We start from the raw sequence: 142,748 nt of genomic DNA, 5'->3' as shown, positions 1-142,748 counted from the left end.
GTTCTGAGCTCCTGAGTACAAGAGAGACACAGAGTTCCAGGTGTGGGTCCACTGAGGGCAACAGAGGAGAACTGGAGCATCCCTCTGACAATGCAAAGCAGAGGGAGCTGGGCCTGTCCAGTCTCCAGATGAGATGTCTAAGAGGGGACCTCAACAATGTTTATGAATATCCAAAGGAGGGTGCCAAGAGCAATAGGACGTAAAGCAATGGGCAAATACTGATGCACAGGAACCTTCACCCGAATACGAGGAAGAACATCTTTACTGCGAGCACTGGAACACACTGCCCAGAGAGATGTGGAGCCTCCCTCACCGGAGACATTCCAGAAGGGCCCGGACACAATCCCGTGCCATGTGCTCTGCAATGACCCTGCCTGAGCCGGGACCCGCTCTGTGATGCTGTGAAGCGCACGGCAGCCGCTCACACCGGCTCAGGGGCCCGGCCGGGCCCGCGCTCCCTCCCACAGGCCCCGCCGCAGCCCCGCGGGCCCGGCCCGGCTGCAGGGGCCGCTGGAGCCGCCCGGGAGCCCCCGCCCGGCCCCGCTCCCAGGCCCGGCCCCCGCCGCTCCCGGAGGCCGCGGCCCGCGCTCACCTACGGGCTTGTGGCCCAGCATGGCGTGGAACAGGCACACCTCCACCTCCGGGCTCCACACCACCGCCGCCTCCTCCGCCGGCGCGCCGGGCTCCGGGCCGGCTGCCGCCGCCGGGCCTGGGGCGGGGGAGCCTCGGCGGGGCCCCGCAGGATCAGGGGGGTTCCTCCGGACGGGGCCGCACGCGCTCGCAGCGCCGGAGGCGGGAGCTGAGCACCGGCACCCGGCCGTGAGGGACGGGCGAGGCCGCGGCACGGCCCGGGAGGAGACTCGGGGACTTCTGGGAACGGCGTTAGGGAGCCCTGGGAAGAGCTTGGGGAACCTCTGCGGAAAGGCTTTCGGGCCTCTGGAAGAGCCTTACGGGGCTCAGGGAAGAGCCTTACAGGCCTCTGGAAGTGCCTTGCGGGGCTCAGGGAAGAGCCTTACGGGCCTCTGGAAGTGCCTTGCGGGGCTCAGGGAAGAGCCATACGGACCGCGGTCCTGTTTCAGGGTCTCGGGCCAGTCGCGGAGGCAGCAGAGCGCTGCCGTCCCCATGGGCTCCGCAGGGCTCTGCTCTGCATTTTGAGACCCCTGGCACTGGGCTGGCAGCACTGGGGGTCACAGCGGGCTGGGGGCCAGCCCTGCTGCCCAGGAAGCCTCGGCCACCCCAGTGCTTACCCTCTTGGTTTGTGAAGTCTTGGCTGTTATGAATAAAAAGTTATCTATTTTTGTTTAAGGTTTCATTTATATCAGGTACCAACCTGGCGCTGATGCTTAACAAACAACATGCTTAACAAATAACTATGCCTGGCTTGGTTGCAAAATGCAGAACTGACCAGCTTTGCCCATCATTTAAGATGTAAAAAAAAAATTGTTTGGGAAGAAAGGGAACGTATTACTCCCTCGGAGATCAGGGGGTTTTGACTTGTTAGGTATAATTAGACACACAGGCATGAAATAGGAGTGCTGTTGCTTAGGTGATAGGACTTTCCAATTGCTCACTCCTCACTTGAAGATTTAATCCATTTTGTGACATTAAAAGTATTTCAACAGTAAATAACGATCACATCATGTGAAAGGAATGAGTGTTCCGAGTGAATAATAAAGCAGTGGGGGCAAACACTCACAAGCAGAGACATTATTTTAATGCAAATTATCCAAATAATAAAAAGCAGGAAGGGAAAGATGCAATTTTCTGAAATTGAACTTTCTGTACCTGTTCGTACACAAGGCGCTGGCTCGTATCATTGTTTTGGGCTTGATGTAATTAATACCTCAAGCAGGTAATCTAACATTAAATAAACATTTGAAATAAGTTAAACCCAGAATCTCACATGTGAAGCCTTGGGAAGGTTGGTTGTGTGAATCCTGGGTATGGATGCCTGGGTAAAATTCCTGTTTTTCAGTGGCATTCAGTCTGACCTCTTGGAATGGAAAGGATTCTGTGACTCCAGTCTGGCTTAGATGCTGCTGAAGTTGTCCAAGAACAGCTTTCTCTGAGAGCTCCAGAGTGACCAGAGATCTTGCTGGAACAACCTCTCTGTATCAAGACTAGAGGAATCTCAGAAATATTCCTTGTGCCTGCTGTCACTGCTGTACCTGTGTCCTGGCTGTGCTGGACCTGCCTTCACACAGCACAGGCTGCGCACTGATTTCCTCGTTTTGAGCCAAAATTACCTATCCACAGGACTTTGCCAATCTCAAACACAGGTCCTCATGTTTTTGCAGTTAAACCCAGCCCTAAATCTCAGCCGTGGTTAATCTTTCAGTGTTTATTTGATCTATGCTGCTGCCTGGTCTTTAGCTGCTACTGAGAGAAAGGCTGGTGATTTCCTGTGATGGCTGCACAGCAGGAGGAAATTAGTTCCTGAGCAACTAAATCCCTGTTTTCATACATGTTTCTAGATGTGGAAAAATGAGGGGAGAAAGAAGAGCAAATAGATTTCAGAGTACAAAAATTGTTCCCTGGTAAAACAGTTTTCAAAGTTTTGCAGGAATAACTTATTTTTAAGCCTGTGTGAGCCACTGAGTTTCAGCACTCTCATCTGTCACATTATGCTCCTACTTAAAGACATCAAGAGGGAATAACTGTGTCAACTCAGACAGCAATTTTTATGTCACTAAGTTCTGATGGCTAAAAAAAGTAACATGTGAAACAGAATATGAAAAAAACCTATGTCTACCTCTGAAAATACAACAGCATCTGAAAACAATTCAATTCAGTACAATAATACTAAGGCAACAGGAGCAGTGTGTGCATAAACTGGCTGCTATTTTGTTTCAATCACAAATAATTACATTTCTGTGTGTCTAAATTCCCTTGTCATGTTCAATGCCTCTAGGAAACATATGGGAGCCTATAATAATGCCATGTACAGCCTCCACCTGGATCTTGACCAGAGTTTAATTTTTCCCTCATTAAATTTGACTGGTTTGGTTTTGTTTTTTCAGTCACTGAACAGATTTTTCAGAAAAAATTACATTTCTCTCGTTCAACTTTAAATTCTACTTTTGGGTTTGAGCAGATATGGGCTGTGTAAGACGTGCATGATTTTATTCCTTCCTTTTTCTTCCTATTCTTTAGGCTGCTTTCAGCCTTAAAAACCTGGCTGGTTGTTGTGTCACCTAAGGGTGCTGAGCCCTTGGCTGGATCGGTGTTTCCCCCGCCAGAAGATGATCAGTAATTTCCTAAGACTTTGCAACAACTGAGAAATCCGCCTGGCATTTGGCATTCTCCCTAGAAGCGTTGGATTTCTGGGATAAGCAATATGGCTACAACTATTTCTGTCATTATTTTAGAACACCATGTGCTAGTGCCCTTAACAAAGCAAAAATTTCATTCCAGATCCTGTAAGTTTTTGGTGTGCCTCATGAACATTTGTAAAAGAGTATCATCTGCCTAATTTTGCATTAAACCCAGTCTCTTAACCTTTGCTGGGGAGGTCTAGAAATTCTTAAATATAGAATCTAACAGGATTTTTCTTACACAGGTAAGAAGTACATGCACAAGTACATTTTTCTAGAGCTTCTTCATGCACCAAATTACTCTCAGCTCCATAAATCCTCCTACAAAATAAGTGACCTTGGTACCTTGGCATATTCCAGTATTTGTGAATAAAATACCCTTTGTGATTTAGGAGGACCTCCTGAAAAGAAGAGTTCTGATGTGATTTGCAAGCTTTAGCTGTACTTTCAAAATCCATTTTTCTTCAGTGTGAAATCTGTGGGAAGTTTTGCTTTAACAGAGCTACCCAGGGAATTGTCCAAAACTTGGAGCTTGTTTATTTTGCATATCTTTTAATAAATCAGTGAAGATAGTTTGATATGAGGATGGTTTTCTCCCTGCTAGAAGATAAAGCTGTTTATTATTAGAGTCTTATCACAAAGCCCTTTAGAGCAGCATTGCCTCTTCCAGTTAATTACCTTTTCCCTTTGCTTAAAGGTGTATTTGATTATATTAAACAAGGACATTGAATGGAAAATTCACTATCAAGGTCTGCCCTGCACAGCTTCTTACAGATGCAAAATAGGGAATTTAAATAAAAATAAGGGTGAAGCAGCAAGGCTGAAGGCAGCAGCTGTCAAACAAGGGGTCCACTCTGCTCAGGCATATGTTCTCAAACTGAATTTTTCCCTTGTGATCATTTGTGCTCGTTCTCCCAGAGGAGGGAGGCTTCACATTAGGTGGGCATCAGATGGCAAACGTTGGAAAAGTAGATGAAAACAGTGCAAATAAATTATCTCTGAGCATGCACAGAGGCGTTTGTTACTGCTGCTGTTGTGCTTTAAAATATCCCAGCACAGAGGGGATTGGAGAAGGAAAAGCCATTTACTGATTTTTCGGTTTAATAAATCCATCATAGCCCAGGCTTACAGAGAGGCAGAAAGACAACCAGTGGATTTATAACGAACAAGCTCAAGGTGAGCACAAGGATCAATTCCTGAATCCTTGGCTAGCCCAAGCCAGCATCAGAGTATGTTTTACTGAAGCTGGTTTTTACTGACAGTGCCTAAGTGTCAGCCAAACTGAAGTCCCATTAGCCCAGCTGGTCAGGACAGCTCCAGAAGGAATTCTCCTCCTTGACAGTTTCAGCGTTGATTAGGATTGCTCAGCTCATCCCTTTCTTCTCGGAGGCATTCAAAAAAATTCTTTTTCAAACTACAACTGCTAGTTTGTAAAATAGCAAAGAGGCAGCATGAGCAGAAAGGATCTTCAGGAGGGAAGCAGGGAAGCAGTAACCCTGCCTGGCTGGCATCAGAACGACAGCCACACTCGGCTGTCGCTGTGGCAGAGGGTGGCAGCAGATTTTCATGGAGCACGTGTGCTCCTTTAAACGCACACAGAACCATTCAGGGGTCTTGAAGATCCTCTTAGAGTCCTTTTTTTTGGCATTTCGTTTTTGCTGAGGGTATTCACAAGCACCTTTCAGCAGCATCATCCCTTAGGCTGCAATGTGTGGGTGATGCCTGAAGTTGTTTCCTGGGATGGGTCCAAAGCAGGGGTAAAATTGCAGCCACAGCCAGGCAATGCTGGAAACAGCACAGAAAGCTGTGGAAGGAAAAAAGTCTACTTGAAATTTGGCTTGCAATGATGATAAATCAGTAGAACCAGCCAGGTTTAAGCCAGGTAACTTGTCAAGGAATGTCTGAATTTGTAGAACTAGGTCTCTAGAGTCAGTGTGTCTCTGAAACAAGAGTTCATAGAGTTCTACTCACTGGACACTTTTTTCTCAATGTCCAGTGAGGCATAAGTCCTGTCCCGTCTCCTGTTTTGTTTTATAAACACTTCTGGTTTGATTCTAAATTTTCATTTGATTTACAGAAGCAAAACAGAGCTGTGTAATTCTGTCTTTCCTCAAGGTGCAAAGTGTATAATTACTCACAGTAGGGAATGCTTGATAAACCAGTACATCTCATCCTGGAGCTTTATCTGTTGAACCAAATTCCTCACTGTCCATCACCTGGAGAAGAACTTGGATTCTCAGAAATCATCAGTATATATATTTGCAGTGGTTCCATTGGCAGGAGATGTTCTTAACCTGGGTCACTTTGCCTTTAACCAGGCAGATGCAGCCCTGGATCAGGAGCAACTTTGCCTGGTGTTGCCTAAATTCTCTGAGGTTTGCCCTTCACATTTTCAATGACTCCACCACCACCTTTAATTACACTAAACCCCCAGACTGACTGAAAAAAAGTAGTTTTATGCCTAAGTGTGAATCAAAGGGGAAAAAAAATTCATTGATGTCAGTGAAGGTAGAATTCCCTATGGAATGTATTCTGTTTTCTGTTTATTTTGTTGTTTAGGAGATTCCTGTAAGAGGAGACAGGGGATAATTGGTTATTATTTTTCAGGCCTGGGACTCTTAATTTTTTTTTCTGTAATTTACAGCACATATTACAAAGCCAGTTATTCCTTCTAAAACAACAGATTAAAAAAAAAAAAAAAAGGAAGCCAAAATAACTGTACCAGTAATTTAAAGTATTTGGGTTAGATCTGAAGTGTTTCCATCTTCATAGCCAAAAAAATGTCAGTTTTTAGTATGTGCCTGCCTAGGGTGTCTCAGGAGCAAAAAAAAAACCCCTCTAGTAAATAAACAGGTTTAAAGAAAGGCTGTAGACAACACTGTCATGACTGACATCACTATATAAAAAATATGCTAAAAAAATATATATATATATATATATATCAGTCTGTTCCTGTAAAAAGGCACAGATACAGCTAACAATATCACCAAGGTAGAATGTGCAATTGTTTTTGTTATGGATTGATACACTTGGCTACTTCCTGGTTTCTGATTCAGCAGCAGAACTTTATTTCAGTGCATTGCAGCTTGTGTGGCAAAACTCAGGGATTTTTTAAACCGTTGTGAAGAGTTATAATTTGATGTAAAAGCCAATGATGCCAATGAAGGATTGCTTAAGAAGTTTGGTAAATTATGTATGATATCTTCATCAGAGACTTAATTGCATAAACCTGCCCACTGGATCAGCAGTTCTGTACTGCATCCAGAATTGTAATTACCACTTTCTGCACTGTTTCCTACTCAGAGCAGCACCTCATTCCACTCTGGAGCTGCAGGAATTTATAGTGGATTAGGAGGCTGACTTGGCCAGTGTGCTCTGCTGCTTCACTAAGATCAAGGCCTCCCTTTAAATTACTGATCCTGCTTTATCCCTTGTTTATTTTGCTCAGTAGCCTCTACCCCAAACTTGATGTTTGAAGTTTAGAGCATTAACTCCAAACTCCAACTTGAGATTCCTATGGGAATGCAGCCTTTGCTGGGTCAGGTCTGTCAGCAGTGTTACACAGATATCACGATTCCCACCTGAGCACGTATGTTCGAGTGTTCTGACCTTTTTTTTTTTTTTTTTTTTTTTTTCTGGAATGGAAGTAATTGAAAACTTGCACTTTTAAGTGGATTTTATCTCTTTGCATTTTGGGCATAGTTTTCCCCCCCTGAGCTTAATGGATAGAAGTCTTAGCACTTCCCATTTCTTCAACTGCACCAATTGCTTTGAGTAAGGATCTCATTTTCACATGACTCCTATAGACCTAATGGACCTAATTTCAGTGAAAATTACATAAAATTGAAGAGAGCAAATGTAAGTGATGGCATGGCAGCACTATTACTGTCATCTACTTTGCATAATCATGTTAGGGACAGAACCTGGGAGCACATTCCACAGCTTTTCCCAGCAAGCTGTGGCTGGAAGCTTTTTGCAAAGAGGCAGAGCTTCCCCTCGTATTCAGGATTTCTCAATTGCCTCAGCCATTCATGCTGGTTTTATGCTCCTTGAGACAGTATCAGAGGTAAAGCTTTAAATGTAAGGCATTTTCTGAAAGGTATGAAGAGCCCACTTTCTTTCATAATAGATAATTTCACCATTTATCCATGTGAGACACTTAGAAAATACCTATTGGATTTTATCGTGTGTGTTGGGGGTTATACTTTAAAAAACTTACAAAATCTGTCTTCACAGACTGGAACAGGGAGGTGAGGGATGAGGCTGATCGTGCACACAGGGCTTTGGATCCCACCCACACACCCTGGTGCTCCTGACTCATCCTCCAGCCCCTGCAGGAGAAATCAAGGATCTCTCACTCTTCTCCCATTCTTAAATGAGATCTGAGTTACTCACACTTTTACATTCAAAAGGAAATGCTGACTGCATTCAAAAGGAAATGCTGATACAGAAGGGGCCAGTGTCTGTGGGGGTCTTTCTCCTGCCTTCCCAAGACTTCTGATCAGCCCTTGGGAATGGGGGTAGAGCAGCAGCATTTGCTACAGAGCTGCTCTTGGAGAGACAATTAGAATATCCAACCAATATCAGAGTTCTGTGATTCCCCAACCTTTTCAAGCCTATTCTTTCGGACACTGGAGATGCTGCTGCATGGCCAAAAAAAATTAACGAGGACAAAAATCCTCTTTTTTTTTTAATATATATATCTTCGTTCACTAACAATTTTTCCCTTTTGCCAAGGAGTCTGGATCTGGCTGGATGAGGCAGAGGCAAAGCTGACCCTTCATTCACACAAAATCAGTACATTTGTTAACTGCTATCCTCATTGGGGCATTTTTTGTTAACTCTGATGTCTCTGTGCACTTCGTATTATAGGGACTGAATATATGTGAACGAAAATTTAATGTCTAATTTATATTTGCCATTACTTTACTTCAGAGCTAACTCCAAGTCTTTCAGAACACAGCTCTTTTTCAAGCTTTTTGGCTGCTATGAGATACCAAAACCTTAAAAATAAAAATTTCTTTTTGCAGTAACTTCAGAGAGACTAAATTAGGCCCAAGGTTCACTCACAGACCTGCAATAGGAGTTATTCAATCACATATATCTGACTTTCAAAAGCTTTTCTTTTTGAATCCCCCATTAGAAGCAGATGAAAGTTTGTTTGGAATCCAGGTACATCTTGCCATATAATAGACTTCAATAGACTTTAAGAAAATAATAAGTAAAAATCTATTTTGCCTTAGCAGTAGGAAATTTGGGGCTCAGGTGAACTATAACCTATCTTATTAACATTGCACACCAGAATTCTGAATTGCTCCTGCAATGATAATAAAAATACACAAGGTTTAAAGGATGGCTGTATCCCCAGTGTTTCATTTCCCTTCCCTGGAAGCTATTACCTTAAGTGCTCTCTACTTTTGGTGATGTTAAATATAATCACCTCAATTTTTAATTTGAATAACTAAGTCTCCATTAGAAAATATTTACAGATGGGGTAAGTTTAGAACTTGCATCTACCAATGTTTTGTTTGATGCTTTTAAAGGAAGGGTTCTGTGACCTTACAAGAACCACCTGACCTTGGTCAGGGGGCAAAATGCTCCAGCTCTGTTGAGTGGGAAAACCTTCCACCAAATCTACTTTAACAAAGTTGAGTTTCTCAGAAAATCCCTTCTTTAATGGCCTGTCTCATTATGTCTTTTTTTTCCCTGATATCAGGGACTGCTCTTCTCCCTTTTACTTCTTAATCTGAAGACCAAATGCTCAATAGCCCAAGTGGTAAAAGACCTAAAATAAGAGGTGAAAAATATAATGTTTGCGGAAAAATTTTTGGGCTGGGCTGTTCACTGCCTCTGTTAAATGATGCCCTTCAAACCGGTCTCATAATTTTAATGTTCTTTGTTTTGTTTTTTATTTTTTTATGGGAAGGATTTTCATCAGTGAAAGCAATAGAAACCCAGATGTAGAGTTAGCCCTGGGCCTGCTGTGACTGCTGTCCTTGTACAGGTGCCAAATATTCATCCCCAGAGCTAATTTTTTATTTTATTCTCATTTCAGAAGCTCTAGTCCTGTTCAGGACAACATTTCATTGCTGTTGCCTTTCTGAGTGTCCAGCTGGGATAATCTGTGGTGGCTTTCATCCCTGGGCACAGCAAGGAAAGGGGCACTTTTCCCCCATTTTGTGTTTGGCACTTTCTCCCCATTTTGTTTTTGTCCCTTTCTCCCCATTTTGTGTGTAGCAGTTCCTAAAGTTGTTTTAAGGAGTCTGGCTATTATATCCATTTAATTTAATTTAATTTCTCTCCATTGCAAGGGAATCTGGTTGGTTTCTGAATATATTCCATGATCAAAGTTGGGATTAAATGGGAATATTTCCACCCTTAGAAAACAGCTTGACGTATCAGGTGTGTAGCTGCTTGTGTACACATGTGCAGAAGTGTAATTAATCTTCAAGGGATTTAGGGAGAGCTGATGAATTCTCCACTATATCCACAGTCTGATCTGGAAGAGGAATCCAAAACCACAATGTGCTGCATTCACTTTGAATTCGTTTCGTTATTCTTCTTGGATCAACTTAGTGGAGTTGTTAGGAAAAATAATCTTATCTCATTTCCCACTTTATCTTTTATTGCTGCAGTTCATAACTGAATATTACCTTATCTCTGCTCCCTGATGGGATTGTTGCTAATTTATTCAAATTCAGAACATCTGCTATCTGCTCTCACTATGATCAAGGTGGGCTCATGCAAAACTGTGCTCTTCTAATCAGTTTTATTAGACAGGATTGCTGATTAAATGCCTTTATACTTGTCTTCCAGGCCAATTTCTGAAATGAATTTTGACAACGGCTGTTTGAGGCTCCTGTTTCTAATACAGGTAATAATCAGGTTCATAATAGGAAGCTCTTTGACAAACATATTTCTAGAAAATGAAGATCACAAACTTGCTGGAACAGTGAATACCCCATTTGTGCTGCTCCCTTTACTCTTCAGTTATGAGCAAACAGTACTTTAAATAATTTAAACATGATGAAGTTTTATTTCACTGGGCTGAATCCGCTGAGTTCAGTCACTGGAGCTACTCCTAATTCTTTCATATGTCTTAATAAAAGAAACTTCCTTTGTCACCAAACCCTGCATTTTAATTTTCAGTTTGAAACAACAATTGCCAATTACATTGTAAAAAAGGACCAATCATGGAAGATAATGGAATTGTAAACCTTTGTGACCTTTTATAACAAGAGGGCAGCTGAGAAAAAGCTTTACATTTTGACTGTTAACTGCATTGTGAGTCTAATTTTTTTCTCAATTTTCTGTTCAATTGAGTCTTCTGCCAAGAGATACTTATTAAAATAGTTTTTTTCTTTATCTAGTTAATGAGAAGTTATATTTAAGATGAGTGGGATCAAGCATCAGATCTCAATTTGATGTTATTGGGTGGCCGCAGCTGTATTTCTCCTGCTTTATAAGTCTTTTTGGTGTTAGCAACTGGAAACCTGAATATTCTTCAGAATCATCATTAGCTCTTTGTGCCTTTGCATTCAGCTTCAGAATAAAAACTCTTTGTAATCCTCTGGGCTTGATGCAGTGGTTCCATAGACTCCAGAGCTCACAGAACTCACAAATTCAGGTCATCCCAGGGGAGGGGGGCAGCCAAAGATGAATGCAGGAGAATTACTTGGCCTCGTGGTGCACTCTGACAGTTCCTTCCTTTCAAATTCAATGTAACTTTACAAGTAATTAAACATAACTCTGGCTTCCTAAGGCAAAATGGTTTTAGGAGTGGTCAAGCACCTCGTGGAGCCCTGCTGATGACGGTGGTGTCCCTCCTGTGATATTATTGCAGGTGACAGAGCAGAGCAGTAACAATTGCAAGCCTGAAGGTTTTAGTTCTCCAATCTTTTCTCAGGTCACCACTCCCCACTCTGGGTACCATGGGCTGTTAATCCAGACTCAGACTTCTCTTAGTGTCAGAAAAGGTCTGATGTTAATCCTCATGCTTTAAATCTGCCTCTGGGAGAAATCCTTTTCTTGAACTTCACGTAAAGCAGAAGTGCACCTTTATCAGAAAAGAAATTTTGTTGGAGGTTTAGCAGCAGCAATGGCACTTTTATAGATGTTTTCTTTTTCAGTTTAAGTAGCAGAGGTGAATTTGTCCAACATCCGTGTGCTATGTGCAGTGTTATGTCTTGAAACTGCAAGAGAGGTACTGCTGTCAACATTTCTGGTACCTGCTGTGCTTCCCCACTCTCATGAAAACAAATTTTCTGGATTTCTGGGTTTTTCTCACCATGCAACCCCAGACATCTGACTCCCAATGTATGAATTTTCCTATAAAGTTAATCCCACACGTCCTTAAATGCAAGTCTGTGACTAAGTTTGTCAGAATTCTTTGTCTCAATGCTTTTGTGTTTCTCTGAGGGGCACAGCAAGATGAGAAGTGGCTGAGTCCAGCTGGAGGTGGGCTCCTGCCTGGTTCCTGCAGGAGGAGAACAGACTGTTCAGAGAATCATTTAGCAGCTGTTTATTAGAGGCAGAGGCATGTGATTTTGGGGGTAGTGAAACTTGGCAAGAACTTACATTTCAAAAGAAAAAACAAACCAAGCAAAGAAAAGCAAAATAACTGCCAGTCACTGATTCCTTCTGCTTTACAGCGAGTTTAATCTTGTGTTTCATTCCAAATTCACATGGACATTCCAATTGTTGTGTGCAGCACCTGAATAAGAATCTAATCACAGACAATTAATTTGAAAAGAAGCTTTTTGAAAAATGCTGTTAAGTGCAAGAAGTTTTGGAAATGTAATAGAGAAGCTCACCAGGTGCCCATTTTTTAAGTCTGAAGGGCTGTAATCTAATCTGACAAATTGAATCTGGGATGAAGCTGCTGCACTGAATTTCAAGGCCCTCAGCAATGAGGAAAGTGATAAACTTTGGTTTCCTTTGACCACTGAGGTAGGGTACATTTACAGAACAGAATTAAATAGACTGAAGAGTCCAGTGCTTTTGCAGGAACTGGGAAATCGGGTATTAGGATACATCCATGTGTAGCTGCAGTCTGCTCCCCCTACAACGAGGATTGTTCACCACATCTGCCCCTGACACAGGAGACAGGGCTTGAATTCCTTCCTTGAATTCTTTTGGATTCAGCACTCACTCTATCAGCTCTCCTAAAGCTTTCATCATTACTTTTTGTCCTGTGTCCTTCTAACCATGCTCAGCTACTCCACAAACTGGGGGGTCTGGGATTCTCCTCTGGGTTACCAGAGCCTTTTTCCCACCTTTGTACCATAATCCTGGAAATTTATTTAGAAAACAAGATTTCTGCTCAGTAAATCCCTTTTAAACAAGCAACAGTATATTAAGAAGAAACTATAATATCTAAAATAAAAAATAAAGATGCCATAAAAGCTGAGGTTTCACCCCAAAGTGCAAGAAAGGCAAAGAATTAACTGAAGTTTATATTCCCTCCCAGTTTGTATGTGGGAAGTGTTCAGATACTGTGCTGATGAGGGGTGATATAAAATGGTTGCATAATATCAGAGTTTAAATAAAAGGGTGTGGAAAGCCAGTGCAAAGATGTGTGAATTCTGAGGAAAATTCGAATTACAATTAATCTGGATAATGCTGCAGAAGGATTTTCACTGAATCCAGTCACCAGGGGTTGAGACTCCCAGCAAAAAAATTTTTGTTCTTCAGAAAACACCTTTGAGCATGATTTTAAATACTGTGAGCATCCACACAGTCAATTTTTGCAAGGATGATCCCTTAGGAGGAAGAGAATTAGAAAAATGCTTTAATTTCCTTTGCTGTTCAGCTGCAGTAGTTCATCAGGATGGACAGGTGAACATTTCTGTTTTCCTGGGCAGACAGGCATTTGCCTTTGTCCTTTCTGTTGCTTGGAGAGCTGCTGAACATATTTCTAAGTAGAAAGTTGTGTAAAACAAGAACTGAGGTGTATCTGCCTGAGAAGAAGCTGCTGCAACAGATCTGAAGCTGCCATTCAATGGAAAACTCAGAAATCAATTTTTTTTTTTGCTAAAGGAGTGAAATAGCTCCCAGAAAATCTGCCTCACAGTCATGGAAAACACAAACATTTAAATTAGACAGGCTGGAAGGATAGGAAAGGGCAGGTGATAAGGGAGGGGGTGTCTCCCAGATTTGGGTATTGCCAGAGGCCAGCTCAGGGTGGTGCCACCTCGACCAACACAGCTGCCTGTGGTTTGTGCTGTGAAATCCATGGGATCCCATATCCTTGGCAAAAGCTGCAGCTGCATCCTCTGTTACAGGCATCCCAGCTTCTGGGGCTTTAGACTGTGTCCCTCCACTTCCCCTTCTCTGCAGGAGACAGAAAAGATGCTGCTTCTGCATTTGTTGCTCACTGTGCCAAGATCCTGGAGTGTCTGGAGTGCTGAAAGCGCTTCAATAGCGCCGAGCGGAGCCGGCTGCTCCCCGTTCTGCCAGCGTGCTGACAGCTCACTTCTGGAAACTTTAACTCTACAGAGGCAGCAATTTGTCTGCAATTCCTGATTTTTAGTTCTTTTGTTCAGTCTTAAGAGGGGATTCACAGTACAAAGCGGGCAGAGCAACACTGCAGGCAGAGGCCCCCAGGTCTCTCCATTGAATCTGACGCACTTGGCTGCAGCACTCGCTCTGTTTTGGAAGCTGCATCTCCCTGTTCCAGCAGAACATTTAAATCTGAGTTTGTAAAAAAGCACATCTGATGCATACACTGCCCTTAAAAGTGGCAAGAGCCTGTAAAATGTCGGGATTGGCCAAAGCCATGACTTGGAACTCAACTGTGGATTTGTGCTTGAGGTTGGGAGAGAGTGGCTGCTCCTGAACCACAACTTCAGCAATGGACTGAGGTCAGTCCTGGTTTCCCAACTCCTTTCTCAGGGTCTGGATCCTCTTTTCTGTGCTTCAAACTACTGTAAACTATGAATTTTGTGGTTTTACATTCCTGAGAAGACAAAAGATTCTCTTTTACCACAGTGTCTGATCCTTGAGCTTGTGAGAGACCTCTTATTGTGTGTGATAGATTTGATCAATGTGATCTTCCACCTGCTGCATTGCTGTTTCTGCTGTCTGTGCTCTAGTGCCACTGATATTTGGAGCAGATTTTCAAGAGAGAGAGGAAAATTCCCTCTTCCCCATATATTTTTCATCCTTTTGCTTTCCCTAGCCCCACAAAATCCACTGATGATGTTTCTGCCTTCTCTTTCGCCATTAACAACAATGTTTTGTGACAAGAACTATAGTTGCAGTCAGCATGGAAAATTTGCTGTTATTTTAAATAACCATCTGCTCTCCCCACAGTCTGCTACCTCACCCTTAATTTCTTTATTTTTTGAATGTTTATTTTGATTAGCTTTGTCACATGGTGCTATAAGGAAATCTTGCTTCACTTCACACGCTGCTGCCATGTTGATACAGAAAACTGGCTTACAACCAAAAAGATGCTATTTTTTTCCATTCCCTCTCATTTTTATTTTTTTTTTTTCCCAGAAAAAGTTTTATGTAACAAAGTGTTGTGTAAGGAGGAGAACAGCAGGGAGTACATCAGAACTGATGGATTTTATTTCATCTCTGTCACAAATCCACTATGGAACATTGGGCAAAGTCAGTACAATCCTAATTTTCTTTTTTGGATCAATGTGAGAGCTACTGAAATCTCTTCAGTAGATCCATAGTCACACATGTGTAACAAGGATCAAACTGTAATCCAGAGCGAAAATAGAATCTTGGAAGAATCTCTATATCAGGGAGGAGCTGATGCACTAAAATAGGTGCTTTGTTTATTTACATTAAAATTGCTGGCACACAGATCTTGAATTTCAGAGTATTATTTAAATGTGGATGTTTGATATCTGTGCTGTAAATGCTGTTTCTCCATTAGATGTGCACTGACCACAGTGCACAAGATTGTGGTAACTAAACAGCCTCAATTCTGGGTAGGAAATCTGCACATGTGGTGGAAATGGCCCAAACCACAAGAAATCTCTCTTTGAGGAGGAAAAAATCATGAAGAAATTAATACCCATTCTGCAAATGCAAATGTAACTGGTGTGGTTGACTGAAGAAATGTAATTTGGCTTCCTGTGCGAAACATTTTCAGAGGAAATTCGGGTCCCCCTGAGTCCTTTGCATAGATTACAGCTCCTGCAGATCCACAAGGAGCAGAGGGAAGTGTGGGAGCACTGCTGTGCTGCTGTTGACTTATATTCTGCTTTTCCAAAGGACCTTCTTCAATGTTGGCTTTGGGTGTACAAACCAACCCTGCTGGCCCTGGAGGTGAGACTGGAATCAAGGCACAATTACCTTAATGAGCCTTTTGGAGAATGTGAGTGCACAGTGCACAGCCTGGGTTTATTTATTCCCATGTATCAGTGTAAACTGAGTAATTCTACCAGAAAAAATGAGCAGAGAACGAGGTCCTGTGGCTCTGTCAGAGATTTCAGGAGTTCACTTAAGGTGTAACTGTTATGTTACAAAACACAAGGGATTCCTCCAAAAGCTTAAAAAAGACATTTGTGACTGTTCTAACAGCACACAGGGCTTCAGGGTGTGTGTGAGGAGCAGCTCTTCTGCAGTCAGAGCAGTTCAGCTTCTCCCTGAATTAATGCTGTGAAGGTCTCATTGGGTTTTTAGATACATTTTTATACATTTATCTTACTTTTTCTGGGGTTAGGCTAACTCATATTAGTTTGTGCAAACTGAACACCAGCAGGGGTAGTTAGCAAATCTGTTGTGTTTGTGCTCAAAATTACTATCATTGAAACCAGGAGTGGGAGTGGCCCCCTCAGGATGGATTTTCCTTTGTCCTTCCCTTTGTCCTAATCTCCATTCAATATTGGCTTCTGCCAGTATTTCTTCTATTTGCCCACTCTGTTAGGTTTTTCGGGAAATAAAACCTCAGACCAATAAACAAACTTAGCCAACAACAAACTTGAAAAAAAACACCAAAACAAAGGAATCAACCAAACAAAACCACAACAAATCCCCAAGCAAACAAAAAGCCACAAAGAGCAACAAGAAAAAACCCAAACAAGCAAGACTACAAAAAACAAAACCCCACAAAACCCCCCAAAAAACAAGCCAGAAAACCCCTCCAAGACAAAAAAAAAAAAAAAACAAAAAAACAAAAACAAACCCAAAAAACAAAAAACAAAAAAAACCACCAAAAACCAACAACAACAACAAAAAAACAGGAAAAAAAAAAAAAAGCCCAATAAACCACAGTTGCTGCAGTGATGTGTTAATGCTTACTAATATTGGCCTGCAGAAAACAAAATCTTCATTACTGGTGACAGCTAAATAAGCAATATTTATCTTATCTGCAGAGTGCAGTCATGGATTCACACAAGAAATGCCCTTTTCCACAGCACAGCTCTTTCTCTGGGCTGCTGCTAGCTGCACTTCAGTCCTTTTGGGATTTCACTGAGTTTATCTGGTGAATTAACACCATGAAGGACTGCAAAGTGCATTATTTCCTACAGCACAGGACACCCACTGCTGCTGGTACTCAGAGAAAAGCAGTGATGGATGAGCAGAGGAGGCTCCCCTGTCCCAGCCAAGGCAAAACCACATAAATCTTGTTAATGCAGAGCCACAGACAGCTGAAAACACTGGTCCAGAGGATGGATGGAGATGTCCTGGGGAAAGTTTCCTGAGCTCGTTTCAGAATGCTCTGTTCTGATTACTGCTAACCTGGGGCAAGAACAGGCAACTCTCAAACTGTCAGCCAGAAAGAAACTTTCAAAAATCTTAAGTGACTTTATTTTTTAAAGGGGAAGAGTAGGAAAAAAAGTGTTTATTAACTTACAAAACAAAAAAGTTATGAAATCTGTTTTGCCCCAACTACACTTAAATGATCTTCTGCCTCATCCTGTCACGTGGATCTTTGTTCACCTTTGTTCCAGGTGCATTTCTTCTTTGTGTGGCCATACTACTACTAGGCAGAAAATCCCATGAGAAAAATCCCATAAGAATCCTTTTGTGTCAGTCCTTTGTAGATGTGTCATACAGAAATAGACTCTGTCCTGAGTGCCTCTAGTCTATTACTGAAGGAAAAAGGGTGGATAAAGCCAGGTGTTACAGTGAGCCCCAGCTGCCCTGCTGGACCGGAGAGCCTTTGGTGTCCTGAAAAAATAGAAAGAAAAGCTGACTTTGAGTGGGTCAGAGATATTTCACATCTTTCAGCTTTTATCTCATTTTCCACAGGAATCCTTGTGTGAAAAAACTCTGTGTTGGTGTTCCAAATGCTCAGTTTTTGTTTTATTAAATGAAATTAAATTTATTATGATAGGGAGAGTTCCTGAAGGAATTAGTGTCTGACAAACCACTTGGCAGAAGGTAGCCTGGCAAGGGGATGGTTTTGTTAATGCTCTTCACAGAATCCCAGAATGTTTTGGGTCGGAAGAGACTTTAAAGTTCATCTTGTTCCAACTTTCCTTTTCTCCTCCAGGATCTGCCACAGGACCCTCCAGCCTGGGAGTGTCCCTCCAGCCATAATCCACAGCCCTGCTTTCAAACCTTCTCCCAGGACTGGCGTTTTTCAGGCTTGGGATGGCTGGGCAGGATGACACCACCAATCTCTCCCTTCACTCCTGGTGAGCCAAGGGGGAGGCTGTTGGATGATGTGAATTAACCCCTTCATGCCCCCAAATCTCCTGCTCCAGAGAGCCCAGGATCCATCAATCCCAGCAAAGGCACTGGAGAGCAGCACTGGCAGCTCCCCCAGACAGTGCACGGGAGGCTCCAAAAGCAAACTGCAGAGTTTGGGGCAAGGCTGTTTAGTTCAGTGCTGTCCTGAGATGGCACCAGGAGCCAGGATCCATCTCCACAACAGGAACATGCTAAGGACAGCCTCCAGAACCTGTGAGTTTAGTTTGCTGCAGGAGAACTGGCAAGACCTGGAAGGTGAGTGCTGGGTGAACTGGAGTGTGAAATCTCAGTGAGTGCAGAGCTGAACGTGGGGCACAGAGCAAAGAGCCAGGGTGCAGGGGGGATTAGAGCTCTGACTGACACAAACTGCTCTCTTCTACCTCAGAAGGGCTTTAACTGATACCTTTATGGTCTTTAAACCATTCCTGCCAGCTGGTGTCTTTTCCTAATTATGCCTAATTATATTTTGACTCTGAAAATTATCAGGTCAAACAGTCCTACCCAGATTACCTTTTAACCAACTAAATCAGGAGTAATTGGAGACATTGCCCCAATATATAATTTGCTTGACAGCTGCAACCTGTCCCAAATTTCCATAGGGGTTTCACAGGCTCGCTGAGTTCTGCTCTGCTCATGGTGCTGGAGTGCTTTAAAGCCAATTCAAAAGTGTGTACAGCACAGCAGGACCTGCCCACAGTGGAAATGCAGCAACCCCTTCCCTTCCCTTCCCTTCCCTTCCCTTCCCTTCCCTTCCCTTCCCTTCCCTTCCCTTCCCTTCCCTTCCGTTCCCTTCCCTTCCCTTCCCCCTCCAAAATTCCAGCATCCCAATGCTTTCAGGAAGTTGGTGGCACTAGTTTTTACACTACACAGAAATTATTATATATGTCTAATCAGTGATTGCATTTACTTATTCATGAGACGGCGACTTAGGCACCTGTGGTACAAGAGAACCTGAGGAATTTTTTAAGAGGTAAAAAAGTCACCTCTCCCCACTGGGAATCCCCCATCCACTGAGTACCAGGAGAGGTTGGCCAAGCCTTCTGCTCTAGTGGTCACACAGCAAGAGGGGCTGAGAGCCACGAGGCCAGTGTGAGACAGCTCTGAGAGCTGGGAGCACCACTCCTGCTTTGCAGCCTGCCCACACTAGGATTTGAAACCTGCTTGGCAAAATTGAAGAAGACTCAGAGCTCTTGCCCTGTTTTCCCTCCTGGTTAACTACTTTGTTGTTACCTCATTTGTTTTGTGCTATTTAGTGGGCTGCTGACCAAGCTGCTCAGGGAAAGTGTCATTAATTATTAAGAAATTGTCTAATCCATCAGGGCATCAGTACTGCTATAATGCTTCCCCTGAGGAGACCAAAAGAGCTTTGAGTAAGGAGTTGGAGGCGTTCCAGTGAGAATATGCAGCCCCAAAAACCAACCTTACTTCTTAAGTTTGTTAAATGAAATTTCCAGATGTTTCCTTCCTTCTCAGCATTGCACACCAAAAAGGCACAACGGTCAGCTTTTGGAAACTGAAATTTGTTTTCTGGGAAATAAATACTGCCGAAGGGACTAAGAGACAGCATCCTGAGGGATGAAATGCTCCATGTCCTTTGGGCACCACCATCTTATGACATGAAATAATACAAAAGGTCTGACCAAGGACTTTATAGTCCTTGACTTTATAGTCATAGTAACACATTACTACCCTGTTGATCTTAAAGCTAGAATGGAATAAAGTCCTCTTTTTTTACTTCCAGGTGCATCACAGACATGAAATAGCACCCATTTACCTTGCTGTTGACCTATTTTTGTCTGACTGATACGTGACTAGGAGGATACCCAGGATCAATCTGAAGATAACAGGATTTTATTTACTCTATCACAGTGTCTGACCTCAGCTTTTAGGTGCTGAATTTTGTTCCTGTGGGACATTAAGCCAGAGCCAAGTATGCATCATGTGTCAGAGATGGCAGAGGTTGCCCACCCTGGTCCCCCTCAAAGAGGGCTCTGGGCAATCCCAGTGCTCCTCTGCCAGTAATTCCCTTCTGTGTGGCAGAAGAAGATGAAAAAGTGCAGCACAGGAGGTTCTGTAACTGGGTATGAATAAGCTCAAATCTGTGTCTCAGTCCTTCCACTCTGGGAGAGAAGCATCTGATCCTTCTCACTGGCATTTACTTCGTGGCTTGAAGTGGGAAAAACCTCAATAAAGCATTATCTATGAATCACTCCAATTGAAGAAGGAGTTTTCATTAAATCTCCTGTTCCCAACCTTTCTTCTCCCCTCCTCTATTAAAGTAATGAGTTAGGAGTGGAAGGCTCAGGAGCTCCTGTTTGGAGTGATAAGGACCCCTCCCTTGAGCTGATTAAAAAGCTTTTCCAACCATGAGAGCAAGGCTGTAAGCCTGCAACAGGCTCTCCATTCTTAGATGTGATAGCTTCGCTCTCTCTCTCGAGTTCCAGGTGGCTGTGATTCATCTTGGAGCTCTTGATAGCCTGGACTTTTCAGGATGCTCTGCATCCTGCTGACAGCTACAGCTGCAGATGGCTTTTCCTCTTGAGGCCAATACTGTGCAGCCCCTGTCTTCTTTAAAGATGTTTGTGAGAGGACTGTGAGCCAAGGCTGGTCAGAAAATATTCTAGTGGGAAAAAATGGTTTGTGTAAAGCTTTTGTCAGAGTTTGGTTTTAAAGTTCTGTAAAATTAAATTTCTTGTTGAAATGAAAAAGTCTCTATGTCACTGTCACTGTCCCTTTGTGATCTTCAGAACAGCCTTAGATGATTTTAATCTCCCTCAGTGTTTAATTTATACTCCAGACTTTGAAGAAAATACTGCTTGCATCATCATGGCATCAGCATTTGAATATATAAGTTTGCTAACAATACAGTAATCCTTGTCTACATTAAAGACTCTACTAATTCAGGGTGAGAAGTTTGAACATGGCAAATATCCTGACACAAGAAAGCAGCTTTCCAAAGGAAAATAATTTCTGAATGGGTTTTGACTGCTCTGTGCTAAAAGTATGTGGTAAGTTTACCAATAATTAAATACACTGCAATTTCACTAATTGTTTGATTAGGGGCAATTCTCTAGACATTCTAATGTGTCAGGTTTTCAATGACAGAGCTGACAGATTGGTCTCTTATTTTCCTTTTTCTATAAATCATGGAGTGTGACTTGCTGGGAAACTGGAAGTATGGAAATGAGGCACAATGAAATGCAGAACCATGCAGGGACTGGAGTGTTTACATTTCATTCTAAGCAATAAGGCAAAGGAAAATACCTGAGGGAGGGACGGAGTCTGGGTGTGCAAGTGGTTCTCTCAGAGGCAAAATCAAGCCTTGCACAATTACATTGAGGCACAATTATGTAGAGCACAGAAATGTTCATTTTTTGTAATAAAAAAAGAGTAAAAAACCCCTGTTTGTTTCATCAATAATAAAGGAGTGACAGAAAAGGGAGTGAAGGTAAAAGAGGTTATATCTGAGAGTGAAGGAAATGATGAGAACAGACCAGCTGTGACATACCAGAGGGAACAGGCCTGGATTCCACATATTTCCAGCGTGAGAATGCAAGGATCTGAAGAGAGGTTTGTGCAAATAGAATTGGCCACTGCTGCCCTGGGGTCAGGATCTCTCCCTGGCCTGGGGATAAAAAGGATGTAATGGGGTTCCCCATTAAGAGACAGGGAAGAAGGGGTGAGGCTTTGAGGCTTTGTCAGGAAATTGCCCTGGGGTGAGGATTTGGGTCTCCTGCTCCAGGTAGATACTTGTCTCTGCCTTTGTGAGCCCTGTTCCATAATCTGCTTTAACAAAATGCAAAAAATCCTTGTTAAGAAATAAAAACCCATCTTTCAAGAGCTGTCCTCCTTCTCTCCAGGAAATCTGACATTGTCTTTGTCTACCATCCTGGCCTGTTTTGTGTTCCCATCAATCAGCCCCTTTTCCTCATTAAATCCTGCCCTGTTTCTCCAGATCCAAGTCTTTTTGTGAACCTCAGAGCACTGCCAGAAAGCCTTGATGGATTTCAGTTCTTGGAAACTGTTTCCTTTGTCCTGGCATGTAGCTTGCATGCAGATCTGCTCTTTAAAGAGAGCTGGAGCATCAGTCAAGTGGATTACAGGGAGCTGGCAGATTCCAAAGGCTCTATGAAGAATGTCTTCTTTTTGGCAGGCAGATTGTCCCTTGAAAAGGGAATTCCATCAAAGCTGAACTTCTCTGACTCTGAGAGCTTCAGATAATTTGTGAAATACATACATGCTTCATTTTTGCTCACAACATGGAAAACTCTGATGAAGTTATTTTTCTTTACCATTCTTTTAATGTCCCATAAATTAGGAGACAGCAACAAATACAATAAGAGGCCATTATCACTTATTATTCCATAACCTTTCTGTTCAGACACAATCTCTGAAAAACTAATTAAGGCACTAGTGATGGCTAATGCATGCACTCCAAATAATGCACACTCAGGCTCTGTTTCCAGCCAGAGCAGCCCAGGTTCATTAACATTACACACCAACAGATGAATTCAGTCTGGGGTAGTGCCCCCCGATTAAACTTTCCACAGCCCACTTAACTTGGTGTGTGTTTGACAGACACTTTAAACTCCCTGGAGACCCTCTGCTCTCTCCTTTGCATTCCAGCCCCTTCTAAAGGCCAGATTCTGGCTGCTCTCAGCTTGATTAGTGACTTGCTCATTCCATGGAGTTTGAGTGAGATGAACTGCAGGGCTGAAAGTTGTTCCACCTGGGGAGAGGTAACAGAATGGGACCAAAACGGTGATGCTGATAACAAAGGGGTTAATTTTTAAGTTATCCCATCACAGCCACAGCTCAGAAAATTTGCTTCAGGGAAGACCCTGGGCTGGGACTCAAGAAATGGGTCAGCCTCAAGTTTAAACCTTAAATTATAAAATAGTGATAGGACAAGGAAGAATGGCTGTAAACTGGACGAGGAAAGGATTAGATTAAATGTTAGGAAGAAATTCTTCCCAGTGATGGTGCTGAGGCACAGGGAAGCTGTGGCTGCCCCTGGATTCCTGGCAGTGCCCAAGGCCAGGTTGGACAGGGCTTGGAGCAACCTGGGACAGTGGGAGGTGTCCCTGCCATGGCAGGGGGTGGCACTGGATGGGTTTTATGTTCCCTTCCAACCCAAACCATCCTGTGGTTGTGTGAAAGTGAGATTGCAGAACCTGTTTCCCTTTCACCACCTTGTCTGTTCACAAAATTACTGCCAGAACTCTTTAGGAAGAGTCATTCCACCCTCTGCCTTCAGCTTCCAGCGTGTTTCCAGCGTGTTTCCAGCGTGTTTCCAGCAGGTCCTGCCTCTCAGCAAGAGGTGTGCAGTGACTGTCACCGTGGGACTTACACAGGGAGTGCAGGAAAGGTGCAAATTGACCAAATGACACAAATTTGTGCCGTGAGAAGCAGAAGAATGGACAGCCAAACCCTGCAGCCCCTGACAGATGGGGATGGCAGGGTGGACCATCCCCATCTCACAGGGATGACAAGCTGTAAAAACCCAGTCAAGCAGTCAGCCAAAAACCCTGCAGATGAAGCTGCTGGAATCACCAGCAGGTGTTGGGAACCAGCTGAAGTGGCTGGCAGACACCCACATTCAGCAGGATTGGGATCCCTCTGCTCATTGCGTGGGTTTGATTGAAATAAGATTCAAACAGGATTTTTTTTTTCTTACAGGTGGCAGCTCTATGCAAATTTGAAAGTGAGAGTTGGTAAATACACACTTAGGGATTGCTTTTATCATCCATTTTGATTTTTATGTTAGGGTTTTATGTTTTTCCTCAGGAAAGTGAAGAAACAAATGCTGTGTTAATAATTAATGGGTTGGCTAATTGAATTGCTGCCCTTTTCACTTGTGTGATCAGCTGGTATTCACAGCTTTTTGGAGTTTTTTTTCCATTAGGATGAGAAGTAGTTGATGTCTGCCTTGGATCTTCTTTGTTATGAATTGATGAGGAATATACACCAATTTTCAGTGAACATTGCAGAGGCACAGCAGGCAGTTCCCTTGATGAGAAAATCCTTGTCTGGACCTCCTGCAGGTGCTCCCTCCAGAGAGATCTGCTTTTCTGCCTGCTCTTGAGGAATCACAGGAACCCAGGGAGTCTGAGAGAGCCCTGCCTCCTCCAGTGACCCTGTGCAGCACAAAAACAAGAAGAAGTGGCAGTAACAAGAGGTTTTTTGTGGTACAGTTTGTTAAACTGTGCTTTATAACAAGCACAGGACACTACTTATGGCAAAACTCATGCTCAAAAGCAGAGAAATTCCTTCAGCCCCTCAGACTCAGAATTTCTGTATACTCCAGGGAGCTGATGTGTTATCTGGAGCCATCTGAGCTGTCTGAAGGGTCCTGGTGGCACCAGTTCATTCCTGAGCTCCATGGTCCAGGAGCACTGGGTCCATCCCTAGCCTTCATGGTCAAGAAAAAAATCCTTAGAAATCATCAACAACTCCAAATATAGTACAAAAAACTCCCCTGAGTAACAGGAAAGGCATCTGGGGAGGCTGAATCTGTAGAGAAAATACTTTCTATTACTCTTACCTTTGTCTCTCAAGTGGACAGTGGACAGAATTTCCTCACAATCCCGTCAGGTTCAATGTCATGCTCTGTTTTCTGAGAGGTTGTTTGGATTGGATTCCAACACACAAACAAACACATATCTGCATCTTCTCAGTGCCACAGCTCCCTTCTGGCAGTGTCACAGTGCCACCTGGCCCTGAGCTGTCCTGTTTTACCTGTGAGCTCCCTGGCACCAAGGTGTGTGCCCCGTGTCCTGAGCTGGGGGTGCATGGACCAGGCAGTGCATTAGTCTGGCTTGAGATAGCTCAGATGGCAAAAATCCTTGATTTATCTGCCAAGAAAACTGCAAATGTGCTTCAGCTGAGTCTGTCAATGTGAGAGGAGCAGAGGAGTGCCCAGTCAGCCAGAAGATGAATTTGTGCTTGTTTTGTCAACTGCTGGAGATTGGAACGTCAATATTGAGCCTAATAAACTTCTAGTTTCTAAAACATTATCTGTGCTGAGATCATATTTAATAACAATCTGGTCTGCCTCAGACCATGCACTGGTCTGCAGGGCTGTCTCTGGGCTGGTGGTGTTGCCAACACTCTGGTTTCTCAGGTCTGCTTAGGTGTGTGATTCACCCAAATTAAATTGTGGCCTTGGGCAGCTTCACTCTCAAACCTTTCATGTGCAAAGGAAAGGAGGTAATTTAAAATAAAAGCTGGGGTCTAGAGACTGAGAGATTAATACATTTTCTTAGATTTCTCCAGAGAAACTGTAGCAGAGGGCAGGCACTGAATGAACACAAGCAAATATCCTCATAAGGAGTGTGTGACACCACAACTACAATGGTCAGCCCCTACAAAGGCCAATAACATCTCTGTGACTAATCAGGCTTCTAAAAGACCAGAAGCTGAAAGTCTCAGATCCTTCTGTGGTGCAGACAGCTGTTTCCCATCCAGCTTGCAATGCAGCTGGAAGTGCAGGGAGTGCTGATGGATGCCTGGGTACCAAAATGCTTTAATTACTCTGCCTTCCCCAGAGTTCATCGCTGTGACGTGTACAAAGTACAAGGAAAATGTTGAACACAGAGGTTTCTTTCCTTAGTTTTTGTCTTGGCTGGATTAATTAAAGATGTCATTGATCCTGACAGGACTGCCTTGGGGTAGTATGGCTGCTGCTGTGCTTGCTGCAAGTAGCTGGTGATGAGGGATTTTTTTTTGTGCTGTGTTATTCCATTCGAGTCCACTTGAGTTCCTTTGGAACAACATTTCTCTCTAGAATTATTACATTCTCCCTCTATTTATTGGTAATGTGTGGTAACTTATTCCCTGACACGGGAAATGAAATTGGTTGCTGGTGACTGCAGGGTTTTTGTTTGAATGCTCTTTAAATCACAGAATCACAGACTGGTTTGGGTTGGAAGGGACTTTAAATCTGATCTCATTCCATCCTCCTGCCATGGGCAGGGATACTTTGCTCTAGACCAGGTCGCTCCAAGCCCCATCCCACCTGGTTTTGAACCATTCCAGGGATGAAGAATCAACAAATGCAAAACAATAGTTTAAAGAGAAAATGGGAGACACTTCCCACCCTGTGCCCAGATATCTGAGCACTGAATTAGAGTATTGCTCACCTTGCAGATATCCCAAAGAAGCTCCTAAAGATTTCTCATCAAAGCCAGCATTCAGTTGTCAAATGCTGGCAGACTGGAGTTTGCAAAGACGGGAAAGGGTGGAATAAATGGATTTGTGGGCAGAGGGCAGGTGACAGGGTCAGAAGCACATGACAGAGCCATTTCTCCCAGAGCCCTGCAATTTATCCTGTGGCTGTCACTTCCATTTAGAGGGTCTGGATTGACTTGGTGCCCCAGAGGTGAGTGGTGGGTGAGGAACATCTTCGTGGTTCCTGTGGGGCTGCAGCCATGGCACTGCTTGGGTGCCTTAGAGGCACAAATGCATTTATCACTGCAGTACCCTCTGGATGGGCAACAATACTAAGATTTTTTTCTTATTTTATTTATTTTGGAGGCATCAGAAAAATAAATATGATGTTACAGGTCTTGAAGGGCAGGAAATAAAGCACATTCTTCTCACTCCCAGTTTAATATCTTGACCACAAGACTCACTTGTCAGGTGGCAGCCTAAAAACCTGTTCTACTTAATCTATTCCTCCAGGGACTTCTGAATATGTAAGATATACCTGCTAAAAATAAATCTGCAGAAGACAGAGTTTGACAAGTTTTTCACTACTTCTCCAAGAGCGTGATCATTTTAAAATCAGCTGTGGTCTGTTTTCTGTGTTATGAATTATTGTCTTTGATAGAAAAGCCTCAGTTGTACATTGGCTTCTCCTCCACGTCCATTTATGCCTGATACCTCTCTAAATCAGTGATGGCTAAATTACAGGTGACTCATGGACAGTAATCAGTGCTAAATCAAGTTTGATTCCTCTGATGAGAAGCCTGGAAGACAGAAATAAGGTGCCTGGAACTTTAGACCTTTCCCAGGAAACACGTTTTTCTTCCTATAAACCCAACAAATGATTGTCTATTATGAGGGGCAGAAATTCTAAATTAGCCTGTTTCCAAAGAGACCTCCATGAGTAGTTATTTATTTGGTGGCACATAGTTTCAGGAAAGAAGGAAAAAAAGAAAAGAAGCCGTTGTCTGGTCTTAATTTCTGTGGGAATATTTCTTTTCCCCCACTTCTGGATTCCCTTAATTGTTCCTTTCTTCCTTTCTTGCCGTGTTCAGGCCACTCCCTGAGCCACACTAGGCCTCTAACAAGGACTAGAAAATGTAATTATTCCCACTCTCTCTGTTTTCATTATGTCTGTATTAATTGTCTTCCTTTTCCCAACAAGCTCTGCTGACAGGGAGCCATTATCATCTGCTGCACACAGGCTGAGTACAAATTCAGGTTCATACCCCAGGATGCTGTGTGATGCACTGTCCTGCTGCTGGGCTTCATCTAATCCAGCCTGATGGAGGAGGCACCACGGCACGGCTCAGAGCTTCAGAGCAGGATGCATCACCTCGCCAAGCTTTGCAGAGGGCTGGCTCAAAAGCTCTCATCCTGCACCAAAATCTCCCAGCCCAATGTGCAGGGCAGTGGTGGCTGCTTGTTTCAGTGCCAGCCTGGCCTCTCTTCACCACCTCTGAGGAGAGCAGCAAGGGAAGAAAGGCTGCAGAGGGGCACCCAAAAATATCACCTGGCACTCCGCTCAAGGAGCTTTTCTCCTTATACCTTCTGTATGAAAATGGGCTGTGGGGTCAGAGGGCACTGAGGATGCCAGCAGAGGACAGGGAGAAAAGGGGATCCTGTGGCTGTATGCAGCCACCCAAAAACGATTAAATTACAGGTGTGAACGAAGTGTCTTCCTGGATCCTGCCAAGAAGTTTAATTAAAGTCACTTGCTGTAGCTGAGTGACCCACTTTCACTCACAGCTATCACATCTGATGTGATGTTTTAGGAGATGGGCTACAAGAGAAGAACAGCATTTCCATCTTTCGGTCTTTTTTTTTTCCCTTTCTAAGGAGAGGAAATGACAAACTCACTTTGCAGGCAGGAGAGGATTATGAACTCTTTATGTTGTAGTTGTGGTAAAAACCACTGACACATGACATGGCCCATCCAGATCCCAGCTCTACCCATAGATCTGCCAATCCCATAAATCCCTTTTCCTCTAGGGATAAAGTTTGGGTGGAGAGACAACTCTAGCTGAAAATTTGAGTAGTTTGCCTTTGCTCCTGCCTTCTATCCTCCCAGTGAATTTAGAGTTGTACAGTCTGTGTTGCTCAGCAGTGCACAGTCTTATCTCTGGCTGGGACAGGTTTTGCAGGACTCTGGACTCCCTGGTGTGCTCACTGTAATTTATTTCCAGGTTTTGGCAATTTTCTGCTGCCTGTCTTGCAGGTCTATTGTATTTGTGAGGAGCCCTCGTGGCAGGAAAGAATGATGAATCTGACTCCATGTTCTCAGAAGGCTAATTTATTATTTTATTATACTATATTAAAGAATACTAAACTAAACTATACTAAAGAATACAGAAAGGATACTTAGAGAAAGCTAAAAAAATAATAATGAAAAACTCATGACTCTTTCCAGAGCTCCAACACAGCTTGGCACTGTTTGGCCATTGAGTCAAACCAACTCACAGCAGAAACCAATGAAACAATCACCTGTTGGTAAACAATGTCCAAACACATTCCCAAGGAACAGAACACAAAAAAAGCAAATCAGATAATTGTTGTTTTCCTTTTTCTCTGAGGTTTCTCAGCTTCCCAGGAGAAAAATCCTGGGTGAAGGAATTTTTGAGAAAATATAAATGTGACACAGGTCACTGCAAGTCATTACTGTTATGGCACCATTACACACCTCCAGGGGAAATTCCCACATCTGGCCCGGATCTGCTGAGAGATAAAGGAGTGCAAAATGATGCGCAAAGTGTTGTTCCAGTCATGCTCCAAGACTCATTTTTGACCCTAAGAATAAGGCCATACTCTCAGGCAGAGGAAACAGCAAGGTAGAAATAACGTTTCTACCTGGCTGGTTGGGGTTTTTTTTTTTTTTTTTTTTTTTTTTTTTTTTTTTTTTTTTTTTTTTTTTTTTTTTTTTTTTTTTTTTTTTTTTTTTTTTTTTTTTTTTTTTTTTTTTTTTTTGTTTTTTGTTTTTTGTTTTTTGTTTTGTTGTTGTTGGTTTTTTTTTTAAATTTTTTAATTTTTATTGTAATAGAGGGTTTTTAGTCTCTCCCAATGCAGTTACAGCTGTTTGATTCATTGAACTTTGGTGTAACTCCCTTTGGCAAACCATGCAGTGAGACCCAGAGCTACCACCTGCACATCAGCAGGAAGCTCCACTTTTCTTTCCACAAAGACCCAGATTTATGACAGCTGCTGCCTTCCCTTCATTTCTATAGCAGAGTTAATTTAGATTTATCATTCAATTCAAATCCAGGGAAAGTTCCAGTCCCCAGCAGCCCTCACAACCATTCATTTGCTAGCAACAATAACTGACTAAACAATAGAATCTTGCTTGCAAAGACTCAATAAAAGTTATGCTGATACTTGAGGAAAAAATCGCTTATCTTCAAACCATGAAAGGAGTAAACTCACCCGCCTGTCACAGTGATGAGCCCAAAATGAAATTTTTGATCTGATGCTCCAAAATCTCTGGATTTTGGCCAGAGTGGAAACCAAATGTAGGCAAGGGGTGGCCAGGTTAGAGCAACATCAAACCCAGAGGGATGTTGGCTTTGCTGTTGTCTAGAGGTGCTACAGTAAACCGAATAAAACCTGGCAGAAAGAACTTTACCATAACATCAATGTTTTGCCAACTTTTCTCATTAATGGGATGTGACAGGACAGAAATATCACACCTCCATGGCTTGGATGCATTTCAGCCTCGGCTCTCAAAGGCAGACTCCAGTTCTGCATTGAACAGGACCAATCCTAACCCCAGAAAACTGCCCACTGCTGGAATAAAACACCTTCCCCAGGAGCAGGGAAGGAGAGAGAGAGCCAGGAGACAAGGCCATTAGCCAAAATCTCAGACAAAGAAAGATACTGAGAAAAGATAGGACAACTCAGAGAGATTTAATTTCCTCCAAAGAATGCTTTGGCTTGAGCTCTTCTCTCATTAATATTATTTCCCACATTTCTGCCCTTGCTGTACATCTTACATCCTGCCATTGTTGAAAAGAGAGCCTGGAGAGACTGAAAAACATGGAAATCACAGCTATATCCCAATTAATCTTTTCCCTCCAGTCCTTCTTCCAAAAGAGAGCAGTAAAAGTTATCCTAATCCAAGAAAACCCCTCCTTCCAGCTGCCCCCACAGCTGCTGGGACCAAATGGTTTAATCCCTGCAGTAGGTGGATTGCTAATTGCTTCCCTGCCCTCCACCCTCCCCCGGGACTGCCCAGAGCATCCAATTCTCATCAGAAGTAACAAATGATTGGCAGAGAGCTCAAGGCTTCAGCAGCTCCTGCTGGGAATGTCACTGCAAATCTGGGAGGGGCAGGAACATGGGGAGACTAGCCTGGGAGAGGATAGAATCTGCAAAGGGCAGCCCATTGCCCTAGCACTGCCTGGGCCAGCCTGCATCCTTTCAGGGATATTCCTGAGCTGAGGGATGAGCTTTTCACTGTGCTCAGAAATCAATTTTTGCTTTGTGTCCATGTTGTTTAATCAATATAATAAAAGCTGAAGTAGCTACGGGTGCCTTTGAAATAATAGTGGTTGGCAGTCACAGACCTAAGATAAATAAATAAAATTTGCAGTAAGTCCCCGTGCAGATAAATGTAATCTTGACATTCATTCTCATATTTAAAGCCTGATCTATAAAATCAGCTCGTAGAATCATTAAAGTTGGAAAATACCTCTAAGGTCATTGAGTCCAACCCTCTCCTCCAATGGGAGAATTAATTTCAAAGGCTCTTGAAACAGGCTTTGGCAAGCTCACATGATTCCCCATGAGAGATTAATAACACTAAGAGAGGCTTTATCACAGTGAGATTATCAGCAAGACATGACAGAAACTATTTGGGCCATTGGGAATGAAGAGGCTGTGAAAGCCAAAAATATACATGAAAAACAATAAATGTTAGGGGCTGTCTTCTCTAATTAGGATTCAGAGGATTTAACAAGTGGGATTCCTTGCAGAAAATCCTTGGCCAAAAGCAGGTCCTCTAGGTATTGAGTGCCAGGGGTTTCATGCATGCATTTATTTCTAGGCATAAGAAAGGGAAAGAGCAGGCCAGTGATGCAGAAACCAAGCTGAGAGTGCTGTGGCAGTGAAGGGCTTGGTCCTTCCTGGACCAAACTGTTCCCTTTTGCTCCTCATGAAACAGCAGCAGCTGGGGGATGTTGGAAGAAGAACTGAAATAACCACCAGAGGCTGTCAGAGCCTGATGAAGGAGCAGTGTCAGGAGGGTTTGACAGGATCCCTCCAACATCTTGGCGTCCCTGATTATCACATCACCAAGACCCCATCGTGGACATCGTGGCACAGCTGCCAACTTTCCCTTGCTTGGCCAAGGTGAAAACTCCATCTGTGCCCACCTGGTCATGCAAGGACTTCATCAGTTCTCTCAGGTTTGAGCAGAAACCAGATTTCAGCTGAACAGACAAACCTCTGACAGGACATTTCTGTAGAAAAAAACAAGGGCTAATTTCATGCTGAGGTAATCTGTCCCCATCTACCTGATCTTGTTTAGGAACAATCTTTATCTCTTCTTTCAGCAGGTAATTGCCCTCACATACTACAGTTATTCTTTGTTATTTCCTGCCTCTCTTTCCTTAAAAAAAAAAAAAAAAAAAAAAAAGGAAAAAAAAGAAAAAAAAAAAAGCAAATAAGTTAGCTTGTCCTTTTCCTTTAAGCATATGGTTTCTGACACATATAAATCAATATACTTATTAGCAAATATGCTTCAGGAAGGGATTTATAGAAATAGGAGGACCCGTCATGAAACATGCACAGAGCATCCATAATAGAATTCTATCATGTTAATCTATTTGGAAACAATTTGTCATCTTAGGACAAAGCTACAGCCAGGAAGGAATATTACATGAGAGCTTTCTCTTTGCACAACATATTGCTGCTAGCCTGGCTGAAAACCACAAACTAAGAAACCTTTTAGTTTATTTAAGTGCCAGATGCCTGATTTAAGGCAAGCTGGGCCTGATCCCAAAGCCTATCAGAGATGATAGGAAATCATCCTTTGAATTCAGCTGGCCCTGGCCCAGATTTACAAGCTGGTCTCTTGCAGACACATTTGTACCACAGGCAGGGCACTGACCAGGGGTATTTATGTATTCCAAATGCTTTCCTTATGTGGATGTGAAGTTTAGGCTGTGCTTACTAACAGTTGCTGGGAATCATAAATAAAGGCTCTTTGAGTGTTTGGCCTCAAACTTGTGGCAGTGGTGCTGTTTTGAGGCTGCCACTTCTGATTTCACATGCTTGGAAGGGCACGTTATGAAATTTCATGTTACAAAATCACATTTTCACTATCATTTGGTCCCAGCCTGCGATGGGAGCTTCAGAAAGTGGGTTGTGAGGTAACAGAGAGGGAAAACCCCAAAAATATTTGGTTGTGTCAGCAGCAGGACTAGTCAGAGATTCATAGAATGGTCTGGGTTGGAAGGGACCTTAAAATTCATCTGCTGTGGGCAGGGACACCTTCCACTATCCCAGGTTACTCCAAGCCCCATCCAACCTGGCCTTGGACACTTCCAGGGATGGGGAAGGAAGTTCACAATGGAGCTGAGTGATAAATAAGCAATGAAAAAAATAAACCTACGGACAAAACTGGGTAAGCAGAAAAGGTGTTTATTTCCCCAGGCTGGCTTTTCAGTAATAGATCCTTTCCTCTTGTTTTCCTAATCCTTGCTGTTCTAAACCCTGATGTTAGGACATGTTCTCCTTCCAGCCACACCAACATTTATTTATGTGACTGTAACATGGCAGGTTTTTAACTGGCTGGATGTTTTTGTCCACCTTCATTTAAGCTTCCCTCTGGCATCCCAGGATCCACTGATGCTGCCCTGAAAACTGGTGCATTGGTGTTTTGGAGACAGCTGGAATAGCAGGGGGAGGCTTTTGTGTGTGTGACTGTGTGTGAGTGTCTGGAGCCTGATGAAGAGAATGAACACAGCTGATAATGGATGCTCACAATTAAATCCAGGCCAGATAATAAATCAGGTGAAGAACAGACCCTTGGCCCCAAGCTTTAATTCTTGTTGGCAAAGAAGGGAGAGTGTAAATGCAATTTCATGTTCTGCTACCTTGATCCAGATCTCTTCCTCACCAACCAATACACTCAGGGCTTGTGCACAGATTCTGGCAGAAGTAACTAAAAATACTTTTCCCCCTGTGTATAAATTCCAACACTGGAAGCCTGGTTTTACATCTGAGCTCTCTGAGAGTTTCTTTGGCTGTTGAATCTACATCCCAAGAAAATCCTGGCAGAACTCAGAGAAGGAAGGAGCAGGCAAAGTCCCATCAAATTATTTTTTCAATGACTGGGAGCTTGAAGAGGACTAAATCTCTGCTTAACTGTGGAGGAAAAACAAATCTGCATAGATTTCCTTGCCATCAGTTTATGAGACAATGCATTACGGTTTCCAATGTCACCATCACCCAGTGGTGATGGTTGCAGGTTGGGCTGCTTCAGGGGCTATCAGAAAAGCCACTGGGATATGCTTTGCTATCCAGTATTTGCCACTGATGGTAAAAGTTACTGTGTGATTGTCCTTGATTGCATAGCACACATCATCTCATCAGCCACCTTCCTGCTCCTCCCAACCCCTCTTGAGTGATGCTTTTTGGATTGTGGCTCCTCTGATCCTTCTGCTGCCAATGGTTTCTGCATCACTTTGTGGATGTTCTGTGTTTATGTCAATGCTTATATTTGTGTCTGCTTCTGCTTCTGCCAAGGTGTCTTCCTGTTTAGTGAAAAACAGCACTAAAAAAACAAGTACTGAGAATATTATCATTCCAACACAGGAGTAGGAATTTCTTCTAATCCAACCCAGGATACAGTGTCCAAACAGTTGGATTAACACAGCTCTGCTGCATATGGTATTGAGTTGCAAATGAATCAGAACATATTCTCTATCCAAAGGTGGGCAGATGTACGACTTTGATAGAAGGCCGTGGATTTGGCTCCTCCAGACTTTAAAATGCTGCCAAGGAGGTAGGAATGGCACAGATCTGAGCTGGCTGCAGCCCTGCTTCACACAGTGCAGTGAATTTCAGCTATTTGGGGTTTACAGGGTGAAGGAGAAAGAGTCTGTGCCTGTGACTGCCACTAGAAATGCCTATTGTAGGACAGAAAGCTTTTTTTATCCTGCACAAATTGCCTCAGTTCCACTTTCCTAAGTAAACAATCAGCTACAGAGTCAGCTACACTGCTAAATGAAAACACAAGTTGAAAGAGAGCAGTGTAGATTAATTGAACAGGAAGAAAGGAAATATATGTGTAGCAGACCTGAAAAGGAGACAGAGAGCTAATTAAATGTACTACAATAATTTCACACAATGTCCTTCACATGCAGCATCATAAAACATTTGCCAGATCAGTGCACAGAGAATCAGCTGCGAGTCTGAAATCTTCCTAAAATCAGAAAATTTTTACATCTCTTGTGCTCCACCTTATTGTTGTCAGGCTGGTGCAGAGAGCTGCTAAGAGGGAAAAGCATCATAGCTCATCAGTCCTTCCTGAGATCAAGGTGAAATTCCACCATATCAACCAAATAATGGGAAAGTGGGAAAAGCAAAGAGACCAAAACTCTGGGATGGGCAACAAATCAGAAAGAACAATCTGCCATGTGCCTTTGCAAGAATCATGGGGTTTTTTTTGAGTAATCCTTCCCATGATCTCACAAAATTCATGCCTGTGCCTCTGCATGTGAGGCATGTTGCAGCACGCATGCATGGAAGTGCTGCATGTTCTTTTTGGAGCTTTTTGGTGCTGCAGGTTGTGGGAGTGATATCCACGTTCTCTTTTCCAGATGTAGTCCTTCCACTGTCTGATTTTGGCTGTGCTCAGCCAAGGACTACACCTGAGGGATGGCTGTAGGCACCTTAATTAATTCTTGCTTTCAAGTGACAGCAACACGCTCCCTGTATCAGTTTCCAAGGGTGTTACTTTATATATGCAGGAAATTGAGGGTCAGTAAAAACAGCATCAATTTCATTGTTGTAGGAGAAAATATATTACAAGTGAAGCAAACTGAAAGTCACTGGAGAATGATGGGGCTGAAAGGAAGAAATTAAATATGTGAGCATTCCTTTAGGAAACTGATATTTCTGTACTGATGGTTTATGCAAAAAGTAGAATTTGGAGCAATTTTGCTTCCTGCTCTGGCTCTAATCTTCACCAAACTTCCTGACTTTCTGCTAGCAAATGTGCAGCCAGTTTTTTCTGTGCTTGCAGCCTGAATCACAGCCAGTGCTGGGAGCCACTGTGCAGCCAAGAGCCCGACAGCACATGGGACAACAAATCTTGAGCACATGTGGATCCTGTTCCTCTGCTCTCATCACGTCCAGGGTCCAGCCTGCTGCATCTCCTGTCCTTCCAGCACATGGTGCTGATGCCCATGGGAGAGAGACAGGCCTAGGCAGAAGTCTTCCCTTTGGTGTTGGAGACCTTTTCAGCCATCAATCCCTTTGAGTCTCACAAATAAAGGGAAGATTTTTCCTGCCCATGGAAGAAGATTCCCTGGTTGGACTTACCCAGCACTTAACTGCCTGTCTCCAGGAATAAATCAGAATAACATGGTAGGGCAGACCATTTTATTAATTCCCTCTTTTATCAGGATGTCCCTCAGAAGGGAGGTGCACTCCAGTGTGTTTCTGCTCCCATTTAATCTCTTCTGTGCTGCCCAGGAGGGGACCAAGTGACTCATGAGATGCTGTAGATGTCAGCTCCATCCTCCTGGGTGTTCCTCTTTGTGTGGGATGGAATGAGGCCAGGCAGGGCTCCTCTGCCCACATCACAGCCTGTGGCTTAGCCAGGTGTCCCTTTGCTCATCAGCGAGCTGGAGGTTGCTGCATTATATAGTTTTGACAATGGAAAAAAGCACAATTATTATAAGGCACTGTTATCTCCTGTCACATTCAATAAAATCAGCCTGGCTCTCGGGAAGTCCTGTGAGGAAGGTGTTGGGATGAAAATTCATGAGTGCAGGGTAAGAGACCTTGGCAAATCAGCCCTTCTGTCAGTCATCACCCCACAGATACTTTTTTTAGGGAGGAATGGGTAAGCTGGGGTCACGGGGCCTTGCAGTGTGATTTGCCAAGCAGTCCCAAATGCCCTCATGTAAGGACTGGTGATGAAGGCAGGTCGTGCTAATGATCCTTGCACTGCACTCTGCTGGGTTATGCAAGTGTGCAGCTCTGGCTGGTGCTGGATGCTGACTTAGCTCAGCAGGCCACGGTGGCTCCTTGAAGAGAAGTGGCACTCAAGAAAGGGGAAACATTTTAAAAGGCTCCAAAGCGTGAGGTCTGTAATGGATCACATGAGTGGGCAGCATCCTGAGAGGTGAACAAACACTACAGAAAAAAGAGCTTGTGACAAGAGCATTGGAGGGAGAGAAAGAGACTCCTCTGCTCGAGCTGAGACTGCAGCACTGAGGTGAGATCTCTGCTGTCAGCCAGGGAAAGCCAGGGACTGCTTGCTGTGGTTGCCCTTAGTAGGATCTCCACAGCTAATTTAATACTTTAAATTTAATACTCTAATTTAAGAAACAGTTGTTGCTGCTGTCTCAAAATGCTGTTGTTCTACCTGTCCTAAAATTAGGAGAAATGCAGTGACTTGATTTCTCGTGACATTTAAGCCCATCATGATAATTACTGAAAAACCCAAACCCTTTGCACTGCTGTGGCCACTTGACCACGTTTGCTGAGGTTACCCTGATGTTCCTTATGAAGTTTTACCCTGTTTGTGAGGAGAATCCCTGGGAAAGGGGTGGATGGTTGTTGGGTTTCACTGCACAGCCTGGTTTGGAAATGCAGCACAACCAGGGAGCCTGTGGTGATGTTTCCCAAACCTGCAGAGCTGGGGAGAGCTGGTACTCTTTATGTTCTTGGAACATTAAACCCAGACTGATTCTGTCTGAGCCTGCGGGGTTCAGATCTCCTGGGGCTTTTCTGAAGTGACAAAAAGCAAGTTGATTTTCTGGAAAAGCTTTTCTCGGGAAAAGCTTTACCCTACAAAGTGCTGGCAGCTCTCCACACTTACTTTCTTCAGGGTACAGGGGGAAACTTGCTTAGTAGCTGGCAGAGCTCATGAGGGAATTTTAAAACATTGAAGTGCCTGCAATTCAGAGATGCTGCAGCAGTCATCTAATGCACATTTATTTTGCATGGGAATTTTGTAAATGTAGCTGAATAATAATCTTTTGCCATCCTGCTTTTTCTGTTAGGAGGTGTTTAGCATCTCTGATGCAGATTCCCAGGAATATATGTGTTTAAATTCAAACTTGACCCTAGGAGGAGAAGAACCAATTTTCTGCTCTTGTGTCAAGCCTGAGTGATGATGAATAGGCAGGACCTGCCTTACAGGTACTTTCATTGAGATCCTTTTGAGTATGTAATAGAAAATGGAATGGTGAAGGTAGGCTAATCCTTATGCTTGCTTTGCCAAGCATCAAACTGAAATAGCTGATGCCTTCCTGAGACACTTTGTCAGTATCTCATGGGAAAATGGGAGCAAAAGGCTGCAGTCGACATTTCTGCAGTGTTGCTTCAAACAGGGTGGTTCATGTGTGAGCCCACAAAAATGTGCAAATGAGGGATGTGTCCACATCACCTCTTATCTGTCAAAGACCTCAGCCCAGCCCCTGTTTCAGCAGGAGGGCAATGCTGGGAATGGGAAGAGACTTGCCCTGTGTCAGCAGCCAGCAGTTACTACAGAGGAGTGAGCAAAACTGAGGAACTTCTCCAAAGATGCCAGGCACTTGTGAGTAGAATTTTTTTTTTAATTGGTTTCCACCTGTCAGACTTGTCAGTGGTGAAACTGGATGTTTTCACAGAGAAAAAAAATCCTTCCCCCTCATCCACCCCCACATGTCCTGCCTCCCCATGGCCCATCTCCAGCTCCAAAGTGACAGCTGAGCAGGTTTATTTCTGTCAACAGCACTGGAGGAGGCTGTGAGAAGAGGCATCCCACAGCTCTGGTTCCCAGCTGATATTTTGAGTCCAATCTCTGTTTGGGAATCGTTTCCTTTGGGTGCTGCTGAGACTCTGCTGTGCTCCATTCCGCAGCCTTTAGGCTGACGTTGTTCCTGAGATGTGCAGGTGCTTTAACAGCAGCCTGGCAGCTCTGCACAGCTTTGGCATGATCTGTCCCTCCTCAGACAGTGCCAGGTGCCACCACATTGGCCTCTGGTACCAGCTGCCACAGGTGGCTGTGCTTGGGCACAGAGGGACCTGGCAGGGGCTGTGTGGGAGTGTTTGGAAACTTAAACCGGGACTGCTCAAAGAGGAGCCTCCCTGGCACAAGCCCAGCCTCCTCCTGTGGGAAGGAGCCACTGGAAAGCAGGAGTGAGGGTTTTGACACAGAGTGACAGGGAAAATCAAGTGAGAAAGGAAGCAGTTATCTTCTGCTGACAGCAGGAGACAGAGGCAGAGCAGCGCACAGCCCAGCCACAGCCATGCTGTCTCCTGTATTCCAAAGCCCACTCTGCAGTGACTTCCCTGCTGACATCCCTTCCCTTACTGGAGCTAAAATATAGCAAAGACTTGGGTGGTGAAACCAAAGTGTAAGAGGACCATGGCTATGAGTTATGGGGGGAAAAAAGGACAGAGGCTCCCCTGGTACACAGTTGTCACCCCAGAGATTTCCACTTCCACCAAATTCACAGAATTCCCTGAGAGCCTTTGAGACAGAATGGATCAGTTCAGCTTTGTGCCATCAGACAACTGAGATGACAACGTTATTGGTGTCCTCAGGTCAAGCCTGTCATGTTGAATTAACAGCTCATAAGGCACAAGAAGTGCTGTCTCCCCCCTGTGAATCAGAACTGAGACATCACCTGCACAAGTAATTGTATTAGTTTTGAATCAACAATGAAAACAAAGGATAAACAATTATCTACTTAAGTTCTTCATCGTTTTTGGTAGGATTATTGGGCAGAGTAACTGAATTACTGTTGTCTTCCCATTTGTCACAGGATTTATGAGACACCCTTTCTTCCTCTCCCCTGCCTGTGCCACTGTGTGCATGAATACCCAGCAAAGAGCCCAAAGTGCCTCTGGCTCTGCCTCCAAGGGTGGGAGCCTTGCTCAGAGGTGTCCTGCTCTCCACCTGCTGCCTAGGGGTGTCAGCTGCAAGATCCTGGTTTGCCTTAGGAGGAAACGTGTCCCCAGCCAAGGGGATGGGAGCAGAGAGGAGAAACGTGGGAGGAAGGAAATGTTCATGCACATGATGTCTTCCCGGAGTGTTGCAGGGCTGATACCCAGAATTGGAACGGGGCTTCTCAAAGTGATGCTAAAAAGGAGCTGGTGTCTCCTTCCTGGAGAGCTTTCCTTCAGGTGAGAGCCAGATGTGGCTGCACAATCCCCATGGTGGGGCTGCAGTGCCATAGCCCACATCGGGGTGTGCAATCCCCGTTTTGCCCGGCTTGGATTTGATTTCTCTGTACCTGTGGAAATGTTGTGCATCAGAGCACAGCATTGTTCCCACCACAGCTCATGATTTATTTGAAATGAAATCCACTTTTCTGCATCAAGGCTTTTCCGGTACCTGTGGTTATGATGAGGTCGCAGTGTTTGGCTTTTGAAACATTAGAATTTCCAGTAGCACAGAACAGTTTAAAGGAAAATAAGGACTCTCAGCTATGAATATTTATGGCTAGAGTTGAATTATATTTCAGACTGCAAGTCATTATTGCTGGGAGAACAGTACATAGAAGGCAATATTCAATTTATTAAAATATTTTCTCTTTTGTGTCTTGATCAGTGAGCACATTAATTTGAAATTTGTGTCGTTTAAATCTCAGTATTAAAATCTTATTAAAATTACAATTTTACTAAATAAAACAGAGCGAGGAACAAGGCTATCCACAACACCAATAAGCCAGAAATATTTCTGCTCATAAACAGTAAAAATGTAGAGTTGACCCAAGCTATTTTATACAGCAGACACTTTGATATGAACAGAAACACAAATTATTCTCAATTTCAACATTCATGAGGTGAAACCACAGCTGCTCAAGTGAAACTTGTACTTGTTAATCCTAAATAAAAGGAGCTGGTAGCAAAGATATGAATATTTGCACCGGAGATGAAATCAATCAAACCAAACACGCCCTCATTTTGAGGGTCCGTGACTGAACATTTCTTCCAAATTTAATATTTGGAGCATAGGAATGACTTTGAAAACATCTGTGATTGAAAATATGAATGTGGGAAGGTGAGTGCTGGTAAAAATGCAGATTAAATGCTCTGGAGCTGTGCTGGGTGGCAGGAAATCCTGAAAACCTTCCCAGATTTGGGAGTTTATCTCTCTCCCAGGTATCCCACTTCTCCCCTTCTCCTGTGAGTGTCCCATTCCTCATCCTGTGCAGGTCTGATCCTCCCCCTCTGCTAAAACACCCAGTGCTTCAGCAAATTTCCCATTGTTGGGCAGCTACAAGGAAGGCTCTAAGGACAGGAGATTTTCTTAGGTGCTCTGAGGAGCTGCCACCAAACTGAACTGAAGTAAATTTCATCTAAGCAGAAGGGAAAATATCCTCAGTTGCACTTAGGAATAATTGCTCTACAAGAGAGTTGAGAACAGCTAAAAAATACAGAACTCTGGCCAAAAAGAGCCAGGGATTGTGGGAACAGGCATTTGCTGGGAGACGTGAGCAAAGTTAACTCTTTGCTTCTCTGCTTTACTCTGATGCTTGGTGAGGGGATGATTCACTGAGCAGGTTGACAGGGTTGTACCTGTGCCTTTGCTTCATCCCACTGCAGTGGGTGATCCTCTGCCCAGCCCTGTTTCCCCTCCTTTTTATCACAATCCTATTCTGTGTTTCTCTGTGCACAGTTAAAAACCTTCCTGAGAAACGTGATTTGTGCATCACAAGACAAAGGCTCAATTTCAAATAAACATGCCTTACCCTCAGTTTTAAAAATTTTCATTCCAACGAAACACCTTTCCCATCACATCCTCTGATTCATTATTTCATTTTGGTCCTCCAGCTCCTAATTCTGCAGCACTCTGGTGCCAGCCTCTGAGGAAGTCTGTTGGTTTCATCAAAGTCGTGCTGTGACTCATGGTCCCTTCTTACAGAAAACAGGCTTTTCCTCCTGATGAAGACAACCAATCTTCAAACCCTGTGCTGCCTTCTGGAGAGATGGATATGAAACACAGGCAGATCCCAAGCCCTGGAGCTGATCTCCCAGGAAAATGAGCACCACAGGGAGAAGGAGTGTTGTAAACAAGTGGAAGTGAGATTTTGGGTGAAGAGAAAAGCTTTTAACTGATCTTTTAAAATGCAAAAATCAGAAAGGAGCAGAAAGTATTCTCTCTTTTTTTTTTTTTTCCCTTCTCCATTTTCCAGTTTTTGGGTTTTGGGGGTTTTTTTTTGGTTGGTTTTTAATTTTTTGTTTGGTTTGGTTTGGTTTGGTTTTGGTTTTGTTTTTTTTCTTTTTTTTTTTCTCTTTTGTTTTGTTTGGGGTTTTTCCCAGTTTTTTGGTTTGTTTGTTTTGTTTGGTTTTTTTTTTTTTTTTTTTTTTGGGTTTGGTTTTTTTTTTTTTTGTAGCTGCACATTGATGTTACTGACACAACTGTATTCTCCCTGGGAAAATCTGTGAATCCTTTTGATGACATGATGTACAGAGAGCAAATAGAATTGTCATTGTACACGGATGGTGCCCACACTTTCTGAAGACGTTTGAAATCCTTTGTATTTTTTGTCCTACACCTTAAGCTGATATGGCACAATCTCCCTCAAAGCTGAGCTTTGAACAGTCAGAGTTTTTGGGCTGGGGGGAACCAAAGTGAGATTCCCTCTCTGCAGAAATTTTTTCTGCCTCCATCCCCCTGTAGAGAGCTTCATTAATGTTGCATTTTCTGAGGAGTGGAGCAGAAATAGCCCTCCCCAGTTTTTATTTAGTGTTCCTCTATGCATAGCTTTGGCTTTTCTGTTCACCACAAGTATAAGGCTGCCACTTACACGCTGAATCTTCATTAAACTTAGTGATGAAATGTTCTCCCAGAAGAATCTTCCCTAGGGATCAGATGATAACAGCATGGCTGATCTCCCAGGGATCATATCACCCTAGGGCAAGGGGAGAGGAATTTTTACCAGTCAGCCATTCTAGGACAAAGACATTGCTCCCCAAGGTCTTCATGGTGACATCCTTCACAGCCAGGTTGGACAGGGCTTGGAGCGACCTGCTTTAGTCCCTGTCCATGGCAGGGGATTGGAATGAGATGATTTTTAAGGCCTCTTCCAGCCCAAACCATTCTGTGATTTAGTCATGAGGAGCTGATTGTAGTGCTGTATCCTTGGAATGAGACTGGCAGCATGGCAGAATGTATTTTTCCCTGTCTCCAAAATTCCATGAAAACTTTTCAAGATACAGAGTGAAATCTGCAAGTGAATGCCAGTGAGCTCCAAATGATGAGCAACATATTAAAAAGCACTGAGCCACGCTGTGATAAAAGCTTTCCTCCCTCACTCCTGTAATATATACAAAAAGCAAGAGATATTGTCCTGTATTCAATAAAAATCAGCACCAGAGTCCTTATTTCTTCCAGACACATTCTCTGAACTCTGATTTCTGTTTTAGCCTGGTCAGCACCTTTGGCATTTAAGGCTGGAGCTGTGAACAGAATGAAGAGCATCATTTTCCTCTGCTAAATGATATTTTTCAAAAAAAAAACTCAGAAAAGAAACAGAGTTAGATTGTGTCACTTACAAAGACAAACTGGGTTTCTTTGCAGATGCAAACAGGTTTATACCAGTTGTGCAGGTCAGCATTCATCAAGGCTCAGAAATGCTCCACAAATTTGTGTTTTCTTTCATCTCAAAAGCATGTAGACTTGTGCTGACATGTTTTCCTAGATCAGCCTCCTGAAGGGTGCTCGCTTCTTTGGGCGAGAGGATGAACCAATCTGGCTGCCTTGCTGTGGTGTCACTGGTGAGCAGCTTTAAAATCCCTGTACCATTTGCTTGCTTTGGTCTGGCCCAAGCCAGGAGGAAGGAGAGGGATTAAGTGTCAAGTTCTGAGTCAGAAAGCACCAACCATGACATCAGGTGTTTTCCTGGACTGGTCACGAAAAATGGCATTTCATGCTTGTGTTGATGGTAAAGAGAAATCAATCTTATTCCAATTGCCGGTCTGAAGGAAAACAAAAAATGATTTATTGCAGTAATGTGAAACTTTGTAAGAATTCATGCTCTGTGTGGGAGCTGTACTAATAATGCTGTTGGCAGTCATCGCTGCTTTCCAGTTGGACAGGAGAACTAAAACATTGAAAATGTCAGGTGCCACAGATTTCGTTACAGCTCCCCGTGGCACTGCTGAGGTCAGTCCCAGTTAATGGAGTTTGTTGCTGTTTGGGTGTTTTTTAAATTCAGCAGGCAGTGCTTCACCTCCTGCAGTCTGCACGGAGCAGACCCCAAGGATAACAACGTCAGGAGAACTCTGGGAGCTGCCAAGGGCTGTGACAAGGTTGTTGCTGCTGCTGACAACCAGTGAGAAGCTGTGTTTTAATGGCTGAATGTTGGCATGTTTTGCTAATGTATGTCTTGGAATGGAGCCTTAATATAGCTCATGAGCTACCTGCTGCTGCTGAGTGAAGAGAAAGGTGAAGCACAGTTGACTGCTGGAAACACTGGAGTTTGAGGCTCTGGTCTACGAGATTTCATTGCGGCCCTTGGGTGAATCCCAGAAGTTCCTGTGCCTGAAATCCAACCCTAAAACAAGAGCTCCATTGCAGTGACAAAGGGATGGAGTGGGCTGGGTTGCTGGAAGTGTCCTAATGCTGTTAAACCTTGGTAACAATGGCTACTACATCTCCGTTATGTTTGTGAAATTTTGGGGGTGCTGGCGAGATCTAAATCTACCCTCCCTCAGCTTAAAACCATTCCCCTTTTCCTTTCACTCCAGGGTCTTGTAAAAACTCCCTCTCCAGCTCTCTTGAAGCCTCTTGAAGTACTGAAAGGGGTTCTAAGCTCTCCCTGGAGCTTTCTTTTCTCCAGACTGAACAACCCTGGCAAAACATCACCCCAGGTGCGGCTGCAGCACCCACACATGCGCTTATACACTCACTACAAATTTTTAGCCTTTCTCTTTCTCCTTCTTGTAACTCCTGGCTGGCTTGGCTGGTTTGTATCACCAGTGATATGGTGTTTAACTAACTTTGTTGCTTCTCTGTTTAGGTTAGATGCTAGGAAGAAATTCTCTGAGGATGATGAGGCCCTGGCACAGGGTGTCCAGAGCAGCTGTGGCTGCCCCATCCCTGGCAGTGTCCAAGGCCAGGTTGGATGGGGCTTGGAGCAGCCTGGGATAGTGGAGTGTGTCCCTGCCCATGGCAGGGGGTTGGAATAAGATGAGATTTTAGGTTCTTTCCAACACAAACCATCCTGTAATTCCATGGTTCTCTGATCCTTTCCCACTGGCATTTGGCTGAGTGAGCTTAGGACGGGTCTGGCAGCCTGTGGATGCTGGGTTGGCTGCTCTGGGCTCCCCTGATGTGGTTTTTGTTCCCAGAAAACAACCCCAGCAGCTTGGTTTGGCCACCTTGCAGCACTCAGGCCATGCCTGTGCCTGTGCTTCTGAAGGGGTTTTGCACTTGAGTGCCCAAAATCACTTCAGGTTCTGCTTTGTGCTTCCCAGCCCACAGGAGGCCTGGAATAATAACTGTGATGTGCTGCCTTATTGCTTAAATGCCCTCATGAATATACTCCAGTCTGATCTACTGTTCAAACAAATTCAATAAGGCAGAGCAGGATTTAAAGATATTTTAAATAAATTAACTTCTGCATGGATGTTTATTAAGTTTTATGAAGCCATTTACTAAAACATAACATTTTTTTCCGAAAGGTGCCTGAAATTTTCCCCTCGTGAACTATGGAAATTGCTTTTATAATTGAAATGAAAAATAAAGGCTAAGCTGAAAGCATTCCTCCTGGCTCAAGGCACAGTCCTCATGCCTTTCTAAAGGAAAAAAAGAATTATTTGACTCTCCACATCTTCTGTTTTCCTTCACATTTGTGGGGCGGGATGTGGTGCAGGATTGCGTGACACCGGGCGGGAGGGAGGCTTGGGAAGCTCAGCTTCCCAGGATTTGGCTTTTTCAAGGAATCAGCCCTGAGCTAGACAAGTCACAAGCAGACAGCAACGTTTTTCACTCCAGCTTGAACACGGGCTGGATTTCTGCACAAACCATGGAGGCTCCACTGGGAGCGCCGTGCCCAGCACACAAATCTCCTGCAGCCTGGAAACAAGGATGCTGCCACGTGCTGTGGATTTCCACTGCTGGAGACATGAGCTGTGAGCTGAAAATACACCTTTGAGCAGAGCAGGGCTGAATACCACATCAAAGGATCCATAAAATAAATGATTTTCATTCCTTAGTGCTTGATGCTATAGGGACAATAGAGGCTCCTGCTCTTCTCATCTGGAAGCAGCACCAAAAAGCCTTTGGAGACCATTTCAACTGGGTTTTAGAAGATGGATTTTCCAGGCATGGATGATTCCAAATACTTAAATTTTGTTCTCTTGCTGCTTTCCAAGCCACCTTCCCTTCTATCAGAAATCAAAACAAAAGGCTCGAATGGTTAAAAACTATGAAGATTTTATGGCTCAGCTCAGCTATCGCACAACAGAACATTAACCAGGAGCTGCAGGGAGGATGAAGGTGACTGATTTTTGCTCATTTAGTGTAAGGACACCTTAATATCGTGGGTAATACCCAAGCATTCTGTCCCCACAAAATTACATTTGTGTTAGAAAAATAAATGCCAGGGAGGAAGAGGATCATGCTAAAGATGGGAGGATAGGAGGGGAAATCTCACTGTTAAAAGGCAATAAACCTGCTTCTTTTTCTTCATTCTTTGGGCTGACTCCTTTGCTGTGCCCCTACAGCTCCCAATGCCATAAAGCCCCAACCTGCTCAGTTTTCTGGGCAAAGCTGCTGCAGAATAATGGCCAAGATACAACATCTGTGACATCTGCCCTGCAACAGGGAAAAGCAAGCAGGGAGGACAGGCAAGGCAGGAGCTCAGACCCCTGCAGTGCCCCTGGGATCTCAGCACTTGCAGCTGCTCAGCCTGGGAGCTCAGCTCCCATTCCCTTCAGGCTCCTGCACTCCACATGCTCCAAGTCCTGGATGCTCTCAATTGCTCTGCCCAACAGCAGAGCAGGACAGCACAGATCTGATGCTTTTAACAGATCCCAGGAAGGATCCTTCTGCAGAGGAGCTGCAAGTCCCAGTTCGAGGCCAATGGGATTCCACCAGTTTAGACCCCAGGCAGGGTGCCTGATAACCAGGCTATGTGATAAAGGCACACCTGCCACTTTAAGCAAAAGCAGCCCAAGCCTTAAATTTAGATATTTATTTCTTAGGATCAATAAATGACAAAATAAAATACCATACAGTACAAAGGCTATATCAGAAATTAACCATTTCAGTACACTTTGATCAGTAAATAGAGTATCAATAATAGCATGTTACACTGAAAGAGTGTTTCCCATTGCCATACAGGAGGATTCCACACCCTCTTCTTTCCCTTTGTCACAGAAAATATCACAAAATAGACACTGACACACTTTTAACATTCATTTTTTTTCCCCATTGAGCAACAGGCCACAAAAAATAAAGCACATCAACATTTTGTATCTCAGAATAAAATAAAAATAAAAAGGTGCACTTCAAAAATATTTGCCATAAATACAATATGTGCAGGACTATCAGGTGGCACAGCTGGGGAAGGACTCTGGATCACAAAGCCAGGACACAGCATCATGAAATTTTGGATCAGCTGTTTCTACTTTCGTACTAAGCAAATCCAGACTGAGAACAGGAGGAGTGGTTGAGCTGTGATGTGAAGAAGCAGACAGAGCTCCAGCAGACACAGCTGTGGTTAAAGTGTCACCAAAGAGCACAGCCAGGAGGACACTGGGCTGACACAGCAGGCTGTGGAAGGTGCTCCCAGCCCTGTGGGTGTTTGCTGTCCCTGCCCAGGTGATGGGCTCAAACCTGCAGCAGAGCTGCCTGCAGCTGCAGCACACCCAGGGCTGCCTCACCGAACGCTGGAAATGCAAAGATCCTGCTGTTGCTGTGTTCCAGCACGTGCCCTGCCAACCCTCCTCGCTGATTCCCCATTGGGTTTTCTCCTGGAAAGCTCGCTGAAGTGAGGTCTCATGCACCTTACAGAAAAAGACAAGCTCAGCAGAGCTTTCCTACACTGATGGGCTGGGCCTGTGGTGAGACAGTCCTGTCTGGGGGGAGTTTCTGAATAGCAAAATTACTTCATAAACCTGATTTCACACTCTGCTAAACTGATGGCTCTGGCAAGGGCACTCTGAAGAGAAACAAAGCCTCAAAATAACGTTTGAAGAGGTCACTTGATAGCCTCTCTTCAGAATGGAATTTCTCAGAATCCATCTGGCAGCACTTCACATCTGCGGGTTCCACGGATTTTATTATTTTTTTAGTCAAAACAAACAGTTCCAAACACAGGGAATTTGCATAGATGAGCAGAGGCCCAGCACTCACCTTTGCTTTGGTGAAGAGTGCAGCCAAGGCAGGGACACAATGGATGGGAGTTTTTGTTCTGTCTAATGGCAAAAGCCATCCACATCAGATTAAATTAAAAAACCTTGTTGGGTTAGCAGTTCAATCATTGTTAAGATGCATCTAAAGAACATTTCTCTGGTAAATATGGGGCAGTTTGTACCTTTCTCTTCTCTACTGTATCAGCTTTCCTTTACAAGGCCAGGTTGGATGGGGCTTGGAGCAACCTGGTCTAGGGGAAAGTGTCCCTGCCCACAGCAGGGGTTTGGAACTGGATGGTCTTTAAGGCCCCTTCCAACCCAAACTGTCCAGTGATTCTCTGGAAATCATGAAACCATGGGGGTTTGCAGTCAGCTATCCTCACTTCTTTGAGCTCTAGGGAACCACACCTCTGAGCTGAATACAGCAAAATTAGGTGAGGAGGAAAGAGAGGATGAACGCAGCTGTAACTTACACTGCTCAGCTCAAGGCTGTCAGATTTGGCCAGTGGAAGAGGTAGCTTTGAGCTGCAATCTCAGATTAAGGCCATGGACCCAGATCTGCTTTCCTGCTCAACTGCAAGAACAGAGCTGTAGAAGTCAGCAAACCACTTGGATAAATCCCCCAAATTCCCCCCTGCTCCTCAGCACTCGAGTGGCCCAACAAACACTGTGGAAAGAGTTGATGATAAATTCACTTTTTCTCCAGCTTTTTCTCGCTGTCATGTCAAACCAAAAATAAGCCTGCCAGTTTCTCTGAGCTGTGATCAAATATTCTGTAAGCTGCCTGTGTATCTCAGTAGTGAAAGTCTAAACCAAGCATCTTATGTGAAAGAACAATTTTTGTACAGTGTTTTCTAAGATAATCAAGCACATTTCAGCAGGTTGGTGATGAACAAGTGTAGTAATAACGTTTAATATTTCAAATGAGTAAATGAGACATGCAGGGTGTTAATGAAAGTCAGAGCAATGCAGTTACAGCTTCCCTGGGGGGTTTCAGAAAGCTCCTCCCAGCTGCTGGCTGTATTTACAGGTGAAGTAAAAAAATTTGGGTCATCCAGAAACATTTGAAGTGTCTTGCCTGGAAGGCCAATGTTGACATAAATGTGTGACATCAAGACTCCTCTTTCTCTCAAGGCAGATTTTTCCCCTCTCCTGTTCATGGTACCTGGATTTTGCCACGAGGCAGGATGAGCAGGTCTTCTTCCAACCTGCCCAAGCCATTTCACACACACCATACACACAACATACTTGCTTTTTTTTCCACAGATTTCCTTCTGAAGAGATCAGTCTCCCTTATTCCTCTTTGTTTCAATTTATTTATTTGTCTGCCACTACCTGTTTTCTTAGTCAAAGGGGAATCAAGAGTCCATGAGCAACAAAAGTGCTTGGTCAAATATAATCTCTGCCCTCTGCCTGGTACAACCAGGGCAAGAAATCACAAGAAGGCATGACAGAACAGAGCTTGCAGTTTGGCTGAGTCAGAAGGAACTGAAGCCCCACTGACTTTCATTTTGAGCCCTTTCTTTTGCAGGGTTTCTGTACTAGGCATTAAAATCACCTACCCATCCCTCCACCAGCAGGTGTGGCTGATGGCTTGCCATGGTGGCCAGCTGGGTACAGGTTCTAAATGCCCCAAAAGTAGTCACTCATCACCAACAACTCACAGCAAATGCCCCCAGATGGGTGTTTCCTCTTTGTGCTGAGCCCAACAGGACCTAAACCACAAGTCCAGCGAGTTGGACTCGATGATTCTTGTGAGTCCCTTCCAACTTGACCTGTTCTGTGATTCTGCAGCAGGAGATGTCCCCAGTGGTTCTGGTCTCCACCACTGTGTGACCCTCACTTGGGCCAGCCCACACCTCCAGCACTGTGGCTCCAGCTGGGGACCACAGGTGCTCATTAGCTGAAGGGTGACATGGCATGGGCAAAGCCCAGAAAACCAAACTGAGCCAACTCTTCTACTTTGTCACATTGCAGAGGCAAGTCCTGCTCTCCTGGTGATGTGTGGTGGGAAAGGGGACACCAGGTCACCACCAGCAAAGGCAGCACAGGGTGATTGGTCAGCTCCAGGTTTGTGCAGGTCACCATCTGGGAAAAAGCCCTTTAGCTTGTCCCAGAGCCCTGTTATTTCAATACTAAAGACTCTGGAGCAATTTGTTGTATCACATAAGGGGCCATCAGAGGTGGAACCATATGGGGGAAAAGCTCATGCTACCTCTCCTTACCTCCTCTCTTAAATTTCAAAGAGAATTTTCAGGTCTTGTTTCTGTTCCTCTGGCATGCTAAAAGAAAGTGGGTTTAGAGTGAAGACTCCCCAGTTTAGACTTTCTTATGCTCTGCATTTGAACTATGTGAATTATGGGGGTGCAGACAGGTGTGCCAACAGTTCTGGTAGCAAAAAGTAGTACAAGAAAAGGTAAAACAAGAGGACCTGCTGCCTACAACTGCTATATATGAGATGTCAGCCTCGTGGAAATAGCAAGAAAACAAGTAAAACTGGAATAAGAATGGGAAAAATCTGAAGGTCCCACAGAATTGGGGCAGATTGCTCTTATCTCAGCAGCCTGGAGCCCTCATGAGCTCAGAGTTTTCTCATCTCTTAATGCAGGCCAGCAAACTGTTCTCCCTGGTAAAAAAATAGGATTTGGCTGTATGGCAAAAGGAATATTTTCCATTTCTGTTCATTTTCAGCGCTCCATCTGGGCACAGCCTCTGCATTCTTGACTTTGCCAGAGACTGCTGCTATCGGTGCAGTGGTACCAAAGCCAGGCACTGTGGATGCCCTAAAGCCAAAGGTGACCCCACTCCCCAGGCCACAGCCACCCCAGCCTAGGTAAGGCATCATCTGTTCTTATTTAATTTCAAGGAGCCAGAGTGGCTCTCTTGAGCACCTCGGTCGTGTTCCCCACAATGGAGATATATTTCTAAAATAACCACCTGGCTCCCTGAGTTTTCACTCCTCGTTCATTGAACAACCCACAGGTAGCACATCCATTCTCCAAGAACATCCCTTTCTGTTCAAAGCTTCTTTCTCCTCATCAAACTCTCTGCTTGGTGCCACCAGGAGACATGATCTCAAACCCTTGGATGTGGACATGGCATCTCTGCACTGAGAAAAGGATGAAATGCAGAACAGTTTTGCCTAAGTTGAACACATTTTGGCTTCCCAGTTAACACCACACCTGGATTTATGCCAGACTGAAGTTACAATACATGTAGACATTACTCACAAGAGGCAAGGCCAATGCTTGAAAATAACCTCAAAGTTACTGGCAGAACAAAGCCTATTTTTTCCAACAAAAATGACTTTGCTAAACACATTTGTGTTACGTGAATTTGGAGACCATGCATGAAAGTCACAGAGGCCTCTCTCAAGTTTTGACTCCACGATGAATTGCGTTCCTCCTCCTCCTCCTTTGGCTTCAGTACGTAGTTTCCCTTGTGACCTGGCTGGAAAATGTGTGGTTGCTGGAGATGCTGTTGGATTTCCTGGTGAAGGCCAGTCGTTTCTTCTTCTTCCTCCATGGCAGGCACAGGATGGTGAGTGTGGAGAGGAAGATCTGGCGGAAGTTTGCTGACACCAGGTTGTAGAGGATGGGGTTGATTGCTGAGCTGACGTAGAAGAGGACGTTTGTCAGCATGTAGAAGTAGTGGTAGAAGTTGTAGAGGAAACTGGAAGAACAGAGAAAGGACAAAAAATCTGTGTGAAGAACTCAAAGTCATAAAGGTGAGAAAAACACAAGCTGCTTCCCAGCTAACCTTTCTAGGCTGCAAACATGAGCTTACCCGTGGTGCCTGGGCCACCACAACCCATCTACATCTCCAACTGGAACTGGCCAAACACGGATCAGATGCCTCTATGAAGACACTGCCCCACTCACCAGCAGTCAGAGACTTATTTAAGCCCTGGATCCAGACAAGATATTTACCTCATGCATTCATTTTTCTTTGGAAGTAGTCATTCTGGAACCCGAGAAGCCAGATGGAAATTCGCTTCTGTGTCATACATACACATTAGCTTGACTTTTTTGGCTGCAGTTCTGATCTACAGAGGTTGCAGAAGAGCCAGACTCCAGGAACAGATGCAGCTCTCTCCTCCCTCTGGCAGTGAGAGCAGCATCAGCTCATTCAATGGGTCCCTGGGTTGGGATTTGTCCATAATGTGGGATAGCATTTCCTGTTCTGGGGGCAAGCTGATAATAGCGTGCTCCTGAAACTCATCCTAACCACCACAATTTAATGTTTTCAACTAGAACTTGTTGAAAATGTTTTATTATCTTTTATGCTTTTGGATATATCTTTCCTTGGGCCAACTGAGATCAACAGCCCTGAGCTGGTAAAGCATTTAAAAACACCACGGGTCTCATTTTCAGGAAGATGTTCCTCAGAATCATTTATCTTGGTGAAAATTGCAGACCTTTTATTTTAGTCTGAGCAGTGTCTAACAAAAGATAAATAGAACAGTGCTGGACTATGTTGCCCATCCCTCAACACCCCCTCAACACTGCCAAGGACTGCATGGCCCATCCAGTTCTAACAAGCAGAGTTCTCTGTGTAGTTGTGAAGAATTAATATTGGAAACATTTCTCTTCTTTGGGGCAAGGCACATGTGTTTATAAATGAACATACCAAGCTGCTGCAAGCACTTGGTTAGCCACCAGACTGATAGTTCACTATCATTTTGTAAATTCAGTGTTTTCTTAAAATTACTCATGGTTTTAAAAAGAAGAAAAAAAAATATTACGTGAACCACAATGCATAAATTCCTACTAACTGCAGACAGACTTCTCTACCCCTCTTGCTCAAAGCAAATGCAGTCATCACATAATTGAACAGTGCCTTAAGTGTTTTTCATGTAGGAAAGCAAAGGAGAAACAAGAGTTTGTCCCACTGTCCCTAGTGTGTGCCTAGAGCTCTGTTTTCATGACTGAAGATAGATTTTGGATTTTACTGTGGCTGGATCCACAGTCCCATTCAGTAGATTGCTATATCCTAATTTGATATATTTTGAGTCTGGAATTGATAAAAATTTAGTTTTTTATTGTTGTTCTGCTTTTTGGTATTGTAGATTTTTTTTTCCTTTTCCTTAAAAGCAACAGCCCTGGTCTCGGGGAGAGCAGGGATGTAACACCATGGGAGGAGACACAAGAGAGCATCCCTTGGTGTCTCAGGCTTCCTCAGTGTGTGTCCCCAGACAGCATTAGCTCTTAATGACATACTTAAAAATAATAATTAGTTTGGTGGCTGCTTTGCTGAAGAGCCTGGCCTGGTGCCTCAGAAAGGAGCAGGGGGTGCGTGCCTTTGCACATCTGTGAGCAGCGCACGTGTGTCCGTGCAATTATCCCGGAATTCTCTGACAATCTGGGCATTTCCTAATCAGCAGCAACTGCTGGCATTTCCTTTTGATCTGCTCCCTGTAAAACCCAGGAAATAACCTGTCCCAGACCCAGTAACAACACAGCTATTCCCCCACCTGTGTCATCCCCCTGTCAGAGAGGAAATGTGGCCTCGTGGGGCTAAATTGTGTGCTGACAGGAGCTGCTGCATCTTCGGGCTGGGATCAATATCTCTGTCATGGAGACTGAAATCCACTCTGGATGTACCAACCCCCCTGTCCAAATGTCATTTCATCAAGGACTGCCAGACTGATGTCTGTGGTTGCAGCCCTTGGGAGGAGAAGGAGGAGGAGGAAAAGGAGGAGGAGGAGGGGCTGATGATGCCTTTTGGTTCAAAATAATGCTTCCTGAGGGATTTAGGTAAAACAAAAACTCTTAATTTGCCTGGCAAATATTGAGACATCCAAAATAAAATAAAATGAACCCCAAAAACCCACAGCAATTAGGTTTTGAGACTTGAACACCTTTGTTCCCAGCTCCCCACCTCCACCTCCACACCTGGGGGTGCTCTGGCATCCCCAGCCCCAGCCTCTCCTGGCACGGGGGGCCCGTGTCCCCACGCTGTGACTCACTCTGTCCAGTGGCTGGAGGGGACATAGCAGAACATGAGGCGCCGGATGTGGTAAGGGAGCCAGCAGACCACGAAGGCAATCACCACAGCACCTGCAAGGCAGGAAAAAAGCCTTAACTTGGTGAGCAGCTCTCCATCAGGCTGAAAAAGGGACCTGTCTGCTCGGGTTTAATTGCTGTAACCGTTTTCCTGCAGCCCCACTTGTTCTTGTATTGCTGTAGTGCAAAGAATTAATAACCCTGAGGGACAAGCAGCCTGCAAATGTCTGTAAAAACAAGCAGAACAGAAGTAATAGAGAGCAGTACTAAGCACTGGGGCAGGGACATGAGGAACTGCAGGAGGTAAGATGAAGCACTGGCCATGGCTAGTTCCTGGCTCAAAGGAAACTCTGTTTGCATCTGTGTTTCACGCCCTTGTGGCACTGGGCATTTTGTCCAGGTATTCACAGAGACAGCTGGAGTATGTTTTCCATCCAGGTAGACAGGGAGCCAGGGCCACTCTAATCCCATTAGTTTGTTACGTGGAGCCACTGGCCACGGGCCCCACAGTGCTGAGCACCATTAAACTGCTCTTTCTAGTGGCAGGGCTCATCCTTTTGTTCCACATTTGTGCCATACCTGAGATTACAATGTGTTTGGGTCTGGACTTTGTCATAATAAAAATGATCAATTAAAGGGTAAGCAGAGAAAGACACTGTTGCTTTTTTCCTTTCCAGATTCTGAGGGATGTCAGACAATGGAAAATAAAATGCAACAACTCTGAGGCATAAAAGTGCTGTTGATAGAGTGCATTTGTCAGTCTGGATTAAAAAGTAGATCTATCAGGCAATCAAGAGAAAGATTTGTTTCTTTTTGTAATATATGTTTTAACTTCTGTATGGAACAGCAGGATTCTGGCAGAATCCTAGCAGGAAATAAAGAAATCTCAGTTAAAACATAACACAATAAAATGCAAGAAGAAAATAAAGACTAAATAAAATAATTAAGTTAATTTTTGGTCCCAAATTTGCTCTACAGACAACAAGGGACGCATCACTCTTGTCCTTTATGTGACCTGTAAGGGGCTGGGAAGCAGCAAAGCTCTGCTCCAGAGTGAGGTACCACAAGTGCAATGTGGATTTGGCACGTGGAGCCAAAGGCTGGGGGGTTTTCTGCCTTGGGATTGAAAATATTTATGTGGATATGTCCCAAACCCGGACGCTGTCATCCCACAGGGACCATGTTGTAGCTCAAGGAGATGTGATTCCCTTGGATAATCAGTCCAGGCGGAATAAGTCTAGCTGTGGCTGCATCTCCCCATCACTGATGCTTAGCTAAGAGGCACAGGAGAGCAGAAATTAGAAAATCCCTGATGTCCAGCTCCCTACTCACACCCTACTCCAACTCCATGAGCTCCCTCTCATAAAACACACAGCTAACAGTGGAGAAGGTTCTATTCCATGATGCATGACAGCATCTTCCAGGAATGCTGCAAAAGACATTTATCCAATAAAGATTTGAACAGCTGAAGGGAGATGTTTTGGAAAGAAAGCTAGAGGGTCTGTTTTTATTCTCTTGTCCAAGTGAATTCATTTTTTCAAACTGTTTTTTGGCTGCTCTCTGGCCACAGCGATCACAGATGTAACTCATCACCAGACAGCCTGCAGCCCTTCAGATGCCATCAAGTGAATTAATTTGACCTGTGTCTGATCCCTCCCTGAAGAGCTTTGATGGGACTTTGGCAGGAGAGCCCCTGCATGACATGTGGCACAGGAGAGGTGGGGACATCCCCTGGGAGCTCGGTGGGAGCGTGCCTCGCTCCATCACATTTCTGAGCACCCGCTTTTGGCCACATCCAGAAATCCATTTCTCTGTCAGATGGGCTTTTGGTTTGCCCTGGATGGAGCAGCCCCCGCCGTGATTCTCCAGAAGATCTCTCCCAGGGGCTGCAGGAGAAGCAAAACTCTCAAGCCTCTCCTCCTGCATCCGTCAGCCTCGGGCCAATGGAGCGAGCCAACATCGCAGCTCCAGCCCATCTGCTCTCCCAGCTCCTGCACAGGATTAGCTGCATTTTCAGGCTGCAAAAGCAGCTTCCCAAATGGCTCCAAACACAGGTTCATTCAGGCACATCTTAATTTTTGCAGGAACCTCCACTCGCTGGCACTTCTCAGCTGCTCACCCCTGTGTGCAGCTCTTTAGGAACGGCAGGATCCGGATTCTTTCGACAGCCAATTATAAGAATCTCACACATCTGCTTGTTAAATTTACTAACACTTTAAATGAAAGTGGTTTTCTCCTGGTAAATGATCTCTGCTTCTGCTGCTCAGGCAATGCTGTGCCAAATAATATGGATCTATAGTAACAAAAACACATATTGAGAGAAGTATCTGCTTAACATCAGCAATTAAGTAATCTGTGATAATTCTGTAATATCACATGCAATCACTCCACAATTAAATCTCTATTAAACATGTGAAGTGCACTGGAGACACTTATGGTCTTATTTGGAAGTTCCAGCTGGGTGACACACTGTGCAGTTCTGTGCTGCACAGATTAGGAGATCCCGACCCGAATTTGTCACCCTTAATCCGTATGTTTTCATTTTATCATACAAGGGATCAACCAGATTTAGGGTGGCAATCCTGCCCTCCTGGGTCCTTTCCCCTGGGAGGAATATGAAATACGAGACTGTGTTAACTTTCACCTAATACAGAATGAAAATTCCCTTTTCTCCCAGATACCTGGTTCCTTTTCCTGCTGTTTTGCTCTGCCTGTCAAAATGGTTGAACTGTAAAACAAATCCTGGGCAAACCGTCTGCCAAAATGATTTTTTATTGTTGTTATGAGCTCCTAGGATGTGTTCTTCATCATCAAAAGCTTGACAAGTGGGTTCCTTTGGTGGAGTAAGAAGGAGCAGGTCAGCCTGCTGGAGCTGAGCTCTGCAGGGGAAGGGTTTGACTCAATATGTGATGGTGTCACTGTCCAGGATGGTCTTTGTGAGGCTGTAGATTTCCTGCCTTTCTTTTCTGAACTAAAAATAAACCAGACACATCCCTCACTTCTAATTAATTCAATAAGGTTCTAATAGGAGCAGAGCTGCTCCGTGAGCTTCTGATATTTCCCATAATTGAGCAAATGAGGTGCCAAAACTCAGGGCTGGGGAGTGGATGTGGGGATGACCCCAGTGTGCCAGGGGTGGCAGGGAATGATCCTCCCACCAATGTATGCCCTCATTTCCCTTCTAAATCAAACTCCCAATTTAAATGTGTATTAAACCATTAATTATTACATCCTGCGGTTTTCTATTTTGTCTTATAATGGCTCTTTTCTCTGCCTGTTTGAACTGCATGCCAAGGAAGAAGGGGAGAGGAAGGAGGAGTGGCAGAGGACGAGCCCTGGTTTGTTTTTACTTCAGGAAGTCCTGCAAAGAGAAACATCAATTCTGACTGACATCTTGTTCATTGTGAGGAGATTTAAACTGTGCCAGTCTCTGCTCTCAGACTAAACTGGACATGGCAGCAATCCTGGAGGTTAAATTCCGTTAGATCACACTGGGTATTTTATTTTGCCTTGTGTGTACCCTGGGCTGAGGCTGGGACCTGCCCTGCTCCAGGAGCTCCTCTGGGTTAGCCAGTGCATGGGGCAGAGCACCATGAGTAGGAAGCCCATGCCATGGTTTGGCTGGTTTGGCTGAGCTCAGGAGTGGGCTCAGGCGGGGTTTCCAGCCCCCATGCCTTGGCTGGGAGTGACTCAGAGCCCTGGACAGCGATGGGTGAGGAGCCACAGCCGTGACTCACCCGGGAGCTGCTGCGGCACAAAGCTGGGCTGGGCTGGCGCTCTCCTCCTCCTCCTCCTCCTCCTCCTCCTCCTCCTCACTTCATCTCCTGCAGCTCCTCTGGGATGCTGAGTCACAGCCCTGCAGCCCCGGGGTGGCCCTCGGCGAGGGTATCCCTCTGTCCTGTCCTCCTTTCTGCAGGAGAGGCAGAAAAGGGATGCTGCTCCTTCTTTAACACCCCTGCTGCTGCTCAGGCCTCCAGAGAGGCTCGGATCCATCCCTTGATAGTTTTGTCCAGACTATTTCAGCCAATTTATTTCTTTTTCTCTGCATTGGAAGGGGATCTGAGCCACATACAGATGTGGAGCAGCACAGTGGAATTCCTGAGCAAAGGCAGGAGCTGTTTGGGGAGGCATTGACTGCCCTGAACAACAGCTCTCAGCTTTTTCTGTGTTTCAGACTCATTCCCAATGCTGCCCAAGGGGTGCACACCCACCAGCTGGTACTAATGAGGTGTACAAAAGGCTATCAGGCTCGTGTCAGGGTGGTTTTTGGAGAAACAATCCTTGTATATCCCAGGCTCCTGGATTTTGTGTACTTATTTAGTTGATGCCATTACAAGAGAAGCTCTCCCAAAGTGCTGTTTGATCTGGGAGCTGGCGAAAGCTGGGCCAATGCAGGCACAGCTGGCACTGCCTCGTTAAACCTCGAGGTGCTGTTTATATTAACATGATGTCCTTACCTGACAGGCTCTTGGCAATATTTATATCAGCAGGCCCCAAAGTAGGGATTGCAGGAGCCCAGTAAAATTAAAACTACTTATGCTGGTATTTGGGTCATAAGGCTGTGGAATAAAGGATTTCCATAAAAGTCAGTAACAATCAGCAGGGTTTGGGGACCACCAGCATGAACCAGGAGTACTCAGGAGAGCAAAGAAGAAACTGGGAGTAACAGTGAGCTTGAGTAGTCCTGAAAACTCAACATTTGCTGGATATAATCCCCTAATTCTCCTGAATGTATGATCAAAAAAACCCCTAAATTCTTCTTTATTAGTGAAAGTGAGACAGCACAGTGAATGGAAAAATCTTTTGGCATTCAAAATCAACATATTTCACCCAGACTGTATTCTCCAGTCCTGATTTTTAATGGCTTCAGATGACAGATTTGAAAATAGATGTGAATTCTTGCCCCAGCTCACGCCAGTGGTTAAATCATCCCCTGGCACCAGTTTCATCCATAAGGAGCAAGGCAGAAAATACAGATTAAAGCTGGCCCAAGAACAGGCACTAGCAAGCAGCACAGCACTGCTGTCCCAGTGCATACTGGGGTCTCTTCCCAAGTTCCCTTCTAAGATAATAATTATTTTGGAAATTAGAGAAGAGGTTGTTTGATTCCATTTAAACTTCATTCATGCCATTTCCCCTGGGGATGTTTGGATGTCTGGAAGAGAAGGAAGAAGAAAGGAAGAGAATTTCCCCTTTGAAAGGCAGAGAAGGAATCCCATTTTATCCTCACCACGTTCAAGTCTCTTTCTGTTTGGTGAGATCAGGTGTAAGCTGAACTGGCTTCCTCTGCAGCCCTTTCTTCTTTCCCCTCCAGTTTTGAGTTTCGCATATCCTTTGTTCCTCCCAGAACAGTTTCTGCTCATCAGAGGGACCCTGGAGCTGTATTCACTGCATGCTTCTACACTAACTAAAGCCCTGGCCAGACTTCATGTTCACAATCACATTAGTTAACTTTTTAAACACTCACATTGTCACGGCTTAACACCTGGAAAATCTGCTTCAGGGCATGGCCAGTGCTGGAGTTTTCTGCTGAGATGCAGCCACAAGAACCTACAATTCCTGCAGGAATGCTATGCCAAGGCCAGCAAAGGGACACAGCTTGGGAGAGGGGAAAAAAGAGACTCCCAGCCCCAAGAGGTGCAGCCACCCCTGGTTTTTGCTCCTTGGAGAGTGTTTATAGAGCACTCTGGTGCTGCTTGTTTTATCTCACTTGGCAGACTGCAAAGTAAACCTACAACTACAAACATCTCTGGGAAATATATACAACTGTTAAATAGGTAATTTATCCTCCCAAATTTCAGTGTGACACTTCAGCTGTTAAAATCAGCTTCCACTCAAGCTTAATGCCACAGGGGTTTTGCTGAACTCCACTTGGAGTTGCTCAGACTTTTTATTAGAGATACAAACTGCCATGAATTTTGTTCCTTTCTTGAAAAGAAATGATTCATGAACAAATAAATCTGTTTTCCTTAGAATATAGGAATTATGAAATACAACTGTTTAAGGAGTTTTAGACTGGTGCTCTTCTGTGTATTGTGCTGCAAAGTATGAGCTATTCCTATCTGTAGGCTGGTTAAACTAAATCTCATGGCAATATTCTCCTCCTGAAATGAGTAACTCAGACTAGGAGCATTGGTGAGAAGAAATGAATGGACTCTTCAAAGTATTTGTTCAGAAAGGGAATTATTAATGCACAAATTAATGCAATACATGGATACATCATTAATTCTTGGCCTTTGTCTTGTATTACTTGACAAAATGCAGAGGCCTCAAAATAATAATTTAAACAGACATTCAGTAAAAAATGCATCTTGACTTCATCTGCTAAGAGGCATTTGACTGAAGCATCACCCAGCCACCTGTGGGAGACTGAAGGATATTCTTTTAATTGGCTAAACCTTTAAGTGCTTTATAATTGCTTTCATTAAGCAGCTTCAGTGACACACAGCAAACGCTACCTGGAACTGATTACATTTTAATAGGCTTAGCCAACGTCCCCTTGCAAAGCCTCCCCTTGCTGTCCATCAGTTTGTCTCAGTGTCGTTATCAGAGCTCAGCTGTGCCATTCCATAACTCCTGCCTTCCTTCCATCCACCTGGGAATGATCTGGCAGGCAGCCAGGAGGTGCTGAGGGCTGCCTGGAGCAGAAGGGGCTGCAGGCAGGGGTATTGAAGGGGGTATCAGTCCATGCCACAAAATTGCCCCTTTCCTGAAGACATTTTGGCTGAACAGGGCTTTCATCCTGAGCCAAGCTCAAATGCACCCTGATTTTTGAGCAGCAGAGGGAACTGGGGTTGTTCAGCCTGGAGAAGAGAAGGCTGCAGGAAGAACTTGCTGCAGCCTTCCAGTGCCTAAAGGAGCTCCAAGCAGGCTGGAGAGGGACTTGGGACAAGGGCCTGGAGTTACAGTGCAGGGGAATGGCTTTATAGTGAAAGAAGAAAGGGTTAGACTGGATATCAAGAAGAAATTCTTCCCTGTGAGGGGGGGCAGGCCCTGGCACAGGCTGCCCAGAGAAGCTGTGGCTGCCTCTGGATCCCTGGAAGTGTCCAAGGCCAGGTTGGATGGGGCTTGGAGCAGCCTGGGATAGTGGAAGGTGTCCCTGCCCATGGCACAGGGGAATGGGATGAGCTTTAAGGTCCCTTCCAACCCAAACCATTCCATGATTCTATGATTGTTCTGGTGTGTGTGTACATGTGAGCATTTAAGGATTATTTAGAATTTTATCCAGTGATTGGCATATCAGGCTGTGCAATCAGAAAATGTTCATACTTCTGTGAAGCATCACACAGCTTTGGGAGACTCAGCACCCCAGGGCTCCAACATAGCCAAGGGATAGCAACACAGACTGGAGGGGGTTTAATGGAAGGAATTGGATGGGTGGAGGAGGGTGTGGAATCTCTTGGTGAAAGGTATTTTTAACAGCAGAGCTGGTTGCCCTGATATCCTCAGTAAAAAAGCTGGGAAGCTGCAAAGTGCCCGGAGCCCTCTGAATTTGAATCCTCACACCTGGTGAACTCTGAGGGAATTACAATCAGGAATCTCATGCTTCCTGACTTAATGAGTTGGCTCCCAGGCAACAGGCCTGACACATTCCTTGATCCTGATCTCTCATTATTTTGTACATGACCACAGTCGGACAGAGCCAAGAAAATACACGAATGCTAGCAGAAGGGAGGAAAACACTGTTGTGGATGTTTTGAATGAGGCTGTTAGCCTGGCCACTTTTAGCTCTTATTTCAATGTAAACAAATACTTAATCTCAGTACATTTGGAGCAAGGAAATTTTTTGCTGCTCTGATCTTATCCAGCAGCTCTGCACACCATGAAACACAAAAAATTGTTTTCTGAGCACAACTTTTACAAGCTCTGAAACATTTCACCCTTAGACCTAAATCAGCCTTCTCTGTACTTCAGGCCAAAGTTCAGTTTTGGAAATGGAAAATACTTTCACCCCCATGAAGCTCTGATACTCTGCCAGCAGTTTTATAAGGGGGGACAAGTGACATTTTTCTTTTCTCACCCTCTTCCACAAATGAGCCCAGACTCTGTTAATGATTTTGGATGTCATGGATGCCAGGATAAAGCATGTGAATCTTTGTGTATTCTTTTCTACTTTTCAGACAGCTCAGAGACTTGGTTTATTAAAATGCAAATCATGAGGAACAGGTGACAAAAGTGTGAATCAAGCACCTCCACTAATAAAAAAAAAAAAAATCAGTTTTTTGTATCTGAAAAACTGAAATGCACAGGATTTCAATCCCACTTGCTAGATAAAGAGAGAATTTCTGCATGGTGGAGTGAATCACAGACAAAAGTGAGGGAGGATTTTTTTATTTACTGGATCTTCCTCAGCACAGAAGTGCAACAAACAGCTGCCCTCTCATTGCCTTCCCAGCAGGGAGGGGAGCTCAGTCCTGCTGCCAGCGTGGCCCTGAGGAGATGCCTGGAATATCTGGGTAACCCTGCATGGGGGAGCCCCGTGGTGCCACATCTGAACCACTTTTGAACCACCTCAGGCCCCAGACTGAAACCCTCACTTTTGCCAAATATTCTCAGCTTTTGAAGTACACAGCAAACCCAAAAATTTGCCTGGAGAAGAAAAAGAAGAAGCAGAAGAAGATGAAAAAGAAAATTATGCTTATTGTTCAGAAAGTGAAGGGCTGTTTTTCAGTGCCTCAGAGGAGATGCGGACCTGTGGGTGAGGGGTGCACTTCCTCCAGTGCTGAGGAATGCCAGATGTAAATTTAGGTTTCTCTGCTATTATTCATGAAGAGCTCTCTCTTCTTGATGATCAAAGAGGATACAGTACTGAAAGGAGAGAGAGAGAGAGGTGTGTGAGGTGGTGTAGTAGGAGTGAGAAAAGGCAGCTTCGCACTTCGTGGCAGCAGGCAGAAGTGTTAACAACCAGAAAGGAATAGCAAGGAGCAGAGTCCTGGCAGGCTCCCTCCTCACCCACCCCTGGATAACAGTTCACTGGGCTGCAGAGACACTAAATAAACACAGTCCAACAAGGTAATTGTGGGGAATTTAATGTCCCCTGTGTTTTTCTTTCCTTTTTCTCAGTAGGCGTTTCCCAGTTGGAAGCTGGGATGAACACCTACGGCATGGGCATGGAGTGCTGCATGGGATGCATTCCTTGTGAAAAACAGCTGGAAAAATGTCGTGGAGGCTCCTGGTACCTTCTCTAGGGATTTCTCTCATTGGAAATGTGGTCTGAACCAAAACACTTCAAATACCAAGATGCCCCACCCCTGGAAGTGTCCAAGGCCAGGTTGGACAGGGCTTGGAGCAGCCTGGGATAGTGGAAGGTGTCCCTGCCCAGGGCAAGGGTTTGGGACTAGGTGAACTTTAAGGTCCCTGCCAACCCAAACCCTTCTGAAAACACCAGAACAACAGAAAGCTTTATGCTAACAAATTTTCCCCATCTCATGTTTAAAACCACTATAGGCACCCTTTGTTAGCTATTTTGGGTACTATTTTTGAGCAGCTTTTTCTTTATCCTCTCTAAGGTTAAACTACCAGATTCATTGGTCTTTTCCTCAGCTTATTTAATCAAGACATGCACTACTCTGCAGTTCAGCTCAATTCCTGAGTGCAGGATCTTTTATTTAAGCTCTGTCTGAACCAGAGCTCTGCAGAAAAAGGGAAGTAATGAAACAACACCAGCAAGGCTTAAATTGCTATCAACTAAATCATTAAAATGCTGGGTTGGCTTTGCTTTTCCAGAGTGAGCCATTCTGCTCGTTAGCTTTGCAAACCAACAAGCAAAGACAAAAGGAGAGGGCGTTTTGGGCGGAAGTGTTTTCCAATTTCCACCTGTTACCCTTCAAGTCATTTATTCAGACAGGGAGGGAAGGCGATACTCACGCAGGACCCTGACGCCGTGTTTCAGGGCTTGCACTCTGCTGGGCTCCATGGACATGCTGAGCATGGTCTGCTGCCCACCAATGGTGCACACCTGGTTCTCCTGGGCCGCCTGCTTGAACATCACCAGCAGCTGGTTGGCGATGATGGTGTTGAGCACGGAAATGACGACCATGGGGAACACGAAGGAGATGAAGGTGTTGACCTGAAGGGGAGAGATGGGGCACAATCAGGGATAGGAGCAGCGGAGCAGGAGGTTGGGGTTTTATTTCTCAAAGCAACAGAGGAACAGCCTGCAGTGGAAAGATTTCCCTCCTCTTACTCAGCTGGTTTTGAAGGATTGTTGTACAGAGGGAGAACTCAAATGCTGCTGACGCAGGTTCATTCATGTCGGTCAACACCCAAAAAAGGCAAAATCATTCATAACTAATGACGTTCTTTTCCCCTTTTCAGTGCAGCTCATTGCCAGAAATGTCTCGACTGAAACATGCCATTGATCTTTTCATCTCACAACCAGCAGGATGCTGCTTAGCTCTCATCATGCATAGCGTGACTTCTAAATAACAGTGTGTTATTGTCTTTTTCCTGCATTACGAGCCCTCCTTGGGATCTTTTTAACTATCTTTTTTTGTCTTGTGTCCTTTCCTTGTGGATTTAATGACAGTGTTTTGTTACCTCATAACAATGTTAAATAAACCTTGTGCCTTAAAGGATTAAAATTGATCAGAATAAACAAGTGGAAATCGTAATGTTTTTAGTACAAATTATTTGATTACTACAGTTTTGATAAAATTAAATGGAGGATCAAATTAAGCAGTGATTGAATCAAGTAGAAGTCACAGTTCATGTTAAACGCAAGGCTTTTGGGCTGTTTAGAAAGCTCAGTGGAACTGAGCTTGGCAAAGGGCAGCTCAGGGAAATAGAGGCACATGTAGGGTTTGCCTGCACATCTGCCATGGTGGGATGGGAACTGCTCTGCTGAGCCCAAGAGCTCATCCTCTCTGCTGGATGGTACAGGAAGAGACTCAGCACATCACTCAGCTGGGTGTGGAACAAATGAAAAGCCCTTCAAGTTTTTAGAATTTCAAAATATTGACAAGAATTAAGCCGTGCCGCAAATCGCTGTGAAAGCAATTGCATTAGAAGTGATAAAATGACAAAAAGATGAAACTATGAAACTCAAGAGGGAATTTGCTCAGTGGGAAGGTTCCAAGGCAGGCTGACTTCTTCCCCAGACAGGGACTTATCTTTCACCTCAGTGATGCAGGACACAGAACAACCCTGCCCTCCAAGCCAACGTCAGGCCCCTCTGCAGGTTGAAAACCTCATCTAGAGAGAGGTGCTCCATCTGCTGGGATGGAGATATCCCCTCTCCACCCACCCAGCCCTGCTGGACCATCACCACGGTGGGCAGGGTTCTCTGTACCCCCTGTGTCTGGTGCAGATTTGTGGGCTCTGTGCTCTGGAGGGATTCAGAAATGCTGGAGTGAATGGGAATCACCCAACCACACTGCCAGGGTGCTGCAGGGCATCAGTCAAAGAAATGAGCAGCACATGAGCACATGAGAGCAGAGGCACATCAGAAACACTTCCTTTGTCCATAGATCTGAAGCAGAAACTCCTCTCTTGGTGAAGACAAGCTCTGTGGTTGTTGCCCAGGTTTTCTTTGGATGGATCAAGGCTCTGCACAACTTTGTGCTCCAGAGCTCAATGTGCCAAGCAAAAGCATCAGCTGGGTTTTGTCTCTCTCCCACATGGTGAGAACATCCTCTCCCGTTTGTGCTGGTAATAATAACAGAGCTCCTCAGGGGCTGAGTGAGCTCCTAGATACACCCCACCACTACTAGCTGCTAATGGCCTCTTTTATTAAGTATAAAGCAGTTTTCTAGGCTTTTAAAAGATCTCACAGCCTCCTGTACATAAAGAAGAGTCATCTTTTGGAGCTGCCTCCACAGGCTAAGACAGATCATTATGCAGTAAGGACTAACTATTTAACCCTTGTAATGCAGCCAGGCTGAGCTGGAGCACACAGGGCGGAAATGATTGATCAGATTTACCAGGTCAGACTAAGACATGAACCCTGCAGCTCCTCACTCCAATTTCTGGGCTTTAGCTGCAGAATGCCCTTCCTCTTCCCCACTGCTGAACAATGTCTGCACATCAGCAAAATGCAGCACTTAACTCTGGAAATGTTTCACTCTGTCACCTGTGATTCAGGATTTATTGGTTTTCATTCTAAAATTTTGCCCTAGTGTAAATTGCACTTGCTTGATAGAATTTTGCAGAACTCTAGAAGTCTTTTCCAAGCTGTCTTAAAAGCCTTGATTCATTTCATAGTTGCATTGTGAAGTCTTTTAAAGAGCTTATGAAATTGGCTAGAATAGCATTGACTTTCCCTTTTAGGAATTGTTATGGTAAAAATGGGAATATTGCATAGTTTCCATAAAAGGCTATATTTAAAGATTTTTTTTCCCTGCCTTGGTTTGTAGCAAAACTCTCATATATTAAAAAAAAAAAATATTAAAAAAAAATCAATATTTTCCCCAGTAGCAGAATGTTTTAATTTGTTGAAAGAATTATGAATAATTTGCAAACACAGAGTCCCAAAGTACATAAGGGCTAGAAAAGCCAATTTTCCTAAGCAAACTGTTTATATTCCCAGTTTTTCTGTCGAGCTGCTTGCTGGGAGCCCAGCACACTGTGCACATCAGTGCAGCAACACCTCATTTTCAGGTGACTTTGCACGCTGCTGGAGCTGGTGCCTCCAACAACTTTTCAAAGTCAGTGGAAAATTTCCCATTTGCTCAGGAGCAGCTGCTCTGGGATCCCAGGATTACATACACAACAGTTCAGGAGCAGGAAGACTTGTGGAGGTGTTTAATGGGATTTTTTGCAGTGTCTCCAACATCAGTGGGCTAAAGTGGCTACAGCTCTCAGTGAACACCCATGGGAGCCTTTGGAGCTTTACAGATATTCACAGACTACTCTGGCCCCAGGAAGGAGGGTTTAGAGAGTGTGCAGGCTCATTTTTGACCTGAAAGTCTCAGATTGATGTTGGCTCACCATGGAAAGCACAGTCTGTGTGATGCTGGATCTATCTAATCCTGTGTTCTGTTATTTGGTGCACAAGCACAGGGGTCTGCACTCATCTCTGCTCCCACCAAGCATGGTCAGTCTGATTCTCCTCTCCTTCAAAACTGATGTGATTGCACCAAAGTGAGCCCACCAGAGCCCAGCACCACAATGGGCAGAGTGAGCTCAGTGCAGGAGCCCAGAGCTGTGCAGGGACAGGCTCAGCCCTGGCTGCCCTCTAGGCTAAGAAACCCACACAAACACAACACCACCAACCCCAGGACTGTGTGCTAAATCCTAATTAAAAAAAAAAAAAAAAAAAAAAAGAGAAAAAAAGTCCAGTATTGCAATGTTTGCCAGTGGCAGGACAGAATGGAACACATGGAACACTAACCCAGTTCCATGCCGCTGTCCCAGCTGGATTCAGTGAAACCCCAAATGCTGCTCAAGCACCAGGCTGGCAGCATCTGTGGGATGGGATTAGACCTCAGGACCAAATCATGTTTTGTCTGGTACAGAACAACAACATTCCCTTCCAGCAGTGCCTGAGCAGTGACAGCCAGAGACCCAAGTCACTCGTCTCTGGCTGTGCTGAGCAGGACAATGCCAGCAGAGGTGTCACCTGAGGGTGAGCTCCCAGCAGAAACCTCAGCTGAGACCCTGAACCCCCAGAGGCACAGCTGAGGTATCTGATCACCTGATGGATGCCAGGATGAGGCAGAGACACCTCTGTGACTCCCCAGTCCTCAGAGGTACCACACCTTCATTGTCCCCAGCGTGGTGACAATGACCTCCCCAGCTCCATCAAGGCCAGCAGCCCTTGGGGTCCTGCCCTGCCCCAGCACTGAGCCTTCCTGGCTCTCTGATGATAATCTTCATCCCACCTTTCTCTTGGCTATCTCCTGCCAAAGGTGATTTTAACATGAAATAGGAATTATTACCATTGTGAAGGGTTTCACAGGACACAGGAGATGGAGCAAAGCTGAGGACGGGGCCTCATATGCTCATGAGAAAATAAATGGAAATTTGTGGGATTTAAATCTAACTTCTAGAAGTGAAAATGATGCAGCTATCAGCCTCACAGTTAGCTCAATAAAAATCAAGCTTTGTGTGAGACAGAGAATTCAGCCTTGTGAGTTTTGCTTCTTCCTTCCAAACAAGAGTGTGGGAGAGACACGGGGGAAGGGACAGCAAAACCAAGGGACAGGAAAGCAGAACCCAGTTCTCAAGTTTGTGACTCTTCCTAAATCTTTTACATGGAAAACTGCTCCCCTGGCTCTGCTGAGCTTCCTGCTGACGTGGTTCACTTTGGCCAAGTCTCAGTGCCTCAAATTATCTGAGTGTGTGGTTTCCCTGGGTTACCACCAGCAGCAGCCATCAGCTCCCTCGCAGCTGTGATGGAGAAGATGAGCACAGAACTGCACAAGAAACTCCCCAGACGGCTCCAACAAAGTCTGTAAATGAGAGAAGTTTGCAAAGATTTATTCTCTTGTGCTCCAAGGTGACTGTTGGAGGAGCACAGGTTCAAAGGTCACTTTGGAAAAAGATGGGGTGTGGATCCCTACTACCAGCCAAGACTTTTTTTGTTAGATACATCTGAAGGCAAGGAGGGTAACATTTATGAGTATTACACTTGTTTATGGGTCACCTTTTTTTGCAGCAAAACTCCATCACCTGAGCCACCTGCACTGAATGTTCCCATGGTCCCTCAGCACAAGATTTTGGACAGGCACAGAAAAAATGAGTGAAGTCTTGGAGAACTGGTTAAAAGCAAACACATTAGGCTAAAGGCTCTTCTGGACATCCAGTGGCAAAATCAACACTGTAAGTGTTTATAATAAAAACAACCAAGTATCAGAACTACTCACAACATTTTAATTGAAAGAGTTTTGATGAGAAAATAGAAAATGTTCCAGTACTGAGAACACAAAAGATTTTTGAACACGGGTCTTGTGTTTTCCCTCATGCCTTTTTTCCAGGTAAGTAAATAAAATCCCCCAAAGCCAATGGAGCATGAAATGCTGGTCACAGCAGCAGCACAGTGTGGTGCATCCCAGGGAGCAGCAGCTGGGGTGCTCTGCCAGCAGGAGCAAGGCCCCTGGAGTGGACAAGGGGGCCAGCTGAGATTAAGGGATAATTTTAACCTGGGTTATGACAGGGATTTTGTGTCAGAGATCAGAGATGTTCCCTTGTAGCCTGATAAATGAGGTGACAGCAGAGTCAGATCCTTGGTCTCTGTCAGCTCTCCAGGGACACAGCCCCCTCCAGCAGTGAGCTGGGATGCTCAGAGTGATTTTTCCCTTTCTTTCCATGGCTGTGGGAAGGACAATTAAAATGGAGAGAAGTGTGGATGATGGCGAGATGGGAAAACCTCATTTGTGCCCACTAAGCTTCTGTCATAGCTCGTTTCCCTGTGCACACCTGGGGAATGCTGTGAGATGGCTGCAGCCCTCCTGTTTTCTGCTGGGGAGGATTCTCAGTGCAGAGACTCCTGGGGAAATGGGTGAGAAACCCCAAAGGAGCTGAAAAGTGACTCAGGAGGAGATGTGTCCTTGCTGGTTTCCTGGAAGTGACGAGGGAGAGGACTGAGGATACAGCACATCATTTGATTTGTGGTTTTGTGCAGATCTGTTAAACCACAGAGCCACATTTTAACATTCTGGTTCACCTCATTTCCAATGGAAATGGAAAGTAAATTATCCTCCCCCTGACTGTGGAGGCAGTATTGTTAGCATATGTCAATCAGGAAAGCACATTCTGCTACAACAACATTTGGCTGCCAAAAAATCTTATTTGACTAAATGTACTTTACAAAATTACTGGTTATCTCACTCAGTAGCCAGAATTAGCATTTTTTTAACCAGCCAGTGGATAATTTCAGCCTTTAATAAGCACAGTACTGCATTCCAGGATACAGCAATCTGTGCAAGACAAAGCAGGGAAGGGGAAGGTGCATCGTGTTGGGATGCCAAAGGGAGCATTTGGCAATAGCACTCATGTTTGATGCTCACAGGATGTGTGTGACGAAAAAAACCATCCACAGGTTTTTTCCTCCCCAGTAAATAAATTACCATATAATTAACCCCACCTTTGCATTAGCTCTCCAGCTTTCCATGCCAAGTATCTCATGATTGTCAGGTAAATGCCATTCCTTAGCTAAAACAGGACAGGAGAGGTTAGTGTTTGTGAGTGATAGAAGAAAATAACCCCACTTTTGGAGCCAGTAACTGGCACAGGGAAAAGCATGGAAGCTGGACAACTACAGCTTAGTAAGGGAATTTATCTCTTCTGGAATTTTTTGAGGGGACCAGTACTGCAATGTGTTGGCTCTGGTCCTTACCTTGGATGAGGGCATCCTGGTATGGGAGCACAAATGCTGGGTAAATAGGAATATTTGGCCAAGTGCCAAAGGCTGTGTGTGTATCTGGAGCTCTACCAGTGCATTTGAGCAGGAGCTCGACCTTTACAGGCTGCCAGTTTTATCTGGGGCAGGTTTGCCTGTCACACTCCATTTCGGGTGGCTGCTCTCTCCAGAGCCTTGACAGCATGGCAGGGATGACAGAGCTGTCACCCTGGGACAGAGCTGGCTGCTGACCTGTGTGGGTGGCACTCTGTGCCCTGTGCAGACACTTTTGGTGGCTATGGTGGAATTCTGCATCCCTGCAGGGTCCCCTCACAGCACCAGAGTGACACAAACCCCACTGAGCTCAGCCTCAGGGGAAATAACCCTCCCCTTTCCTCCCAAAGAGGGACAGGATGCAAATGTCTGTAGATTCAGGATATAATATCCCATCATTAGCTTAATGAATAATCAAAGACAAGATGCCAAAACCCAGTTATTATTTGTCTCTTTGCAGCACCCTGAGAATTGGCCACAAAAGCCTCTGCTTGTTATATCCTGATATACCCTGTGACTCTTCTACCCAGCTAGAGGTGAGTTCACATTCCACACACATTATCCACGTGGATAATGTGGCTGTGTGAATTGCTCTGATCTCACCCCAAAAAGCTCCCCTGTTCACCCCCTGAGCAGGAGCAGGAGCTCAGAGAAACTGAGGAGCACCTTCCCCGTGCCTCAGGGGAGACCTTTTCAAACTCACTGAATATCAAGCCCAGACGTTTTAAAGAAAGGTTAAGATGATGTAAAATGTTGCTCCCAGTCACAGGTATTGATGTCAAAATGTTTGATCAGCTCTGGGTTACAGAGGCAAAGCCTGAAGCCAGGACACAGCTGTGTGGGGACACGGGGTGGATGGCAGTGACAAGCAGCTCAGGAGCTGGGGCAGAGGTGAGAGTGTGAGCATGAACACAGACACGAGCAGGACATCCAGAGTTTTTCATCTAGGGGAAAAAAAATCCTCAAGAAAAGCCTGGAACACAGGCTTATCCTATCCAGTCCATTGCTGACTAAACAACTCAGCAGGTTGTGTTGACCTCGGCTGGCATCAGCCACAGGAGCTGGAATTGGCCAACACTCTGTATTTCAGACCTCTGCAGGAGCCCCAGCTTTATCTCTGCTTTGGATGTGGTCTGGGAACAGTAGACTGCAGGTACTGGTGCTGAGGTGAAGAAAGAGAAAAAGAGAACAGATAAGCCTGAAGATAAATTATCAGATGGAACTTCTGGATGTTCTTGAGGGACTGGACTGGTTCCTGTCCCCGTGCTGCTGCTGCCCTGCAGCCACTAGTGTCAGTGGGGCTGGAGCTCCATTAACTGCACAGCAAGGACTCGTGAGCAGCTGCTCCTGACACATCCACTTACTTGCTTTACTCACTGAGGGAAAACCCCTCCAAAGACAACCCAGAGGATAATGCAAAAGGCTTGTTCTCGAGCTCTGGCTGCTCGATGCTGTGGGGGAGTTTCAGGTTTTGTATTGGTAGATATTTATACCAGAAGAAAATCCGTGTTACTACAAGGCTTGGGGTGGCAGACTGCAGTCTGTGCTGTACTTGGAGAGCTACAAGGTGCAAGTACCTACAACCTGCTTCACAGCAGGAGGACGTGGCCATGCACAGGACAGTGGTCCTCTCCTCTCTCTGTGCTGGCTGGATGCCTCCAGAGCTGTCTCCAGCTGGATAACACCAGCCATGAACTCTTCCAAAAGGCTTAATTTAGCTCCAGCATTGAGATCAGCAAGAGGATCTGCTTAAACTCTGTTTTCATTAGCATTTTGTGTCTGCTCCACAGTAGTGATGTTTTCCTGGCTTCTCTCCCTAGAGCTGTGGCCATCACAGAGAATAACCAGGCAGTGTGGATTAAGGTTTTAAGAATAACCAACGTGTACCATTTTGGAGTCTGTGTGTGGTCCCACACTGATGAACTATAATGGGAATGCAGAGCAGCTAATGATGTTGAGAAGTTGAGTTAATCACATACTCTGCAGGAGTTAATCAGATACAGAACAGATGGAAATAAATTGCGTACTGACAAAAAACATCCATCATATCTATGGCAAAAACATTCCCATTCATAAACTTCCCTCCTTGGAGAAAACATTTGTACATAAAAAATAACATCTGATGCAGAACAACTTAAATGGGCCTCTTGCTCAGGATGAGTTGGGAAAGATGTCAGAGCACTGAATAATGGTGGCATTCCTGAGCATGACTGCATACCTGAAGGATCATTTAACCTCATTTCTATGCATGGTTACAATGCTGTGACCTGAACTATTTTCAGATTTATTTATTTATTGTAAGTAGCAGCAAAAGATGTGATTCATCCATAAGTGTTTCCTATAAATCTTTTTATGCCCAGTTGTACACAAGAGTCATACCTAAATATTGAGCTCCGTGGGGATCTCAGAGCTTTTCATTACTTCCTTAAATGCCAGAGAACCTACTCCATTATAACTGTTTTTAAGAAAAAATTCCTCTTTTGCTGGTCTTTTCCCATCAAACTCAAAGTTGAATGGCTCTGCTGATTCCGCCTTCCAAAGAGAAAGAAAAACTGTGACATTCAGGAAGTCCTGGAAATAATGGACTGGAGAATAGACAAATTGGAAGGTTCTAAGGTTTACCACTGTGCACTGGAAATGCCTTGTATACCATGGATTCTCTTAATAAAACTGGAGGAAAAATGTTTATTTACAAAAATGGAAGAATAATCAAAAAAAAAGCCCAATGCCAAAGAAAAAAACCCAAAAACCAAATAACCCAAGTTCTCTCTAGGGTTGAGCTTGATGAAGATGATGAATCTGGGGCCTTTTCCATCTCACTTCAGTTAATTTAGGGCCTCCTGCCATTGATTTAAGAGGGATATGTGGAATTTAAAAAGGAAGAATTTTGGTATGGGACAGCTGCTGCCTTCCTGTACCTGGTCAGGGAGGACAGAAGAAGTGACAGAGCAGCAGTGATGATCATCAGTAACCCAAAGCTTGAATTCCTCCCCAGTCCCTCCTTCAGGAAATCACAGACTCACAGAAAATTCTGAGCTGGAAGGGACCCACAAGGATCACTGAGTCCAGCTCCCTCCTTCTTTGTTTCCTGTGACTGGTACAGAGAGCTACAAGGTAAATTAATTCAATTTACCCAATTTTGCCTGCAAACAGGAATAAAGTCAATTCATATGCTGTCAGTTTGCTGGCCTCAGCCTTGCTCCTCAGATCCATTGCACTATTTAGGGCAATATTTTTGGTTGAACAAAAACTCAGTGAATAATGTTCATGCTTTTCCCTTTGAACACACAGGTCTTTGATACTATTTCCCCCTCACCCTACCCAGCAGCTATGTTCTACTGAAGGGGAAATAATAATTCAACTTCAAATGACAGACTGGAAATACACTTGAAATAATTTACCAGTGCAGTTGGATTTCAGTTCTCACTATCTGCTGGTATTTTGGTTCCTGCCTGTTTTGCCAAAGGGATATTGCCCATTGCCTTTCACAAGATATTTGGGTTTCTCCAGCTCTGCTGCTTGTCAGCCCTCTAAAGAATTTAATAAATGTTCATACTGTGCCTAATGCTCCTGACAGCTGAGTAATCCTAATCCAGACTTTGCAGTTTTTTTCTGCTTATCCTCTTGTGGTTCTTCTTTCCTACTGGGTTGCACAAGTTGTGGGGGCTCACGGGGTGGACATTCACCCCAAGTGTCTGCATGGTGCTCCCTGTGGAGCAGACTGATGCTGATGTTGAGTATGGCTGATGGTGTCCTTGTCAAACCCCAGGAAATCAGCCTCTTTCCTGTGTTCTTCACCACAACTTCAAGTGCTCAGCACATCTGACACTCCTGTGTGGCTTCTGCAGCCTGGGATGCTGCAGGAGGGGCAGCCACCCCAGCCTTAAGGACAGCACAGGCTGCACGTGTGTCTGAGGGCACTATCACCACGTAAATAACTCACAGCAGCTGATTTTGTGAGCCAGCATCCAGATCTTTGCTGCTCTAACCTGTGCCTGCTATTCCATTCTTCTTTGGTTCATGCTTGGGATGGCTGTTGTCATGAATGAGACTGTCATGCTTGGATATTTACTCAAAGACAACATCAAGAAAAATATTCAAACCCTGGTGACAGCCAATTATCCCCCAACTTCTCTTGTTCTGGCAATACTGAGTCATTTCATCCCTCATAATCCAAATGGATGCCTTTTTTCCCACATGGGTATGAAGTCACTGGCAGTGGCTGTTTCAGGATTCTAACTGAACAGTCTGCTCTAGCAGGGGAACAAAGCCAAAGACACGAGCACAGGAGCAAAACAAGCAAAGATTTCTGCCTGTGAAGAGCCGCAAACAGTTGAATCAAGTGGTGCTTGCTTTCTTTCTTTCCTCCTTCCCACACTCTCCTGGTAGGTGGATGATGACAGAGAAACGTGTGGGTCTGTTTGGCTCACGTGGTGCTGTCAGGCTCCAAGTTTTTAAGTCAGATTCCAAGTTTTACACTTGGAATGAGTGTGTAAATGAGTGTGGAGCACTCAGGAGCTGGGCACCCTTCTGTCGCGTGTCCCAATGCCAGGTCCCTCTCTGGGGACAGGGGCTGGGTGGGCAAAGCTGCAGTGGCCCCTCTGTCCTGCCCTTGGTGAGGAAAAATGAGGATGCAACCAGCAGCTGGCTGACAGGAGAGCAGAAACTCATTAGAGCACAGGGCAATTAACAAATCAGCTCCATTCCCCAGGATGGTGCTGAAGATTTAAGACAAAGACTTTGTTATAAACCAGCCAAGGACTACAGCCTTCAGCCTGATGCATGAGGTACACACTGCAGGAGGATCCAAAGGAAAGTTAATTTAAACAAAAGCCCAAAGAAATGGAAAGAACAAATCATTCTATTGAAAAACATGTTAGATCCAATTCAGAACAATTCAAAGGAAAGTTAGGTTAAACAAAAACCTAAACAAATGGAAAGAAAAAAATTGTTCTCCTACTGAAAAAATACATCAGACCCAATTCTGGTTTTGCATTTCTGCCACGTGAGGTGGAGGTAGAGGAGGGTAAGAGATGCTATAGTGTCTGAGAGACAAGTAATGTCATCACAAAAAAAAAAATTTATCTGTTGAATTACATTTCAGGATCAATTTTTCTGAAGCTTTTTGTAATATTTCACATATGCTGAAAAGTCTCATTAATACAGCTGGTAAAATAACAGCTTGTCTGCTTAAAGTAATTAGTAGTTGACAATTGGGTTGAATTTTAAATCCATGAGGAGCTTTGGTTAGCACTAATAAATGTTGATTAAGGTAGCAATTAAAATCTAACAATCTCTCTGGGGGTCTGAACTTAAAAGCTGAAGTTTGGAACATACCTCAATTTACAGAGAAAATGCTACAGTTCCTCCCCAAGCTGCTTTATTAAGCTGTGGCAATGTGGATTTTTATTTCCTTTGGTTAGCTTTTTTTCGCTTTGTTTTTTTTTTTTTTTCCGTTTCCCCTTTTTTTTTTATTTTTCCCAGTTTACACAAATTAATTGCAGCCTAAAGTAGTGCTTGGGCAGCCACCAGCACCTCTCCTGGCTGACATAAAGACTTGGGGACAGTGGTGACATTTAGCAGAGCGAGGTTTGAGCTTGCTCTCAGGAGATGCTGTAGGACCCTCTTGTCCCTGTTTCCATGGCAGTCCTTCCCAGGAGGCTGTACCTGTCTGTCCCTGTCCCAGTCAGGCTCTGAAGTGGGCTGGAGAGATCTCCAGCTCTCCTTCAAGACGTTCTGCCTCGCAAGCACAGCCAAGAGGGGAGGTCAAGCAGCGCTCATCCCTCCTGATTCCCTCCCCTGCTGCTCCTCAGAGCATCCCATAATCAGGATGAGCTACCAAGGAAAAGTATCGACTAGGCAGTGTCTTGAGGAAGACAAAAATTTTCTCTCTTTGTTGCACTTGAGCAATGTGAGCAAGGCAAATCACAAAGAACGTTTTGTTTATAGACTTCTATACTGATTTATCATCAAGGCACTATTCACGGAGGGCTCAGGTTCTTTGTGATCTTCCTTAACCTGGTACAATTTCAGTCACTTCCCTGCATTTTTTCCTAATTTGGAAGTCAGAAAGCACATTTGTATTTCATGGAGCACCTCCTTTACAGTGGCCAAATCCTTTTGGATTTTTTCACTCTTGCTGTGGGCAAGACATAAACTGAACACAAAACCAGATTTGTCTTTATCACACGTTAGCTCTGCAGCACCCATTAATTGCATTGCATCCCCAGTTTTTAAGATGAATGCCAGTGGGGGAAAAAATAGGAATACAATGTGAAATGGGAGCACCTTGGTCCTCTGGTGCTCCTGGGAGTGTTTCAGTATTTCTGCTCTGGTTGTGCCACTTAAATCAACAGCCCTGTCATTATATTGTTTTCCAGGGCTGTTCCTGCTGACTTTGGGAGCTGCTGAAACGAGCTCCTTTTCCTGCAGGGTACTTGCCATGGCTGTAAAGGAAAAAACAGACCAGCAGAAAATTTGTGAACATTATGGACAAATCCAGGGAGCGTTCCTGGGGCAGAGCAGGGAGGTCAGAAGGAAACTGGGTCCCTCTGACTTCCCAGGGCTCCTGCTGAATTTGATGGCTGCTGCTTGGTCCTGCTCCTGTCTCCAGCATCCTCAGCACCCTCAGGAGATGAAACAGCCTCCATCCTGATCAGCCCCTCATTCTGAGAAGGACCTTTAATAATCAGCATAATTTTTAGGTGCTTTCTTAGCCCAGCCTGTGTGATCTGAGTATGGCTGTTGGTTTCTCCATGGAACTGTGTGTTCCTGAGAACATTTCCTGAGTCCATTCACTGTTAAGGATATTTACAGAAAAAGAGAGCTGGAGAACTGAAGATGTCAGGAACTGGAGGAGGAAAAGGAACAAATCCAGAGGGTGGAAAAAAAGCCCATTCACTATCAATCAATGTGTCTATCACTTTTTTTTCCTTTTTTTTTACTTCTGTGTTGTAAGGATGAAATACAAATGGCTCAAAGAAATGTGGAAAGGAATGCAAATAAAAGCTTCATAGCCAGAGACATTCAGAGCTTTTTTTTCTTTTTTCCCAAAGGAGGTTAAGAACTGGATGAAATTGTCCATTTCCACTTGAGTGAGCAATTTCCATGCCTGAAGCTTTGGGACAGGTCATTTTCTCTGCAAGATGGACACAAGGGTTGAACCAGCTGGGAACTGCAGCCACAGAGGGGAACAAGGGTGAGCAATGGTTTGGGTATTTTGGCACTGCAGTTTTGGGGTTTTCAGGGAAAACAGCTGCTCTGAGAGGGTCCCCAGTGGGCACAATTCATCCTGGACATCTCCACAGCCAATACCACCCTCCACATGGATCCACCTGTGCTGCATTGGGCACTCAGGGCTGCTGTGGAGACATCACCTGGGGTCTGGAAACATTATTGCATGGAAAGCCATGAGCTCCTGAGGAGAGACCAGGGTGATTATTCATGCACAGGCTTTCAGACTACTTGAAAGGGCCTATTTAATATTTTTACAGTAATACTATGCACTCTGCTGCTCTTACAGTAGAATTACAGGTGTCATCCTGAGGAGGTGTGTGTGGGGGGCAGGTTTTTGGAGAAAAGCCATTTTGCCAGGGAGATGAGACAAACAAGGGGCTGCAGAGAGACCAGGCATCTCCAAGGAGCTCAGAGGATCTCCTGGTTTCAGGCTGCTGCCCTGCCCCCTCACAGAGCCATGAAGATAAATCAGCAGGGAAATACTGAAAAGGTGGGGACAGTATGGAAGGGGACATTGGATCAAGTGACCTGCAGAGGGAAAAACCCTAAATCCAGCACAGGTAGGGAGGAAAGCAGGTATGAGCCATCTGTCCCTGGTGCAATGTCTCTGTTGGCCAATTAAAAGCCACTGCATTGAGCAGGTCAGGTTCTAATGAGCTGTGGGTCCAAAGCCTGACTGGGCAGCTGGAAGACCCTGTAACCCCAAATCCACATGGTCTTTCAGAAAATGAACCCAAGGCAAAACAGATCAAGGAGGTCACGGCTCTCTCCTGCAAACCACAGCACAGGCAAGCCCTGAATACTTTCCCATTTCTCAAAATTGATTTTCTTTTTTCCAAATTAAAGTACAAAATGAACATGTGAGACCAAATGCTGTCAGAGCAGACTGCAAATGAGGCTAATAGGCCAAATGTCAGATTTGTTTCTGCTGAGGAGTCATTACTGAGCACAGACTTTAGGTAACCTGCTTTGCTCTAAAGCATAATCCAGCCAGCTAATGACTGGCATGAGAAGGATGTTTGCCTGTGGAATGGCTTCTTTGTTGTTACAAATTTCTCTGGACCTTACCCCAAAAGGTGGAGGTACCCACCTGGCTGTAGCCAGCATTTGAGGTTGGCTAAAAATCTGATAGATAAGGGAAGCCTGAGGTGCTGGGTTAAATAATTCCTTGGATTCTGTATGGAGCAAAGGTCTAAATTGCTACTCCTCAAATCAAGATTCTGATTGCAGCTGCAGAAGAATCTCTAACCATTCCCCCATGGTGGCTCCAACTCCTGCAGCACAATTCACAGGTTCTTAACAAGTGGGTTGCTTTTCAGCTTTACCTTTCTCAAAACCACAGAGCTCCATTGGGGAATGGCTGAGAATGTTGACCTGGAGCAGGTACCAGCTTCCAGTGTCCTGGCTTGTGCAATGCAGGAATCAGGAGCAGGTGACTCACGGTGCTGTCCCAGGCTCTGAGCGTGGCTCTTGGTCACCTCCCCCTCCGCTCACAGCGATGTTGCAGCTGCTGTTGCTGGCACTTACTTACATTGGCCTTTGCTATGCATTAACCAAAATAATTTCCTTTTTGAAGCACAAAAATTTCAGTGCAAAAATTGCTGCTTTTATCCCTAAGGCAGGCTGCCCAGACACAAGGCTGTCTCAGGTAGGAGCCATTCCTGTCCAAACAGTTGTGGAAGCAGATTCCTTGCAAAAGAGGAAGTGATTTAGCAAGATTAAGTAATCACAGTGTCGTGAATGCAACCAGGATTTCCCTGTTAATTACCCCACGTTAATTAAGGGACCATTTTTTTATTAAAATTAATTCTCATCTTTTAAAAATGTATCACTTAAAAAGGGGATGTACAGAAGTGTTTATCACTGATACCCTAAGATGCTAATTTCCAAATGTTATGGCTTGTAATCAAGTTTAATTTTCTGACTTATCCTCCAAAGGAGAGACTTTACACCAGTTTTGACATTTAAATTACCTTTGATTTGCAAGTCCAATACTGCCATAAATATTCATAGCCAAGAATCGACTATTTAGCCTTGAATTTTTTTAATATTTTTAATTCACCACTAAAAACCAGCTCCAGAGTGAGCTGAAGGAATGAAATGAAGCAGATTTTCTCTGAAGCACTGCGAGCATCTGGCTCTGCTACCCAACACTGAACCGACACATCCACGCTTCTGTTTGATGCCGCCGAACGAAATTTGACAAGGAAACCATCCTTTGATCCTTTCCCTTCCATCTCCTCGCAAAAAGCTGCTGTGAGGGGGGGCTGCTGCTGTTGTTTTGGCCTGTGCCATGTCCAGCCCTGCACGGGGACAGCCCAGGGCAGGGCAGCTGCTGGCACGGCTGGTGCCACGTGCGGGGCTGGCATGGCCATGCCTGGCCCTGCTCTGGGCAGGCAGAGCATTTGGGCTTTCAGAGAAACAGAAACCTCCCCAGACACTGGGGTGTTTGATCTGCAGCCTTAGAAGTTGTTTGAATTAATATAAAAATATTAAGCAAAAAAATAATAAATTTTTATTTTTGTAGTTGTAGGTGAGACTATGCCTTAAGTAAGGGAGAGACTGTGCTGATGAGATGGGGAAGGGTTGTAATGTAAGGGTGTGGCTGTGTGGAGTAAGCTGGGAGTTTAGAAGTTATAACAGAAGCATCTGTGTGCATGTGAGTTAGAAGCCCGTAAGATAAAATTATCTGCAGTGCAGTAGAAGTGAGTAAAGGTGATAGGTTAGGAAAGCAAAATAAACCCTGTGGCAACTGTCCATTGGGTTAGAAAGTTACACATTGACTTGTGACAAAGAACTTGTGACTACTCTTGATCTATGGCCGAATGCTTGCTCCTCTAAAATCTCACAGCCTCTGAGACTGACGTTTATCTGAGCAATAAATCCTTAGCTTGAAAATAGCCCCATCCCTTCATTTCTAGCAGGGACAATGATACACTCACCCTTAGCATGGCCACAGGGAGGACAAAGCCCAGCTTTGCCTGGCAAAGGAATGCCAGGCTTGGGGGAAAGAGCCTTGTTGGTGCTGCCTGGCTGTGAGCCTGGGAGCCCCTTCCCTGCCCTGCCAGTCCTCAGCACCTTGGCCACAGCTACCCCAGGTAAGGGCAGCAGGCTCCAGGCTGTGGGAGGATCCCTGTCCCCTCTGGCAGTGACAGCAAGGTGTCCTCTTGCTGCTCTCCTGCAGCCCCAGGTCCATTCAGGCTTTGACACAATTCCAGTGGCCGAGGAGAAGGCTGTGCTGGGGATGTGCCAGACTCCCTTCCCCTTCCCTGAGCAGAAACCCAGCTGAGAAGCAGAAGAGCTGAGATGCTCCAGACCTTGCCCTTGTTGTTGGGGGTTTCTCTGGTGGCTAATTTCTGTCTCAAAATGCTCTAAAGGTGCTCAGTTTTTTTTCTGCAGGATGTTGTGAGAATGTGGGTCAGTGTGGGATGGGAAGAGGGGCAGGATCAGCTCTCCTGCCTTTGTTGGTGGGGCCTCTCTGGTGGACAATTTCTGTCTCAAAATGTTCTAAAGGTGCTCAGTTTTTTTCTGCAGGATGTTGTGAGAATGTGGGTCAGTGTGGGATGGGAAGAGGGGCAGGATCAGCTCAGATATTGAGCAGAGGGCTCTGAAAATCCCCTCAGAGCCCAACTCTGAGACACAGAGCAGGCAAACACTTGCACACATCAGTCACAATAAAGGGCAAACTGGCTTCATAATGAAACATTCTCCTCTTTTCAGTGACTGATGACTTCTTCAGGTTTCTTTTTGTATCAGGTACACTTCAAATGTAATTAGTTTCTCCAGTCTTTTTTCTTCTTTCAACAATAAGGCAGGGACAGACAAGCAGCACTATTACTACCCATTTCTTAAAATAATTTCTATTTGCAAAAGGCTAATAAAAAATCGAGATGCACTGTGACCCTTTGGGCCCTTAAACCAAGGAATTTATTTTAAGCATAAACATCTACTTCTGAGATGAGCCCCTGCCAGTGCTTTAACTAACACAAGATGGACTTTGACACTGCTTTTATGGCATGTTAGCTACCCCCAGCTCACCTCCACCCCAGGGACAATAAATATGTGCCTCAAATGTACCTCTGCTGCTGCCAGGAGTGTCCTTGGCTTCTTGTGTGGGCATCTTTGCACCACACTTGCACTGAGAGATTGATTTTCTGATATATAACCCAGGTGTCTGCTCCTACCTGAGATCAATGAAGGATCTGCTTTCCCAGGAACTCACCCAGATCTTTACTTGTCTGCTTGCTTTTCATTTCAATTCAGTATTTTAATAAAAGGCATTTTCTCTACCTACAAAATAATAGTTCACAATGTGTGGCAGGCTGGCTTCTGATATTATTTACCTCTTCCTTACTATTTACCTCTTTGAAAAGGAATTGCTTGCAGTGAAGCCCCATTCAGTTGGGATCTGAGTGTGGCCTTAGAAACTCCAAGCTTTGAAAATGTGAGATGGGCCATAGGAGATCAGGGATGCCAATTTCAGGTCTGCTTCTGCCAAAAAAAACCCTGAAAAATGTAATTCTTTGGTGGGGCAATGTTCCCTCTGATCAGTGCCTAGGACAAAATTTAGTCCAGCACAGCAAAGCCCTTCCAGATTCACTTTCCATGAAGGACCAGACATGAGAAGGACGAGCATCAAAACTGGTGAAATGAAGCAATTCAGCTCTGAATTGTTCACAGAGACTCCACAATGGTTAGAGAAGACTCATAAGAAAACCTGGACTTTGTTCTCCCCCATAACTCATGGCAATGTAGAAGAGATGATCCTGTGCCACTCTGGTAGGAAAAAAGACATGACAATGGCCTGAAACATCTTGATTTTTGATTCAGTAAAATCTGAGAGTCTATTAAGTGACAAGTTCTCATAAATAATTCCACCTAATGGAAGATACTTTGGTAATTGCGGTATTTTAATTTCAACCCTTTAAGTGCAGAGAATTCTCATTAGCACTCAGCATTCAGGTACTGCAATGAATTTTCATGGAGAAGGAGTAGCATACACAGTGCTGAAATGGTGGAACTATGATGAATTTATGCATCACTTTATGGACAAAGATATTAAGTGATTCATTAAGCAAAACCTTCTGGGTATGTGAAAGTTTTTATTATTCCTGTTCTTCAGGTAAATAGACAGAAGCAGAAAATTACTAGGCCTGGCCCAAACCTCTTCTTCCCAAGCATTTCCACAGTGAATTTCTCTGGTTTCTAGCAAGGTTTATTTATAAATGAAGCCTCCAAATGACCTTAGAGAGTCTGACTTTCCATGCCTCAATCTAACTCCTGTGCAATATTGCCTTGTCTAAAGGCAATAAAAATATCCACAGGGGAGATGAAATGCCAGGCTGGCAGACTGAGTGCATGAATATTATAAATGAATGAAGCAAAATTTGGATTTCAGGACAAAACCTTGCCTTTACACCAATGCAGAGAGAACTGGGCCTTGTCATGGTTGTTTAGAGGAATTTGCAGAATTTTGGAGAAGTGACTCCTCTATTGCCAAGTGCTGCCAACTTGGAGTCATGGAAATGAAAACATCCATGTTCTCAATTATTCCACTGGCACTGGAAATGCTGGAGGAGGTGGAGGGATATCAAATATGAGTGTGCAAGAACAAAAGTGCTCATTTCACACTGAACTCAGCTCTCTTGTGTAGCAATGACTCACAAAGTCTCAGGCAAGCAGCGCTCAGCAAAGGTGACACCGTGGGCAAAGAAGGAAGAGTCATGGCACATTTTCCTCCTAATTGTCTCCTGTCTTTTAATTGGTTTCAAAACTACATGTTAGCAAGGAGATAAATGCTCCTTCCTTCATGTATTCTGCAGTTAAATGCTGGGAAAGGTGAAGCACTGCAGATAAACCTGGTGGGAATCACAAACTCACAGACTGGTTTGGGTCGGAAGGGACCTTAAAACTCATCGCATTGGAAGGGACCTTAAAACTCACCCCCTGCCAGGGCAGGGCCACCTTCCACTAGATAAGGTTGCTCCAAAGTCTGTCCAAGCTGGTTGTGAACACTTCCAGGCATGGGGCACCCACAGCTTTTCTGGGCACGCTGTGCCAGGCTGTCACCCTGCAGTTGTTCCCTCCGTTTAGGCTGTGTTGAGCTCCCAGCTCAGAGAGGCACCACTGGATTTTGTTTAAGATAGAAAGGAAACATCCCCAAAACTCAGCTCCCCGCTGAGCTGCTGTTTACAATCAGTAGGTGAGTGATGGACACAAGGACAGTGACCAAAGGCAGGGCTCAGCCAGCCCAGGGGAATTGCAGAGCATCACTCCATCACTGCTGCAGATCTTGTCCTGTGGGGAGGGTTAACACACACTGCTGCTTCCTGCTCCATTACTTACAGCTCTCAGTGATTTCACCTTCTATTTCCTGGCTCTGCCTCATTTGGAAAAAATGCTCCAGTGACAGGTCCATGACAACTTTGACCACTTTTTCAGGTTCACAGCTTACAAAGGGAGCTGAGAAGGGCAGGTCCCTCCTCACTCAGCCCAAGCTTGTGGGCATCCAGCTACATGCAGGTCACTGCAGCTGCACTTGTTATGAGCAGACAAAGCTGTTGCCTCTGCAAAAATCCCATTTCAGTGTAATTATAAAGACATTTTTGCATGAAAAAGGTTGTTTGTATGAATACATGCATGGACCAGCTTTAATTCTAGAGTTCAAACCTAACTCAAGTGTGTCAAAACTTCATAGGTGAGGACCTCTCTGTTGCTGCACAGGCATTCAGAAATTCTGCTTTTCTGCACAGCCTTTGGTAAAACAGAGATCCCACAGATAAAAAAAGGGATTGGTCTGATCTTTAATGATACAGCCAGTCTCACAACCTGAGAACCAAAATAAAAAGCACAAGCCAAACATAAAGGAGAGACCAGCCACTTGAGTGCTATTTGGATTAATGCATTTAGAACAAATTAGAGACCTTCTTAAAGACTCTTCCCCCAGGACCTCTCTGGTCTATACCTGAAACATGCAAGGAAAAATATTTGATCTTCAGCAGTGAAGGAGGAAAAGCAAAATAAATTTTAAAAAAAAGGCAGACTGAAGACAGATACTTCAAACAAAATGAATCAAGACAGAATGCCAAGAAGATTGTGCCTAACTTCTAGGGGACAATTGGAGTATCAGTTTACTCATTTATTATGCATTAATTAAAATGCTTAAAAGAAGGGGAACCTGGCTCAGGGAGTGCTGAAGCCAAATCAGATATGCTTTGACTCATCACAGTGACACAGTGAAAGCTGTACAAAAATATTACCAGGAAGATCTGTTTGGAGAATTTAAGATCTTTGTGCATTTAAGGAGTTATGACATGCTGTTGCAAGAAAATGAAAAGTACAGGCACTGAGGAGATGTGAGAACACAAGTTACAAAAACAACTGGAAAATGCTTTTGTCCTGTAAGAGGTTCCCAATAGCTGAAGCAGTTCTAATTGCCTTGACTAAAGGCAATTAGAAAAAAAACCTAAAAAAATGAAAAAGTGAAAGAAATCTTGTGGCCCTAGAACCCTCCTGTACCTGTATAATGAGCTTTGAATATCTGTTATAACTTAGGGCTGCTCTAACAGCTTTTTCAGTGTGTTTTTGGACCCCTCTGCAGAACAAAGCCTCTAAATTGGGGTAAAACCTGTGCTTGGACTTCTGGAGGCCCCTGGCTCAAGCTCCAGCAGCTCAAGCAGTCACCCCACAAAGGCTGAGGCAGATGGTGGGGAGTTACAAACCTGGGGGCACAGGACACAGCCCTTGGTTAGGAATGCAGCAGTTACAGATAAATAATCTCCTTAAGAGAGTGGTGAATTTGATGCAAAATGAATTTTTGGAAGGAAACCAAAAGCTAATAGTGTCTTAATTCAACGTACACTACTGACAAAAAAGGGGGAAACACTGAACTATTTCAGTGTTTTCAAATAAACACTTGTTTTCGCCCTAAAAACACTAACAAGTTTTGTTTCAAACTATTAAATAAGAAAATATGCTGATCTCCTGCTTTATTTCAGAATTGTCCTAAGCTAAAGAAGAAAGAAGAAAAAGATGGGTTGTAAGCCCAAAATAAAGCAAAGTGATCCACCTCATCTCGAACTAGAAGCTGAATTTTCTCACAAAGTGCTGTAGGTTTAATTCGCTAACCCCAAATTAATTGTTTTGTTTAACTCATCCCCAATAAATTTATTAATTAATTCTTCTTGGTTTGACACGAGCTCCTTTTTCTCCTTTGAAAATAAATTATTTCACCATGAAACCACAATTCCCATCATTCTCCCACGCGCAGCAGGAACATCTCCAGTGGAAAGGGAGGAATAAAGACTGCAGCCTGTGAGCTCTGGGAGCAGCGTGCCCTGGGGATCCCCCAGCTGCTCTGATCTCACCTGGAGCCTGCTTACCCAACATTTCTCTGGGTTCCTGCCACAACAGAAAAGGCCAAGATTTCTCCCAAAGCATCAGTGCTTTTGTGAGCCCAGCATTTGGGTGGAGGGGTTGTGACAGCAAGAAAACTTTGTTTTCTAGCATGAACCACCAGTGCCTTCAGAGTATTTTGTCTCTCCTGCCCCCATCCAGAAAACAAAGCCTGTAGAAATGAAGAAAGTTCATCTGGACTGAAACAAAGGAGGAGGAGACAGTCTGTCCTTTTGTTTCCCTTTCTCTGCAGGTAGCACTGAATATCTTCATTTTCCAGGTATCATTTGGTCTCAGATTAGTCTAGACATTTTCCAGCCAACAGATTAGGCTTCTCCTACTGGGCACAAAGTGTTTGGATGTTGTCTTGTAAAATAAATAATTTCCTCCCCCTCCTTTTGGCCAGAGCAGTGATTACTGCTCGCTGGTTTAGGCAGTGAAAGAGTGGGTTATTCTAGAAAGAAAAAATAAAATAAAATAAAATAAAATAAAATGAAATAAAATAAAATAAAATAAAATCCAGGAACATTTCTATTTCCCTCAAGTCTTGCTTAACTTGTTTTAAAGTTTTTTTTAAGGCACAGAATGGTTGACAATAAAATTATTTCTCTGAGCTGGGAGAGGTAAAGCAGATTGTTACACACAGGGAGAGGGGAGCTGACTGCTCTCATAAATAAGTCAATGTGTTACTCCTGCAAGACTGGAAGTGGAATGACAGCTCCTCCAGATGCTGATGCTCTACTTCTCTGTGACCCTCAGTAAACTGAAGTTTGCTAAAAATACCCTCCAAAAGCACACGTGCTCCAGGGCTGCAGAAACCCTTTGGAGGAGGGGAGGTTTTAAATCTGGCCAGGTTTTAGATCTGGCCAGATCCCAGCTCACCCCCCTCCATCCCCAGCTGGGCTGGGTCTCACACTCCCAGCTCATGTGCCCAAACCTCCACGAGCATCATCCCGTGGCTGGGGGGCTTTGTGACCAGGGAATGGGGAGGGCTGGTGGAGCCTGAGCTGCTGAGCCTGCCCAGGGTGCTGGGGATGGTCCCTGCTGCATCCTGGCTCTTTGGGGAGCAGGTCGTGGCTCTGAGGTGCAGCTGAGCCATGCCATGCTTTAATGGAGATTATTTCAAGTTATGTTTCCAGCAGGGATGTTTCCACACATGCTCAGCCTTGCTCTCCTCCCTGCCCTCTCTTGACACAATGAGGAGGCAGGTGATAAAACACAGCAAAAGTTAAAGGCAAGAGGAGATGGAAGCCCATCAAATTCCCAAGCAGAGCTGTGTTTTGGGATGAACATTCCTTCACTCCTCAAAATGCAACTCGTGCAGACAGTGACTACCCAGGCAGTGGGCAAGGACATGTCACCTTCCCCTCCTGACACCCAGCAGAGGAAATAAATCAGTGTCATCAAACCCCAGCCTCTTCCTCCCCTTCTTTTGCAATCTGATGTCTGAGATGCATAAGGAAGAGGAAAGCACAAGTGTGACAGGGTGATTAGTGCTGATCTTTACTCACACAGAGAATAAGTTACCAATCAGCCAATCTGTCCCTAGCTCCTTATTTAAAATGCAAACTACCATGAAGGAAACAATAACATTTTAATTAGATGGAAATAGAAAAGCTACAGGAGAATGCCATTGTTGCAGTGTGAGGTTCCTGAGCCACATGTAATTACTTTGATGGATCACACACTAAAGGGAGAGTTACACAGCACAGTTTCCACAACACTTTGCACCATTCCATCTCTTCTCACTTTCAGTGATGGAAGCCAGGGACAGCTAGGGTGGGAAATGATTTTCCTTCCAGTGCAGCAAGGACAGCCTTCTGGGAAGCAGACCCAGCCCACACTCCAACCCTGCCTGTTTTGCTTTAAAAAAAAAGAAAACAAAAAAGCCTCAGAGCTCCAAACCAAAAGATGCCCAGAAAGCATCAAAACTGGAGGAGAACATGTAAACCATGATGGAAAGTAGAACAAAAGAAAGAGAAAACTGGAAGTAAAATAACTCATGAAACTTTTCACAAGTGTAAGGATATGCTCTGACAAGAAGGGCTGTCACAGAGCAGCTCTGATGCCAGCTTGCACTCTGGTGTGCTCCAGGGCTCAGCCTGGTGTCCCCAGACTCAGTCTCAGTGCAGCTTCAAGCCCAAATTTTGGAGAGGCACAGCCCAGAGCACCCGGCGCATCGAGGCTCTTGAGGCGGGGCCTGCTGCCAACACAAAATGTGTCACTGTGAATCATCCACACACCAGTTTCAGACTAAAAACTGTTCCCTGAATCATGGGGAAAAGCACAAATGTTCTGCTCTGAAACAGAAAATTCACTGACTCCTTCTGGAGCCAAAAATAGGGAAAAGAGTTATGTAATTCATTGACTTTGAAAAATAAGCATTTCAAAGTTATCTAAACAGCACTAATAACAGGGAGATCTCTGTTTATTTAATCAGTCCACGTTTTGCTGGGCTTGGTGCTGGTGCTCCAGGCAAGTTTGTCTCGTTCACCTTAAAACAACTTAAACACAAAACTTCACCCAACAGCTGTGAGAGGCTGGCAGGGCAGCAGCTCCACTTCACATCTACATTACTGCCTTAACCATGTGCTCCTAAAAACATCCCAGGTTTTGTTGCACACCACATTATGAGCAGAAAGAGAAGCTGGAAGCATTTTGTGAGTAAGCCTTGGAACAAGCTGTTTTCTTAAGGGTGACCAGTCCACATTTTTTCACTGGTTTGCTCCATTTCCAGCCCAATCAGCTTGGAAGGAGGAGATTTCTGACAAGTTGCAGCTAGAATTATAAATGAAAAAGCCATGATTATTTTCAGCTGAAATTCTTGTCTCCCTGGATAAGTACTCTACTTCCCTCAGCAGTCTATGAAAATCATTCTTTGTGACCAGACACAAAAGCCCTGTTTTCTATGAGATCACTTATCTCCAGCAAAGCTTCAATGGAATATTGAATGAAGGCATCAAAACTCTGTCAAAACAACCACTGCCACAGCATGGAAAGTAATTTTTCAAGGTTTCTTTCTCGATGTTTGCTGGTAATAATTTTCATCAAGTTAATTCCCAGAAAGGGTTGGGGGATTTTTTCCCCATCAGCCTCTCGGGATGGTGGGCACAGCAGTGCCCAAGGCCAGGTTGGAGAGGGTTTGGGACAACCTGGCCAGGTGGAAGTTGTCCCTGCCCACAGCAGGGGGCTGGAATGAGATAGTCTTTAGGTCCCTTCCAACTGAAACCATTCTGTGATTCTATGATTCACCACTGGGGAAGAGGTCTTTGATTGCCAAACCCATTCTTGGGCGATTCCCAAGCGTTGGGATCACCCAGCTCTGAGGAAGGAGAGCAGCTTCACCCCAGCTCAGCTCCAACCCCCTGTTTGGGACTGCTGTCTGTTTGTAAGTGAAGGCAGCCAGGCAGAAGGATTCTTTCTCCACCTGAGTGGTTTCTCTGCTGCTGAGATGGTGACCTGAGAGGCCCCAGGCACAGGCTGGGTGTGGGCAGGAGAGCAGCCCTGCTCCTGGGGGTGCTGCCTCTGCGGAGGAGGATGGGGTGGGATGGGGTGGGTCCGTGGGATGGCTCCATGGAGCACCAGCAGGTTTTCCAAGTGTGCTTGGAAATTTGTGAAATTTCTAGGGCAGAAATAGAGGGAAATCTGCTAACTATTAAGGTTTTCATAGGATCATCATTGTTTATCCACTCAGTATGGGAATTTTTCCTAACATCCAAGCTGACCCTCCCCTGGTGCAATCTGGGGCTGTTTCACCTCATCCTATCACTCATTGTCTGGGAGCAAAGGCTGACCCTCCAAAGTGTAAGGAGCTGAGGTGTGGATCAGCCTCCCAAAGAGGAAAGAAGCCCAATGCTGGGATGGAATTAATGCCCAGAAGATTTTCCAGCTGTGCTTCAATCTTGTCTCAACAGTACCCAGAGGTCACAAGTCAAGATCATCTCCACAGCCAGATCGATGCACGTGGCCTTTTAAGCAAGCTCCTCTCTGCTGCCATGAGGCTCAGAAAAGGTGTTAGTGCAAATCCACATGGAAAATCAGGCATTACACCCTGACAGACACATCCCCAGCAAAGGGCACCTGGCACAGCCACCCTGTGAAACTGCGGGGGGGAAAGGAAGGCTTGAAAATCACCTGAACTAATCCCTTCTGCTCAAAAATCACCTGGAATATTCTGGGGTTTTTTATTGAATTTGAGAGCAGGGCTCTGATTTGGAGCCCCAAAGGAAAGCATTGGCTGTCTCTCCTGAATTCAGTGGGGAGGAAGTCAGTCTGTTTGCAGGCGTGTGGCTGCTGTGTGCAGCTCCAGCTGCAGTTGTAGAGCCCCAGTCAATAGCTGCTTTACAGAAAAAACAGTTTTGTTTTGCAGGCACAAAGACCTCTTCTATCCCTACCCAGCAGGAGGTTTATAAAACTGTCATTTCTTGCCCTGTTTCTGCCCTTGCCTCCTTGCTCCTACTTCTTACAGGCTGCCAAAGGATTTTTTTATTGCTTTGGGTGTTTTCTTTTAATTGAAACTGAGTAAATTGCATTTTTCCCCTAAATAGTTGATGAGTTTAACAAATTTTTCCATTATTTCATGGTGGGGGGAAAACCAGCAACCTTTGGAGCAGAAAACAGAATCATTATTTGAACATGGTTTATGCAAGAGCACAGAGATATAACCTCACAATGAGGGGGTAGCTCCTCAGGGCCCTTAAGAGCAACTTTTGCCTGGGCAATATTTATGGGATGTAGTTTAGCAGAGCACTAGATTGTAGGAGAAAACCTCTGGGGTATGACCAGCGATTTTCCCTTTCCCAAACACACACTTTTTAAAGTAAGCCTTATTTCTGGTGTTCACTATATTTGTAACAGTCTTTCTTGCAGAAGCTCCATTGATAACAGGGGCAAGAGGGAAGATAAAAGCAATCATGAAAGGGAAAGACCTGCCTCATGTCCTTCTGATAAAGCCATTCCCTGCAGGTCACATCTCCAGCCCCTTTTAGAGGAGATCAGGCTAGGCAGGGACAGGGGTGGGAGACTCATTTGCTGGGAAGAGACAGAATTGCAAAGCAGCAAAGCAGCTGGCATCTCGTTCTCAAAAATAAATGGCTCCTTCCATGCTTCATCTTCCTTCTCTTTTCCTGCAGGACCCCTAGCATTAATATCACTGAGCCTGTTCTTCCTCATAAAGAAGCAGAGCAGCTCCCCCAGGCACAGCTCCATCCTAAAGCTCCATCCCTGTTTTTAACCTCAAACATTTCTCTTCCTTCCAAGCACCTCCTTGAGCTTCCAGCCTGCCCCTCATGCAGTGGGAATCACCCTGCAGAGGGGGAATTGGGAGAGCAGGGATTGCACCAAGCTGAAAACTGTTTGAGACAGGACACTGTGGGAAGCACCAGCAGGGAGGGTTTGTGGCAGTGGGTGCTGGGAGCCACAGCCCCTCTGTTTTGCTGTTATTATGCCCTGGCCCCTTGGAAAAGCCATTTTCTTTGGGTAATTGTGGTTTTGTTCTCCCTGGAAGCGCTGCCCTGGGACACACTGTTGGTGACACCCCCATACTTTGGCTTGTGATGAGCTGAGGGAAAATGCATTCCTAATGGAGCTCATTGGAAACTCCCTGAGCTTTTTGCTGCTCCCAAGCAGGGTGTTCAGCAGTGACACAAGGTCTAATAGGCTTCTGCTGTTTCCTTTGACTCAGAAAATGTCTATTGCAGCTGCTAGTGCTCTGTCTTCAAACAAACTCCCTTTCTTGCTAGATACTAAAGAATAAATGGCATTTCCTTGGCTCCAGGATGCTCTTAGAAAACAACTGTCAGCTCAGGCAGTGTTTCTGGCCATGCTGCCACTGCACTGACCTCTGTCCAGTTAAAGCTGGGCTGGTTGTTCCCTCCTGATACTCCAGCCCTGCCCTCGAGCAGCCCTTGGGGGTCTCCTCACTGCTTGACTCCCCCTTGGGGAAAGAGGGGAGAGGTTTCCCTTCCCCTCTGCCCCAAGAGACAAGCTCTGAGCAAGCCACAAGTGCAGCAGTGACAGAGCCAGTGTCTCTGTGGTGGCACAGGGAGCAAGTGGCTCCACTCTGGTGGGGCAGCAAACAGCTTTGGCCACGTTTTACAGCGTGATGTTGACCACATTTCTCCTCCATGAAAGCTGAAGGGAGGGAGGAACAGACCCAAAACAGACACAAACCCGACTAGAAAATTCCATAATGAGGTGCTGGGCCCATGGCATTGCACCTGACAAATTCACCAGAAAAGATCCAAAGGAATAAACCAACTCCAGATAATCTCAGGGCATGAGAATATGTTCAGTATCACCTTAAATTTGCTGAGATTAATTTTCCTGACAGCCTGTTTAAAAGAAAAGTGGGTTATGTGATTAAAAGAAATAAACCCCTCTCCAATGCCCTATTGTGTGACCAGCAAAAATTGCCTTTCTAGGTACTCACTTACCTGGATGTCAGCATTTCCCAGAGATTTTCATGCTTCCAGCCCTTTTCTTTGGCTGTGGAATCTCAAGCAGGCTCTTGGACAGTGATTTTTGCAAAACAGCAGGCTTAGATATAGATTTCTGGATTCAAATATTGCCAGCACTTGCCTACAAAGCACAGGGCACAAATCCACAGTGTATAAACCAGAGTAAATGGAAAAGCCAGGCTGTTAATCTTCATAATGTGCCTCTCAGTGGGGATTTCACTTGAATGCTATTTGCATTAAATATGATACTGAGTGGTGGATATGCAGTATAAATAAATTAAAGGCCATATTTAAGTCAAACACTGTGCCCCTGTGCAGCCCCAAGTGTGAGAGCTGCTAACAGTGGCCAGTGCAGCTCTGTTCCTCTGCACGACATGCTGAAGGGAAAAGTGGTGGCAAGTTCCATCACTGATGCCCTGAAAAACTCTTTTTTCTTGGAGAAAATTAATCTGTTTTGTGAGGTTAAGGGTGTCAGCCCAAGCTCTCTGAGTGCTGGAAGTATTGAGGGCAGTTTTGCTTCCCTCTCCCATCCCCACACTCTGGATTTTCTCCATGAAGGCTGAGCAGGCAGGAGGCTGTGTTGGAGCCTCCCCTTGGGCTGCTGGGGATGGGAGCAAAGAAAATTCAATTAGACTTTCAGGGGAGGAAAAAACGACTTATTCCAAAGAAGAAGTGAACTTCTTGGTTACTTTATTACTGCTTTTCCTCAGTGGTTTTCTCTGCTGCAGCTCCTCTCAGCCTCGTGGAGCCCCAGGTATTAGAGGGTTTTTTTCCTGGCATGGATTGATCTCCAGGCTGTGTGCAGAGTGCCAGCCTGGCCGTGTGCCCAGCTCCTCTGGACTGCTGCACTCTGAGACACTTACTGATCAAATTCCTGCCCTTTTTTCTTTCCCTTTCAAGGGATTTTCTGTCCTGCACTAGCCAGGAAACACCTGCAAGCTGTCAGAGAGACAAGCCTGAGGCAGAGTTTGCTCCTTGGCTTAGTAAGTGCAGTCTATTAAGTGTTTGGGGCATACACAGCTCCCCATCATTGTACCTTGAGGTCAAATGATCTCTTTATTAGTCTAAACTTATCCTTCTTCTGCCTACAGTGCTCTATCAAGCTTGACATACTTGGATTTAAGGAACAAGTATGACAGTGTCACAAGCCCATGAGTGACAGCAATAAAAAATGAAACATGGGAAACTCAAAGGATTGAGTTTCTTTTTTTGAATTAAATGAGTATATTAAACTGTATAAATTACCCCTGTGGGGATAAAATGTAAGGTCTTTGCAGAAGGAATCAATAGTGATGCCAGTAATGAGTTAAACTTTCCCAGCAGCTGTGTGAGCTGCATTTTTATAAGATGGTTTTGAAAAAAAATCATTGAATAGGAGAGGAAAGTGGGTTAATTTCTTATTGAACATACTCAAATAGTTATGGACTTATTAAACAACTTCTCCAAGGGAACAAGGTGGTACGAAAGTCCTGCCACATATTAAGAACACATTTGCTCAGTTCAGCAGTGCAGACATCCTTTGTTCTTGATTAAGTTAAAATTAATAGGATGTGGCATTGCAACGACTATATTAATTAGCTCCTTGGAGTCCTGATCAAAAGTAGAGGTTGCTGAGCCAGATGCCATCCTGCATCCCAGTGCTTGTGGCAGATCTGCAGCAGGTCCCTGCTCCCAGGTCTGGGTGAAACTGGTAAGGTGATAAACCCCTTTTTTCAAGGTTAAAGGAGGGAGAAAAGGGGATGGTTAAGGGATGAGACTGCTCCTCTCCTGGCTGCCTGACACCTCCCAGAGCCCTGAGAGCAGACCAGGACAGCAGGGAGCACCTCAGGCTGAGCCTGGCAGGAGGGGACCAGCAGCAGGGACCTGCCCAGGAGGAGAAGGCAGCAGGGACATCCATGGATGAGCCTCGGCAGCAAGGGGCTGCTCCCCTGCAGGTGACAACACAGCCATGGGCAGTGCCACCCAGCCCAGGGCACAGCCCTGGCACTGCTGGCCCTCCCTGATTTAGTGATTCTGAACATGCTCTGTCCATGACTCTTCACTTCAGAGCTACTCCCAGCTTTTTCATTAGCATTTTGCATAAAATAGATGTTTTTTCTCCCCTTTCAAATATTAGGCTTTATGAAAGTTTACATTTTTTCCTTGGTGGCTTTTTTTCCCCCATTTCTACTAGGAAAGTCTTTGATTCCTGTCTTCAGCTGACACTTGCCCCTAGCCCATGAGAACACGAAAGCTTCAGAGAAACCTCACTGAACTTTCCCTCAAAGGAAAAGGTTCAGCTGCAAAGACCTTGTCCACTGTATCCTCCTCTCCCTGGGAGAGGAAAAGCCCCCACAGAGCTGTGCCCAGCAGGGCACTCTGCACTGAGAATTCCTGCAGTGGAAAAGCCACAGGAGATGAGGAGCACATCTCACATGCTGAAACCACCTGCAGGTGAGCAGCTCCTCCAGCCCAGCAGATGCATCCTCTCCAAAGGCTGAGGATGAGAGCCACACAGCCCAGCCCTGTGCCACAGCATCCCTGTCCTGGCAGGAGCAGGGGTGGGGGTGAGTTTCTGGTACCCCAAGCAGGGAGGAGGAGGAGGATGGACCTCCACAGAAAAGGCACTTGAATAATGGGATACAAACTTGTCTCACTAATATTTTCCTCCCATACACAGAAAACAAGTGAATGCAGAAAAATACTGGGAATGAACTGTCGGCTCAGAAATGTGCTCCCCAGTCAGGGTTAGTACTCCACCTTTTCTAAATCCAAGCACTTTTTTCCCAAATAACTCATCAGCTCAAATGACTTATAACCATCATTTTCTGAATCCCACACCTAAGAGACTTTGCAATTGGATAGAAGAAATGGTATCCATGGGGGAGATGTCCCTGGAGCACGATGGGTGAGCTGGGCATTGCAGGCACCTCCAGCTTCACACGGTGAGAGTGGCCTGTCCTGGAGGGCAAGCACACAGACTGGAATGTAAAAACCCAGACTCATCTGTTAATGTGAGGGAAAGGAGGGGTGTCAGCACTGGGACTGATGGGTTTGGCTCACTTAATGCTCTCTGCTTTAAGGCTCTGGCTTCCCACCTCGTCAGCCCACGACCCCACCATGTCCCCCATCCCCTCCAGTCACCTTTGCTCACTCTCTGTCCCCTGGTCCTCAGCAAGGGGCAATTTCACAGCAGGGAAAAAGCCATGGGGACACCATGGAAGCCCGAATTCCCCACCCAGGCACCCCTGTGTCCCACAAAGGGATGCTGCACATCCGGCCTGCCTCGGGCAGGACACAGAAGCATTTCTAAACGTCAGGAAGCAAAAAAGCCATCTGTGAGTCTCGAGCAGATGCTGCACAGAGACGAGAGTGAAAGTCTTTAAGGGAAAGGAGGGGGGGAAGCAGGGAGATGACAATTAAATAGCTCTTTTAAATTATCTGAAAGATTAAAGGCAGATGAAGGTTTTTGGATTCTTTTTTTCTCTGGGACAAGCAAGTACGAGATTGCCTTCATGTGTTCTGGCTTCACAAGCTGCTGGTAAGAGGAAAACCTAAGAGCTAAATCGATCGGCCACATTTCCTCATTTTTTTATTATCTCTCCAGCTGACATCTTGGGAAGGGGGAGGGAAAAAGAAATCAAGTGAATTAAAATCAATGGGGGGGGGGGGGAGGGAAATTATGTAAGAACTGGCAAAACACAGCAGGCAAAGTGGTTATGTAAAGCAATGAACACAAGAGCTTATTTAAATTAGATCTAGCTGCGAGACAGAGCAGAGTGTAAACGGGCTGGGATTAGGCAGGCTGGGCTGTCGTGCATATGCTGAGTTAAAGCCCTGGGTTCCCTGAATAGTCCATGAAAAAAGGCAGCTTTTTAGGGATGCTCCCACCACAACAGATGGGATTGCTGCTGGGGTGGGGGTCCCTCTCCACCACTGTGGGGATGGATCCAGGCACATTTACACACCAAAATCTTCATTTGTTTGTCTACCTGAGGGCGTGGCAGCACCATGACCTGATGGGACACAGTCCTGCCACAAAGGTGCCATTTGTGAGGGGTGAGTGGCACCCAGGACTTCTCTGGTGTAGTGAGTGATTTAGAACAGCTCTGTTATTAAAAGCCACAGTAGGAGTTTGGCTGTGACTTAAGGAAGAGAAGTCAACTTCAATTCCACTGTTCAATACCAGTATAAACAGAGGATTCCTGGACTATTGACTAATCCTGGATAGGATTTGCCAGCAAACCTGGAGAGAATTCAGCCACTTGGTTTTATGGCTTGTTATTTTTATGTAATATGGAGAAATGCTTGTCATGTTTATTTACTTGGCATCACAGATCTGATGGTGGGCAGAGCCCTGCCTCCCACAGCCCCAGAGCAGTGAGCACATCCCACCACCCTGCCAAGGTGCTCCTCACCAGGGGAAGGTGTAAGGGAGTGTTTGCAACACCATACATGGAGTTAATAACTCTGTGAGCCTCTCAGACAAATGGAAATCAAATAGATGACCTTGGAAGAGTGTGTAGAGAGCCTGGCAATGGATGCCAAGACTCCTGGTCCTTTCTTTCTATCCCCTTCACACCTGAGGCTCTTTGGCAGGTCCCTTCAAAGGCATTACATGAAGAAATGCAGGCAGAAATAAAGCTGAGGAGCCACTTGGGCAAACAGTTTAGTGTGCAGAGTTATTTACTCTACAAATCATCCAAACTGTGAGCAGGCTTCATAAAACATGATAAACAAGGGCTCTGGAGGGATGGGTGAGCTGCAGGCACGCAGGCTGGGCTGAGCAGAGCAGATCCACAGCAGAACAGAGATCCTCCAAAAGGGTGAGGATGTCCAGAGGAGTTTCCCAAGTGCTGCCCTAACAAATGAGCAACTCGGAGCTGCTGGAGCTGTGGCGGTTTCTGCAGGAGCAGGGCCTGCTGCCATGTGTTTTAATAAATGGGATCACACCAGCTGTCTGTGCAAATCAAACATTAGCATGTGTCAGACACTCTCCAGGCACTTGCAGTGACTTGGGGGACATTTTGCAGCAGAGCCATCCAAGCACAGGCTGTGCCACGCCAGTGGGAAAACATCTTCCCCTGTGAATTTTGGGGGGCCAGGAACTGCCCACACCCAGCTCCCCTTGCACGTGTGCCCAGCCCAGGCTCAGATGAAATCCTGGGATTTTAGTTTGAGGAGCTCTGTGTGTGGGGACTGACAGTGCACCAGGACTGGAGGATTTTCCTTCAGCTTCCCCTCCTCCCCAGGTTCTGCTGCGAACCTCTCCAGAAAACAGGTATGATGGCAAGAAAGCAATAAGCAGGAAAATCAATTTGCACTGCATCTGGCCAGTAAAATTCAGAGCTTTTTGAAAATCAGGGCTCAGACTGTGCAATGTTAATGGCACACAGGGCTGCACATGGTAGTTCAGTACACTCAGTGGGATCCTGTTTTGAGGAAGCTGGTTCCAGAGCCAGCCCCACAGGCACAGACTCATCAGTGAACAGGGAAAACCTCTCCTCCTGCCCCAGAACTCTCTATCTATTGCTGCCACAACGCAGAGCTTTAAAACCTCCTCCAGCTGAAGTGCCATGAAAACATGAATTTACTTGTATGGCTTTAAGAGGTATTTAATCTGTGTGGAAAAAGAACCTAAAACTGGCAACAGTGCTTTTCAGGGGATGTCTGCCAGCTAAAGAGTTTACTAGACATAAATAATGTGGCTATAATGGACTTACTCCTGGTACCAGATCCCACGTGGGTGCCAAAATCCAAAGCAGACGCCCATGGCTAGCAACATGAAAACTTGGCAATGGAGAATGTAAAATAAACCAGATCCACAGGCTGATTAAAGCAGCTGCAAGGACAGTGATGAGCAAAGCTGGGAAATAGTTCTAAGAATTCCATATTAGAGGCCACACAAGGCTAATGCCTCGATGGCAAGAGGTGAGATGTGCCTGGTGTAGGGATCGTGGGGACACACAGTGTCACCCTGCAGAATGTCTCACCTGCTGCTTTTCCTGAGTATGTGCTGCCCTGAGCAATTTGTAATTGCTGGAAGAATATCAGTCATTGCCTCTTACAGTTGTTGTGGAGCTTAAGTGGTGCAAGTTAATACGTGCAAGAACCAAATTTCCTGAGTGTTGTTTGAATAGTTACTTTTTTATTATTATTCTTACTAGGAATCCTGATTGTTCACATTCAGTCTAATTCCACTCAGGAATGTCCGTTAAAATTTGAATACTCAAAGCAAATACAGAGGAACTTTTTCAAAATCAGAGATGTTAAATTACTACAATCAAATAGGCCCTTACAACTCAGAATATTCTGTGATTCTGTGAAATACTTTTTCCAGGAAGCTTGTTCCAGTTCAGAGAGGATCATTCTCCTGTAATGATCCCAGCAAAACCATAGCTCACACTGGTCTCTGAGGGTATAAATGGTTACAATGCCCTGTTCTGGGACAGAACTTGAACTTCTTTCAATCAGCCAACAAAAAAAAACCACTTGGAGAACTAATGGCTTCCAAAAAAGAAAATGCCAGTTTGCTTTAGACAGTTTGCCAAACAGGAATAGGAGTGAAATATGTTGAGTGATTTATTACAAGTGATTTGCCAGCTTGAGCAAGTGCATCACTGCTCTCCTTAATTTAAAGACAGAAAATGAATGCAAAGAGACGCAGAGATGCCCTAAAGCAGCTTGAACCCTCCACAAAAGACCAGGGTTCCAGATTGCCACCCAGCAAGACCTCTGCACGTCACACTCCACATCAGCACTGCCCTTTCTCTCCCGGATCTTCCATCATTTGTCTTTTTTTAAACCTCTGCACAGCCCAGGCCGTGGCAGCGCCGGCTCACACGCTGTGCCATGGTTTCCACTAACGCACTTCAAACCTGCCTTGCAGCTGCTTTGCTTATTCACTCCAGAGCCCTCCCCGGTCCAGGGCCCTGCCTCACGTTGTGTGATGCTTCCCTGTGCTCAGAGGAATGGAGTGAAACCATGAAACAACCTTCCTGGCTTGACAAAGCCACTTCTGCAGCCAGATCCCCTGAGAAGGAACAGGTTGGCACAGTGTGGGGTTTGGTTCTTCCTTCTCCCCCAACAGCTGCCTCTTTCTTTCTAACTTTTAAATTAATCCACTACTTAATTAAAAAAAAATACATATATATATGAGGAAAGCCCACTGGTGAACTTCACATACACATAATATATTCATGTTTCCTACTCCTGACTTGGCTAATGGAATTTAATAACTGCAAGACTGCAAGGTATACTGAGAATTGTTTAAAGTGTAATCTCCAAAGATATGGCTAGGAAATAATCCTCTGGTTTTAGCCCTACCATGGTAACAACGAGCATCAGTTTAATCCTAGAAGGAAGATGAGTGGAAATAATGCATTTCAGTCCCATTGTTCTCAAATCAGATGGCTCAGTCTCCTCAGAGAGCAGAGAATTTGGGTTAAGTACACTGGGCTGCCGCTGACAAAACCTTCCAGGCATCTACAGGAGAAATGCAGCCCTCACCACCTCAGATGAAAGTTAGGGATCATGATAAAATGCAGAGGAAATCCAGGGCTTCTATCAGCACTTGATTTTGGTTTATTTCAACAGTACAGAGGGGAAACTGGGAGAGTTATGTATAAACACTTACCGACTCTGGTCTTAAACCGAATTGCACATACCCTCACCTGCTTTTGGTGGGAAGGAATGGTTCTGATTCATTTCTATTTAAGTTCCCTCCCTTCAGGAGTGGAAACATCCCAGCGACTTCAGTACACATGCAGCTTTAAATTCCAACTGCCCGCTGATTAACCCCACCTGAAATTCATGTTCCAAATAAAAAATTGAGCAGCTATCACATGCAAGCCTGGCAGCTAAGGGGCTATGAAGATTGGTGTCTTGCTCTCTTCTGTCCCTCCTTCCGTGTCTCTTACATTTTTCAAGCTCAATGCTCCAGTAAACAAATCCCTCAACCCGCCAGAGCACTGGAGCACGGCAAGTGTTGATGCTGAAATCCATTCCACGCATGGGCGTGTTGGATTTAGCGCTGTGTGGAGAGCAGCAAAGCCGTGCTGAAGTCAGGAGGGGCTGCTAAAACCAGCTACGGATTTCCCCAAAACAGCAAAAATAGCAGCCTCTGGCTTCCACCATACAGCTTCTTTTCAGAAGCCAATGCTACACCCTGCATCCAAAACTTTCTGAAATTAGGAGCTGTCACTACACTGAAGAAAAGGGCTCTGGATCAACACAAAGAACGGGGAGAGGGGGGAGATGGTTTTATTTCCCCTGAATTTGCTGGCTGCTTTCCAGCAGAAGGGGGGGAGATGCAGAAAATGCAGAGAAAGGGTGGAGATTTGGGGGTTTCTGGCTATGACCGGCCACCAGGAGCTCCGGACCGGGACACGGGAAGCTCCGGGCACGGGAAGGGGCCGGATTAAGCCCGGAGCAGCGCGGTGGGACAGGAGCGGCTGCGGGGAGGGGCGCAGCAAGCGGAGCCGAGACCCCCCCAAACCCCTCCTGAGCGCACCCCGGGCCGGTGCGACCCCTCAGGGCTGCCCGGAACATCCCTTTGCCGAGCCGGACCCCGCTCCAGCATCCCCTCCCGCCCCGCCCGGCTCCGCAAAGTTTGGGCAGCCGGGGGAGGAGGCGGCCCCCCGGCCCTCACCTGGATGACCGTCTTGAGCGTGGAGGTGTCCACGATGGCGGTGCAGATGAGGGAGTCGGGATCCTGGTCCTTGCCGTAGATCTGGCCCATGGTGAAGATCATGGGGATGGCGAGCAGGAAGGAGGCGATCCAGATGCAGCTGATGAACTTCTTGGTGCGGCTGCGGGACATGATGCTCTTGGCTTTGAAGGGGTGGCAGATGGCCATGTAGCGCTCCACGCTGAGGCTGGCGATGTTGAGTGCCGTGGCATAGGTGCAGGCGTCCCGGAGGAAGTAGTAGCCCTTGCAAACGGCCCCCCCGAAAGCCCAGGGGTGATGGACCCAGATGAAGTTGTAGAGCTCGATGGGCATGCAGAGCAGGAAGATGAGGAGGTCGGAGAAGGCGAGGCTGGCCAGGTGGTAGTGCACGGTGCTCTGCAGGTTCTGCAGCGACTTCTTCCGCACCAGCGTGTACGCCGTGATGGAGTTGCCCACGGTGCCCACCAAGAACAGAGCCGAGTAGATGACGGTCACCATCACTTTGGAGTAGATGTCGGTGTTGACGTCCAGGTCCTCCTCGTCGGGCACTTTGGGGAGCAGGTCGGAGCGGTTGGTGGCGTTGGCATAGCCGCTGGGCTGCGGCGGCAGCGGCCCGGCGGGCACGGCCGGGGCCGTGGCGTTCGGGTGCATCCCCGGCGCCGGGCAGCGCCGCCCGGAGCCCGGAGCCGCCGCTGCCCCCGGCGCGGAACTTGGCCGGTTTTAATGCGGCGGGAGGAGCCGGCGGTCCCGGGGCTGCCGCGCGTGTGCGAGTGCGAGACGCGCCCCCCGCTCGGTGCGAGCGGCCCCCGATCCCTCCTCCCTGCGGCTCCCCCCGCACTGATGGGTGTGCTGCGGGGGGATCCGCACCGCACCGGGACACCCACACACACCGGGACACCCACACACACCGGGACACCCACACACACCGACACACACCGGGACACCGACACACACCGACACACACACCGGGACACCGACACACACCGGGACACCGACACACACCGACACACACACCGGTACACCGACACACACCGGGACACTGACACACACCGGGACACACACCGGGATACCGACACACACCGGGACACCGACACACACAGCGGAACAGGCACATACACCGGGACAGGCACACACAGCGGTACACACCCGCACACACACACACCGGGACACCGCACACACACCGGGACACACACCCGCACACACACACCGGCACAGGCACACACACCGGGACACACGCACCCCGGTACACACCCGCACTCACCCCCGCCCTCCCCGCCGGTCACGCAGAGCCCCCCGGCCCCGCTGCCGAGAGCGGTTTTGCAGCCCCCGCTCTGTCCCCAAAGCCCGGCCCGTGCAGGGACAGGGAGGGAGAAGGTCCCGGGCTGGGCTGCGCTGCCGCTCCCCGCGGGGACTCCCCCACATCCCTCTCTAAGTCAGGCACAGAGGCACGGCTGGAAACGGGGCGCTGGTAAGGGGCTGCTCGTGGGGCTGAGCCCCCTCCTTCATCCCCCACAGGGTGAGGAGAGGTATCAGGGGTGCTCTGACATCTGCAGGTACTGCTGATTCCCAAATAGCCACTCTGCTCCTGCTGCTGCTAGGATAAATTCATGTAAATGAAGGGGAAAATACATTTGTAAATACCTACCTGTGCCCTGACCTGGTATGGCACCCTCAGTGCCATGGCACAGCTGCTTTGCTTTGGTCCCTATCAGTGACTTTTCCCTTAATATTTTCATATTTGGGGATGTGGGTTCCTCTGTGAGCTTCCCTGTTGCAGGGACAGGGGCTGTGGGGTGTTGTGGTGATGTTGAAGGTGACAAATGGATCCTCCACAGGGAAATGATGGGTGGTCTGTGATGGGGTCACCCTGTAAAACTCTGGTGAGCTGTTTGTCCACTCAGTCACCTTTGAGAGAAAAATCTTTAAAAATGAAGAGATGGAGGAAAATCCCACTCAGGGCATCACTGGTTTATCCAAAGACAACCATAATTTTTCCTGTTCATTAGCAGATGCTGAGGGCCTTGTTTCCAACAGCCAGTTGTTGGGCTCTGTGTTCACCCAGGCTCTTACCTAGCTGATGAAAGAAGTCTAATTCTTCAGTCAGTCAAATCATCTCTTGAATACAAGCAGCAAACTTTCCCCTGCCATCCACCAAGAGTCAATATTCCCCCCAGTTTTTCTCCTCTTGCATCCATCCAATAAGAACCCCATGGAAGACTAACCAAAACCAGACTTATTTAGTCATGTTATTCATACCAATTTGGAGAGAAATATTTTCCGGCACTCAACCCACTTTGGTTTAGAGAATGACTAATAATCTCTTAACACCAATGTTCCTTCCATTTAAGCTCTTCTATTATGAACTTTATATTAGTTGAGAGGAGTTTGTCAGAGTTGCTGTTCCCAGCTGGTCTCCCCAATTGCTTCTGACCCTTGGACAGGGTTTTGGGATGGATCAAGAGTATTTATCCTGGAAAAGGAGTGGAACATGAGGTAAGTTGGTTGGGTGTACTGATGTCTGGAGGAGAGCTGCAGCTGGGATGCAAACCTCTCCTGGCTACCCACTGTCCCCAGCCCCAAACCCCAGGGGGAGCTGAGAGCCCCGTGACTGAAGGACAAACCCACAGTTATGAGCTAAAGCAGCTCTCCCACAGATGCAGCGAGCGAGTTCCTTTGGGATCTTTATCTGTAACGAAGAGTTATTGTCCCTTCTGGTGCTGTAACTTCATTTTGGCCTTGTGAAAAGCTGTTGGTATTCCCACAAACAAGATACCCATCTGCTGGTCTAATTTTGCAGTGTGGATGTGCACGTTTATATCAATAGCTGTCTGCAGAAATGCTCTGGTTGGGGTTTTGCTGTCTCATCTTTCTGCACACAGGCGATGCTCAGGCACGGCTGACAAGGAGAGAATTGCCCCAGCAGCTCTTCCTGAGTGCTCCATGTGCTGCCTCCTCCACTTTCCCTTCATGCCAAGCACTGGCAGGGAATATCAAAAGATATAGTTTAAAAATAATTCTAATTGCCAACTGAAATAGCAGGTACCTGGAAATAATGTGGCTGTTGAGCTACAATCAACACTTCAACAGGCTGGTGCAGTTTGTACCGGCCAAATCTCTCCTTTCCTAAAAGTGCGCGGGGAAGGTACTGCCCCAAAAATTGGTAGGGACCACCCCAAAAATGGACTGAGTGCTCCCATCAGGAAAGGCCTTAACAGTGCAATTCTGTGAGCTAATTAATTTAGTGAATTCTAATAATTCCTTGTCAAACCTGCCTCAGCCACACGTGAAGGATTCTCACTCTCTCTCGCAGCTCTGTTTCTCACAGATAGGGTGAGAGCACAGGGCTTGTCTCCTGGGATGCAGCCTCGCATTCCCCGGGCAGGGATCGACCTCTCCACCTTTCCAGAAAGTTTTTGCCCAGTCAGGTTCTCCCTTCTGTCCTCACCTGGCTTTTTACAGAGCTGGGCTGCTCCAGCCTGAGACCCTGCCAGCCCTGCTCTTCAAGCAGGCAGGGGCTGAGCCTGCCCAAAGAAGGCACACAAAATATCCCCCCCTTTCCCATCCCACATCCACCCCTTTTCTGCCTCTCCCTGCTGCCAGCACATGCCCTGGGGGATTTGTGAATTCCCTTTTTCCAAAATGAATGACAAAAACATCTCTTCTCACTTTCACTCCTGCTCCCAGCGAGGTTTTAACCCACGTTCCCCTCCCAGCTTCCTTCTGGTGCTCCAAAGCCTCCACCATAAATCCCCACTGTTTGTTTCGGAACCAGACGACCTTTTAGCTAATCTGGGCTCGTTTTAATATATTTTGTGTGTGTGTGTCTGCGGCTTAAAAAAGGAAAAGAATCATGGAAACTAAAAAACGCCTGATCTCAAATGTTACTGCAAGGCATTTACTTAAAATCTTGCAGGAAAATGTCACCCAAAGACCTCATCTATTTAAACTGCCTGGACTTCGAGCCGAGGGTCCCACTGTGCCTCAGATGTGAAGCCTCACTCCCCTTTTATGGAGACTCAAGTATTTTTCATCTTTTTTTTTTTCCAGGTGATTCCAGTCACTAGGAATTTTTCGTGTTAATCTTATTCCTGCCCATTTTCATCGGGCAGGATTTTTCTGAAGGGCACGGGAAGCAGCAAAGGGAAAGCTCTGCAAGAGGCTGGTGCTAAGAGACAGCATCAAACTTTTTCCCATGGAGCATCCAGCCCCAAACCCCTGTTAGAGCAGGTTTGTGAGGCAGGGGATGCTGGACTGATGGAAGCCTTTAAAATCACTTCCCAGTGGGCTCACTATAGACAGGCTCTGCCCTAAAAGTCAGGAGTGTCTAAGATGAGCTGGGAAGGTAAAATCCTGGAGTGTACAGGGATTTTTTTGGGGGATGCGGTGCCTGAAAAGTGAGGAAGTGAGGGAGAAAGGGTTGGTAGAAAAAGAGACATCGATCAGCATTGTTGGTGGCAATATTGACTGGATCGTTACTTACAGGCACTCCTACACTCAACTTATTGCAAAATAAAGTGTTGGTTTGGCTGAGCAATAAACAATATTTACTGCCTTTGGCTGAACTGTTTTTCAGAAGAGCATTTTAAATCAAACCAGTTGATACACAGGAAATTTATTGACTCTGGTTTTTATGGCAGATTCACCCGCTGAGGCTCTGCAGTGTGAGCACGCCGGTGTGTGTGTTGGCAAAGTGGACAGACATGCCCAGAGCAGAGCAGTGATCACACACCCCAGCATGTGTGTTCTTGGGCAGCTTAAAAAAGAAAAAGGCAGCCGGAAACCCAGAACATGCTGTGATGTTCATGGTGCTATTGGTAAGAAAGTCACTCTGAAGAAGAATCGGTCTCTGGGAAGGAAGAACTGTGAAACAAGGTGCCGAGGCACCTTTTACAGGTCCTGTATTCTGTGTGTTACATGGTCAAATTCAGTCCTTTACTCAGGCAAAACCCCTTCTAACTTCATGAATGTACTGGCTGACAGACCTGGTAATATTTGTCTCACACATCAGAGAGTGCTGCATTAACTGGAAACACACAGGAGATAGCAACTGCTTTAGCTTAGAGATAAAGGAGTTTGGGGTCCCTTGGGCTGGTACTGCCACAAGCCCAAATCTGATTCTTCATGGCAGTAAATGCATTTTGCCTTTATATATGCAGTACAAGTGCTCACCACACAGAAGTCGTGCTGCACACAGGGTTTCTCTTTGGAAATCCTGGGGTTTATTCCAAGAACAAATACCAAAAAAGGGGACAGAGGAGTCTAAATGGAAACTTCTCACTCGCAGTGGCTGGGACCCTGCATGGCAGCCCCAGGCACGGCACATGCAGATGAGCTGTTCCTCTGTTCCCCAGGGCTTTAATCTGCTTTTGCAGCCCCGGCAGCGCTCTGCCAGCTGTGCTTCCAACAGCTCCACGCAGCGGTGCCGGCTCGGAGCACAGCCCTGCCTGCCAGGAGCGCTCCAGCCCAGTCCCTTCTCCTCACACACCACACCAGCATCTTTCAGGAGGTCTCAGAACTCAATTCACAGATTAATCTCATTTTCTGAACCCTCCTCCAAAGAGCTGATGCTCTTTTCCAAAATTTCAGCAGGCCTGGCTGTTGTAAAGTGCAAAGGAAAAAGCAGCACAGCAAAAATCCCTGGCAGCCAAGCATTCTTTACTGTCTCTTCCCAGTGAGCTTCCCATGTGTTTGAAGTGCTCACAGATCCTGGTTAAACGCCTTGGATTTCAGGAAACACAAAAAGCACTGGCCATGCTTTGTGCTCTTTCCTGGTGTGAGCTTTTTTATTAAATGCTGGAAATGCCATGGGCTGGAAGAGCTTTTTCCTTGGCTCTGTGTTCCCCAAACAACAGGATGTGTTCAGACACCCTTCACCCTGGTCCCTGGCACCCAGAAAATCCCTTTCCTTTTCCAGGGAGACCAGCACTGAGGAATGCAGCAGGCTCAGCTAAAGAAAGGTTCCCAGTGGAAACTTTCCTGGGACTCCCTACACTGGCTTTGACATTTCAAACTAAAAAACTTGGCACTTTATGTCTTCCAAAGCATGCTGTGACCTGTGCAAGTGCTTATTATTGGTTCCCTGTAATCTGGCTCGTTCCTGCTATTCTTCCCTTTAAGAGCCCACATCCTCCTATTTTTTTTAAGCACTGACACCCTGAGCCTGGGCTGCTCCTGAGCCTGGGCTGCTCCTGAGCCTGGGCTGCTCCTGGCCCCAGTCTGGCACCCCTATTCTGTGTGAGCAGAGGGTGCTGGCACTGCTCTGCAGCCTCTGAGGGTAGGACAAAGTCCCTCCTCATTGTCCCTCCTGTCCTGGAGGAAGAGCAAGAGGCTCTGTGAGGCTGCTGAGCTCCATCCCTGCCCTGCAGCTGGGCACAGCCTGAGCTCAGCCTGCAGAAGCCCAGTTTCTGTCCTGTTTTCCTCACTGATGTCACTGCAGGACCTGCTGCTCTGATGACTCAGAGGAAGTGTTTGTTCACACTCCTGTGGCCAGGAAACTGCCGGGATCCCTGTGAGGGTTTGCCTGGGGTGCTTTGTTTCTGAGGCAGGTGCAGTGCTGCCGACCCCAGCAGAGCTGCAGAGGCACCAGCTCCCAGCCTGTGCCCACCCTGATGCCTCCCAGCCACATCTCACACCTCAGGCTGGGCTGATTTCTGGCCAGATTACCCAGACAATTTCTCAGTTCAATCATCTTGAACCAGAGAGGACAAAACCAGTATTAACTCTGTCAGAGTGAGCAGAGAGTCCCTGGAGAGGGATTTTCTTCTCCTTCTTCTGTTATGGCTCAGTTGTTGTTGCACCCAACCCAAGGGAAAAGGCTCCCATGATCAGGTAAAAGCCCCAACTCCAGAGGCTCTATGATGCAGAACAGCCCTGGGACAGCTCTAAATTAAAAAACCAAAGGATGCAAGAGATAAAGATATCTACAAAAAAAATGGCCAAGAAGTTTATTCTTTTCATCCTGTATTAGAGAGGGAGCTAATTCAGTGCCTTTTGTGATAACTGGGGCTGCATTCAGTGCCTGACATATTTTTTCCCAGAAGTCTCATCAGAGGTGTTTGGGGAACTGCAGGTACTGAAGAAATGTGGGGGAAAAAAAAGAAAAAAGAGCCCAGCTTGTGGGAAATAAATATTTGGTTGATTTAGTGAAAAGATGTTTACTGAGAAGGAGAACTCTCTGGACAATAGCTATCATTATAAAGATTCTCATAAATCACAGACAAACTGTTCTGACTCCAAGGGAAAATATTTCCAACTGTTTCACTGTTCAAAAACAAGTTGGATTTTTTCATCTTACAGAAAACAATGTTTGCTCTTGCAGGATTTTTTCATTTTTGCTTCTAGAGACTTCCCTGCTCTGCTTCTTGTCTTGCCTAACCTGTGACTATCATTCCAAAGACTTATGCCAAAGCAAAGGGGTGATCCTGTGGTGTTTTTGCTAGAATTGGTAACTAGGACTCCTCAGGAAACTGCTGAATCAGAATCATAGAATGCTTTGGGCTGGAAGGGACCTTAAAGGTTGTGTCCCACTCCTGCCATGGCAGGGACACCTCCCACTGTCCCAGGCTGCTCCCAGCCCCTTCCAGCCTGGCCTTGGACACTGCCAGGGATCCAGGTGCAGCCACAGCTTCCCTGTGCCACCCTCCCAGGGAAGAATTTCTTCCTAACATCTAATCTCCACATGTGCTCTGTCAGTTTGAAGCCATTCCCACTTGTTCAGCCTCCCCATCCTCTCGTAGTTTCTCTCCATTTTTCTTGTAGCTCCCTCAGGTACTGGAAGGCCACAATTAGGTCGCTCCAGAGCCTTCTCTTTCCCTAAGCCCAGGCTACAGTTTTTCTCTTTTGTTTACAAAGCCCCTGTGTACAGATGTAGAAACCAAAACAAGTTCATTTTTAGTGCAGTACATGATTTTACAGCAAAACAGGAAAAGTTGCCCACCCAGCCTTGAATCCAGGCCTGAATGCCCGAGGAAAAAAAGTCAGGAGAATGATTTGGGTAGAAGGGTGCATTCATACAAAAAATTGCTAAACATCAGCAAAGCCACACTGGTGACAAGGATGTGAAATAGGTCAGAAAAATTAGATGGAGTCCTTCTTCCTCAGTAATGTCATCAAAGGAAGTCATATTTCACCAGGTGGAAAAGTGGAGTAACAATGACAGAAACATCCACAAAAGCAGCTGTGAGATGAACTGGCAGGCAGCTGGACAGAGTTCAGTTAACAAAATTATTTCTTTAAACTACTTGATTCTCCAGAATTTGTTCTGATCCTTCAGCAAATTTTGCAGCCACGGGTCAGCTTGGCTCTGATATTGTGTGAGGTTCACTTAAAGCCCTTGTCTTACCTGGAGCTATGCTGGCAAATGAGCAGGTTGACCTCAGTGCAAGGAGAAATATTCCTCTCCCAGGGAGGCACAAGGAGACACAGAGCTATGAAATTCAAGAATTAAAAGCCAAAAGTCAAGCTGAAGTCAGGGTGGCAGGATCTGCCTGGATTTTGTTTGCATAAGTAATATTTTTAGAGGGCAGAAGTCCACAGGCAACATTTTCTGACACCTCTACAGCTTAATTTGCACAGCAAGACCAAAGCTTGGAAAAGATTTTCCAATATTTGGGGCCTATAACAATATGGGGCATATAAAAATAGGTGAGATTTTGGCCATAAATACCAGGAATTATTTTTAAAGATTTTTTAGAGTTATTTTTAAAGCCTCGTGGAGCTCTTCACCTGTTGTCCCCAAACAAGTTTGTCTCGAGGGATGTCTCACTTGAGTGTCTCCCTGGAGAAAGAGAGGCACCTGAGACACCCCAGTGGGTCATAACTGGGACAATAATAAATTAACAGCACTGATGAGCCCCTGAAACCACTGGCAAACGAGCTGAGCAAGCAGCAAGTCCTAAATTCATCTTTGTGAGGACTGAGCTTTGGCTGCATTAGGAAGATGTGTAGCTCCCACCTGCTTGTATCTGTACCTTATCACTCCCCAGAAGCCCCTCCAAGGAGCTCAGAAATACATTCCTGTCCTCTGTGAGACTCTCTGCTTCCCTTGATCAGTATGCAAACACATTTTATTATGAGCCTAATATGCCAGCTAGAAGGAGAAATTGATAGTCTGCCATATAAAGAGATCTGAGATATGCTTGAAAAAGGGCAAACTTGCAAGAAATAAAATCCATCTTGTGTTGCAATATGAGGAGATCACTTTATCTGTTGGTCTTTTATTGGAATAAAAGGGCATGTGTAGGTATTGAATTAGCTGCGTGACATGTCACAGCCTGAGCTGGAGGTATAAAAAGAAAGATTTTGATCAAATGCACACTTGCTTCAAGATGTAAAAGGGATGATGTGAAGAAGCAGTTTTGCAAATTTAAGCGAAATTGGTTTAGAGCAGATTTTGACAGCAAATAGAGACAGAAAATGTGACAATCTCACCCTCACCCACTCACCAAGCCGCAGCAAACCCAACTGCAGGGTCTTGTCACAGCTGGTCCCTTCCCTCCTGCAGCCCATGATGGGAGCTGAGCCAGGGCACTCAGCACAGCACTCTGCTGAGCCAGGGCAGCTCCCAGCTCTTTGCCTGCCTCAGCCTCTAAGGAAGGGAGAGCTGGAGACAGGGATGACTCCTTGAGGGGTGACTCCTCATCCTCTTTGGCTTTTGAACCTAATCACATGGGTCTGGGAGAAGGTGATGCTCCTAACCCAGGAGAGGTGCAATAGTCTCATGTTCACTTCCCGACAGGCTGAGTTTCTTCTTCAAGTGCTAAAAGTCAAGGAGATAAGCCAAATCCATTTGTCTTTAGATTCTCAGTTTGCCTAATTGCAGACTTCCTCACAAGTACCGTGCTCGTGGAGGACTCAGAAGACATGAAGCTATTTTTACTCTTCATTTAACTCTTCTCAGCCATTAGCAACGGAGAAGTTGTGATTAGTGCTGCAAGTTCTCCTGTAAAACAGTTATCCAATGAATCACTCTTCACTGACAGGGCTCTGCCCATCTTCCCACCAGCCTCACCAGGTGATAGCCTACCATTATAACTCCTCCAGGAGACAGTTATTTCATGGAGAAAACACTTTTCTTCCTCTCCTGCCTGGTAGGGAGCTGCTGTGCTCAGCTCCATGGTGAACAGCAGCTGGAGGGAATCCTTCCAGCCAGGGTATCCTCAGCAGATCCTTCAACTGCTCACACACCAGAGAGCCACAGGGGATGGTCCTGCTGGCTCCAGGGAGCTGACAAAGATGGAAACAAATAAATGTCACCCCAAGTTCCTGGAGATCTACTGTCCAGGACGTGCAGGGGGATCTGAAGTCATGGTTCTGGTTTGTGAAGAGCAGAAGTGCCCTGTCTTTAGCCACCTCCAGGTGCATCAGGAGGGCATTCTCCCCAAAAATGAGGGCTTCCCTCCAGTGTCTGTCCCTCATTCTCTGCTCAATTCGATGCACAGCAGTGCAAATCAAAGCACAGCAATCTGCAGGGTCTCTCCTGTGCTGTGTTTCATCAGCAGGAGGAAGCAGGAGCAGATCCAGACCTGCTGCAGCACCTTGTCCTGCTGTCCCAGGGGATGGGCTGGGCTCAGCAGCAGCACTGCTATTGATCACGGCCAGGTTGTGCTGCAGAGGAGCTGCAAGTGACAATAATCATCATCATTCTCATTGCTTTATTTGATCACACAGACAGAGCCCAAAGTGTGCCGATAATAACAGGAACACCCTGTGAGCATCTTTGATTTTCTCTTCATGAAATCACATGTTTCACTGTTGTTTCTGAAAAAATATTAGATTAGAATCATTACAAGGCAAATTAGGTTTGAATGTTGCCAGTTTGGGGAGAGAGGATGGAGACACAGCCTCGGTGAGCTCCTTTTCTGCCCAGAATCTGGAATGAGTGGCAGAGTTCCACATCTGAGTCCGATCCTGCCTTCCTGCCTGCCCAGACCTGCACCAGAATTCAGGAGTTTCTGACTTTTGCCACATCCCAGCTGACCAGGAGCTAAATAACATGCTGGGTGCAGATATCACCACCAATGTGTTTTCATATTTCCATTAAGATTGGTCTTGACAATCCTGGAGGTCTTTACCAACCTTATTGATTCTGTGATTCTATGCCACCACCTAAATAAAATGGAATGGGGAAACAGCAGGGCCCAAATCCACTCCCTCCCTCTAACTCAGTGCACTTGTGTCTTACTGTCTCAAGCTAATTATTGCAGCTTGTGTTTATGTGGATCTTTTTGCCAACCTATAAAATAGCAGCAAATCCTCATGCTCGGTTTTGGCACTGAGCAAACTTCTGGTTCCTGCAACCCATGGGTTTGTCCTCCAGGATGTCATGACAGTGAGGTTTGGTCCCAAATGGCTTAAATGACACTAAGTGGTTCTCCCATTACTCCAGCAGCAAACTCCATTCACGGCTGTAATTTGCAACCTGGCACAGATGAATGAAATTAAATTTGTGTGATGATATCCAGAGAAATGCTTTTGTTTTGGAATAAATCAAGGAGGTGGCTGGTGGTGCAGGTTGCAATGAACCCGCAGGAAACCTGCTATTACTGCTGAGAGCTGCCACTCCTGGAGCCAGGCTGAGCACCTGCAGTGCAATAAGGCAGATTATGGATGCAGAATGTGTGTAAACATTATACATGATGGGGCTTGGCCAGCACATGTGGATTTGAACCCACGAGAGGAGCAGCCTTCACTTTCCTTCCCCACTTCTGCCCACTGAGGATTTTCCTTGACAGAAAGAAGACATAAATCCCGAGGTTTATAATCAATTCTGAGCGTGGGGTGCGAGGATGTTCGATGTTAAATATTTAAATTAAACACAGCAACTTCTGCTATTCAGGCAGAAACCCACTCCCTTGGGAGGCTTTCTCGTAGGTGTGTTTAATGGGACCAGTTTTGCAGCAGCCAAAATCAATGTTGAGTCTGCTACAACACAACCACAGGGCTGAAGCTGGGGAATGTTGGCTCATGGGTTTTGTTGTGGGCTCCCAGTTGAGCCTGTGATGAGGGGATGTGCATCCCAGAAACTCCAAGGCAGCTTCTTAGTTAAGGATTAAAATTTTCCAAAGTACTTTGCTATAATTGCATGCTTTTCCTTAAATTCAATGCTTGAATAATTCTAGAAATTGGCTTGAATTAGAAAATGCTTCACCTCTACCTATAATTTGCTAGGAAACAGGTAAAAAAAGGAAGAGCTCAAGCAAGAATAAGTAGCACAAGTATAAAGAGGTTTGGGAGAGAGGAATTAAGTGTGAATATGAATGTGCAATAACTTACATTTATGTTGCTGTCACAGAACCCTGAAAATAAAATCCAAGAACAAACGGGGATAAATATTAAACCAGCATTTATGTTCACTTTCATTTCAACAGTGCAAATACTTCAACACATTAAAAAAGATTTAGATTTTCTAGATACTCAGAGGTTTTGTAGGCACTGTCAAATTTGATTCAAGTCGATGAAGAAGTCTGAATACTCTGTATAAACATGCAGCTTAGTAAGCCTTGTGCCCAGCCCAAAATGTAAGACATTTTTAAGCAGCAGACTAGAAATGGGATCCATATAGCCTCCTCATGATTGCTCTGGAAATTTGGACACAAAAGAGAAGCTGCACAGGAATGTGCAGGGGGTTATAAGCTGTGCTGAAGCAGAGGTGGGAGAACACAGCCCTCCCCAGCAGAAAAAACACATTTTCCTTGCAGGATGCTGGAGAAGAGGAGCCAGGGACCAGCCAGGTCCAACAAAGCCCTCACTCCAATCTGACACATTTCTGTGTGCAATCATTTGACAGCTCAAGTGTGACCTGGGGCTGGAGGCTCAGCAGCTGCTCAAAGATTTGTGATGTTGAGGCTGCCCAGCTGGAGAGTGCTGGGTGCCCACGGGGGTCTCCTGACCTGAGCACTCCAGCCCTCAGGAGCTGCTCAGCTTTGTCCTGCCCTTCCCACGGCTGAGAGAGATGAAACCTCATGGGGGAGATACCCAGGGCAGGAGCAGGCATCACCTCCTCCCTGAGGCAGCAAAGGGCCATGGACTGCTTACAGTTTGAAAATGAGATAAATTTAACCAATACAGGACTTTTCAGCATAAAAGGGGTCCTGAGGAGGCTGCAAGGTGCTGTGTGCTTGGGCAGCCTCAGCACAGGGAAAAATCCATGCCCACTGAGGCTTTGGCCACTGATTCTGGAGCTGGGAAGAAGTGGAAGCATCAGGACTGACCAGGGATTTGATTGACCATGGATGTTGATGCTCTTTAATTTTCAGGCTTGTGAATGTGGTTGCAAACTTGGAACTTTGTTTGACTCACGACTAAAAGGAACATATGATTATTACAACATTTGGACCCAAGAATCAGTAAAAAACAAAAGCAGCATATGAGGCAACATATGGTAAATATGTATTTAGAAGCACAGAAAGTAGACAAACTCATCTGGGTCAAGATTTAATCAGATAATATTTGGTTTAGACTCAGCACTAATGCTGCTTTGGAAGCATATTACATTTGGAGTCAGTATTTAAAACTCTGTTACAGACAGATGAAAATAAAAACCAAGGGGGAAATAAGAGTGGCAAATTCATGGCATGGCAAATTTATATTTCTTGGCAACCAGAAGATCAAGTCTAATTAATCCACACCCACCCACTTTCCTTACACGTCTGGTACAAAGGGCTAGCCTGGGTGTGTAATGCAGTTAATAACTCATTTCCTTTTGGTTTCTTCATCTTCATTTATTAATTCCCAAATTCCAGCTAGATCTACAAATACCATCTTAGACTCTGAAGAAGCTCTTGAAAGAAGAAAAAGGAAAGCTCTGATAATGCTGGAACTCCTTTGTTTTTTAATGAAAGTCCTGGTTCAAGAAGTCCTGCAGGTTTTTAGGCAAAATATTTTCCCACCAAGTCAATGAGTCACAAAACACAGTCAGTGCTGTCATGGCTTGGGGTAATCTTTTAAGAGCTCTGTGGCCCTGCAGAGCATCTAATGTTTTTCCAGTACCTTTATAATTTCCCAATTCCATCATTATGTGACCTTTGGCAAGCTCCACAAGTTTATGTTGTTCCAGCATGCAAAATGCACTGTTCACATTCAGATCTCTCTTACTCAGGTGGAGACAATGGAGTAACACCATTATCTGTAGGCTGGGGAAAAGATCAGGACCCATCCAGAGTCTTTTCCTCAGCCAGATAGTTACAGCTTCAGGCCATGAATAACACAAGCTATGGGAAACCAACATGAGCATGCATGAGACTCACAGCACATAAAATTGCCTCTGAATCCTGATGGATGGAGTGGTCCAGCTCTGTTCTCCACCACTTGTTTCCCCACAGACCATTGCACTGCACAAGGCCCCTCGTGGATTCCCTGTGCCAAGCCAAATCCAGCCACCAGCAGAGCCTCTAGCACCTGCTTTCCATCCCCTGCTGCTTGAGCACTGCATGCCTTGGGACTTTTCATTGTTCTTCCATTTGATTAAATATTCACAAAATCTCTCCTCCGTTTGGTACAGGGTACCCAACTTGCACTAGCAGGTATGAATTTATTAATTTAGTGGGAACTCAGGTGGGGACACAATAAAGATCACGGGAGAGAGCAGGCACTGCACAATAGTCCAAGTCCACAATGAGCGATTTCTGAGCAGACTTGTCTTTCTTTGAGAGTCAGGTTGAAGTTAGGATCAGGCATTTGATGTGGTGGCTGAATTTCCTGCATATTTATGACTCTACACATGAGAAAAGTTGTCAGCTTAGCAATGAGATGAGAACAGTTTGCTGCTCCCTCCCCGTTTAACAAAGGCACCAGGTGGCTGGCAGAGACGCTGGATTGCTTCATTAGCAGCAAGCGGAGCAGAAGGCTGGCTGTGAACAAGCAGTGCTGAAGGAAGCCAAGCAGATGAAGCTGCAGGATGGAACACCTCCAAGTGCTGATGGGAGAAGGGAAGATGGGCCAGGCTGGTGAGAAAACCCTGTCACCTCTTCCAGGAACTCGCAGAGCCCTCCAACACCCCTTTCTTACATCTGTGAGACCATCTCCTGTCGAGACACGCTCTGCCTCGGCCTCTGGGCTGTCTTTCCCAACAAGGGCTGCTGTCCACAGGACAGTGATTGCAGCAGCCCCCCTGGGAGCCATAAACCACTCAAACATATGGCCCTGCTCCTCCACATCTGCTGGGATAACTGCTGCCTCCCCTCTCACCCGAGACACCCAGCAAAAATGGAGATGTGCAGTAGCGGTTCATGGGTACCTATGGCTTTGGATGGAACCATTCCACTCTCCTGGTTTTTGGGTCATCTCTGCTAATTCCATCAGATTATGGCATTAGTGAGGGTAGGAGAGTCAATAAGCTAATGCATCAGCCTTTCAGGCTCAGGGGGATTTGTTACCCTCCTTTTCCTTGTCTCACAGAGATGCAGCGTGGTTTGACATGGATACTGGGCACCAACCCTGAGACTGTGTAGCTGGGAAGCAAAGAGATTCTCCTGGATCCTGGAATTAATGAATTAATGTATCCCTCCATTTTAAAAAGGCACACAAAAATATCAGACTTCTGGGGCACTTGAAAATTCTGCTACCAACAGGTATTAAAAAGCAATGGCTTGCTGCCTGCCAAGGACATCAGGGAAATGAGAAGGGAGTATCTCCAATTTTAGCTGAAGAGAGGACTCTGATAAAGGATCACAAAGCTCTCTGACAGGGCATGCTGCCCCTCAAGGTGCTGTAAATAGCCACAAGCCAATGATAGCAATTATTGGAATGTTTTCCCTTTCCTTTTTGGTGAAGATTCAACGAGCCCTGGCAGTACAAGTGACATCATGCATTGTTATTAACAGCATGGGAAACTCAAACACAGTTTTCAGGGCCTTACTTGTGCTGAACACAAGACAATCTTTCCCAAAGAAATTGCAACCCCTGTGAGCTCCAGGGAAAACTCAGAATCTGAGTTTATTCTCTGATTTCTCCTAGTTTTTTCCAAATAAGGATTGCAGTAGACAAGGTGTGGCTTCCAAGCCTTTCTTTGGGGGCAGCTTGGGGTCTCCCTCCCTCTGTGCCCCAGCTTAGCAGTGATCTTGTGCTGATCCCTCTGCCCATTCATCTGCTGTGCCTTCAGAGCTGGCACTGCAGACAGGGTAATCCTCTTTGCTGCCTCTAACTTTAATTAAAACATCACTTTTCAAACTCCAGTGAAAAGAGCCCAGTGGTCCTTTCTGCTCCTCTCACAAACCAAATTAGCCATCAAGTCACAACTGGGAAATTTAGCATCTCTTTGCAATGATGGCAATTAATCACCATTTCAGTTTAAAGGACTCTCTGGTTCACCCAGGACAGCAGCACTGAGGGAAAGGAAAAACCTGAGGAGCTGTCAATGGGGATCTTAATACAAAGTTATTGTCAAGTGAATGAAGCCTTGAGAACACATTTACAGACTTGAAATGCAAATAGAAAAAGATGGAAAAAGAGGAAAGCTACATCTTCTTCATGGCAGTCAAGTTCTGCTGCTGGTTTGAACTGGCATATCCAAAAGGATGGAAGGCTGGTAATATTCTTGCATTATAATCCATGTAATTGTGGTTTTGGGGCAGGTCACTTTGAAAGTCATTCTGTATTTAAATGTTCAAGGACTGGGTGAGTTGGCTTTGAGTGTGAACACAGTGTAGAGAGTACATCCTCCACCAAAAACTCTCTGTTAGTCCTCTCCTGCCCATGTGCCACCATCCACAAGGTCTCACCCACCAAGGCATGTCACAGAAGGTGACCAAGGACCTTTCCCAGCTGCCGTGGAGAGGAGTGAAACCAACAGCCTCTGCTCAGTGAGAATGACACAGGAAGAGCAGGGCTGCTAAAAACATGGCAAAATGAGTAGCTAAAGCCACAGGGACCTTTTCATAATTCCTCTGGAAATGTGGAGCTGCTCGCCAGTTTTCCCTCACTGCTATTTCACAATGCTGGCTGATTAAATTTTGCTGTCTGGTATTGAGTCTAAATAACAATGAATAACTTATGAGGAGCTCTTCTAATGAGGCACACTCTGTTCCTGCAATTCACTCAGCATTGGGATTGTTGCTCACCAGACCCAGGGGAGCCAGCCAGGTCTCCTGCCCACTTTCCACAAATCTGGATAACAGTTGGTGAGAACCTGTAGCTGCCACTCCAGTGCCACCCACAGCTGGCTCCCAGCTATGTCAGGCCATGGATTGGGACCCCAACCTTTGCTCCCACATCTCTGGGCACCATGGCCAGCTCAGAAGATGAGTGGACTGGTGAAGTGTCCAGGGAGAATACAAAACCAAAATCCCACCATTCAGCCTGTCCCACCAGCTCTTTCTTCTTATTCAGCTCTTGTTAGGTTTCTATTTTCTGCTGAAAGCAAGTCTTCACTAGAATAAAGTACTGACAAGATACTTTAAAATATTTTGAATCCTGGAATGGGTTTTAGCTCTCCCAGTCCCCATTCCTAGTAGAGGGAATTTGCACCCAGAAGTGGTGCAGAATGTCCATTTGCTTTGCTTAGTTGAGGCAGCAGGAACTCCACCACCCCTCACTCTGCTCTGCCCTGGGTAGGGGTGATGCTTAAACCAATTCACTCGGATACAAACCATGTGGAATGTTTTCCAAAGGCAGCTCTGAATTCCCCAGGCTGAAATGCACTTAAGCAGCAGCTTTTGTTTAGCTCTAGCTCTGATGATCCACGATCAGACGGGTGGTGCAGAGTGCCTGTCTCTCCTCCAGACTGGGAGGCAGCAATTTCTCAGCCCAAGTGCTGTGAGTGCATCCCAAATGCATGAGGAGCTGTTTAAGCACCAGTTGCCAGAGCCTGCCAAACAAGAAATAGATTTGCTTTCTCCATTGAAGTGAATTTTTATTTTTGTCAGTCCTGCCACTCTTACAACATGTCCCCCTGTGAAATGTGTTGAGCTGAGATAACCGGGCATAACGCATCCGCAGGGATTTGCAGTGGCAAGAAAACAATCTTGATATTCACAACGAAAAATGTCAAGTGGTTTTATAGTATCAAATGATGATGGTTTTTACATTCTGTCTGTGGAGAATACGCTGAGAAAAAAGACTGAGTGAATTTATGTACGTGTGTGTATTTAATGCAGCCACTGATCAGATCAAGAAAGCAATGAGGAATCTCAAACAAACCTCATTGTTTTGCCTACACACCCCAGGACTTCTTTTCTTTCTGTGGTTTTTTTTTTTCCCCTTCTAATTACAGTGATGCTATTACTCAAATTAGCAGCTGAGAGCACAGCACACAGAAAACCTTTTCAGGACCAGGTGTGATGGCAGTAAGACAAATACCATTGAGACCTGGCAAGATGCTGTCCCAGGCAGGAGGAGAAAACACACGGGATTTGGGGATCCCCTCTGCTCCCTGCAGCCACAGGATCCCCCAAACAGGTGTTTCTTTGTTTATTTAGCCTTTGTGGACCACAATCTAATTGCAGCTTAGAGTTCAGAGCACCTCTGAAGACCCCATGTGTGGGGAAGGCAGTGGGAGGAAGGTTTACCCTCCAAAGGGGATTAATTAGGAGAAAAGCAGCTGGTGGACATGGGATAAATAAGAACTTAAGGGTATAAATGATTAAGCATGAGATAAGAACATTTCTCTCTCAGCTTCTGGTTCCACCATGTGTTTTTGCTAACTGCCATCTTCTCCAGCAGGGATAGTGCTAAAAAACCTGAGTTAGTGAAATGAAGCCTATTTTCCAAACATGCGCTGCTGGCTGGGAAGTATGACATGTGTTAACTCTGTCACCCTAGAGTGATTTTCTAAAATGTCAAGTAAAACTTAGTTCTGGGAAGATTTGTGCAGAAATTTCAGTTTAGGAGAGGGCCAGAGGTGGGGCTGAGCACCAAGACCCTGCAGGGGTTGAAGTCACCTGGATTGCTCAGGTGCTGAGCAAGAAGATGTAACATCCACCCCTCCTTGGGTTTTAACTCAGACCTAAAGCTCCTAAAATTAAGTGTTTGCACCAAAGTTAGCATGATCTTACCTGAATTCAAAACTGAATCTGTCAAGGTTTAGCAGCACTTGGGTCTGGTACAGATTTTAAGCTAATCTACTATTGTCATCACATTATATTGAGTCCAAATTTAACTTTTTTCATCTTTTCCAAGATGCTTTCCAGTCTGGGTCCGTTTAATGTCATTACCCAGGTATGTACTACCTAATTGGGCAGCAGGACTGCAGAAGGATGCAGCTCTGGACTTTCTGTATTGTCAGGAGGCTGCACAGGGTGAATTTCCCCACAGACACCCACAGCTGCTCAGTGTCACTCCTTGTGTGTGAGAGAAGGGAAAAAGCTCCAGGCAGCGAGGTGGGGAATGCTGTGGAGCAGAGAGAGGGAAGGGAAGCCCCTAACATCACACTTGTCAGCCAAAAAGGTCACCAGGAATGATGTCTCCCTGGTGCCTTCTTAACCACCTGCTCCCAGTGACACCCTTCAACTGGCTGCAGGTAGGAAAGGATGGATTTCCACTATTTCCACAGCTGCTTAGGAGTTTTAATTACACCTGGCACATCAAGAGAAGCCTAAATCAAAGCACTTGGCACGGGGGAGGTTAAATGTTGCTCTTTTCAAACTACATATTGGTTTTGGTTTTATCTCTATAAACAGAATATTACAGAAGCAAATGTGGCAACGCTCAGGGAGCGCTTCCTCCTTAATCCACCTCAGCATTTGCCTGCTCTCAGTTGGTTTCTGCAGTAATCACATTTCCTTTATCTTTAATTCATAACCTGATCTTTCATTTAGAGAGTTTCTTTCTTCCTCTAGCCCTGTGTATGCATATTCCTGCAATACACAATGTAACCTAATGCCAGAGGGAAAGCGAGGTGAATTTTTGCAGTGCGAAACTTCCGAAGGAGGCTGACATTTGAGGAGGGATTCAGGTGCCTGAACACACGTCATGTGCTGCTTTGGAAGCCCCCTTGGCAGCTGAGGCATCCCCAGAAGGGCTGGGAGATGTGACAGGGAACCTTTGGGAGGCCACAGCCTCGTGGGGACCGTGGTCCCCAAGGTTGGCTTAATAGAGCAGACAGGAAATCACAGAAAATCAGTGTCACTGCAATTATTCCTGATGCTGAGACAACCCAGGGCGTGGTGAAAACCTCCTCTCTGGTTTATTTTATTCAGGGATTTTGAGGAGATGAGGGTGAGAGCCTTTGCAGTGTGCCTGGGGAGGGCTGTCCCCCATTTTGGGCCACAAGGGGACCCAGGGGCCCTGGCCCTGCAGCCCTGGAGGGTATAAAATGCTCAGATCTGCCTTTAATCTACTGACAGGATTTGCATAAGAATTCCACGAAATCTGGTAACTAAAGCTCCCAAGAGGTAGAGGATTTGCTGTGATCCTGGGTGGAATAAGCTAAGATGTTATTTCTTTCAAAAACTAATCTGGCATAGATGTGGGTAAAACCCCCCCAACTCCACAGAAGCCCTATTTTAGGCTGAAAACATGCAAAAATATGTGTTTTAAAAGGACTCCAGGTATAGGATGAGTGCTTTTTCCTGAGCTGCAGAGACATAAAAGGAGTTTATTTTAATAAAGGTGGGATCACTTCCTTGCATTGTGGAGGGGATGTGGATGGGAGAGACCCCCAGGGCAGCTGTTTGGAGGAGCAGGGTTAACAAATCACCTCCCAGAGCTGCTGTCCCTCTGTCCCATCTCTACTGCACTAACAGGACTCCTTATCCAGTTAGGAAAACTGTTTTCCCGAGCTGTGTCCCTTTGGAAATGGGAAGCCAGAAAAATACAAGAATAAACCTTAACAACCTGCAGCTGCCCCCTGGCACAGGGCAGCATTTGCCATGGGATCTTCCCTTAACATCTTGAGCCTTTGGATGCTTTGTCTTGCTGAAATGAGGAGTGATGCCAGGCAGACGGGTGTTGGAGAGGAAACGAGCAACACGAAAGGAAAACAATCAACAAATGCCAGCCTAAATTAGCAGCAGCAGTCTGGGAAGTGGGTCCATTGAGCAGTTTATCTGTGAGTCAGATCACAACGGGCCCAGCTCATTCCCACTGCTTTCCCCCAGGAGCCCATGAACACAAAAATAATTCTGTAAATACAGTTAATACAGCTTCTTGGAAGTGCCTTTTTCTCCCCTGAAACAAACAGAAATAAAATTCCATAATGACTCTATAGGAAGAAAGCATGAAACTCAACTAGTTGCATTAATCTGCTTTGCAATTTTTTTTTTTAATGTTCATTCCTGAAGAATAAACCCATTTTTCCCAGCTGGAGAGGGGCTGTCCTTGAGCAGAAGCCACAGCACACACAGCCTGTGCTGCTCCTTTGTCGCTGTCCTGGTGTGACCCAGATTCACAGGGGATTTGTCACCACTCTGGGGAATGAGACCAAACCCGGCCAGGGAATGCAGAGGCCAGACCACATTTAGGGAGGTTTTGTAGCACTGGCCTCACCCTGGGCTTTTATTTGCCCTGGATGGGCTCAGATGGACCATGTGTGACCTGTAGACTGATTTCTGCTGCTGGGGAAAATTGGGGCAAGGAAATACAACTGAGGAAAAAAACTAGGAAACAGTTTTCCCTCTAGGAAACAGGGCAAAGCTGCCTGAAAAAAAAAGCCTCTTGGTAAGTTCCCTAAGAAAGTCTGGAGCTCTTAATATTTTTATGACTTCTTTTATCCCTCTGGTGGGACAAGAAAAAAGGAAAATACGACCAGAATTTGCATGTAGTTGCTTGCAAAAGGAATAATTTGATGGTCTAAATTTAATTCTGTTCCTACACCCAGATCAGCTGCTGGAGCCTGGGAAATCCCTCTGGTCAGTGTGTGTCTGGCAAGAGACATAAATCATCTCACATTTATCCTTCTAGGAACTGGAAATTCCTGGTATAAGCAAAAGCTAGTATACAGATATTTACGAAACAGAAGGGAAAAAAGAAAAGGAAAAAAAAAGAAGAAAGGAGACCTGCAAAATGAGAATTTTAGGTCTGATTCATTCAGATGGAAACAAGTTTTACAGTTCCAGGTTTTCAGCTTGCTGAAGTCCCTGTTAATTTTTTTTTTTTTTTTTTTTTTTCCTGTACAGAATGTAAAATCTTGTTGTCATGTTTTGGGTAGGAAAAAAAATGATGTTATTGTTATGAGATTGAAAAAAAAATAGGGATATGTCTGCCTTTCACTGTTAATGAGGCAAAACAAAGATAAGATATTCCCATTGTGCAAAACCCTCTGCTGTTCCGTACTCGGGGGTTTTCCCCCATCTCCTCCCTTTCCCCCTCATCACTAAAGCCCTGTAAAAATGCAAAGCACTTCCCAAGGCGGGGAGGAGGCGCTGCCTTCGGGATAACACAACACGTTTGCAGCTCGGGGCCGAGAGGAACTCGCGGCTCCCAAACTCCGCTAACGAGAGCAGCCTCGCGCTGAGCGGCGATGTTAATCAATTAGACACACCGAGTATTAATGACGCCCTTCTGCCTAATTAGATTAGCAAAACACGAGCCCGGGCGCTGGGGTTTTCCCCGGGAGCATCGCCCATCTGGCTGCGGGATGCTCCGGAGGGAGGCGATTCCCGGGAGCTGCTGCGCCCACGGCCCCTGTGCCCACCCTGGGGACGGGCAGCACAGCGGCGTGCCAAGGTTTCGAGCTGTCCCCGCAGTTTTTAACTGTCTGAGGCTGGGGGCAGAGGTTTAGCAGCTCTCGGTGTGCCCTGGGCAGCTGCCAGCGCCCGCAGGAGTGCTGTCCCGGCGGGGCTCAGGGGGAGCAGATGTTCTCCAGGCTCCCCAGGATGCTCCGGGAATCTAAAACCCAACTGGGTGCTCCCAGGAGCCAGCCCACGTGGAGCTGCTGGGACCTCCAGGATAGCAAAATAACAGAGCTCTGGAAAAAATGAGAGGAGCCTTATCTCCAAGAGAAGAGCATCGGCAGATGTCGAGCAAGACAAGAAGCAGATAAGGTGCCAGGAACTCTCACAAGTCCACTGACCCACAAAGTGTGAGATGCCCGAAAAACACTGATAAATTGGGCCTTCATCAGTTTTCCTCCCGGTTATCTGATTTATGCAGATGCAGGTGACACAGTGCTGAGGGCCCAGCTCCCAGCACAGAGAAAATGAAAGACGCTGCAGTGCCTTAATGAGGGAATATTCCTACAGCAGATCCAGCTGAAGTGTTAAAAGGATTGCACAAATGATCTTCCCAGATTGCTGGTGGGGAATTGGGAGTTAGCACGTTTAAAAAGAGAAAATTGGAAAAAAAAAAGAGCTGAAAATAAGGTTTTAAGATATTAAAGATGAACCACACCTCAGAAGGCCCCTGACTGGGTTTCTTTAGCAGCTTGGGCTGTCTCTCAGGAGAAGCACAGGGAGCAGCAAATTTTTAAGAAGTTAAATGGACAACCCTCAATGTTTAAAAATCAAAAATCCATCTTTTTTTTTTTTTTTTTTTTTTTTTTTTTTTTTTTTTTTTTTTTATCAACTCAACCCTACTGATTTTTTTTTTCCTTACAGAATAAAACAAAAGTAAGTGCCTACATCTCCCAAGACAAATCCTTTGCCAATCCCTCCTTAAGAATGAAGGCATGCAGAGGCAGCAAGCACTTTGCTTTTTCTATTAAAAATGCTTTCATTGCTACTCTTTAGATGGTAGGTGTACAGTTGGAATTGGCCCAGGGTGCCCAGAGCAGCTGTGGCTGCCCCTGGATCCCTGGCAGAGTCCAAGGCCAGGCTGGATGGGGCTGGGAGCAGCCTGGGACAGTGGGAGGGGTCCCTGCCCATGACAGAGGGGGGGAATCAACAATCTTTGAGGTCCCTTCCAGCCCAAACCATTCCATGGTTCCATGATTCCATGATTCTATGAACTACAGGTTTTATCTGCAATGCCACAGAGGCTCAGGTAGCTCAGGATTTTCTGTTCTTCCCCCTGCTGGGGTGCAAGGCTTCATCTGTGATTTCATCAACTTTCAGGGCATTGCTCCACTTGGACCAGATTTTGTATTTTTAAACCAGAAAGCCAGAATAGTAAGAGATCACATTTTTCACATTAGTTTGAAGCAGGGCACATTAGTATGTTGAACACTCATGTCTGGAGCTACAGTTTCTATAGTTACTCGTGCATCAGTGTTTCACTGAACTACTGCAATATTCATTTTACAGCAGCTCTGCTCCCCCCTTACTAGGAGAGGTTTGTAAGAGAATTTGTGGTGGGTTCCTCCCTTTGTGTGAACTTTTAGGTTTCTCAGGACTCTCTTAATGGACAGAGTGTTACTTGATAATGAAGCAGGCGAGATGTAACACCTCAGAAAATTCGAATTTAATGTGAGATCCATTCTTCTGTGCATCTCTAGGAAATTGGACGACAGGTTCCTGGCTGGAGAAGACATACAGCACCTCATTAGAAGGAGCAGAATGGTCTCATTTTCCTCTTCTAAAATTGCTGCTTGCAGGTCAGTATGAAAACTTGAGGGAAGACAAGAAAATTCTGGCATTTATTCTGTTCTAAAGAAAATTTTTTGGCAAGAGAAAATGCCATTCTGCTTCCTCGAATTGTGTGATGGAAACCCAGCTCTGCTCCTATGGGAGAGGCACAGCCACCCCTCACACCTCCTGGCCACCTCATATTTGCTGGGTTGAGGTTGCCCTGGCTGGTAAAACACACACATTTCCCTTAACCTGCCACTCCTCTTTTTTCCTGATTGATTTTAAAGCAAGTTAGATGAATTATTAATTATGACCTGACCCAGAGACCACTGGGCTCAGTATAAGGTTTGCCATGGAGTTCCACCTGGGCCAGAGCACCTGGGGTTATTCCTGTGCTCCAAACCAAACATCTTTTTAACTTCAGGAGAATCCAGGCAGGCTTGTCTCAGAGTGAGTGAAAGAATCAGGCTAATAGCAATCCCAATTATAACATCTGAAGAAAGAAAATCAAAATATAAAAACTGTCCTTTGAATGACAGTTCAGAGCCCTCCATCCCTGCTTGGGAACACTTCAAATAAGAATTTACTAGATTTTTGTAGAAACAATGCAGCTGCTCTGTTTGAACCCTCACCTGCCTGTTTCACAACTTTCTGCTTACAAATCGTATATTTCCCCTGGAATAATGTATCACTAGATACTACAATTTTACTTTTGGACCTGATTTGGATCTCATAAAAGGTATTTTTTATTTTTGCTGTTGCAAAGCCGGAACCCAGTGCACGGCCTGGATTCCTGTCCTTTCCAGGAAGAGCCCGCAGTCTGCAGCACACGGAGGAGCTGGCCATGGCACCGTGCTCCATTGCCATCTAGTGGCACTGTCCCCAGCCCCACTGGCCCTGCACAGAGCCCTGACCCACGGCCAGCAGCGGCTGGCCCTGGGAAAAGAGAGGAATTCTTCCTCTTGCTGGAATCACATCATGCCAGTCACGTTCTGCTCGGTTGGTTGGTGTTGATTTTCCCTTCCTGTGCTGTATGAAGCTAAGCATGGAAAGCGAATTGTCGGTGTTTGCTCCCATTCCCGTCTCTGGATGAAGGCAGAGCCGCAGGGATGGGGCAGGGAAACCAAAGGATGCAGCTGCTGGGACAGGGAGGAACCAGGCTCTCCTGTACACCCAGGCGGGGGAGAGACCGAGGCTCGAGGCTCTGCAGAACCATCTGTGTGCCACTCAAAGCCTTTATTTACTGGCATTTTAAAACCTCCAGGAAGCTTCCAAACAAACTCCTCAGCAGAGAGAAACGGCTCATCGACTGCCTGGGATGTTGCCACAATAAACACCACGCAGTTCCTGCTGCCTGGCCTCCCCCCGGGTGCTCATTTGTTTCACCTCCCCGCAGCTCTGCTCAGCACCACCGGGGTTTGTTTGCAGTCCCCAACAGCCTGAACTGCCCTGAGCAAACCACAGGTGACACTCACTGCTGACCTTCACTCACCCACAGCAGGGCTGCCGCACACTCCACGGCTTCTGTGGACCAAGAAGGGAAATGATTCTTCTTCCCCAGCAACCACAAACCTCTTTTTGCCTTCAAAAGCAGCAATCCTCAGCTGAGGAGGAGAGGGTAAGCCAGCAGGAGACACCAGCTCACAGGTGCCACCTGTAGCCCCACATTTCACAGAGAAAAGCAAGGCATATTCCTGGGTTTCACATTCTCTGAACCTCAGAGGAAGGACAGACAATTCTTATCATTTGCTGTGCCTGTGTTTGTGCAAAAGTAGAATGCAATATGGAGATTGTTTATCCAAAGTGATGGTGTTTTGTCTACTTGCCCTATCAGGGCCAAGCGTGTGTGTGAGTTGGGACTGCTGGCTGACAGTCACAAGATTCAGATTCAGTTTAAATGTACTGTAATATAGTATCAAATAATATAGTATAATACAGTAATTAATTAGCCTTCTGATAAGATGGAGTCAGATGCATCATTCTCTCTCCCCTCGTCAGGGGGTTCCCTGCGAATTTGAAAGTCACCTGAATGCCTGAAGCTCCTGTAGCCATGAGGGGCTTTATTAATGCTACAAATTAAACACAAACCTGTGTTCTAACCTTCCTCCTCGGAGATGCCACAATGGCCTTGCAGCAAATGGCACCCCCTGCCAAGAACTGCAGCTGGGAAAGGGTGACAAGTGATGAAAAACACACACACAAGTACCTGTGAAAGGGTGGTTATATTTCTATGCTTTTATAGCAATATAATACTTCATTTCAGAATTGGGAAACATACTCTCAAATATTTTAAATTACCTGTATAGCTAAACAGCCTGGTTATGGAACAGGAATGCCATGTTGCTGCTTACTAAAATCCTTGAATTACCAGTCCCACAGCAACGTAATAAATGCCCAGAATCCCAGCAGCTTTTGTTTAGCTCTGGAAACAACACACTCAGATAAAGCTCATTTCATAAACACTAAAATTGCATTGCAATATCCATATTTATATACACACACCCCCCATATACATATATATATATATATATATATATATATATATATGCGCAAAGAAAAACTTCTAACTTTCATAAATACATCATATATAAAATAAGCTCCCAAAATACATTCATGCATTTCCCCATCTCAGATCCCTGCTTGTACCCAAGGTGTCTAAGCTGGGAAGGGCAAGGCCTGCAGACAGGCTTGTGTTTGCAGGTGGCTCCAAACCCAGGTGAAGGTGTTGGGGCAGTGCTGGGGTTAAATCCTGCAGCTGTGGGTCTAACCCTGCCTCCCCGGAAAAACAGGGCTCTCCTGCACACTGTACCACATCAAAGCTGCACCAGCTGCCCTTCCACAAGCAGCCAAAAGCCACCACCATCCTGCCCTTATCACTTTTTCCAGCAGTTACTAGAGACAGAAACAGACTCATAGAATGGTATGGGTTAAAGATCATTTTGTTTCAATCTCCTTCTGTGGGCAGAGACATCTTAAACTCGATAGGTTTGCCCAAAACCCCACCCAAGCTGGCACTGAGCACTTCCAGGGATGGGGCAGGGGGTGCACAGTGTGCCCCAGCACTTGACAGGGACTGGGAAACAAGGGCTTTGGAAGCAGGGAGATCATCCTGTGGCTTTGGTGGAAGGGGATCTGTGAATGGAAGAAGCTGCTTTCCTCCACTGACCTGAATATCAACTACACTCCCAGCAGCACCATCCTGTCTGCAACAGGAACGCTCTGACAGTCAGTCCTTTGCTAGTGAAGGGAGCAAATGCCCATCCTGTGTCCATTTGTGAAAGCATAAATACACAAAATATACAAAAACATCTACAAAGCAATTCTGAGTGGGAGCTGGCAGGAAGGAAGTGCCAGTTGTGCAGCTCAGGGATGCAGATCCTGTCCTGTGAACACAATCACACCAGGCAGGATTCCAGGGGCTCCCTCTGCCTCCCCTGGGGATGCACCAGTGTGCAAACACTGGCACACCCAGCACCAGCCTGGCCTGATCTGCACTCACAGGGAAGCCAGACTCACACCTGCCCCAATTCCACTTCTGCCCCTCAGAAAGGTCCTGGTCAATATTGCAAGAGCACATTCAGAGGCCATTTTGGGAATGCTGCCCTCTCTCCTTGCAAGCAGGCCCGTTACAAGCCAAGGCAGACCCATCCCACAGGCAGCTGGTCTAGAGACAAACTAAATTCACTCCAACCTTTCTGTTTACCCAAACCCTCTGTCTTTACAGAAACAACCCAAAATAAACATTGCATAGATCTGTATCTCACATCTTCCCACGCCCAGCAAACAGCAAGAAGTTCAAGTTTTGCACAGTACATTACAAAAGGCATCACTTTTAAACAACACAAATTAAAAAAACGAAGTGTCACCACGGTGTAAACCCTGCAATGAGTGAGGCAGTGAGTGTACAGTGCTTGGCAGCTCTGGGAATGGCTGCCTGTAGTGTACTGATGGATTTGCTAATCAAATCTCCTCTCCCAGTAATAGGAACTTGCATAATGAGAGAAGCTGCTCCTGAACAGAGTGATTCTGTGTGCCATGGGAAGGAGGAGGACACTGCCAGGGCTGTCTGCTTTGCATGCAGCAGTTCAAGGGCCAGCTGACCCCTTTGCAGTGCAGACTGCAGAACAGCAGTGCTCCCCCCCAGCTTGGAAGTCCCAACAGGAGTTTTGCTACAGTTGGCTTTACAATTGAGATATTCAATACATTTGGCCCAGATCCTCTGGTGGTTTAAACCCCACATGCTCCATTGGAGTTACCAGTGATTACTTCCACAAGTGGAGAACGTGGTCCTGGCTTGTCACAGACACAGAATAAAGCTACAGTAGCCCTTTCTTTAAATAAAATTAAATAACTGCACGTGGCACCAGCACACAACTTTAAATGTGCTTCTGCTGTTAAGAAAATAGCAAAGCACACCAGTGGTCACTTAAATTATTTATCTTCAACTAAAAAAAAGAATAAAAATTTAAAATATTACTGTTGATTTAAAAACCCCTTGGGAAACTGCATAATGTCTTCTCGTGCTATTTCTGAGGCTGAAAAAGTCACTTGCATGTGGACAGCACTACATATCCTCTTCAGCTGGCAGTGAAGGCTTGTGCTCCTGGAGGTCACTGGTGCCATTTTCGGATGCATCCAAGCTGCCTGGAGCTGACTCTGGAGGTGGGGGTTTGTAGAGTAAATAGGCCACTATAAAGAAGGTTGTCCCGAGGACCTGCAGCAATGGAGACACCCCGTTACTGTCTGCTCTCCCCCAAAACCAGCAGCCCACCCCACATCTGCCATGAGCTTTGCTGACCAAGCTTTGGGGAGGAGGAGATGCTGGCCAGCCTGGGAAGCAGAGCAGCACACAGAATAAGAGGGGGTAAAAATCTGAATTTAGCCAGCCCCACAGCAATGGGAATTTGGAAAAGTTCAGCCCCACACAGACACCTGGAGCACAGTGCTGCATGAGCCAACACTGCCTCAGCCTTTTGCTGGAAGGCTTTTGAAAACCTCTTTATCACAGCAGCTGCTAAACACTACTATCTAGGGCAAGTGCTTGTTTGGGAGCAGTTAAAATGATGGTTTTCTGCTAATAAATAAAGCCCACATCTCTGAGCTCTCTTATTTTCTAGCAGTGACTGGGGAATGGTTATTTACAGCCTGCCCACAATGCCATCCCTCACTCTCACTAATACACTGCACTTGGATATTTTACTCCATCTCTAGCAAAAATCACTTTGGTTGCTGTTGGAAGGAGGTATTTCATATGGTGTAATAGAAGATGTAATCCTAGAAAATAATGGGAATTTAACAGAATGATGGTGTTTGGAGCACCATTACCTGATGAGAAGCTAACAGGGCTTTTGCCTTCTCTGAGAAATTTCTTGTGTGACAATTTAATCTTGTTTGGGGGCGGGCCAGATCAGGGCAACCCAATTTTGTAAAATTCTTTCCCAGAGCAAAACAATATGTCCTAAAAAGCTGTCTCCTTTACCAGGGAGTGGAGATAAGCAGCAGCATCACCTTGTAGACCAGTCCAGCGACGAGGGTGTATCGGCTCATGGCTGAGTTCTGGTAAACGTAGCAGGAGCCCTGCTCTCCACACTGGTCCTGCCAGAGCAGGCAGGATTTATCAATCATGGAGCCAAAGGCAATGGGGCCAGGGATTCCTCCTGTGGGCAGAGAGAGGGCACCTTCAGTTCAGGCAGCACCTTGCAGAAAAGCACCAGGCTCTGCTGATAGCATGATTATGCATCCAGAGCCACCAGGTATCAAAAATAGTCTGGATTTTAAGATATGAGAGTCCAGCAGGTCTTTTGGCCATCCTGACCTACATGTTGCACAAGAGCCGAAAGACACTCACAGAAGCTTCAACACCTCTGCTCCTTTTCCTTAAAATCAGAGCACATTGGCAGGATATTGGACCTCTGTCACCTGTGATATGTTACAGAACCTTCCATTCAGTTTTTAAATCACATGCAAAGGGAATTAGGTTGTCCTGGATGAGAGCAAAAGAAAGCAAGCATCCCCCTTTTCAGCAGGGTGTGTCCTACTCCCTTGTTTTCCAATCCAGTGTGTTTTATTCCTGGGTGACAGCTTGGCACACACCTCCCAGAACCACCAGACCATTGTGGGGTACAAATTCCCTCTGCTCCATACCTAGTGTTCGTACCACAATCCACTGGATCCCGAGTGCAAAGGACCTTTGTCTGTCAGAGACACACCTGTGGAGAAAAAGGAGTTTAAAAATGCTGCCAGTCTCACCTCCCTGCTTCACAACTCCAGGTCCTCGAGCCCAGGGACCTGGGACCTCCAGCACACCTGGGACCTCCATCCCTCTGGAGATTCAGGATCACCCCAGTGCAGTGTCCCTGCTGTAAATGTTTGTATCCCATGGCAGAGGACAAAGCTCCCAATGCTGAAATTTCCTTTCCCAGCTAGACTGGGACAGGAACTAGTCCTGATGTCTCCAGGCTGCCAGTAACTCAGTGGTTCCCATCACACCTTTTCCATGCTTGATCCAGCAGGAAAAAGCAGAGAGGAGGATATTGAGGCTTCTTGCAGTGCTGGCAGAGGACAAGGCCATCCCCTGCTTACCTCAGAGTGGCAGTCAGGGCAGGAATGCTGCTCAGGAAGGTGAAGAGGATGACCACGAACATGAAGCACAGGAGCAAGGGCTTTTTGTCACAGGAGGAGGTGCATTTCCCTGCCTCTGCTTTGCCAGAGCCAGGCAGGAGAGCTTTGTCAACACAGTTGCACTCTTGGTAGACCTGGGAAAGAAAGGCTGGTGGGGGCTCTGCTGCGGAGAGTGTGGTGACAGTCAAAGCTTTAAAAATAAGAAATTCAGGGAGGGCAGAAAGCAGCTGGTTAGACTCCCAGAATGAAGTAGAAATCAAGCTGCATTTTTGACAAACCTCAGTTTGCAAACAGGTCAATCAAGCAAGGGAAATTAACTCTGCCAGGCAGCTGAGTATCACCTCTACCCTCCCTAAGTCTTTGCCTGACTCCATGAGCAACATGCTGGAAGGATGAGGAGGTGCATCATGTTCATTCCAGACCCAAAAGGAGCACTAGGACAGAAATCAGGGGCTTACAAAGCTCCCTGCCTTGCCTGCCTGGGTGATTTTCCATGGATTTCAGCACAGTCTGACCCAGAATGAGGCAAAGATGATTGGACATGAGAGACGCAAAGCAGGGTGACCTCAGAGTACCTCCTGCCTTCATCTCATGTGGTACCTGAGAGCATCCACCCTGCCCTGCCTGATTTTACAGATTTGCAGCAAAGCTCAAAAACCTTTTGCAGAGCCAGCCAGATCACTCCATAGATGTGCCACCCCCCTGTTCATGCACAGTGCTTCCAGACCTACCTTCTTCTCATTCCTGGGGTTTACAGACACACTTTTGCAGCCAGCGTGGCAGGGGGAGTAGTACATGATGCCATCAGTGCCACAGACAGGGCTGTAGGTGTCCTGCAAACAGCCACACTGGGCATTGCAGGCTGCTGTCAGGTTGAGGTGCCCACCTGGCAAAGCACTGAGGGAAACACAGGAGCAGTCAGTGAGCAGCACTTTACAGGAGGAAATGGGGAGAGGAAGGGACAGTGGGAGTTGTGATGGATCCCCAGGGAGCACAAAGCCAGGTTTGGAAAGGCTTTCATCCCACCAAATTTTAACCATGACCTGGAGCTGTCTCTCCCACAGGCACCAAGGGAGTTTAAGTGACGAGCTCTTAGGGTGACACTTCCATTCAGAGAGGAGATTCCCACTTTTGGTCCAGTTTATCCCACTGGATAGAGATGGGGGCTGTTGTAAAGGCAGCTGAAGAGTGGAGTATCTCCCACTCTGGGGCTGCTGATCCTCCTTCCCTTACTAACTAGGGAGCCTCTTCCATAAACTCCATCTGACTGCAAAACTCAGGACATCTATTTTCTGTGTCTCACCCTCTGCCTGTAGGACTGACCAGACACCAACTTTCACCCCCAACACATCCACACAATGCCCCCAGCACTGTGTGTTTGTTACCCTGTTCTGACAGAGCCCCTCAGGACAGACAGACAGGGTGTGGTTGTTACCTTCCATCGTACATCTGGGTTACTCCTGCCATGGGCATGTTAGGGCAGTGGATAAAAAAAATGAATATGGCCAGCAGACTTGACACTGTGCAAAGCAAACACAACTTGATGATTCCTGAGCAGCGCAGTTTAAATTTATTCACAAGGAATCCTCCCAGGAATGTGCCTCCCCCTCCAGCTGGCACGACCAGATAACCTGAAAAAGAAGAGGAAAAAAAACCACAAGTGAGTTCAGAAATGTCAGCAAGGAGTTTTCAGGTTTGAATACATTAATTGCAGTGTATTTTGCATATAAATGACTCCTTGCTTTCTGTGTGGCTTCTTGGTGGGAGTTCAGTGGATGTTGCTGCAGTGGGTGGTCCTCTGTAACAGCTCAGGTAATTTGGCATGAGCCTGTTAAGGCAGCTTTTCCTTCCCAGAGATCTTAAAACTGACTCTTTGAGGAGCACATCATGATGATGCTTGTTGGACACCATTCCTTGGTCTATGTTACAGCACTTAGGTAAGAATCCTCACAGTTTCTGCATGCTGACAAAATATATCCCCCCCAGCTCTGACATCCCTCCTCAGTGGAAAGGTTTAGCCAATGTTTCCTGGTGATGAACTAGGAGGAATTACAATTATTTTGCCTTCCTCTAGAGGGTAACAGATGGCTACTGAAGTGACACATTTCCTCCTGATGCCAGTAGATACAGCTCTGGAAATGCACTGGCTGTAGGTGTGCTGATAGGAAATGATCCCATCTAACAGGTGAAGGGAATAACCAGTCCATAATTAAACTGCAAAGCATCTGTCTCCATTCTAAACGAGCTAAAAGTGCTCTTCTATTTGTTGGCAAAAATGGGAAAACATTGCAAAAACATGTTTTCATTACCAAAAAAGGTGGCAGCTTCAGAGGCACTTAAACTAAACTGAGACTCCAGGAATTTGGGTCCAAACGTGGACATCCCAGCAATCAGGGTCGCTTCGGTTGCTCCTGCTAAGCAGAGGAAGATGAAGGTGGGGTTCTTCAGAAGTAGCAGCACTGACCTGGGAAGGACAAATATATTGGAATTGAATCACTGATTTCAGGCACATTTTGATTTCAGGTCTTCCAAGTCAGAAGGATCATGTGTAAGATGAGGCAGCATCCCATCATCCTGCAACTCTGAAAGGAAAAACACCAAAAGGAAGATAATTGGTGTTTGAAGGAGCTTTTCCAGTCAGTGACACAGTGTATGTGTGTGATGGAACTCACACTAAGGGCACCCACAACTTCTACATGGATGATTTCAGCAGGAATTTTCCAACATTTAGGGTCAGGCTGAGTACTTTGTCTGTTTAAATGGGGCAATACTGAGAGGCCATTACTCCTCAACAAATCTCCATCATTTCAAGGTTTTATTAGTGCCTGTTGGCAGATATCTTGGGACTCCTGGCTCAACCAAGAGCAAATCTACATCCTCACATACACACATTAGTTGTGCACCCACACTCTCAGAACAATAACAACCTCTGATAACCAGAGATGTTTTGTAACTCAGGGGAAATACCAAGCAAGCCTTTCTATATGGAGGAAACACCTCCAAGACACCTGAAAAACAGAAAGCAATCTTTCTGCCACAATCTAAGCCCAGTTTTACTTGAAGCTTAATGTACAAATTGAGTAACTCCATTTTACTTTGACCCACTGGGATTTAGGAGAGAGCTGCAGATATGCCTGAGAAATTGTCATGTGTCATTTATATGCAGATCCAGCAACAATTCCATCCCTGAGATGCAGAAAGGCCCTCAGGCACAGGGAATGGTCTCAATTATCTCTCACTATCTCGGATATTGGACTAAGAGGATTGACATTGCTTCTCAGGGCATGTTTTGTAACCAGCTTCAAATTCTGCCCCATGACTTCCCCCTAGCCAAGCCCAGGCCAGTGCCATGGGTTATCCCATTTCTGGGATGGGCACAAATCCTGCAAGAGTGATGCCCTGGGATGCTCACAGAGCAGAAAGGCACAGACACCACCTCCTGCTCTGGTGGAAATGTGAGATCAGAGAAATCCTGCCTTGGTGCAAGCAAGGGAGAGATGTGCTGAGGCTCACAGTCAGATTTATGCAACTATACTCACATGGAGAATTGCATTACATCAAAAGAACAAAGAAGCTGAAAGACAGAAATACCACACATTCCTACATTTTGATTAGAGGGGGCTTTACACTGCCTAGCTCTTGGGATTAGTTTAGTGTACTATTTTATTTTCCAGATTTTTTTGACTGTGCTTAATTTAGAAGCATAAAGCCTAATATTTTAATGAGAAAATGCTTGTAGATCTTGTGGCTGAGGCAAAAAACAGACAGTGCCTTCACCTTTTTACAGAGAAGAGTTTCTCCCTGGCACTAGTGTGACTTTCTGCCCACTGCCCAAAAGTTACAGGCTGGACTTGCACGTAGGAAAATGCAAAGGAACTCCTTTCAGCAGTAAAAATAAGGATTTACTCAATTTAATCTGTCTGAAGACAGAAGATGTAGTTGTGAGGAGCTATGGCACATAAAATCTTTCCAAAGGCAGCACAAATGTTTTTATTACATCAGTAGGACTTTAAACACAACCAGAAATCACCTAATTCTTGAACAGCCTTGGCAGTGCTCAGTTCTTGCAGCCAAAGGGATTTCAAGAGCCCCAGCACTGCATAGAAGAATCCCACCAGCTAAAAAAGCTGACCCTCCAAGGCTTTACTTGGGGGCACACACAGGAACTCTTTCTCACAAAATGGTTCTCTGAGCAGGTTGGGACCACCTGCATGATCAGAGCCTGCTCCTCTGAGCATGGCATGTCCACAACACCCCAGATAAATGGATATTTATCCAATTTTACAGCATGTGAATGGGGGCTTTTCCAGCACAAAATGACACCCACTGTCACCAGCACCAAGGGAACAGAGAGCACCCTGTGCATCCCACAGAACATAAACCAACCTCCCTTTGTTCCACTTCATGGCTTTTCTAAATCACACCCTGCACCTTATCCAGGAGTGATCAGTGAAATACTGACCACAGCTCCTTGTGCTGAAGATCAGGGCTTGCCAGGCCAGGCAGTGATCCTCACAAACTCCACCCTGCAGCTTGCAGGGACAAAGCCTCCTCTTGGTACAGCTCTGCGTGCCCTCCCTTTGAGTCCCTCTGCTCTGACAGGAGGGGACACTCCATGACAGCAATCATATGGAAGCAGAGAAAGGAAAATGCTGTTTTATCAGGCCTTTTCAACCCAAGAGTTACTAGAGAAGTGTCTCCAGAGCAGAGGATTAGGCTGTATGGGCTGCATTCCTGTAGGCTCTCAGGCAGCACTGTGAATGCAGCAACTCATGAATCTCACTGAGAAAGGGCCTGATGGCATGGAACAGTATTTTATTTCACCAGTATTTCTGCTTATCTTTGTGAGACTCTTACTGCCTGCACTGTGAGAAAATGTGTGGCACACAGTCCCTGACCAACACAAAAGGAACAGGGAGTGTCCTTTGGCCTCACCCTCCAGTCTGCTCCACGTGTCCCCAAGAGCTGCCTGCACAGATGGGATCTCCTCTTATATTAATGCAAGCTTCCAGAGCAGAAAGCCTTGAAGGCACTTCCCTCCCATTAATCAAAACCAGGGACCACAAAAGTCTGCTGGGTTCCTGCTTTCAAACCACACTGAGGTCTGGACTGGTCTGAATTCTCTGATACAAGTTCCCACCTTTGGGGATTTATTATTTAGAAACAAGGTGTGAAAGATGCTCCTGGAGGAGGATTGTCTCTGTTCCTGCTGTCAGAAAGCACAAACAGTGGGAGCTTCGTTCCAGACAAGCAAGAAAAGCATCAACCACTGAATCTCATCCCTCTCTGCTGCCCTGTTTGTGTTGGTTTTAGTCACAGACTTATCGTTATTTAAATGCAGGTTTTGAATTCAATTTCCGCGAGCAGAACAAGCCATGACCTCGGAAAATGGCACCCAGTCAAGAATGCCATTTAATAACAGCACTGAAGTCTGCTCAATGTAATATTCTTCATACAACTGCCTTAACCCCTGGTAAACTTCCTACAAAGCCTCCAAGCATTTCAGATGGGTGTGAGTTGTTGTGTTGACACAGCACAGCTCGACTGGTGCTGAAAATTCCTGTTCTGAGCACCTGTTCTGCTTCCATCCTCCTCTGCCAGCACGACAAAGACCACAACTAATGCTCAGAAGTGATTGCTGGCAGCAGCCTGGGGTTTAGCAACATCTTTGCAGGGAGCAGCCATCACACATGGATAAAATCTCCTCCCTAAAAACAGTCCTGGGAGAAATAATAAAAAAAAAAAAAAAGGAAGATCTCAACAGTGACAGATCCCCTTATTGACTGCAAGGTCCAAAAGGAATCAATATCCAGGTATCTGCAACATCCAGAGCCTCCATGCCAGCTAACCTCCTGCAATAAATAAAGCAGCACCTCTCCCCCTGCCCTCCATTCCAATACAACTCAACAAAACAAAAATTATCATAAAATATTTCAAAAATCTATAACAAAAATATGTGGTTAAAAGATCACATTTTATTTTGGCTCCTGCTTTGTTCTCATCACAGAGCTGAGCAGCAGCTCAAGATTAAGCAAGTTGCTGTGTCACTGCCTTGCTGGAAAGATAAGAAGTAGTAATATATAAAAGGTGGCTGGAAGATGTGAAGGCAAAAGAAAAAGAAAGGAAACCAAGAATAAAAGAGAAAAGGAACTGAAAGTTACAGTGTGGTATATTTTGTTCCCTGGGTTTGGAATGGAGCTGTGAGAATCACAGGGCCTGTTTCATCTCGTTTCCCATTAAAAATGACAAAACAGGGATCTAACCCAAGTAAAAATAGAGGAAAGGAATAAAGCCCCGAGGGGCTGGGGAGGAGGAGCTCAATAACTGGGCCAGGTGAGGCCAGGCAGAAGCAGACAAGCAGAAATAATGCTGCTGGGGAGAGGGAGGGAGCTGGCAATGCCTGGGCATCTCTCATCACCTAGAGCTTGGCACCAAGCCACTCTCAGCAAAACTCAGTGTGTGGCAGAGCATGGCAGGAGAACACGAGCTTCTGAAAAGTGGCCCAGATGGGACTGGCCACTTGTCCCCTGCTCTCCCATGTGATTCCCAGCACCAGTTCCAGCTCAGCCTCTTTGCCAAGAGCTCCCAGACCTTGACAGGACCACGCACTTTGACACCTCCTCTGCAAGGAAGTGTCACTGCCTGAAGAAGGGCAACACCTTTGAGCTGGCAGGGCTGAAGGAAGCTCAGCTTGGGCTCACTACTCTCTCTCCCCTTTGCAGGACTCCCTAACCTCTGTGTGGGGTGGTTTTCTCACCGAGGCAGATCCTTCACTGTTTTCCCAAAGTCTGGATCCGATGCTTTTTTGTGGCTGCCATCCTTCAGCTGATGAGCCTCTGACACCCTCATAACGATGTAGCGCTGGGACCCTGCAAATGAGAGGCAAAGGGAACCAGGAGAGCGTCAGACACGGGGTGCGGATGCCACTGAAGCCGTGGATTTAAAGGGGGAAAACACAAGGTGACATCCTCCCCCCACCAACAGCTGCAAGGGAGAAGCAGTAACAGAGGCAGATGGAAAGCCAAAGGGGTGCAATCCATTTAGGAATCACAGCTTAAACACAGGAAGCTGTTCCTTTGCTCCCACGTCCCCAGCCAGACACGTGCAGGAGGACAGAAGCCCCAGGGCGAGCGAGCACCGCGCAGTCCCAGCCCCAAACCCCGAGCCCAGGAGGAGCCCCGTACCTGGGAGGCGCTGGGGGTAGCCCAGGATGGGGATGGAGATGAGGAGGGAGGCGGCCCCAGCCCCCAGGAAGCCGATCCACCAGGCCCCCACCCACAGCGTGTTCTCGGGGGCCATGTCGGTCCTGCAAGGGCGAAGCCAAAGGGACACAAGGGAGAGAGGTGATGGTTGGGGACGGAGCAGGGCAGCTCCAAGGGCCTCTCTCTGAGGCTGGCAGGGGCCAAGGGGTCAGGGGGTGACAGCAAAGGACACTGAGTGATCTGATGCGGTGCCTCGTCCACCATTCCTCCAGCCTCAGCACAGCCTCACCAGAGCACAACGTGAGCCCAGGAAATCACATCGTTTCATTCTCATTTAATCTCAGGTTTGCACATGCACCTCACTGCTTTTCAGCTGTGCTTTGAGGATTGTCAAGATCCTTGCTCCACCCCAAAAACACCCTCTGCAAGAAAACTCATTTCTTGAAATAACTCATTTCTTCCCCTGGAAACCCATTCCCCCTTTTTAATCCATTCATCTGGTCTAGTAAATGATGTCCCTGCCTAAGGCAGAGGGGTTGGAACTAGATGATCATTAAGGTCCCTTCTAACCCAAAGCATTCTGTGATTCTATGATCTACCAAAGAGCCTGGAAGGAAAGAAGACTAAATCACAAATATTACAAAGCAAGGAGGGACTAAGCATCCTGGTGGGATGACTGGGAGGGCAAGCAGCACTGCTGGGAGCACCACCTCATCAGGGAACTCATTCAAAAAATTCACCTGCTGCTCACAGCCTCATTAGCACAGGCAGTGCAGCGTGAGGAAGGATTTAAGCTGACAGGTTTGTCAGCAATTTCTCTACAGCAGCAGCACTAATGCAAACCACCCTTCCAGCCTCCCTGCCTGCAGACACACCACCCAACACCCCAGGCACACTTCCACCCAGCCACCAGCTCATTGCTCCAGATCATTGGTATTATTTTTTTTCTACCCCAAAGGAAACACAGAGCAGAAAGGGAAAGGAACAAGATTTTTTTTTAACGACTTACTCTCTGCCAATTTCAGTATAAATATTTAGAAACATTCCTCCTACCAGATAACCCGCTGCAGGCCCAAGGATTGCAGCAGTGTAGAAAACAGCTGAAAGGAAAAACAAGTCGTGTTAGACAACGTCAGCCAGGGATCCCCAGCCCCATTCCCTCCTGGATGCAGGATGCTCAGCCTCTGGCTGCCTCACACCCTTCCCACGAAACCACCAAGACACAAACCCAAAGCATTCCAACAAATTTTTGTCTCACGCTTCTCTTCCAGGGAAGCTTTTGCATCCAACCTGGGAAGTTTTATAGTATGGGGCAGGCAAAATTGGTTCAGAATTAAACCATATTTAGCAGGGATGCTGCTGATCCCATTGCCACATCCTGACTGCCACAGCAATAAGCAGCAGGATTCTCTCCCCACTGACAACACAAAATGTCTACACTAAACACAGCACCACTGGTACTTATTTCAGTTTGTTGTTTAAACCACAGCACACAGAAAGATCATCAGCTAGCTGATGATCTCCTTGTGATCTCCTTCCCACACTACACAGCCTTCTGACACAGCATGGGCAGACTGACACATTTTGAAATTGCTAAAAGATCACCCTTTTGGCACTTTCACCAACAGGACTGTTTGGCAGCTGCTGAGTGACCAGTGGTGCAGAGGAGTGAGCTGAGCCTCTTCTCTTGGCTGTGCTTTGCCCCAGCAGCAGCTGAGCCAGCCCAGCGACCTGTGCTGAGGCCTGAAGGGATGATGATCTAAAGATTTAGATTAGATATAAATGATGGTGATAAAACACTGGCACAGGCTGCCCAAACAGGTGGTGGATGCTCCATCCCTTTACACATTCAAGGTCAGACTGGATGTCTCTGAGCTACCTGATCGAGTTGAACGTGTCCCTTCTCATTGGACTAGATGACCTTTAAAGGTTCTTTTGCCCAAATCACGCAGTGATTCTATGCCCCCTTGCACAGACGGGGGTATGGCCTCATGGCTGTCTGCCAGTGATGCTAATGCCACATGGGCTGGCCTCACGCCAGGAGCACTCCCCACCTACACAGCATGAGCTGCAGGAGGAAAAACACCGAACTGAGCTCACAGTTTTCCTCCTGGTAAATAATCAAAACCTCCCCAACAGCTGCCACATCCCTCTGAGTTTCACCTCACTGGAAGAAACTGGAAGAAAAGGCTGAGCAGTGTTGGGAGAGGTGCTCCCAGTATGGGCTGGGAGACGATGAGGGAGCACGACCTCCCCCTCCCACCACCCTGCTGTCAAAGGGCTGGAGCTGCCCTTCACCCCCACTCACCAATGTACACAGGGGAGTAGTTGGTCTTGACGTTTTCATCTAAGTAGGTGACGCCGAGCGTGTAGAGCGGCGTGGCTCCCATCCCGTGCAGGAACTGCCCCAGCATGAAGACAAACCTGTAGCCAGAGAGGCTGGAGGCAGCCTGCGAGCAGGGCAGGCTCTGGTTCCCCCCGCAGACGCCCACCTGGGCCGCCGAGCGTGCCTCGTACTGCCCCGTGGTGAAGTGGGGCAGGGCGAAGAGCAGGGAGCCCAAGCCCATGACCAGCACCCCCCAGCCCAGCCAGCGGGGCTTGTGGCCGTTCCCCCCGAAGTAGCTGACGAAGGTGAGGCAGACGCAGGCCGCGATGTCGTAGGAGCTGGCGATCAGCCCGCTCTGGTAACTGCGCAGGTCGAAGCGGCGCTCGATGGAGGTGATGACGGTGTTGATGAAGCCGTTCACGGTCATGCCCTGCAGGAAGGAGGCCACGCAGAGGAAGAACAAGACCCCTTTGGATGTGTTGCAGAGCTGCAAGCAGCCGGGGGTGAAGGCCCCCCAGCCGCAGGCCAGTTCCTCCCCTTCAGCAGACACGTATTTGATCCCTTCTTCGAACGGCGTCCCCTCCTGCGCCGGGCTGGGCACACACAGGGGCTCGGCACAGGAGCCCGAGGGGCTGGGAGCCCCCGAGGACGCGAGGCCATTGCTCAGGGGGGTGCTGCAGCCATCGTCCCCGCTCGCTATCCCCGACGACCGGCCGGCCTCGCCGCGATGAGGGGATGGGCGGGAGAAGTCCAGGGGCTGAGTGAAACAAAAGCCATTTTCTCTGGTGGAGTTCTGGGGCATTGCCATGAACGGGAATGCAGAGTCCAGTGGCGGGTTGAGGTGGGCCGATGGCCAGGGTGGCTTTGTGGGGCAGCAAGGATCAGCTTGTCCAGGAGATGCAATTTTCAGCAGTTACTTCAGTAGGGAGACGGTTAAAGTCTGAGCCAAGACCATTCTGATCTGTGCAAAGAGAATTTTTACATGCTTTTACATAAAACCATGCTCAAACCCTTCAAATATTCTGCTTTCCCCCCCCCCCCCTTTTTTTTTTTTTTTCAAATAAGTATAAGCATTTCACTATGCAGTTCACTTTGTCATGTGCCTTCCACCATGGAATGTGATGGTACCTCAGGTCTCAGGGCATCACCAACATTACAGAAAAGAACAAAACATTCAAGAGCCTTAAAATAAAAGCACCTCTAAGGCAGTGTCCCCACCCACTGAAGCCCCTTACTCCTCCTCTGATAAAGACCTGGTGAGACCCCCACAACCTCCATCCCCCTTCTTCCCCCTGCGGAGAACAGCCCACACAGCTACAAGTTGTGGGGGCTGTTTCCCACTGCTAGAAGTCTTTTGGTCTCTCTTTCACACTCTGCCAATAACAGTTTATAATTATCCTGAAAAGTTTCCACAGTCAGATTGATTTTATTCCAAGCCCTCAGA

At 45.8% G+C, this 142,748-nt stretch overlaps 3 protein-coding genes and 1 long non-coding RNA gene across 6 annotated transcripts in view; 1 reads left to right on the top strand and 3 right to left on the bottom strand.

The window, feature by feature from the left end:
• The window catches only part of LOC121342996 (MRG domain binding protein), a 5,111-nt gene extending 3,987 nt beyond the window's left edge, over window positions 1-1,124 (bottom strand). The window contains exons 1-2 of the mRNA XM_041417773.1: window positions 1,017-1,124; window positions 593-914 (exon numbers count right to left, since the gene is read on the bottom strand). Coding sequence (XP_041273707.1) covers window positions 593-914; window positions 1,017-1,124 — 430 coding nt within the window. The remainder of the gene's footprint in view (window positions 1-592; window positions 915-1,016) is intronic.
• A 35,263-nt stretch (window positions 1,125-36,387) lies between these two features.
• On the top strand, window positions 36,388-41,428 carry LOC121343060. 2 transcript variants are annotated; one of them, XR_005953633.1, is made up of 5 exons: window positions 36,388-36,621; window positions 37,412-37,550; window positions 37,841-37,947; window positions 39,161-39,521; window positions 41,175-41,428. It is a non-coding gene; the product is annotated as an uncharacterized LOC121343060 (long non-coding RNA). The 2 variants fall into 2 exon arrangements; XR_005953634.1 differs by lacking the exon at window positions 37,412-37,550.
• A 5,216-nt stretch (window positions 41,429-46,644) lies between these two features.
• NTSR1 (neurotensin receptor 1) lies at window positions 46,645-101,476 on the bottom strand. Its single transcript, XM_041417882.1, has 4 exons — window positions 100,761-101,476; window positions 63,578-63,779; window positions 53,674-53,764; window positions 46,645-51,377 (listed from the first exon to the last, which is right to left on the bottom strand). Exons 1-4 carry the CDS (start codon window positions 101,427-101,429, stop codon window positions 51,128-51,130), a joined length of 1,212 nt encoding a protein of 403 aa, XP_041273816.1. The 5' UTR covers window positions 101,430-101,476; the 3' UTR covers window positions 46,645-51,127.
• A 28,243-nt stretch (window positions 101,477-129,719) lies between these two features.
• On the bottom strand, window positions 129,720-142,255 carry SLCO4A1 (solute carrier organic anion transporter family member 4A1). 2 transcript variants are annotated; one of them, XM_041417846.1, is made up of 12 exons: window positions 141,899-142,255; window positions 141,287-141,868; window positions 139,988-140,078; window positions 138,961-139,082; window positions 138,534-138,645; window positions 134,086-134,240; window positions 133,212-133,407; window positions 132,508-132,673; window positions 131,738-131,910; window positions 131,300-131,364; window positions 130,664-130,812; window positions 129,720-129,869 (listed from the first exon to the last, which is right to left on the bottom strand). In XM_041417846.1, the coding sequence occupies exons 1-12, from the start codon at window positions 142,110-142,112 to the stop codon at window positions 129,720-129,722; spliced, it is 2,175 nt and encodes a 724-aa protein (XP_041273780.1). In that variant the 5' UTR covers window positions 142,113-142,255. The 2 variants fall into 2 exon arrangements, with proteins under 2 accessions (XP_041273780.1, XP_041273779.1); XM_041417845.1 differs by having other exon boundaries at window positions 141,287-142,255.
• Between the last annotated feature and the right edge of the window lie 493 nt (window positions 142,256-142,748).

Source organism: Onychostruthus taczanowskii, unplaced genomic scaffold (genome assembly GCF_017590055.1).
Source record: "Onychostruthus taczanowskii isolate IOZ18803 unplaced genomic scaffold, ASM1759005v1 scaffold57, whole genome shotgun sequence".
Classification (NCBI taxonomy): Eukaryota; Metazoa; Chordata; class Aves; order Passeriformes; family Passeridae; genus Onychostruthus; species Onychostruthus taczanowskii.
The sequence above is the reverse complement of the archived record's forward strand: the minus strand, read 5'-3'. Positions and strand labels throughout refer to the sequence as shown.

Bases quoted from the DNA above. Each gene is read 5' to 3' on its own strand.
- NTSR1 (XM_041417882.1), bottom strand. From the start codon at position 101,429: ATGCACCCGAACGCCACGGCCCCGGCCGTGCCCGCCGGGCCGCTGCCG. The intron at 63,780-100,760 runs GTGAGGGCCGGG...TCTCCCCTTCAG, and splicing joins CGCTCAAGACGGTCATCCAG to GTCAACACCTTCATCTCCTT. The intron at 51,378-53,673 runs GTGAGTCACAGC...CTGTTCTTCCAG, and splicing joins CCCTCCAGCCACTGGACAGA to TTTCCTCTACAACTTCTACC.
- SLCO4A1 (XM_041417845.1), bottom strand. From the start codon at position 142,112: ATGGCAATGCCCCAGAACTCCACCAGAGAAAATGGCTTTTGTTTCACT. The intron at 134,241-138,533 runs GTGAGAAAACCA...TGTCCTTCCCAG, and splicing joins ACAGTGAAGGATCTGCCTCG to GTCAGTGCTGCTACTTCTGA. The intron at 132,674-133,211 runs GTAACAACCACA...TGTTTCCCTCAG, and splicing joins ACCCAGATGTACGATGGAAG to TGCTTTGCCAGGTGGGCACC.